Source organism: Mustela nivalis, assembly GCF_964662115.1.
Source record: "Mustela nivalis genome assembly, chromosome: 6".
NCBI lineage: Eukaryota > Metazoa > Chordata > Mammalia > Carnivora > Mustelidae > Mustela > Mustela nivalis.
The window spans coordinates 97499850-97641518 of record NC_139025.1 but is presented as its reverse complement, the minus strand read 5'-3'; the positions used below and the strand labels follow the sequence as shown (position 1 = coordinate 97641518).

General features: G+C 42.8%; 7 protein-coding genes and 1 pseudogene across 19 annotated transcripts in view; 6 read left to right on the top strand and 2 right to left on the bottom strand.

The window, feature by feature from the left end:
- Positions 1-1845: 1845 nt before the first annotated feature.
- OR10G2 (olfactory receptor family 10 subfamily G member 2) lies at positions 1846-2802 on the top strand (the record flags this gene model as incomplete). Its single annotated transcript, XM_082736918.1, has 1 exon — positions 1846-2802. The coding sequence occupies one exon, from the start codon at positions 1846-1848 to the stop codon at positions 2800-2802; it is 957 nt and encodes a 318-aa protein (XP_082593044.1).
- A 13376-nt stretch (positions 2803-16178) lies between these two features.
- Positions 16179-17120, top strand: OR10G3 (olfactory receptor family 10 subfamily G member 3; the record flags this gene model as incomplete). The annotated part of the gene is made up of 1 exon (XM_082733863.1): positions 16179-17120. One exon carries the CDS (start codon positions 16179-16181, stop codon positions 17118-17120), a length of 942 nt encoding a protein of 313 aa, XP_082589989.1.
- A 23162-nt stretch (positions 17121-40282) lies between these two features.
- LOC309868206 (ATP-dependent RNA helicase DDX18 pseudogene) lies at positions 40283-44047 on the bottom strand (annotated as a pseudogene). The gene has a single exon. The product of its transcript is annotated as an ATP-dependent RNA helicase DDX18 pseudogene (transcript).
- Positions 44048-52846: 8799 nt separating this feature from the next.
- SALL2 (spalt like transcription factor 2) lies at positions 52847-66992 on the top strand. 2 transcript variants are annotated; one of them, XM_082736540.1, is made up of 3 exons: positions 52847-53187; positions 62350-65186; positions 65658-66992. In XM_082736540.1, the coding sequence occupies exons 1-3, from the start codon at positions 53115-53117 to the stop codon at positions 66063-66065; spliced, it is 3318 nt and encodes a 1105-aa protein (XP_082592666.1). In that variant the 5' UTR covers positions 52847-53114; the 3' UTR covers positions 66066-66992. The 2 variants fall into 2 exon arrangements, with proteins under 2 accessions (XP_082592666.1, XP_082592665.1); XM_082736539.1 differs by lacking the exon at positions 52847-53187 and adding an exon at positions 61519-61960.
- Positions 66993-76496: 9504 nt separating this feature from the next.
- Positions 76497-95595, top strand: METTL3 (methyltransferase 3, N6-adenosine-methyltransferase complex catalytic subunit). Its single transcript, XM_082736907.1, has 11 exons — positions 76497-76823; positions 89697-89914; positions 90404-90808; positions 91948-92123; positions 92938-93154; positions 93381-93568; positions 93940-93978; positions 94157-94265; positions 94388-94453; positions 94601-94713; positions 95345-95595. Exons 1-11 carry the CDS (start codon positions 76724-76726, stop codon positions 95454-95456), a joined length of 1743 nt encoding a protein of 580 aa, XP_082593033.1. The 5' UTR covers positions 76497-76723; the 3' UTR covers positions 95457-95595.
- Positions 95596-96041: 446 nt separating this feature from the next.
- TOX4 (TOX high mobility group box family member 4) lies at positions 96042-112511 on the bottom strand. 3 transcript variants are annotated; one of them, XM_082736903.1, is made up of 9 exons: positions 112421-112511; positions 112143-112211; positions 103982-104224; positions 102841-103101; positions 102261-102491; positions 100181-100261; positions 99097-99837; positions 97415-97578; positions 96042-96778 (listed from the first exon to the last, which is right to left on the bottom strand). In XM_082736903.1, exons 1-9 carry the CDS (start codon positions 112424-112426, stop codon positions 96718-96720), a joined length of 1857 nt encoding a protein of 618 aa, XP_082593029.1. In that variant the 5' UTR covers positions 112427-112511; the 3' UTR covers positions 96042-96717. The 3 variants fall into 3 exon arrangements, with proteins under 3 accessions (XP_082593029.1, XP_082593028.1, XP_082593030.1); XM_082736902.1 differs by lacking the exons at positions 112143-112211; positions 112421-112511 and adding an exon at positions 111837-112061; XM_082736904.1 differs by lacking the exons at positions 102841-103101; positions 112143-112211; positions 112421-112511 and adding an exon at positions 111837-112063.
- A 247-nt stretch (positions 112512-112758) lies between these two features.
- Positions 112759-130175, top strand: RAB2B (RAB2B, member RAS oncogene family). Its single transcript, XM_082736971.1, has 8 exons — positions 112759-112867; positions 113093-113164; positions 116608-116675; positions 123272-123354; positions 123571-123663; positions 126961-127072; positions 127487-127555; positions 128550-130175. Exons 1-8 carry the CDS (start codon positions 112822-112824, stop codon positions 128655-128657), a joined length of 651 nt encoding a protein of 216 aa, XP_082593097.1. The 5' UTR covers positions 112759-112821; the 3' UTR covers positions 128658-130175.
- A 3038-nt stretch (positions 130176-133213) lies between these two features.
- The window catches only part of CHD8 (chromodomain helicase DNA binding protein 8), a 62389-nt gene continuing 53933 nt past the window's right edge, over positions 133214-141669 (top strand). For 4 of the 9 annotated variants that reach the window (XM_082736893.1, XM_082736890.1, XM_082736889.1 and 1 more), the window contains exon 1: positions 137955-141669. This exon is cut by the window's right edge and continues 6316 nt beyond it. The gene's annotated coding sequence lies outside the window, so the exon portion shown is untranslated. Of the gene's footprint in view, positions 133327-137954 lie in introns of those variants that run through there. The other 5 variants (XM_082736887.1, XM_082736885.1, XM_082736892.1 and 2 more) reach the window with 3 other exon arrangements.

Sequence of the window (141669 nt, the reverse complement as noted above, 5' to 3'; positions counted from 1 at the left end):
GGAAAACGTGGATGACGACTTTGACTTTATTTACATTGGGGACAGACTCACATTGCTGAAGTATGTGGCCAGTCCCTCATCCTACAGTCTTGACTGTGTGACATAAAGCACAATAGATGTGATCACACAGGGAAATGGGATGCAGGACAATGCAGAGTTGGCAAAGGCTATTCAGTCAGCCAATCAGCCAACAAATATTTATTAATTATATATTTTTAAAAGATTTTATTTATTTATTTGACAGAGACACAGTGAGAGAGGGAACATAAGCAGGGGGGGTGGGAAAGGGAGAAGCAGGCTTTCCACCGAGCAGGGAGCCTGATGAGGACTCAATTTCAAGACCTTGGAATCATGACCTGAGCCGAAGGCAGACGCTTAACAACTGAGCCACCCAGGCACCCCTATTTATTATCTCACTGTTACCAAAACCTGTGGCAAGTACTGCAGATACAGTAAAAGAACAGAACATATTTGGTCTTTGCCCTGAAAGAGCTCATAATCTAGGAAAAGAAACCAGTGAGCATTTAGGCAAATAGTTCTCATCATACTGCACTGCAATCACCATTTATAATATAAACTCTGATCTCCCAGAAGATTGTCTTCTAAGGGAGAAAAATTCTTCCCAAAGGAGATGACAGCCGATTGCATTCTGAGCAGTGAGACCATGTTACGATGAATCAGTATTTTCCAGGAGGAGTGGGTCCAGTAGGTCCTTGGTTTTCCAAGGGAACTAAAGGAAGGAAGATGATAGAAATATGTAAGGACCAGGGGCTCCTGGGTGGTTCGGTCAGTTAAGCATCCACCTGATTTCGGCTCAGGTCATGATTTCAGGGTGGGATCGAACCCCATGTCAGGCTCAGCTTTCAGCCTGGAATCTACTTAAGATTCTCACCTTCCCTCCTCCCTCTCTCTCTCTTAAATAAATCTTTACAAAAAATATGTGAGGACAGACCTCAAAGGTACTTGTAGATCATGGCAGGAGATATTTTGAGGAGAAGTCAGAGACCAAGAATAGGGATAGTAATTATGGAGTAATTGTTCTGCTCTGCTCCATAACACCAGAATCCACTTCTCTATGGTACAGACCCATCATATGCACTAACATTATTCAGACACAACCTTATGCCTTGGCCTTCCAATACTTGTAATAGTGTCTCCCATTGAAGGATAATTTCAAGGGGTACCATGGTGGTTCCGTTGGTTAAGTGTCTCACTCTTGATTTCAGCTTAGGTAATGATCCCATAGTCATAGATGGAGACCCTTGTCAGGCTCCGTGCTCAGCTGGGAGTCAGCTTGAGATTCTCTCTCTTCTCCTTTTCCTTCTGTCTCTTCCCCTAGCTCATTCTCTCTCTCTCTCTCACTCTCTCTCTCTCTCATTCTCTCATAAACAAATAAATCTTTTTTTAAAAGAAAAAAAAAGAAGAAGGAGCATTTCAGGACACCTAGAGACTAACTAGCCTCTGAGGGCTTGTCTTGCAGAGCAAACACAGACGACTGATGGCAAATGCTTTCCACTTTAAAATATAGAAGCTCTTGGGGCGCCTGGATGGCTCAGTCAGTTAAGTGTCTGCCTTTGGCTCAGGTCATGATCTCAGAGTCCTGGAATGAAGCCCTGCATCTGCCTCCCTGCTCAACAGGGAGCTTGCTTTTCCCTTGCCTGCTTGTACTCTCCCTCTCTCTCTCAAATAATTAAAATCTTTCAAAAAATTTTAAAAAATTAAAATTAAATAGAGAAGTTCTCTGTTCTCTGTTTCCCTCTTAGAGGGAAGCATTCTCTCACCACCTCTTAATGTGTATTACCCTTGCCTGACTTCACCATTCATCTTAGGAGACTACAGAAAGACATGGGAGAGACCAAAAATACATCCCTGGGCACAGTGGTGACAGACTTCATTCTCCTGGGCTTACCTCATCCCCCGAGTCTGAGGACCCTCCTCTTCCTAGTCTTCTTCAACATTTACATCCTGACTCAGCTGGGGAACCTGCTCATTCTGCTCACCGTGTGGGCTGACCCAAAGCTCCATGCTCGTCCCATGTACATTCTTCTAGCCGTGCTCTCATTCCTGGACATGTGGCTCTCCTCAGTCATCGTCCCTCGAGTTTTTCTAAACTTTACTCCCACCAGCAAGGCAATCCCCTTTGGGGGCTGTGTGGCTCAACTGTATTTCTTTCACTTCCTGGGCAGCACCCAGTGCTTCCTCTACACCTTGATGGCCTACGATAGGTACCTGGCAATATGCCAGCCCCTGCGCTACCCCGTGCTCATGAATGGGAGGTTATGCACCATCCTCGTGGCTGGAGCTTGGGTGGCTGGCTCCATCCATGGGTCTATCCAGGCTATGTTGACCTTCCGCCTGCCCTACTGTGGGCCCAACCAGGTGGATTATTTTTTCTGTGACATCCCTGCGGTTTTGAGACTGGCCTGTGCTGACACAACCATCAATGAGCTCGTGACCTTTGTGGACATTGGAGTGGTGGCAGCCAGTTGCTTCATGTTAATTCTTCTCTCCTATGCCAACATAGTCCACGCCATCCTGAAGATTCGCACTGCCGATGGGCGGCGCCGAGCCTTCTCCACCTGTGGCTCCCACCTAACTGTGGTCACTGTCTACTATGTGCCCTGTATCTTCATCTACCTTAGGCCAGGCTCCAAGAGTCCCCTGGATGGAGCAGTGGCCGTGTTTTACACTGTTGTCACTCCGTTTCTGAACCCCCTCATCTATACCCTGAGGAACCAGGAAGTGAAGTCTGCTCTGAAGAGAATAACAGCAGGTCGAGGGGCCACCAGTGAAAATAAGTAACTACAGGCTCAGGGACTACCTGCTTCGCGATTGCTACCACACCTTTCAGCTACTGCTGTGTGTGACAAATGTTCCAAAATAGATGCTGGCTTAAGCTGGACTGAATGTAATTCTAGGAAGAAGCTTCCAGTGCTATATTTAACCTCAATAACTTGGCCAGAACTGTTTTTTACTTTTTTGACCCACCTCTCAGGAGAAAGCACATTCTACACAAACAATGAATATGAGGAATAAATACTCTACTGAGGAGGAGGGGGATTATTCCAGGAAAATTTGGGGGAAACCAGTATAATGCTGCCCCATCACCCTTCATCCATTGCCTCACTCATGTTTTCCCAAAGCCTCTAGGCATTTGGGATTGCTTTGCTCCTATCAAGGAGATGAGTAACCTTCCAATCTGGAACATTCACTTTAGAATTTTAAGTGAGAGGAAAACAAACCTCTAATTCTTTAAAGCACTGATTTATAATTGGATTACTTTATTACAGCATCTTTATCTCATCCTAATTAATAATTCACTCAATCGGCAATTTTTTTAAGCTAAAGCAGCACCAGAAAAGACTTCTGAACTACATCTAAATTGTCCAAAGTATCCGGAAAAACTTTTGGCCAGTTATCATAATGTCAAATAGTCAAAGATCTGGAAGCCACCTGGTCAGTCATTCAGTGGTACAGTTACTCACACAACATCCCTCTGACCAGGCCAGTGTGATATGAAATGACCTCAACTTACCCACTGTGACCTGTCCTCGTCTTATTGGAGGAACAAGAAAATACTTGAAAAAAGCTGGGAAGACAGGACTCACTTAAAATATAAGAGCAAGTGTGAAAATCTATTTCAAGAAAATGAAGGACAGTGGCTGCAGCATCTTACATTCCCACCAAGAGTGGATAAGGCTTCCCTTTTCTCCACAGCATCACCAACAGTTGTTTTCTGTTTTGTTTTGTTTTGTTTGTTTTTAATAACAGCCATCCTAATGGGTCTGAATTGGTACCTCATTGTAGCTTTGGTTTGCATTTCTGAATGACAAGTGATGTTGAGCATCCTTTCATGCGCTTGTTGGACATTTGTAGATCTTCTTTAGAGAAATGTCCATTTGGGTCTATTGTGCATATTTGAATAAGATTTTTCATTTTTTGTTGTTGATGAGATTTAGGAGTTCTGGATATTGATTGCTTATCAGATATATAATTTGCAAATATTTTCTCTCATTCTATGGATTGCCTTTTTATTCTGTTAGTAGTGTTTTTTAATGTACATTTTTAATTTCCCATGAAGTCAAACTTGTCTATGTTTCTTTTGCTACCTGTGCCTTTGAGGTCATAACCAAAAAATTATTGCCAAAGCCAATATTGTGAAGTTTTTATCCTAAGTTTTCTCCTAAGACTTGTATTGGTTTAAGTCACTACAGCTAGATCTTTGATGAGTTAATTTATGTATATGGTATTAGGTAAGGGTACAACTTCAGTTTTTTTGTGTGTCGCTATCCAGTTTTCCCAGCACCACTTGTTGAAAAGACTGTCCTTTCCCCCAATGAATGGTCTCAGTACCCTTGTCAAAAAAATCATGAGACTAGGGGCACCTGGGTGGCTCAGTTGTTAGGCATCTGCCTTCAGCTCAGATCATGATCCCAGGATGCTGGGATCGAGCCCCACATCGGGCTCCCTGCTTGGCGGGAAGCCTGCTTCTCCCTCTCCCACTCCCCCTGCTTGTGTTCCCTCTCTCACTGTGTCTCTCTCTGTCAAATAAATAAATAATTTTTTTTTAAATCATGTGACTACATCTTCAAGGGTTTATTTCTGGGATCTTCATTCTATTTCATTGATCTGTGTGTCTCTATGCCAAAAACACACTTCTGATTACTGTAGCATTGTCGTTAAGTTTTAAAATCAGAATATGTGAATCTTCCAGTTTCATTCTTTTTTGTAGGAATGCTGACAACAATGATTCTATATTTTTCATGCTTGCTCAATGACCCCTCTACGGGCTACAGATTCCAAGCCCCATGGAGGTTAATGTATGCCCTCACCAGAATCCAGGAAGGCTTGCTCTGAGCATTCCTAAAGAGGCACCCAGAAGGCTCCACTTTAGGTAATTAGTGGAGACAATTGATGCACAGAAGACCCCACTTTAGATAAGTCATAGAGATGGTTCCACTTTGGATAACTACCCTGTGACCCCACCACCATGCCCCTCTCTATAAAAATGGGATTAAGTTCTGGCTTGGGTAGAGAATAGCAGTGGAAGATGAGGGTGGAGAATGACCATGTACTACCTGGATCGTCCAGCCCTATGGATTCCCTCCCCACCACGTCCTGTCAGAAAGTTACCCTGACTAGAATTCTATGACTGACTTCGTTTTTCAGTCTTAAAGTGAATTCTCAGATGGAGGATATTTTACCGACCGTCCTCCACCTTCTAACATTTTTCAAGATTGCTTTGACTCTTCAGGGATCCTGGAGATTCCATTAAGAATTTTAAGATGAGGGGCGCCTGGGTGGCTCAGTGGGTTAAGCCTCTGCCTTCGGCTCAGGTCATGATCTCAGGGTCCTGGGATCAAGCCCCGAATCGGGCTCTCTGCTCAGCAGGGAGCCTGTTTCCCTTCCTCTCTCTCTCTGCCTGCCTCTCTGCCTACTTGTGATCTCTGTCTGTCAAATAAATAAATAAAACCTTTAAAAAAAAAAAAGAATTTTAAGATGAGTTTTTCTAGCTCTGCAAAAAAAAAAAAAAACTGTCATTTGGGATTTTGAGAGGGATTACATTGAGTCTGTAGGTCACTTTGAGCAGTATTGACTCTTTTTAAGTATTGACATTTTAATGATATTAAGTCTGTCAATCTATGGACATCGTGTGTGTTTCCATCTATTTGTGAAATTATATTTAAATTTAATTAAATTTCTTTAAAATTCTTCAATTTTTTAGACAATGTTTTGCAGTTTTCATTGTACAAACCTCTCACCTCCTTGGTTAAGTTTTAATTCCTAAATATGGTTATTTTTATATTTTATTTATTTATTTATTTGGCAGAGAGAGACAGCAAAAGAGGGAACACAAGCAGGGAAAGCGGGAGAGGGAAAAGCATGTTTCCCGCTGAGCAGGAAGCCCTATGCAGGGCTCAATCCCAGCACCCCCTATCATGACCTGAGCAGAAGGCAGACAATTAACAACTGAGCCACCCAGGGGCCCCAATATGTATTCTTTTTGATGTTACTTTTAAATGGAATCATTTTTGTAATTTCTTTTTCAGATTGTGCATTATGTATAGAAATACAACTGATCTTTGTGTTGACTCTGTATCCTGCTACTTTGCTGAATTCATTTTTAGTATTTCTAACCATTTGTGTTTGTGTGTGTATAATATTAAGGGTTTTAAATATTAAAAATCATATCAGCAAACAAATCATTTTACTTCTTCCTAATTTTGATGCCATTCATTTATACATTTATTTATTTATTTTACTAATTGCCCTGGCTAGAACTTCAAGTACTTTGTTGAATAAAAGTGGTGAAAACAAACCTTGTTCCTGGTCCTTGCCTTGTCCCTGATCCTAGAGGATATGTTTTCAGCTTTTCACCATTGAATACGATGTTTGCTATAGGTTTTTCATATATGGCTTTTATTATGATGAGGTGGTTATTTTTCTATTCCCAGTTTAAGTGTTTTTAATCAAGAAAAAGTACCAAATTTTGTCAAATGCTTTTTCTCCATCTATTGAGAGATCATGTGCTTTTTTCTCCTTCATTTTCTTCAAGTAACATACATTGATCTTCATATGTCAAACCATTCTTACATTCCGAGAATAAATTATATTTGGTCTTGGTGTACAATCCTTTTAATATGCTGCTGAATTCTGCTGCTAACATTTTATTGAGGATTTTTGCATCAATGTTCAAAAAGGACATTGGTGGGGCACCTGGGTGGCTCAGTGGGTTAAAGCCTCTGCCTTCTGCTCAGGTCATGATCCCAGGGTCCTGGGATCAAGACCCACATAGGGCCCTTTGCTCGGCAGGGAGCCTGCTTCCCCCTCTCTCTCTCTGCCTGCCTCTCTGCCTGCTTGTGATCTCTGTCAAATAAATAAATAAAATCTTTAAAAAAAAAAAAAGGACATTGGTTTGTAGTTTTCTTGTAGTCTTTTTATGGCTTTGATATCAAGGTAATTCTGGCCTTCTAGAATGAGTTAGTGTTCACTCCTCTTCAATTTTTGGAAAAGTTTGAGAAGGATTGGTATTAATAGTACTTCTTTAACTGTTTGGTAGAATTTACCAGTGAAGCATCAGGACCAAGGCTTTTCTTTGTTGGGAGATTTTTTATTACTTATTTTTTTACTTGTTATAGGTATTTTCAGACTCTGTTTCTTCACAATTTAGTCTTGGGAGGTTTCGTATTGCTAGGAATTTGTTCATTTTATCTAGGTTATCCAATTTTTTGGTATACAGTTGTTCATAGTACTCCCTTATCCTTTTTATCCCCACTTTCTTCACTGATTTTTAGTGCTTTAAGTGTTCCATCTTTGTTTCTTAGTGCATCTGTGTAAAGTTTTTTCAATTTCTTTTTTTTTTTGCTTTGTCAATTTCTTTTATCCTTTTCATTGACATTCTCTATTGTTTTTCTATTCTCTATTATTTATTTGCGTTCTAATATTTTATTATTCCCATCTGCTAACTTTGTATTTAGTTTTTCTTTTTCTAGATCCTTTCGTGTTTTTTTTTTTTATTTAAAGATTTTTATTTATTTATTTGACAGAGAGAAATCACAAGTAGACGGAGAGGCAGGTAGAGAGAGAGGAAGGGAAGCAGGCTCCCCGCCGAGCAGAGAGCCCGATATGGGACTCGATCCCAGGACCCTGAGATCATGACCCGAGCCGAAGGCAGCGGCTTAACCCACTGAGCCACCCAGGCGCCCCACTAGATCCTTTCGTTTTAAAGGTAAGTTGTTTTTATAATTTTTTAATAATTTTTTAAAGTTTTCTTTAAGTGCTCTCTAAACCAAACATGGACCTTGAACTCATGAGTTCACATGATCAAGAGTTGCATGCTTGGGAGGCCTGGGTGACTCAGCTGGTTAAATGTCTGCTTTTGGCTCAGGTCATGATTACAGGGTCCTAGGATCAAATCCCACATCTGGCTCCTTGCTCAGTGGGGAGCCTGCTTCTCTCTCTACCAGCTGTTCCTTCTGCTGTGTTCTCTCTCTCTCTGACAAATAAATAAAAATAAAATCTTAAAAAAAAAAAAAGAAGAAGAAGAAGAAGAGTTGCATGCTCTACCAATTGAGTCATCTAGATATCCCAATAAATTGTTAATTGAGATTTTTCTCATTTTTGGTTTGATTTGATTTGCTGAGTGTGTGTGTGTGTGTGTGTGTGTGTGTTTCTTTTTTAAGTAATCTCTGCACCCAATGTGAGGCTCCAACTCACAACCCTGAGATCCAGAGTCACATGGTCATCCACTGTGCCAGCTAGGCATATTTCTTGGGGGTTGTTGTTGTTTGTTTTTGTTTTTAAGATTGTATTCATTTATTTGACAGAGACACAGCGAGAGAGAGAACACAAGCAGGGGGAGTGGCAAAGGGAGAGGCAGGCTTCCCCCGGAGCAGTGAGCCCGATGTGGGGCTCGATCCCAAGACCCTGGGATCATGACCTGAGCGGAACGCAGATGCTTAATGACTAAGCCACCCAGGCACCGTATTTCTTGGTTTTTAATGTAGACATTTATAGTTCTAAGTTTCCCATTAGCACTACATTCACTGTATCCCATAAGTTTGATGTATTTCATATTGTTTTCATTCATCTTTATTTTCTAATTTCCTTTGTGATTTCTTCTTTGGTCCATTGGTTGTTTAAAAGTGTATTGTGGTGGCACCTGGATGGTTCAGTGGATTAAAGCCTCTGCCTTCGGCTCAGGTCATGATCCCAGAGTCCTGGGATCAAGCCCTGCATCGGGCTCTCTGCTCAGCAGGGATCCTGCTTCCTCCTCTCTCCCTGCCTGCTTCTCTGCCTACTTGTGATCTCTCTCTGTCAAATAAATGAATAAAACCTAAAAAAAGAAATTTGTTTGGAGGCACCGGGATGGCTCAGTCAGTTAAGTGTCCAAATCTTGATTTTGGATCAGGTCATGATCTCCTAGCATCTGGCTCCATGCTTAGCAGGAAGTCTACTCGATTCTCTTCCACTCCCTCTGTCCCTCCCAGGCTCTCTCTCTTTTTCTCTCTAAAATAAATAAATAAATAAATAAACAAACAAATAAATAAAATCTTTTTTTTTAGTGTATTTTTGGGGTACCTGGCTGGGTCAGTTGGTAGAGCATGTGACTCTTGATCTGAGACGTAAGTTCAAACCCCACATTGGGCAGAGAGTTTGCTTAAAGAAAAAAAGTGTGTTGCTTAATTTCAACAATTTTGTGAATTTTCCAGTTTACAGTTTTCCTTTTACTAACTTCTAACAATCTCATTATGATCAGAAAACATATTTTGTGCAGTGTCTATCTTTTTCAAATACATTGATACTTAATCTATGGCCTAATATATGGTCTACCCTGAAAACTGTCCCATGTGCACTTGAGAAGAATGTGTATTCTGTTTTGGGGTAGAATATTCTGTATAGTCTATTAGGACTAATTGGCTTATTGTTGTTTAAGTCCTCTATTTCCTTATCTTTTATTGTTCCAAAACAAGATAAGTTTCAGAACATGTGAATGTGGCAATAAGAAGACATCCATGACTAGTAACAACCCCACTAGTTTTGGGGGGGGGGGTTGCTTTGTTTTGTTGTTTCTTTCTCAAATTTCTTTTTTGGAAGAGAAAAGAAATCACAGGTATGAAATCATCCACAAGCATTATGAGCCCCACAGATTTTGTCCCAGCTGATGTTACAAAATCGGAAAAAGCTAAAAATTAAGTATCCCAGGAAACAAACCAAGATTTTGATCTTGTCTCCTCACAGGGGTCCCATTACAATATTCCCCCAGCTACACATCTCACATACCCTAATCAACTCTGGGGAAAATAAAAGAAATAACAGAACACAAGGGAGACCAACCTTAGCAGTTACCTTCACCAGGGGTCACAACTCTTCCCCCAGCATAAGGCAATTGGAGGAGGATGTTTACAAATAAACAAGCAAAAAAACCGACTTTCAGTAATTTAGTCCTCCATTTTGAACCAGCCAGAACTGCCTAATTAGGTCTCCTGCCATGAGCTCTTCACTCTTCACAACAACTACTGCTGACCCTATGGGATCCAAAACTATTGAAATCTCTCTAGGAACAGACATATCCCTTCTTTCAGACTGAAAGAGGATTTTCTGTGGATACTGACACCTGCAGATAAAGGGGATTCTCTCTCCCCCCAAGTAACACTTGCCATTGTCCTGTCCCATCTTCCAGAATCCATCATCACCCACAGGATTTGATCACTGGTGTGAAGAAGAGCTGAAAAGAGAGGAAGATAAGAGGAAGATACTCTCAAATATTGATTAACACAGAGTAAGTTTCAGATATAGATAAATGTTGGGTCCATACACTGCAAAGAGTTTCTTCCCTCTCAGTCATTTCAGCTCTCAATGTCTTTCCTTGTCTAGTCAATAGATTTTTTTTCCTGCTCTTACAGAAATTCTCTTTACTACTCTGTTAAGACTATGCAGCTGCCTTTTAGCTACTTTATATCAAGATAGCCTTATTTCCACAAGACTTTTATTGGTTACATATTTATCCAAAGCTACCTTTCTTCAGAGGTTCATTCACTGCCTAGATTGCAAACCAACCAGAAAAGGTAAGACTATCTAGAGTTCTGTGGTGGTTTCATATCTGCTCCTTGCTATTTGTTCCTTATCAGCTTCCCTTCCCCCACCAGTAAGACAGAATGGATAGGAGTAAAATTGTAATCTCCTTTCTATGTTAGTGAATATGTTAGACATGTCAAATTCATTGCTCTAACAAGGGTTTTACATGTTAATAGAAATGTTTTATCTCATTTCTCAGACTTAGTAATTCAAATTTTTCTCATCTTGTTGCATATGTATATATTCATTCTAGTGTTATTCCTCTACATCATTTTCCAATTTACATGTCTTATTAGAAAATTCAGAAAATGACAATAGATCATCTAAGTTTTCTAAATATTTGAGATGCTTTTTTTAAAAAGATTTTATTTATTTATTTATTTGAGAGAGAGAGAACTTGAGTGAGGGGCAGTGCCACGGGCAGAGGGCAGAAACAGACTCCCTGCTGAACAGGGAGCCCAACACAGGGCTCAATCCCAGGACCCTGAGATTATGACCTGAGCTGAAGTCAGACATTTAACCAACTGAGCCACCCAGGTGCCCCTGAGATGCTTTTTATAAATTAAAAGAGAGTCTACTGAATCAATAGTATTAAAAAAAAAAAAAAACTTTTTTGTTTGTATGTTTGTATTTACTTCATGGCTATTTGAGAGATAGGTGACTGGAGTTAAGTATGTATTTGGGACCAGAATGAAGCAAAAATCATCAAAGTATCAAATCATAGGTGACTGGAGTTAAGTATGTATTTGGGACCAGAATGAAGCAAAAATCATCAAAGTATGCCTCGTTTGAAAAGTACCTGATCCCCTGCTCAGATCAGTCACTAACAAATTTTTAGTGATCAACTTTAGAGGTATATATAATCCTTTTGTGATCGACTAATTATTCCCACATCTTTTTTAAACATGCTTATACTAGTAGACTTTTTATATTTACTATCCTATCACAATTCAAAAACATACTGTATAAACACTTTCACACTCTAAATCTCTGTAAAATAAAAATACTGCTATGCCCCCACGCAATGGTCTACTTCCCAAAGAAAGGTTCAGTGTGCTAGGATGCCTGACAAGGAAAGGAGATGGTCTACTTCACAGATTCATAGTAACAAATATTGACTCTTGTTTGGATTTTAGAACTTACACTTAATTTTACATCTAGGTTTAAAAATGGAGCAGCAACACCAGTTTAGAATCTTTGATAGAATGAACCATCAAACTCTTAAAATTGTTATTCAGATCACAGACAAAGCTATGGCCTCAGGACACTGGGGATTAATAATGCCAATGACTTCTGAAAACATCTAATGATTTAGCATCCTGAAATAATATGATTTACTCAATCATTTTGGCTTATTTGTTAAGTAAAATGTAAATACTACTGAACTGGAAACCATAAAACCAAAGGACCTGGAGTCCTTACTTTAGCACTATACTGCTGTGGGACTCCTCTGTCATTTAACTCCTCTAAGGATCATGAGAATATACACAAAAGTAACATGTCATCGTTCTGTGAGTTCCTATCACCCTAGTCCATGACGTTTTCATCAGCGTCCTGTTCCTTTCTCTTCATGCCACATTCTTCTTTTTCTCTGCACCTTTTTTATTAAGAGGATTTAATGCATGTCAGAGCTACATCTGGGTTATTAATGACTCCGAGTAAGTAGAAGTTCATCCAGTGAATACCAAGCTTCACACTTGGAGATCTAGGATAATGACAGTACCACAAGGAAGATGGTCATAACACATCAGAGGCAAAAAGGAAGTCATCCTATTAACCTTTATAGCTAAATGAGGAAAAACTTATTAAGTGTGGAAAAACTTATTTTAAAAATGGAGGAAAACTTAACTGCAACTGGAATGAGATCACACCTAATAAGGACAGTAGTACAAATAAAACTACATCCCATCCCTCATTGTTCCCAGTAAGATGGATCAAGACACCTGGCTTGCTCAGTCAGTAGGGCATACAATTCTTGATCTCGGGGTCAGGAGTTTAAGCCCCACATTGGATGTAGAGCTTACTTAAAAAAAAAAAAATGGAGGAACAAAAAAGATGGATCTAAAATCTAAGGGCAAGATTAGGAAATACTATTCTCTCTAATTGAGTGCAACAAGAATCGGCATACTCCATGTGGACTGGAATTCCCTATCTACAGCAAATTTCCCCCAAAGAAATAACAGTTCCTAGAGACTGATTCAGAGAACATTCCCTATTACAAACAGGGAAACAGTAGGGAAAACAAGTAAGGAAAAATGATTAGGGAAATTAAACTCAGGAAGAAAAAGAGTAAAACTTTGTCAATATAACCACACTACTTCCCAGAAGAAAAAAAATATTGTATCTGAAGAAAAGATTAAAGACTCCCCCTAGATGGGGGCACCTGGGTGGTTCAGTGGGTTAAAGCCTCTGCCTTCAGCTCAGGTCATGATTCCAGGGTCCTGGGATCGAGCCCCACATTGGGCTCTCTGCTCAGCGGGGAGCCTGCTTTCCCCTCTCTCTCTGCCTGCCTCTCTGCCTACTTGTGATCTGTCTGTCAGATAAATAAATAAAATCTTAAAAAAAAAAAAGTTCTAAAAAAATAAAAAAGAATCCCCCTAGGCGAATGTGCTGTGTAACTTATCAGGCATAACTCATTGATACATATCACAGCCTAAATCAAGTGTGTCCCATCACATTTCCTTTGCTCTGGTTCAAAATTTAAAAATACGCATCTGATTCCTAATTTGATTTCCAGAGACCTTAATATTAGTAAGTGATTGCCCTGGGTAGTAAACACACTATTTCAGTCATGGGAATGAGATTTCCCACTGTAAATTAACAAATTGGTTGTTTGGTTTACATGTCATTCTCTCAGGTATTGAATAATGTGAATTGGTTTCCCAGAGCCTGATTCCTCTAGGAAGACCTGATCAAATCAGGCTTCTAAATCCGCAGAGTTTAACATCAGACCTCTGTGAACCCAGAAAACTATAGCATCCCATGAGAACCACTGGAGAAACCACCTAAGCTCATTCAGGCTATTGAGGAGTCACGAATGTCTCAAGGAACTTGTATGGCAGCTTAAACCTGCAAGTTTCTGAAGCTGGGAGGTGAAGACGTCTGTATCTGTAGCTCTGGCATCCAGAAGAGCTCTGTGGTCAACTTTCTGAAGGTCAACCATCACTGATTTCCTGCAACTAAAATATTTTTTTTTTAATCAAAACTGTTATTCCATTCACTTGGGGGAAAAAAACAAAAGCACAACACAGGTGAAAGGATTTACTGCTGCCTTCTTAAAGTGCTATAAGAGATAGTTAAATAATAAGAGCTAGGTTGCCTGGGTGGCTCAGTGGGTTAAGCCGCTGCCTTTGGCTCGGGTCATAATCTCAGGGTCCTGGGATTGAGTCCTGCATCGGGCTCTCTGCTCAGCAGGGAGCCTGCTTCCCTCTCTCTCTCTCCTCTCTCTCTCCCTGCCTCTCCATCTACTTGTGATCTCCCTCTGTCAAATAAATAAATAAAATCTTTAAAAATAATAATAAGAGCTAAGCTTTGACAGGGCATGGATACAGCAGTTTTAAAGTTAGGTGTTCAAGGATTGAGTAGAACTACCCATTATTGGTAAATTTTCCAGAACTGGGTCCAGAGTTTCACTCCCCATCCTCACAACCTCAATAAGGAAATGAAAACTCACTGGGGCTGTGAAACATTCTTAGAACCAAGAGGCAAGCTGATGACAGAGTTCCATTACAATATTCACATTTAGGGTTTCCAGCCAGCAGTAGGACCATCTTATCTATGATATCTTACTCAAGGTTGCCACTTCCCTACTCTTCACATTCATTTGAGCCAGAGCACAGGAGTGAAGCTGGAAGGAAGCCCTTGACTTCTCTGTTAATCTCACTCTCTTCCTTCTGAGTGGACAGGAATCATTCCAGAGCAAAATCAATCTATCCATCTCAGTGTCTTTGACATTGTACCTCAAGCCATGAGCTTAGATATTGGAGGATCATAAAACTAAGGGGAGTTTAAAAGCTCATTAACCAAACTTTGTCTGCAGGTAGTGAAATGCCAATCAAGAGGTTGGACCAAGGGGCGCCTGGGTGGCTCAGTGGGTTAAGCCTCTGCCTTCGGCTCAGGTCACGATCTCAGGGTGCTGGGATCAAGCCCCGCATCGGGCTCTCTGCTCAGCAGGGAGCCTGCCTTCTCTCTCTCTCTCTCTGCCTGCCCCCTGCCTACTTGTGATCTCTCTGTGTCAAATAAATAAATAAAATCTTAAAAAAAAAAAAGAGAGGTTGGACCAAAAACTTAAAATAACTCCTCCACACTAAGAGCCCTACTCTAGCCATTTATGCTCCTTTCCGTCATCCTTGCTTTTTCTATCATCTCTGATGTCTCACTACAGCCATCCCTCTTTGCTTCCTTTTTTCCTCTCTTCCTTTACCATGTCCCAAGGCTACATTATTATATACAGAGATACTGGAATACATAGCACCAAGTACCAACAACAAATTTACCTATGTGCTTTCAGCCTCATGGGCATTCTTTTCCCTTATTTATTTATTTATTTTTTAAAGTACATTTATTTTAGGGAGAGGGAGAGCACCCATGAGCAAGGGGAAGGACAGAGGGAGAAGGAGGGAGAGAGAGAACCTCAAGCAGGCTCCACACAGAGGGCGGAGCCTGATATGGGGCTTGCTCTCATGACCGTGAGATCATGACCTGAGCCGAAACAAAGAGTCAGATGCTCAATTGACTGAGCCACCGCCACCCCCTTCCTTTAATTGCAAAGAACTTAGACAGTAGACTTGCGTAGCATCAAGACCTGTCACACACAGCTAGCCATTTAAGCAAAATCCTATTCCATTCCCTCCACTACAAAAGAAGACCAAGACTTTTGTCGTTTCCTTTTTGCATACTCCTCACTCTGTGTAAGTTTATGTCCTCGCAGAGATAAGAACAAGCCAGTGGTTTCTGGAGGTTTCTGCACTGGTGGAGCATCTAACATTTCCACACAACACCTTTCCAGTAAACCCTTAGTCTTTAGCAAAAGTGTTCTGGGTGCAAACTCTGAGGAGCAAACTTTTTTCTGTAAAGCCCCAGAGAGTAAATATTTTAGGCTTTGCAGGCCAAACCCAAACACTCAACTCTGCCATTATAGCATCAAAGCAGCTACAGACAATACATAAGTAAATAAGCATGGCTGTGTTCCAATAAAACTTTATTTACTAAACAGGCCAACTCCTGCCATAGAGCATACTTCTTCTTACTTGTCTTCTCTCCACATAAGAAAAAACTCTAGGGGCACCTGAGTGGCTCAGTGGGTTGAGCCTCTGCCTTCAGCTCAGGTCATGATCCTGGTCCTGGGATCAAGCCCCGCATTGGGCTCTCTACTAGGCAGGGAGCCTGCTTCCCCCTCTCTCTCTGCCTGCCTCTCTGCCTACTTGTGATTTCTCAGTCAAATAAATAAATAAACTCTTTTTTAAAAAAAAGAAAAAAATAAAAAAACTCTGCCATTGTCCCTGGTTTTACGATCTCTTTCCCCAGTCCTTCCTCACTTCCCTCTCACTTCCATGCTAACTCTTGTTTTGTCCATTCTCTAGGTAAGGTCTCTACAGAGGATGGAGAGAGTCAACAGCACCTTGTTGACTGAGTTCATTCTCACAGGAATTCCCTACCCTCTCAGGCTAAGGACATTCCTGTTCATGTTCTTTTTGCTAACCTACATCCTGACTCAGCTGGGAAACCTGCTTATTCTAGTCGTTGTCTCAGTGGACCCGCAGCTCCATGCCCGTCCCATGTACATCTTTCTGGGTGTTCTCTCCATCATTGACATGGGCATCTCTACCATCATTGTCCCTCGCCTCATGATGAACTTCACGTTAGGCATTAAACCCATCCCATTTGGTTGCTGTGTGGCTCAGCTGTATTTCTATCACTTCCTGGGCAGCACTCAGTGCTTCCTCTACACCTTGATGGCCTACGACAGGTACCTGGCAATATGCCAGCCCCTGCGCTACCCCGTGCTCATGAATGGGAGGTTATGCACCATCCTCGTGGCTGGAGCTTGGGTGGCTGGCTCCATCCATGGGGCTATCCAAGCCATCCTAACCTTCCGTCTGCCCTACTGTGGGCCCAACCAGGTAGATTACTTCTTCTGTGACATCCCTGCGGTTTTGAGGCTAGCCTGTGCTGACACAACCGTCAATGAGCAGGTGACCTTTGTGGACATTGGGGTGGTGGTTGCCACTTGCTTCTTCCTGATCCTCCTCTCCTATGTACAGATCACTCAGGCCATCCTGAGAATCCGTACAACTGATGGGCGGCGCCGGGCCTTTTCGACCTGTGGAGCCCACGTAACCGTGGTCACCATCTACTATGTGCCCTGTGCCTTCATCTACCTGCGGCCTGAAACCAACAGCCCCCTGGATGGGGCAGCTGCCTTATTTCCCACAGCTATCACCCCTTTCCTCAACCCCCTCATCTATACACTGCGGAACCAAGACGTAAAGCTGGCCCTGAAGAGAATGATAGGAGCCCCTGGGACGAAGAGTAACGTTTGAAAGTGTCTACAGTTTATTCTAATGCTTAGATTTCAGCGAGGTTTTTTTTTTTTTTTTTTTTTTTTTTTAAAGATTTTATTTATTTATTTGACAGAGAGAAATCACAGGCAAGCAGAGAGGCAGGCAGAGAGAGGAGGAAGCAGGCCTCTCGTGGAGCAGAGAGCCCGATGCGGGGCTCGATCCCAGGAGTCTGGGATCATGACCTGAGCCGAAAGCAGAGGCTTTAACCCACTGAGCCACCCAGGGACCCCACAGCGAGGTTTTTATTTTTGTTTCTTGTTTTTTTCTTTTATGTAGCCACATAATAGCCATAAAATAAGATCAAACAGTTTTAAGTGAAATACTGCTTTCTAGCAATTCCTTGGTGTCCCCTTCAGATAAACAACTCTCAGCTGCTTCAACAACAGAAAGGGAGACCACAGTCACCCAGAAGAAAGCAATAGGTGTCACACTTAGACATCAAGAGGATTACTAAGACAAAAGCATCTAATGGGCTTTACAGCTTCCAGGTTTACATTGGACAAGCATAAGATGGACTGTAGAGCTTTTGATGGGAGAACATTTTTCTGTTCTGTTCTGTTCTGTTCTGTTATGTTCTGTTCTGTTCTGTTCTGTTCTGTTCTGTTCCAGTTGGATATATACATCAGGAGCTAGTGTTTGATGAGAAATTACAGCTGCCCTGCTGTGTATATGTTAACGGGCCTTGTTCTGGGGACTTCCTGAAGCCATTATTGGATGTGGGAGGAACTCAAGTGCCTACTCTACCTTGCCTGCTGAAAAAATAAGATTTCTCTTAAACTGGTGCTTTCACAAACTAAACCAAATTAAACAATCCTTCCCCCAAAAAAGGCAATAAAGTCTTTTCAAAAGTCTCAGTAATAAATTCCCCCAAGCCTAAAAATAAAGTTCAATATAAAATTTCCCAGTAGAAGAAAATAAGGTGGCAGGCCTGGGAGGCTCAGTCTGTGGGTATCTCCCTATTGGTTTCTCATTTTCTCATGTGTCCTGAGATGGAGACCCACATGGCTCTGTGCTCAGAGTTGAGTCTACTTGAAGGTTCTCTCCCTCTGCTCCTCCCACTACTCATGCACATGCACATGCATCAGGCTCTCTGCTCAGTAGAGAACCTGCTTCCCCCTCTCTCTCTCTGCCTGCCTCCCTGCCTATTCGTGATCTCTGTCAAATAAATAAATAAAATTTTTTAAAAATAATAAATAAAATTTAAAAATAAAATATATAAATCTTTTAAAAAAGAGAAAACACAAGGCAATTAATCAGGGCACCAGAATGTGTCCTAATTAGTATTTCATATCAATTTAAATTTGTGAGTTTTACAAGCTTTCATTAAGTCAGCTGGGGCCTAATCAATGTGGGCAAATTTTGTGCATTATCTCTTGTTTCAACCCCTTAGCACCTCCAATCTTATTCTGTTAAGATTCTGCCTCATTCTCCAGCTTTTCATGTTGGATGGTTGCTTTACCTATGTGATGAAATCATGTCTAGAAAGCAAAGTCTCTTGGGCACAGCAGAGAGTCCTATAAATGTTCATTTCCAAAGGACTCAAGGTCACCTAATTAGAGATTAAAAAAACTAGCCATTCACCCTTGGATGAAGCCGACTGACAAAATTTCTCAATACTTTGTTCAGGAAACAATGTACTGGATACCAACTCCCTTAAACTGGAACATTACTTATGAAATATCTTAATCTTTCAAAATATTTAATAAATAAAATGGTTAAACCATGAATTACAAAAATAAACATAAATCTATAGCTCATAAACCAAAAATATTTCCAAGGGCTATTGTACATCTTGTTTCTATTTTCCCAGGTGCTTAACACGGTGCTATCATACCTGTTGTCTTATCAATAACCAAACAATATTAAAATGATCTGTAAGTGGGATGCCTGGGTGGCTCAGTCAGTTGAGCATCTGCCTTCAGCTCAGGTCATGATCCCAGGATCCTGGGATGTCAGGTTCCCAGCTTGGCGGGGAGCCTGCTTCTCCCTCTCTTCCCTGCTTGTGCTTGCTCTCACTGTTTCTCTCTCCCAAATAAATAAATAAATTTTTTTAAATGATCTGTAAGGATATAATAAAAATACACGTCAAAATGGAACGATTCTGAGACAAATATTTGTTTAAAAAGTAGATTGAGGGGCGCCTGGGTGGCTCAGTGGGTTAAAGCCTCTGCCTTCGGCTCAGGTCATGATCTCAGGGTCCTGGAATTGAGCCCCGCATTGTGCTTTCTGCTCAGCAGGGATCCTGCTTCCTCCTCTCTCTCTCTGCCTGCCTCTCTGCCTACTTGTGATCTCTGTCAAATAAATAAAACCTTTAAAAAATAAAAATTAAAAAAAGAAATAAAATAAAAAGTAGATTGGGCTCTAAGTGGAACACAGGATGCTGGAGGGTAGGTTGTAGTATAACAGACTACAAGAGGAATTGAAATAGAGCAGTTTATTTCTCAGAGGACCTGGAGGAATTACTCTGCATGCCTCAAGGACCTCATGGGGAGATCAAGGCAGAGTGCAGAGAAAGGCAGGACCTGGGGCACTTGTCTCTATTCAGGTCTGTAGGTGGAGTGCTTTGGGATTATCTTCATCTGATAGCCAGATTGAGCAATCCAAACCAAAAGAGCAGGATTTTAGTAAACTGCAGAAGAGTCTTATTTATCTAAAGCTTACAGGAGGGTAAGGTTCTAAGGGGCAGGGGAGACTGTTGATCACAAGGGCTATTGGGGAAGGCATATCAGGAATTTACACTTGCCTATGTCTCTAAGGCTGTTACCCAGGACAGGAGCTTGCAAGAAAGGCTAGTGTCAGTTTCAAGACTCTACAGCCTGGGGGCAGTAGGTTGAGTGTCTGCCTTTGGCTCAGGTCATGATTCCAGGGTCTAGGATCAAGTCCCAAGTCTGGCTCCTTGGGAGGGAGCCTGCTTCTCCCTTTCCCTCTGCCCCTCCTCACCATTTCTGCAAACTCTCCCTCTCTCTCTCTCAAATAAATAAAATCTTTTTTAAAATATGACTGTAGGGGGCATCTGGGTGGCTCAGTGGGTTAAGCCTCTGCCTTTGGCTCAGGTCACGATCTCAGGGTCCGGGGATCAAGCCCCACATCGGGCTTCTTGCTCAGCGGGGAGCCTGCTTCTCCCTCTGCCTGCTGCTCCCCCTGCTTGTGCTCTCTCTCTCTCTCTCTCTCTCTCACAAATAAATAAACAAAATATTTTTTTTCTTTGTTAAAGATTTTATTTATTTATTTGAGAGAGAGACAGTGAGAGAGAGCATGAGCAAGGAGAAAGTCAGAGGGAGAAGCAGACTCCCCGTGGAGCTGGGAGCCTGATGCGGGACTCGATGCCGGGACTCCGGGATCATGACCTGAGCCAAAGGCAGTCGTCCAACCAACTGAGCCACCCAGGGGTATTTTTTTTTTTAAATCAATTAAAAACCAAGGATGCCTGGGCTCGGTAAGTTAAGCAACTGCCTTCGGCTCAGGCCATGATCCCAGGGCCCTGGGACTGAGCCCTGCATTGGGCTCCGTGCTGGGTGGAGAGCCTGCTTCTCTCTCTCCCTCTCCCTCTACCTGCCACTCTGCCTACTTGTGCTTTCTCTATCTCCCTGTCAAATAAATAAATAAAATATTTTTTTAAAAAATGAACAATGGTGCAAGTGCTATGGAGAACAGTATGGTGGTTCCTAAAAAAAATTAAAAGTAGAATTACCAACTGATTCAGCAATGCCATTTCTGGGTACACATCCAAAAGAATTGAAAGCAGGATCTCAAAGAGCTATTTTCAGCAGTGTTTTCAATAGCCAAAAGATGGAAGCAACACAAGGGTCCATTTTTCTTTCTAAATATCCACTGATGGATGAATGGATAAGCAAAATGTGATATAAACATACAGTGGAATATTACACTGCCTTTAAAAAGAAGGGAATTATGGGATGCCTGGGTGGCTCAGTGGGCTAAACGTCTGCCTTCAGCTCTGATCATGATCCCAGAGTCCTGGGATCAAGCCCTGCATCAGGCTCCCTGCTCAACAGTGAGTCTATTTCTCCCTCTCCCACTGCCCCTCTGCCTGCTTGTGCTCTCTCTCTCTCAAATAAATAAATAAAATCTTAAAATAAATAAATAAATAAATAGGAGAATTCTGACCTATGTTACAATATGGATGAATCTTTAAGATATTCTGCTAGGTGAAATAAGCCAGTCCCCAAAAGACAAACACTGTATGAGTCCACTTATATGAATACCCAGAACTGTCAAAGTCATAGAGGCAGAAAGGAGAATGGTGGTTGCCAGAGGCTGGGGAGAAGGGAGAAATGGGGAGTTATTTAATAGGTATAAAGTTTCAGCACTGCAGTTTGAAAGGAGTTTTGGAGATGGTTGCCCAATAGTGTGAATATACCTAACACTACTGAACTGTACGCTTAAAAATGGTAAAGCTGGGAAATGGTGTATGTGAAAAATAAAAAGATAATAATGCCCAGAGTGGGAGAAGAGTGAGAAGGACTATAGATGAAAAAGATAGGCCATATGATCATCGAAGCTGGCTGAACATAGGGTTTCATTCTGCTACTCCCATTACTCATGTATGCTTGGAAATGTCCCTAATAAAAGATTCTTTGAAAGCCATAGCTTTGAAAATCTCAGGAAAAAGTTTTCCAAGTAGAGGGAAAGACTAATACAATTCAAGGCTCAGTCAGGGGTGGAAAAGAGTTTGGCGTGTTTTAAAGGAAAGGGGAGGTCTTTGAAGAGTAGTGCTTGGGAAGAGAGTACACGGTCTCAGCACTGGAGCAGGCAAGGGTCAGGTCATGGAAAACCTTGAAAACTACATAAGTTTGCACCTAATCTACTATGATAGGCAACATGTTAGTTAGTTTTTGATCGCTGCAGAGCAAGGGATCACAAACGCAGCAACTTCAAAGGAAGCCCATTTATTAGCTCACAGTTTTGGAGGTTTGCAGTGCAAGTACCGCCTGACTTTGTTCTCTGCTCAGGATCTCACCAGGCTGAAACCCAGGTGTCCTTGCACTGCCTTCTCATCTGGAGGTCAGGGTTCACTTCCAGGCTCACAGGGTTGTGGCAGAATTCAGTTGCTTGCCATGCCGGGACTTAGGTCTCTGTTCCCTTGTGGGCTGTCAGCTAGTGGGCACTCTCAGCTTCAAGAGGAACCAAATTCCTTGTCAAGGGGCCCCTTCCGTGGTTAACGCCAAAAGCAGACTCTCCCTCACCCGGAATCCTTCTCGTGCTTCAGATCTCTCTTTCATTCTTTCCTTTTTTTAAGATTTTATTTACTTGACAGAGATCACAAGTACGCAGAGAGGCAGGCAGAGAGAAAAAGGGGGAAGCAGGCTCCCAGCTGAGCAGAGAGCCCGATGCGGGACTTGATCCCAGGACCCTGAGATCATGACCTGAGTCAAAGGCAAAGGCTTAACCTACTGAGCCACCCATGTGCCCCCAAATCTCTCTTTCTATGAAGAACCCAGTCCTTTTTTTTTTTTTAAAGATTTTATTTATTTATTTGACAGAGAGAGATCACAAGCAGGCAGAGAGAGGAGGAAGCAGGCTCCCTGCTGAGCAGAGAGCCCGATGTGGGGCTCGATCCCAGGACCCTGAGATCATGACCTGAGCCGAAGGCAGAGACTTAACCCTCTGAGCCACCCAGGCGCCCCAAACCCAGTCCTTTTTAAGGGCTCACCCAATTAAGCTAGGCCCACAGAGGATAATCTTCCTATTTTAAGATCATTTCATTTGGGACCTTAATTACATTTGCAAAATCCCTTTATACCAGCACCTAGAAGAAATTTTGACTGTGTTTGACTGAATAACTGGAAGTAAGTAAATACACCACAGGGCAAAAATCTAATCTTGGAAGTCATCTTAGGCAGATGCTTAAAAGCTTCTCAACTTTCTCAATGTTCATGTAGGATAAAATGGATGATTTTAAGAAATCAGCTGGAAGAGGTGCCATCACCAGTCTTGGGACATTGCAGCATTGAAACCAGGCTGTCCCCAGCCAATGACTGAAGGTAATGGGTCAGGCACTAGGCTCAAGCCATTTCTGCCCAATTTCACCTGGGGCAGCGTCAGCCCCAGAGTTCCTACTGGGCTGCCTAAGACCTTCTCATAACTGCCTGTGGGCTGAAGCTCTTCCTACCCCATCTTCTTTCCTTTTCTCTGGCCCTGCTGTTCTTTTATTTTTTTTTTTAAGATTTTATTTATTTATTTGACACACACACAGAGAAAGAGATCACAAGTAGGTCGAGGGGCAGGCAGAGAGAGAGGGAAGCAGGCTTTCCGCTGAGCGGAGAGCCGGATGCAGGGCTCTATCTCAAGACCCGAGACCATGACCTGAGCTGAAGGCAGAGGCTTAACCCTCTGAGACACCCAGGTGCCCCATGGGTCTGCTGTTCTGATTCTATCTTAGAGTCTACTTCCTGCAGAATCTGAATTAAAATACCTGGCCATATAGAAACCTCAATGTCCTCTTTCCTTTTCTGAAGAGGGAAGGTTTATTTTCTCACTGGGAGGTATATATTAGCATATTTTTAAATTATTTTTAGGGTGTGCCAGGGTGGTTCACTGGGTTAAATCTCTGCCTTCAGCTCAGGTCATGATCTCAGGGTGCTGGGATCAAGTCCTGCATCAGACTCTCTGCCCAGTGGGAAGCCTGCTTCTCCCTCTCTCTCTGTCTGCCTCTCTGCCTACTTGTGATCCCTCTCTCAAATAAATAAATAAAACCTTTTAAAATATATTATTTATTTTTAGAGAGAGGAAGAATGAGAGAGAAAGGTGTAGGGACAGAGGGAGAGAATCCCAAGCAGACTCCTCACTGAGCACAGAACCCAACAGGGGTCTCAATCTTATGACCCTGATGAGATCATGACCTGAGCTGAATTCAAGAGCCTTGCTTATTTCTTTCTAGAAGGGAGATCCCGGTGGCAACTCCATGACTGCCCTACATGGGATGTACTTCATTCTGCAATTTGGGGATGCCCTGTTTACCAATCTACCACCCATTGTCCACATAAGACTAGAGTTGTCAGTGTAACTCTTCCATCGTTGCCTTTGTAAGTAGGCAAAGATATGTGTCTGTTTTGTTCACCACTGCATCACCGGCACTAAGAAGAGTGCCTAGAGGGGCCCCTGACTGGCTCCATCAGTAGAGTCACTCTTGATCTCAGTCTTGAGTTCAAGCCCCACGTTGGGCGTTAAGCTTTAAAAAAAATAAAAAGTGTATGGAACATAGCAGGCATTCAGTACGTACTTGTTGAATTAGTCAATGAATATAGTTAGATCTTTTGCCCCTTCACTTTATAAAAGGAAACAGAAATCTTGCCCTTCCCTCCACTTCCTCTTTACCTTATGCCTCCCAAATTCTGTCATCTGTACTTATTAACTTGTCAAATTGATAATATTTATATCCTATTCCATAACCTTCAGTAGACCTCTGTTACTCTATGGTGATTCCAAATATAGAAAATCATTAAAAAGCATTTACCTAAAGAGTATTACATTATGACTGTGTAAATATTGTTTATATAGCCAGGTAAGAATGTATGGCTACACATTTTAATTGGTTATCTTTCTTATTTTCTTGCTCTCCATTCCTTTATCCTCAAGTTTTGACAAACTCTTAATCATTCCAGCTATCCTAAGGAATTCTCTTTTTCCCCTAGAGAACTCCCTTTGAGTCCCCACCCTGCATCTCAGCTGGTTGCTCTCATGGTCTGTCACAGCTCTCCTCCTGGTGCAAGGGCCTATTTAGCCAGAGCAGCCCGACCTTGGTTGAACAGCCATTTTGTTGTTTATGCAGTAAAACTTAAACTGACCCTGCTCCCCCACCAGGGGAACTTAGTTAAAAGCAAGTCCACAGAACCAGTCCCAGGTAACAGAGCCCAAATACAAGGGTGGGTCAGGCCAGGTGGAGACCTCCAATCAGTAGAGCATGCATACTGTCTCCCTAGCTACCAAGGAGTATGGGCCCTGCCTTTTGGGCACCTTTTGGGCGCCAATTCTGACTAAGGTGATAAGCTAGTTCAAATAGCTACTATGGGGGCGACTGGGTGGCTCAGAGGGTTAAGGCCTCTGCCTTCGGCTCAGGTCATGATCTCAGGGTCCTGAGATCGAGCCCCGCATCAGGCTCTCTGCTCAGCAGGGAGCCTGCTTCCCTTCCTCTCTCTCTGCCTGCCTCTCTGCCTACGTGTGATCTCTGTCTATCAAATAAATAAATAAAATCTTTAAAAATAAAAATAATAATAATAAAAAAACAAATAGCTACTATGGGGTGAATTGTAATTCAATTGGCCACCCGTGTGGGACCTAGCAAGACTGTGCAGCTTTCTCTGTGTGTTACAATCTCCTTGGCCACCTGTGTGTGGCCAGCCCAACCACATGGCCTTTGCTCTATAAAAGTTAGTCTGTGAGGCTGGGAGGGGTCACCTTCTCTGTAAGGGGCGGGCCTGAACAGTCTGTTTGAGGGTCGGTTTGATTCTTGATCCTTGGCGCGAAATAAAACTTTGCTTGACCTTCGCTTTGTGTCAGTCTCGTTCCTTTGACCATGGACCCATTATTGGGGGACCCAACATTGGGGACCCAACACTGGGTCTTTCTTATGGATTCCATCCCCAGTTACCTGAATTCTATGTCTTAATCTCTTTTGTTTTTCATGTTTCGTTTTTACAGAATGGATCTTACAATAACTTCCTAAAAAACAGTATATAGATTGTAAAATTTCTGAATCCTAATATCAAAAATGTGGTGTCTTAAAGTGGTGTCTCTCCTGATAGGATGGGGGCCCCCAAATGTGGGGCCATGATCAGGTGGAAGCCAATAGCCTGGGAGATGAAAGAATTCACCTGAGGCAGAACAAAGAAGGTGGTTTATTGCCCACATTGCAAGGGAGCTTCTAGAAGGACAGCAGGGGGGGCAGTGGGTGGGGCTGTTTTTAAAGAGGGGAAGGTGGGGAGGATTTGGTGTATGGAATTTTCCTTTGTTTGGTAACTGTGCCTGGTTGTAAGTAGCCCATTGGTCAGTGAGGGCCTCTGGAGATTTTGAGGTGGGTGCCTGTTGGGTCTCTCTGTATTCAGCCAAGGGGGTGGGGGTCTCAGTAGCCTTTACTATATTCCAGCATGCAAGCCTGATTGCTTAAAAGGGGCCTCTGTGTAAAACTGTCCATGGAGCACCTGGCTGGCTCTATTGGTAGAGCCAGGAACTCTTGATCTTAGGATGGTGAGTTCAAGGCCCACATTGGGTATAGAGCTTACTTCGGGGAGAAAAAAAAAAAAAAAAAGAGGTGTCCTTATTCTACCCTTACACTTAATTAAATATTTGGATGAGTACGGAATTCTAAGCTGAAACTCACTGATGTCTGTCTTTGAAGACCTGGTTTTAGTTGCCATCTGGCATCCAGTGTTGTTAAACTAAAACTCTGATGCCAGAAGTGCCTGGCTGGCTCAGTCTGTAGAACCTATGACGCCTGGTCTTAGGGTTGTAAGTTCAAGCCCCATGTTGGGTATAGAGATTACTAAAAAATAAATAGGGGCACTTGGGTGGCTCAGTCAGTTGAGTATCTGCCTTTGGCTCAGGTCATGACCCCAGGGTTTGGCATCAAGTCCCACATTAGACTCGCTGCTTGGTGGGGAGTCTGCTTCTCCCTCTGCCTGTGGTTCCCTCTGCTTGTGCTCACTCTTTCAATCTCTCTTTCTCTGACAAATTAATTTTTTAAATCTTTTTAAAAATAAAACTATTTCTTGGAGTGCCTAGGTGACTTGATCCATTAAGCATCTACCTTTGGCTCAGGTCATGATCCAATGTCCTGGAATGGAGCCCTGCATCTGGCTTCTTGCTCAGAGGGAGCCTGCTTCTACCTCTTTCTCTGCCCCTCTCCCTGGCTTGTGCTCTCTCTTTCTCTCTCTCACTTGCTCGCTTTGCACTCTCTCTCTCTCAAATAAATAAATAAATCTTTAAAAAATAGGGCACCTGGGTGGCTCACTTGATTGAGCAACTGCCTTCGGCTCGGGTCATGATCCTGGAGTCCTGGGATCGAGTCCCACATGAGGCTCTCAGCTCCACAGGGAGTCTGCTTCTCCCTCTGACCGTCTCCCCTCTCATGCTCTCTCTCACTGTCTCCCTCTCAAATAAATAAATAAAATCTTTAGAAAGAATTTTTTTTAAATAAAGATTTTATTTATTTATTTGAGAGAAAAAGAGTACAAGAGGGGTGCCTGCGTGGCTCAGTAGGTTAAAGCCTCTGCCTTCAGCTCAGGTCATGATGCCAGGGTCCTGGGACAGAGTCCCGCATCGGGCTCTCTGCTCTGCGGGTAGCCTGCTTCCTCCTCTTTCTCTCTCTCTGCCTGCTTCTCTGCCTACTTGTGATCTCTATCTGTTAAAAAAAAAAATTTTAAATTTAAAAGAAAAAATGTATTACTTATTTATCAGAGTGAGAGAAAGCACAAGCAGGAGGGAAAGCCGGCAGATGCAGGGCTCAATTCCAGGACCCTGGGACCATGACCCAAGCCGAAGGCAGGCAGACACTTAGCCAACTAAGCCACCCAGGCAACCAGATTATTCTTTCTCTGTATAGCTTATTTACTCTTCTTTATCCCTGCCAAGCATCCTTTTTTGCACACTCATGAACATATTCACCCTCTAATTTCACTTTTTTTTTTCTTTTCTAAATATCTCTCACATTTGTGCATATTAAATTATAAAAATAAAACATGCTTGGTGCCTGGCTGTCTCAGTCTATAGAGCATGTGACTTATGATCTCGGGGTTAAGGGTTCAATCCCCACATTAGGCATAGAGCTTACTTAAAATTAAAATCTTTAGGGATGCCTGGGTGGCTCAGTGGGTTAAGCCTCTGCCTTCAGCTCAGGTCATGATCTCAGGGTCCTGGGATCAAGCCCCACATGGGGCTCTCTGTTCAGCGGGGAGCCTGCTTCCCCCTCTCTCTCTGCCTACTTGTGATCTCTCTTTAAATAATTTTTTTTTTAATCTTAAAAAAAAATAGTACATACTTTTTCCAACATGTTTAAAAATACAAAAGATCTTTTTTTAAAGTAAATTAAATCCCCTCTAATCTCATGCCCTGAGGTAACTATGTTAAAGGCTTGTAGCCTTTATGTTTACAGAAATGTATAGAAATAGCAATAAGCATATATAGATTTTTCTCCTTTTCAAGTTTGGAATCACACTATACACATTACTCTACAATTTCTTTCCCCTTCTACACATTACAATATATAATCTATACTCCTTCAGGTCAATGCATATGGATCCAACTCATTTATTCTGAATAGCTGCACAACATTCTTCAAAATGGGTTTCCATAATTTATTTAATCATTTATTTTTTGGTGGATATTTAGATTTTTTTAGTTTTTGCTACTAAGAACAAAGCTGAAATAAATATCCAAATCCATATATCTTCAGATATTAGTACTTTCTAAAAAAATAGGTTTTAGAAGTTTGAATTTTTTTAAACAAATGTACTTTTTATTTATTTTTTTCTGAAGAGCTTATTTATTTGAGAGTGAGACAGGGAGAGCATAGAGAGAGAGAGAGGAAGAAGCAGGCTCCCCACTGAGCAGGGACCCCCCCACACACATACACACCCCAACTCGGGGCTTGATCCCAGGACCTGGGGATCACATTCTGAGCTGAAGGCAGATGCTTAACCGACTCAGCCACCCAGTGCCCCTAACGATTTTATTCTTAAATAATTTCTACAACCAACATGGGACTCAAATTTACAATCCCAAAATCAAGAGTCACATGCTCCACCGACTGAGCAAGCTGGGCCCCCCAACCTACCATTTTAAAAGGCAAGTGTAGGGGACTAGTTAAGAGCAGATTGGGAGGATTCTAGGACTGCTAGGATTCAAATCTCAGTTCTACCACTGGTCACCTGTATGACTTTAGGCAAGTTACTTAATCTCTCATTGCCTCAGTTTATTCAGTAGAAAAAAAAAATAAATGTAGATAATAACTTCTTCATAAGCAGGGCCAGGACTAGCATGGAGCAAAACAATCACCCAGGGCACAAAAGTGCACCTGTGTGACCCTAAGTCCGTGCCTCAGATAGCTCTCTAGCCTCACCCCTAGTCCCACCCTGGCTCATAAGCTTGTCATGAAATGTTAAATAATGTTAAATGAGCAAAACACGTAGAACGGTGCTTGGCATAGACTAAGGGAAATACACACACACACACACACACACACACATATGTATATATAGGCATTAGCTGCTATTTTTATTATTACTGTTATTATCATTATTAGGAGGAGAGTATCCTGAAGGAAGAACCACACAGAGTCATGAAAAATTTGAGATATATATATATATATATATATATTTTTTTTTTTTTTTTAATTTATTTGACAGAGAAAGAGCAGTCACAAGGAGGCAGAGGCAGATAGTGGGTGGGGAGCAGGCTCCCTGCCAAGCAGAGAGCCCGATGCGGGGCTTGATCCCATGACCCTGAGATCATGACCTGAGCCGAAGGCAGAGGCCCAACGCACTGAGCCACCCACGTGCCCCCAAAATTTTATATAATTTAAAAAACTGTTGGCCTTTTGCTTCGTTGTACCTCTGAAACCAAGGTGGACCACCAGCAGCTCTACTGGAACCAACCTTGAAAATGTAGCCAGGGTTCTCACTCTTGCTGCACCTGCTCAAACCAGGATGGCCTGATCCCAAAATACAGCCTCAGGGTCTACGACAGTACTGGAAGGATATGGGATTCACCGAGTAAGTGGACTAAGTGAATTTTCCCTGAAAGGATTTCCCACAATATCTACCTGACGAAAGACAAAATACTAGCTCTCTGTGCATAAAATTTTCAAAAGACAAGAAAGACTTCGGAGGTGCCTGATAGGCTCAGTCAGTAGAGCATGAGCTCTTCTGGATCTCAGGGTCAGGAGTTTAAGCCACCTTGAGTGCGGAGCCTACTTTAAAAATAGGTGGCTTGTTTTCCCTCCGTTATATAATATACTCATGCTGGGGGGAGAAAAGGCATTGAGCTGTTTCTTACTATAGCACTCTGTGAAATGCTATGAACAGTGCAAAACAAATGCAGGGTGTTCTCTATGCTCAAGGATCTCCCAGTGAAGCCCAGGAAATAGGTATGGGGTCCACCTTTGATAAAAGGTAAACTATAGGGGCACCTGGGTGGCTCAGTCAGTTAAGTTTTGCCTTCAGCTCAGGGTCCTAGGATGGAGCCCCATGGGACTATTCTCCCTCTCCCTCTCCCTCTCCCTCTCCCTCTCCCTCTGCCCTCTGCTGGCACTCCTCTCTCTCAGTCTGTCTCTCTCAAATACATAAAATCTTTGAAATAAAAGTGGGGGGGGGGCCTGAGTGGCTCAGTGGGTTAAGCCTCTGCCTTTGGCTCAGGTCATGGTCTCAGGGTCCGGGGATCGGCCCCGAATCAGGCTCTCTGCTCAGCAGGGAGCCTGCTTCCCCCTCTCTCTCTCTCTGCCTGCCTCTCTACCTGCTTGTGATCTCTCTCTCTCTCTCTCTGCCAAATAAATAAATAAATAAAATATTTTAAAAATTAAAAAAAAAAGGAAACTATAGTAAATGGTATAATCCTTCATATAGCAATGTGTTTTGCTAATACGGTAAAAGACGAGGTCGGGGGGACTTGCCTGCACATGGAAAGTCTAATGGGCAAAGTGTTAACTGAGAATTTAGTGTGTTCAGCACCATAGAAGATGCAGAGAAGCCTTGACCTCCTGTGTGACTTGAACGACTAGTTAGAGAGCCAAAACTAATATACATTGCAAAGAACAGCAGAAATGTTCCATGTTATATTGTGGCCGAATACTAAAGGTACTGCAGCTTTCCATAGAGTCTGGAGGAGTCAGGAGGGACATAAGGAGAGAGAGTTGGGAGGGAATGTGGCACCAGGAGGGGCCTGGCCAAATTGTGCAGAGGAAGAAATGGGCAGGGGGAAGTGAGGCTATTTGGTAAGCATGAGGGCTCAGGAATGAGTGAATGCTATTATTGTAGTAGCAATTTCAGAGCCGCTAAGAAATGTGGGACAGACAAGGGACAGACATGATGCAAGTGACATTTAAGATACAGTATGGGGGTACCTGGGTGGCTCAGTGGGTTAAAGCCTCTCCCTTCCGCTCAGGCCATGATCCCAGGGTTCTGGGATCGAGCCCCACATCGGGCTTTCTGCTCAGCAGGGAGCCTGCTTCCTCCTCTCTCTGCCTGCCTCTCTGCCTACTTGTGATCTCTGTCTGTCAAATAAGTAAATAAAACCTTAAAAAAAAAAAAAAGATACAGTTTGTAGGGGTGCCTGGGTGGCTCAGGTGTTAGGCATCTGCCTTTGGCTTAGGTCATGATCCTAGGGTCCTGGGATCGAGCCCCTGCTTGGCGGGAAGCCTGCTTCTCCCTCTCCCACTCCCTGTGCTTGTGTTCCCTCTCTCTAAGTCTCTGTGTGTGTGTGTCAAATAAATAAAATCTTGAAGAAGGAAGAAGAACGTGAAAGGAAAGCCTGATTAATTAATAGAACCAGAGCGCCTTCTACAGGAGAGGTAGGGTTGGAGGCCAGAGCTATTTTATGGAAGAAGATAATTAGGTGCGGCTTAGATATGCTGATATCTAAGAGTGGCATGTAATACATGTAATATCTCTCTGTCAAATAAATAAACTCTTTAAAAAAAAGAGTTTATTTATTTATTTGACGGAGATCACAAGTAGGCAGAGAAGCAGGCAGAGAGAGAGAGGAGGAAGCAGGATCCCTGCTGAGCAGAGAGCACAATGCGGGGCTCAATTCCAGGACCCTGAGATCATGACCTGAGTAGAAGGCAGAGGCTTTAACCCACTGAGCCACCAAGGTGCCCCCCCAAAAAATAAAAAATTTTAACTCCAGAATCTGGAGCCTCACTCAGTCCACTGGCAAGTCAAGAATGGAGGGGAGACCCTTGAAGATCCCGGTCTTGAGGTACTTTTCTCTGCACAGTGAACGGGAAAATGCAGGCTACCTAGGAGTTCAATTTTTATCTCTCCTACATCATAATTTATTTCTGAAATTGTCCTAATTTTCCAGTTAAGAACATCACGGTTCTTCCAGCATAATTGTCTTCGGAAGGCTGAGGGAATCAAGTAGCAGGAGGAAAGCAATGAATCTGCCCTTCCCTATGTCCTTGAAACTCCTGAAGAGAGGGCGATCGCCTACTGGGAAAGGAGGGTGCGGGCTATCACGAGCGGCCACAGAAACAATCACTGCTTTGGAAGGACTAGAGAGGATGTAAGTAAGAGACAGTAGAATAAACCTCCTGGTTTCTCTGGTGTAAGCTGCCAAAGGCTACCCTCTAGTAGGCAAAGGAAAGAAATAGAAGAGCACCTTCCCACTCCGTGATTATGGTGAATTTGTGGAGGCAAGACATTCGAATAGGAAGCATCTACTATGGAATCCAGAGACAGGAGATTAGACCTCATATACGTATTTGGACTGGATGCAAAAAAAAAAAAAAAAGAAAAAGAAAAAGAAAAAAAAAAAGAAAAGAAAGAAAGAAAGAAAAGAAAAAAACCAAAACACCCTGAGTCATCACCATGAAGATGATATTTAATTATTTTTAAAATATATGTGATGGGGCATCTGGGTGCCTCAGTGGGTTAAGCCTCTGCTTTCGGCTTGGGTCATGATCTCAGGGTCCTGGGATGGAGCCCTACATTGGGCTCTCTGCTCAGCAGGGAGCCTGCCTCCCCCCTCTCTCTGTCTGCCTCTCTGCCTACTTGTGCTCTCTCTCTGTCAAATAAATAAATAAAATGTTTAAAATATATATTCTATATAATACATATTATATATATGAAAAGGAGCAAGTACAAAATGCGTCACAGCTAAACAGCATCCCAGGAGTGGCGCCTGCGCCTTAGATCTTTGCATCCTCTTCCTGTTGCAGCTACTTACTAGCCTGCATTGCAGGCGTCCCTCATAACACTCTTCTTGGTGGTAATTTGGCACTTCCACCACCAGGTGGAGATGTGCTACCGCTTTTCAGTTATCGGTGCGAAGAGCGGCTCTAAAGAAATCGGGGTGTGGGAGAGGGGTCAGGTTCTTTCCTTCCAGTACTTATACCAATAAGCACTTGCGGGGCGCCTGGGTGGCTCAGTGGTTAAAGCCTCTGCCTTTGGCTCAGGTTATGATCGTAGGGTCCTAGGATCGAGCCCTACATCGGGCTCTCTGCTCAGCAGGGAGCTTGCTTCCTCCTCTCTCTCTGCCTGCCTCTCTGCCTACTTGTGATCTCTCTCTGTCAAATAAATAAATAAAATATTTTAAAAAAATAAATTAAAAAACAAACAAACAAATAAGCACTTGCCTTCATGCCCAAGAGCGAAAAGAATTTGGAGGGTGAGCATAAAAGGTCAGGCAGTGGCTGCCTCTTCCTCTCTTTTTGTTTTCTTAGTCCTTTGGTTTCCATGGGGATCTGTGTTTGAGCAGCAACTCAGAACCCATTGACTGCCCCTCAAGGCTTGGGGCTGCGCCCAGAGTCGCGCTGTGAAGAACAGCAGGAGTTGGAACGGGTGGAAAGAAAGAGAAGATTTGTTTAGTAAATTTGGACAGCAAAAGCTGAGGACAGGTAGCGGAGGAGTGATGAGGTAGGCCATAGATTGAGGTGCTCATAGGAATGGGAAAGGCAGACAACTGTTTCAGTTCAAATAAAATTTCGGGACGTTAATATCTTTTCAAAACCAATTCAGTCAAGTGTCCTTTGTCTTCTCACCAACAGATTATCTCAGGGCACACTCCCAGCCCTGGATGTTACCAGGTCCTCTCCCGCCTCTATCCAAAAACATGTCTGCAGTCATGTGACAGAACCTGCTTGGGTTTCTTCTCTAGAGTCTGGTTCCCAAAGTTCTGGAGCTCTGGAACAAGAGAGGAGAACTCTGGAAAAGACCATACGAAGTATGCCCCACGGGGGGCATAGCACCTGGTGCGGAGTAAGCTCTGGGGAATATACATGTTGAACGGGTGACTAAATAAATGAGCAATAAAAATAAGACAATCTTAACTAATCTATCTTAGTTCTGGCTGGAAAGAAGAAAAATTAAGGACAAGAAAAATAAATTGTCTTTTCTCTCATCAAAATCGTGAGGATGTAAATGTCTTCATTCAAGGATCAATTCATTCAAAGATCAATGAGGGTGTTTTGTTGTTTTTCTGCTTACATCACAGGTGTTTCACATTTGCATTACTAATAGTCCTTTCTAAGAGTATTTGCATTTCCGTCAGTTTGAGCCAATATTCAGTATCCATTCACAGATAGCGGCCAATCTACATATGAATAGCCTTCCACCTAAAGATTTAATCAAGTCTTCCCTCCTCTTCTGGGACCCGCCAGCCCCACCCTCCCTCCTCACTTTCTCTCCCATTACCCTGTTTAATTACCACTTTCTGTAATTATCTAATTTATTTGCTTTCATTTCTATTGCTTGTCACCTCCCAAAGGTACCAAGAAGCTCCTTACTGCCTTCCTCACAGAGACTTCTACTTGAAATTTTAGAGTCTACATGTTCAAGTCTTATCTCTTTTTGAAACCTCCCAACTGAATTCTTCCTGATCCTGTTTTAATCTACTCACCCTCCCACTCTCCAATTGCAAGTGACCTTTCCTTCTGAGTGTACACACGTTTGATCCCCAACTCCATAGCACTGACCACTTGCTACCTACATAGGACAGCGTAATATTAGCCACCAGATGTACTGAGCTTGAAAGATTGGCCAGACAGTGGGACAGATGCTTTCACTGAGTTTTGTTAGCTCTCCACTCCAATCTTATTAAGTAGATACAATTAACCTCCTTTTTCTTTTAAAGATTTTATTTATTTATTTATTTATTTGACAGAAAGAGATCACAAGTAGACAGGCAGGCAGAGAGAGAGAGAGAAGCAGGCTCCCTGCTGAGCAGACAGCCGATCCCAGGACCCTGCCTGAGATCATGACCTGAGCCGAAGGCAGCAGCTTAACCTACTGAGCCACCCAGGCACCCCTTAACCTCATTGCTGAGGCTCAGAGAAGTTAACGAACCTGCCCAAAGTCATGCAGTTGATAGGTGAAGACGACTTAAACCCAAAAAGTCACACAGAATCCCCAGTCTTTGGAGCACAGACTTTGTTATAAAATAAATGTGTTAGAGCCTCAGTTCCATAATGCACAACTGCATGACCCTCAGGAAATGACTAACCTCTCTAAACTTCAATTTCCTAACAGGTAAAATGGGGATGACTAAGTCGGCCTCACAAGATTACTGTTAGAGAGAATCCAAGGTAAAGACCCCACATAGCCTTGTCACAAAGAAGTGGCCCTGAACAGACTTAACATTCCATGCATATCTGTTTCATCTCCTATGCAAAGTTTACACTCCTTCCAGAAGGATATGTTTTTATTTCTTTGCATTTAGAATCTCTAGCACAGTGCTTTAGATGTAGTAACTAACCACAGACTTTTGTTTAATGGGTGGGTGGATGAACAGACGGGGGAGGGAGGAATGGAAGGTTGGGTTATTTGTCACATGTGGACAATCAGTCCAAATCAAGTCTCTCTTCTTCTTCCCCTGGAACTTTATGCAGGCTTCTACAAAATCTTCTCATATATTTCTTTAATATATATATATATATATATATATATATATATATATGTTTTTAATATTTTATGCTTAACATTGCCCCTTTTCTCAAGGAGAGGCAGGATCCGTTTCTTAGGTAACCCCAGCACCTTAGTTCTCTTGTACCTCTTTTTTTTTTTTTTTTTTTTTTAAAGAATTTATTAATTTATTTGACAGAGAGAAAGATCACAAGTAGGCGGAGAGTCAGGCAGAGAGAGAGGAGGAAGCAGGCTCCCGCTGAGCAAAGAGCCCGATGCGGGGCTCGATCCCAGGACACTGAGATCATGACCTGAGCCCGATGCGGGGCTCGATCCCAGGACACTGAGATCATGACCTGAGCTGAAGGCAGCGGCTTAATCCACTGAGCCACCCAGGCGCCCCTCTTGTACCTCTTTTAATATCACCGTGAGGATGATTCTGTGTTGAGATAGTGTATTTTTTTTTTATTCTATTTCCCCCTTAAATGCATGACCAGTGAGTGAAATGTGAAATGCATTTGATAAATGTTTGTAGAGAGTATGATAAATTGAAAGACCTAGCTCGGGGCACCAGGGTGGCTCAGTGGGTTAGAGCCTCTGTCTTCGGCTCAGGTCATGATCTCGGGGTCCTGGGATCCAGCCCCACATCGGGCTCTCTGCTCAGCAGGGATCCTGCTTCCTCCTCTCTCTCTCTGCCTGCTTCTCTGCCTACTTGTGATCTCTGTCTGTCAAACAAATAAATAAAATATTTTAAAAAAAGAAAAGAAAGAACGAAAGACCCAGCTTGGTCCTATATCCCAAAAGGAGAGGATTTCTCTGGTCTGGACTTGGATTTAAATCCTGAGGTGATTCTGCCATCTGGCAATGCAGAATCATAAACCTGTAAGCTGCTTTGGTTTTTAACTGGACATATTCTTGGAAGTCACAGAGATCAGCAGGTCTCAGGGCTGTTGATGGACTTTAATATTTTAAACTAATTTAATCCAAATTAAATTTCAATATGTAAATTCAATTATAACTACATAAAGGTCTACAAAAGAAAGGGAGAAACGACCATGTAAAGAATGCAGTCATTCAAAACTCTGGCATTTCATTCAGTGAGCCTGAGTGAGCCTCAGGTGTCTTGTCCCTTTTCAATATAATCATGAATATGATTCTATATTAAAAGTGTATATTAGGGGCATCTGAGCACCTGGGTGGCTCAGTTGGTTAAGCCTTCAGCTCAGGTCATGATCCCAGGGTCCTGGAATGGAGCCCCATATCGGGATACCTGCTCAGGGGGGAGTCTGCTTCCCCCTCTGCTTCTGCCCACCATTCAGACTTGCTCTCTGTCTCTCTCTCTAGTGTTCTCTCCCTCTCAAAATAAATAAATAAAATCTTTTTTTTTTTTTAAGTGCATATTATAAAAGAAGAAACATGGGGCGCCTGGGTGGCTCAGTCCTGGGCTGCTGCCTTTGGCTCAGGTCATAATCACAGGGTTCCTGGGTTAAGCCCCATGTCAGGCTCCTTGCTCAGCGAGGAGTCTGCTTCTCCTTCTTCCTCTGCCTCTCCCCCTGGCTCATGTTCTCTCTGTGTGTGTCAAATAAATAAATCTTAGAGGGAAAAAAAAAAAGAAGAAGAAGAGGAAGGAGAAGAAAGAAGAAGGAAGAAGGAGGAGGAGGAGAAGGAAAAGGAGAAGGAGAGGGAGAAGAAAAAGGCGGCAACCACAGTGGAGGCACCTGGGTGGCTCAGTCAGCTGGGTGTCCAACTTGTGATTCTGGCTCAGGTCATGATCTCAGGGTCCTGGGATCCAGCTCTGAGTTGGGCTCTGCACTCCATGGGGAGTCAGCTAAAGATTCACTCTCTCCCTTTCCTCCTCTGCTGTGCTCCTCCCCAAGCCCCCCCCCCCCACACACACCATGCATGCTCTCCCTCCCTCAAATAAATAGATAAATCTTTAAAAAAAAAAAATGCAGGGACACCAAACTGGCTCAATCAATAGAGTATGCAACCCTTGATCTCAGGGTTGTGAGTTGGAGCGTCAATTTGGACATAGAAATTACTTAGGTAAATAGATAAGTAAAGAGATAAATGAAAATATTGTTAAGGACATATTTTTTATTCTGCCCAACCCTTAAATGCAGACCTCTGACATCATTTGATATTCAGCCAGAGAAATCATCTTTCAAACCAGTCTCTGGTGTAGTCTTCCTTGGGGAGTTTTGTTTTTTTTAAGATTTTATTTATTTATTTGTCAGAGAGAGAGCGAGAGCGAGCACAGGCAGACAGAGTGGCAGGCAGAGTCAGAGGGAGAAGCAGGCTCCCTGAAGAGCAAGGAGCCCTATGTGGGACTCGATCCCAGGACCCTGGGATCATAACCTGAGCTGAAGGCAGCCGCTTAACCAACTGAGCCATCCAGGCGTCCCTTCCTTGGGGTGTTTTAAGCTTTGACTCTATGTGAACTTATCCTAAGTGATGGCTTTAGAAACTAACTCCTACTGATTTTTTTTTTTTTAGATTTTATTTATTTATTTATTTATTTATTTGACAGACAGAGATCACAAGTAGGCGGAGAGGCAGGCAGAGAGAGGGGAAGGAAGCAGGCTCCCCACTGAGCAGAGAGCCCGGTGCGGGGCTCAATCCCAGGACCCTGGGATCATGACCTGAGCCGAAGGCAGAGACTTAACCCTTTGAGCCACTCAAGCACCCCTGATTTTTTTTTTTTTTTTGCAAATCTCTATGTAGAAATTGTTGCCATAGACACAGTTTGTTGATTGATACAGATATTCACATACAAAGCACAGAGGTTATAGCTAGGTGACAAAACCCTCTTGTCTAACGACATCATTGTGGATGAAGAAACTGAGGCCAAGGGAGGTAAAAACATTTTTGCAAGGTGATTTAACTAGGAAGTGAAGAAACTGACTAGGACCCATGGCAACGATTTCTCCAATAAAACTGGAAACATGTGTCGTGTTAGTTGTGTGTGTGTGTGTGTGTGTGTGTGTGTGTGTGTGTGTGAAGTAGGCTTTCAATAAAAGTTCCTGGAGGATAGAAAGGACATGAAGGTGTGTTCACATACATTATGCCCAGGTAGCATAGAGTGGGTAACCAGTGGGCATCAGAGAATGCTGAAACTAATTTCATGGAAGGGGACCTGATCAGACAGTAGAGCATATGATTCTTGATTTCAGGGTTGTGTGTTCCAGTTCCACTTTAGGTATAGAGATTACTTAAAAATTAAATCTTAAAAAAAATTCATATGTGTGCTTCTCATTGTGAAAATTGTACTATATATTTTAAGTACTTTTTTCAAGATTTTGGTTATTTATTTATTTTTAAAGATTTTATTTATTTATTTGACAGAGAGAGATCGTAAGTAGGCAGAGAGAGGAGGAAGCAGGCTCCCTGCCGAGGAGAGCCAGATGCCGGGCTTGATCCCAGGACTCTGAGACCATGACCTGAGCTGAAGGCAGAGGCTTAACCCACTAAGCCACTCAGACACACCAAGATTTTATTTATTTATTTGAGAAAGAGACACAGGGAGAGTGTGTGAGCATAAGTAGGGGGAAGAACAAAGGGAGAGGAAAAAGCAGATTCCCCACTGAGCAGGGAGCCCCACAAAGGGCTCAGTCCTGGGGCTCCAGGATCATGACCTGAGCTGAAGGCAGCTGCTTAACCGACTGAGCCACTTAGGCACCCTTAACTGCTTTTATTTTATTTTTAAAGATTTAATTTATTTATTTGACAGAGAGAGAGTAAGCATATGCTCAAGAGCACAAGCAGGGGTGGCAGGCAGAGGGAGAAGCAGGCTTCCTGCTGAGCAGACAGCCCAGTGTGGGACTCAGTCCCAGGACCCCCCTGAGATGATGACCCCAGCAGAATGTAGACGCTTAACCAACTGAGCCACCCAGGCATCCCTAACTGCACTTATTTTAAATGGATCTTAAATTTTACTTTTTTTTTTTTAAGATTTTATTTATTTATTTGACAGAGAGAGAGATCACAAGTAGGCAGAGAGGCACACAGAGAGAGGGGGCAAGCAGGCTCCCTGCTGAGTAGGGAGGCTGATGCAGGGCTAGATCCCAAGACCCTGAGATCATGACCTGAGTGGAAGGCAGAGGCTTAACCTACTGAGCCATCCAGGTGTCCCATGGATCTTAAATTTAAAAGGGATTTCGTGGTACCATAATGATAATGACGCTTTCTTGTTTTTTTTTTTTTTCAAGACTTTTAAGTGTGTAATGTGAGTTTGAGTTTGTTTCCTGAGGTTATTTTTAAGTATCTTGATGGGGGAGATGAGTGTATTCCTTCTTGCATTTCAAGACAAAAAGTCAGTACGGGAATTTCAAGCTGACTGAATAAAGATAGACAGCTTGCAGGGGTGCCTGGGTGGCTCAGTGGGTTGAGCCTACGCCTTCAGCTCAGGTCATGATCTCAGGGTCCTGGGATCAAGCCCCACATCGGGCTCTCTGCTAGGCAGGGAGCCTGTTTTCCCCCTCTCTCTCTGCCTGCCTCTCTGCCTGCTTGTGATCTCTGTCTGTCAAATAAATAAATAAAATCTTTTAAAAAAAATTGACTCAATTTTACAAATTTTTTTTTAAATGGATGTAATTATTTAATGACACAGGAAAATAACATGTTATGAAACAAGCTGGTTACAAGCAGGGAGTAAAGAATGACTTCATTTCTGATAGAAAATTTAAAAGTACGTATATAAAACCTCTGATGGCTATGTATGAAAATACTGAGTTTTCATTCTTGCTCTGTGATTAAAGAGTCTTCCCTTTGTTTTTGTGTGTTTTTTTGAGACATGATTATTTCTTTAAAAAAAAAAAAAAAGTTACTAAATGTCTTAGGTGAAGCATTCTTAAATGCCACGAGTCTAACAGTCAAGGCCTGAATCTGAGGTCAGGTCCGGCCAGGGGACAACGGTCGAACCCAGACACAGAGGATCACTTTTTTAAAAAATTACTGGGATGCTATTTGTATTAAGCTGTTTCCACCACATTTGATATTCTCAGTGTATTTGTACTTAACAGGAGACTATGAATATTAACTAGCACAACAGCAAAACAATGCCAACAACTTTGGTTTCAAACTGATCAAAATGTAATAACCATTTTATAGTTATAAAATGTACTGGAAATAGAACAAGACATACTAAATACTCTGGAAGTCAAGAGTTCTACAACAAAAACCCCATGTGATGAAACCCCCATCTTTGCTGCTCTTTTTGACCGTTGTTCATTTCCAATTTCATCATAAACCTACTTTCCATTTCACAGATCTAGAAAGGGCAATTTTTCCTCAAAAAATGTTCTGCCTCCCTGAATACTCTGCAGAGTTAGAAGGGTTCAACAAAATCCAAACCACTTGGAACAAAGTTGAATGAGCAGTATCATCATTATGTGACTTTTGCAAAAAGATATTTGCTAAGTTATTAAAGGGAGAATAACAGATGATTACACATATATTGGTGTAAATGAGGCTCAAAAATCTCAGGTTCCCACTGTTTCCAACAAATGTTAGGACTGCGAAGGGTGCTTTATTCAAATAACAATGACAAATAACCTACACTGTGGGCTCTTAAAAAAAAAAATTAGGAAAGGCTCACCGCTTTAAAATCTGGAGTATACAAAAACCCAACGCCACCTTTAATGTAACATGCTTCCTAGCCACAGTAGCATTTTCAGGGGAGGTCAAGAACTACGGTTAAGGTCCAAGAAACAACCAAAACAACAACAAAAAAACCCAAAAACAAAAACAAAAAAACTGAGATAATTTTCTGCATCACCACCCCAGTGTACCAGGTCACTGCCTCTGAAGGTAGGCTGAACGGGGTAATGGACATTAAGGAGGGCACGAGATGTAATGAGCAATGGGTATACAGAAGACTGATGAATCACCTAACTCCGCCTCTGAAACCAGTAATATATTTTGTTAATTAATTGATTTTAAATAAAAAAATAAAAAATACCCTGCCCCCCAAAACAATGACAAATTCGGAGGCAAAAGATCTAAAATTCTCTGCTGCCCAACAAAATCCAAAAGATCCCTTGTTTTGCTCTTGAACAACCTAGAAAAATTGAACTCTGTTTTACATCCCCAAATAAGAGTGGTATCTCCCGGAAGTATCAGTGCGTGGAGCTTGAAACCGTCAACTCATACTCTTGTTCCATCAGTCCCAATTCTGAAGCTACAATTCCTTTGTTAGAGAAAGGGGAAAAAAATCCATTCCAGGACAAAGCTACTCGAGACAAAAGGAAGGTGTGTCTTCAGTGGGAGAACTGCCGGCTGTCAGAGGACTTCTTGCTAATGTGCTTGAAGATTTTGGACTTCTCGACTTTTTTGGCTTTCTGGTAGCCAAAGCCACCACCGCCTCCTCTCTTTTTAAGCTTGCCGTCATTGCTGTTCACGTTCAGATCAACAAAAGGAGGCACCTTGAAACCAAAAGAAAGAGCAACCTGAGGCAAATTTAAGTTATTAACATTGAAGATCTGTTTCAGAGAGTGGGAATCATATGCTCGAATGTAGGACTTATATGCTTCCTGGGCTGACTTATGAAGAAAGTAGTTCTTTTCAATCAATTTTTCAAGCTGAGACTGAATGTCAGAAATTTTGGACCAGGAAAACTGAAATTCACTTAATGGAACCTTGGATTGCTTCAAGTAACGAAGGAAACCCAATTCTTCAGGGAGTAAAATGAGCAAGGCATGCCCTCTCCCGTTTAGGCCTCTGGCTGTTCTTCCTACACGATGAATATATTCCTTGGGGTCATCTGGAGGGTCATACTGAACAATCCAGTCGACTTCAGGAATATCCAGCCCTCTCACTGCCACGTCAGTACATAACAATATTCCTGAATCTGCGTTGCAAAACTGGAAGAATGTGGTTGTACGCTTATTTTGCTTCTGCCTTCCATGAATGGCCAAGACAGGCAAATCGATGTAGTTCAGCAACTCATAGTGGTATTTCACGGACTTACAGGATGAAAAGAAGACCATCAGTTTCTTCTTCTGGTTCTTCTTAAGGAATGTAAAGAGTAGGAGGAATCTCTTTTCCGAGGGACAAACAACATAGCCCTGCTCAAGACCATCCACTGTTGCATTAGCTTTATCGTCATCAACACCAACATACAATGGCTCCTTTTTCAAAGAAATCCTTGCCAAGTCGTCAACTTTTCAAGTTTGTGTGTCAGAAAAGAGCATGGTTTGCCTGCGTGTTGGCAGAAGTTTAATAATTTGTTTTAATTCCTCTTCAAACCCAACATCCAAGATACGATCAGCCTCGTCAATAACCAGACACTGCCGATTTTTATACATAAACCCTGGGGTATTCTGCATGTGGTCTAGGAGGTGGCCTGGGGTGGCCACGATGATGTTGATCCCATTACCGAGTTTCTGTGCTTCAGCCGACCTGTTGCTGCCACCCATTATCAAGCCGTATGTGTGAACATGGTACGTCATTAGCTCCTTAAGAACACCGAAAGTCTGCATGGCCAGTTCCCTAGTAGGTGAGAGGATAAGAACTCCCGTTCCATTCCTAGGCATGAACTTTAACTTGACAATGAGTTTGACTGCAGGGATGAGAAACGCCAGCGTTTTGCCACTGCCTGTTTTTGCAGCTGCTAGAAGATCCCAGCCTTCCAGAAGTGGTCTGATACTTTTATGCTGAATTTCAGTCATGTTTGTAAAACCCATTTCTTTTATTGCCCTGAGAGTGTTCTCATTGACAAGATCAGTAAGAGAAGCAAATGAAGTACCCTCAAAAGCGCCTGTCGGTCCTAGGGGTAGGCTGGGCACTTCATTGTCCTCTTCCTGATCATCTGGCTTCTCCACACTGTTTTCTGTTCCTTCAGGAGCTTGGGCCCCTTCTTCAGAGTCCCCTTTGTCTTCAGTTTTCACTTTTTTGGTATCAGGCCCAGCATCATCCACCATTTTTCTCTTTTTCTTTTTCTTCTTTTTCGGTTCTGAATTGGGAGGCTGTGTTGCTGCTTCTCCATTGATTTTTATGGTAGATTTCTTTTTTTTTTTTTTAACTTGTACAGTTTCCACTGTTTCTTTGGTTCTCTCTCCATTCTGGGCTTCTGAGGAGCCCACATTCACAGACTGTTTCAGGGATTTTTTAACCTTCCCACTTCCCACTGGTTCTTCAGACATATCCACATTTTGCGTTTCTGATACGCTCACATCCAAGACTCCCTGAAGCTTTAAGTTTCGCTGGCGCAATTTGAGGTTCCGTTTCTCGATCTTCTTGCGCAGGAGTTTCATGGGTAGATGGGACATGTTGTCGCTAAAGCGCCTCCGCTGCGGCGCCACAACTTAGCTACCGGGTTGACGTTACTTCCTCCCGGTCGCACGTTCAATTTTACAAATATTTTTAACCTATTTTTTACAAATATTTTTAAAAATAATAATTAAAAAAATAAAAAAAGAAAGAAAGAAAATCCCTAAGAATCATGGCATAAATTGCCCCAATTATAAATAAGGAATAATACAGTGGTGTAATCAAGAAATGGAAATAAAAGGGAGTGCCTGGGTGGCTCAGTGGATTAAGCCACTGCATTCAGCTCAGGTCATGATCTCAGTGTCCTCGGATCAAGCCCCACATCGGGCTCTCTGCTCATCAGGGAGCCTGCTTCCTCCTTTCTCTCTGCCTGACTCTCTGCCTGCTTGTGATCTCTCTCTATCAAATAAATAAATAAAATCTTTAAAAAAAAAAAAAAAGAAAGAAAAGAAATGGAAATAACATAAAAAATAACAAAGAGGGGCACCTGGGTGGCTCAGTTGTTGAGCATTTGCCTTTGGCTCCAGGTCATGGTCCTGGTGTCCTGGGATCAAGCCCTTTGTGGGGCTCTCAGCTCAGCGGCAAACCTGCTTCTCCCTCTCCTACTCCCTCTTTTTGTGTTCCCTCTCTAGCTGTTTCTCTCTCTGTGTGTGTCAAATAAATAAAACTAAAGTCTTTAAAAAATAAATAAATAACAGATATGACCAAATAATTTAAGTCCAAACAATTACAAAACAGCTGCATAACAATAAACTGGATAGTATTTGTTTTATTTACTAGGTGCTTAGAACATAATAGGTGCTTAAAAAGTATTTGATGAATGTGAATAAATAAACTCTACCAAGGGCAGATTTAAAGGATTTGTACTTAAGATATAATTACAAATCAATCAGATGCCATCAAAAATTTTCTCAGTACTTAAATTAGTCACTGAAGGATCACCTCTCTGAGAACAGCCTACAAAGTGGGGAAGGATTATTATCTGACTTAAATAACTTAAAGTATGAAGTTATTGGAACGGAATTAGGTTCTAAAATTACCCAAGTTCCTGAAAGAAATTTCTAGAGGAGGGAGAAATTAAGATCTATTTTTTTTTTTTTAAGATTTCATTTATTTATTTGACAGAGAGAGACACATTGAGAGAGGAAATACAAGTAGGCGGGGTGTGAGAGGGAGAAACGGGCCTCCTGCTAAGCAGGGAACCAGACAGGAGGCTGGATCCCAGGACCCTGGGACAACAATCCAGGGCTAAGGCAGATGCTCAATGGCTAAGCCACCCAGGCACCCCAAGATCTATCTTTTTTTTTAAGATTTTATTTGGGGGGCACCTGGGTGGCTCAGTGGGTTAAGCCTCTGACTTCAGGGTCCTGGATCCAGACAGGCATCAAGCTCTCTGCTCAGCAGGGAGCCTGCTTTCCCCTCTCTCTCTGCCTGCCTCTCTGCCTACTTGTAATCTCTCTCTCTCTGTCAAATAAGAAATAAAAATCTAAAAAAAAAAAAAAAAGAAAGAAAACTTTATTTATTTATTTGACAGAGAGTGAAAGAGAGAGAGCACAAGTAGGCAGAGTGGCAGGCAGAGGGAGAGAGAGAAGCAGGCTTCCCGCTGAGCAAGGAGCCCGATGAGGGACTGGATCTCGGATCTTGGTATTATGAATCTGAGCCAAAAGCAGCCGCCTAACCAAGGGAGCCACCCAGGTGTCCCAAGATCTATCTTTTAAACTTTTCACTTGTGCTTGGCTTCCCACACATTCTTGCCTCTTTTCTTTTCTGGCTCCCTGGCACTGTGGAAAGTGCACTTCTTTGGTTTTTTTTTGTTGTTGTTGTTGTTGTTTTAAGGGCTTTATTTATTTATTTGACCTACAGAGATCACAAGTAGGCAGAGAGGCAGGCAGAGAGAGAGAAGAAGGCAGGCTCTCTGCAGAGCAGAGAGCCCGATGCAGGCCTCGATCCCAGGACCCTCGGATTATGACCTGATCCGAAGGCAGAGGCTTACCCCACTGAGCCACCCAGGTGCCCCAGAAAGTGGACTTCTTTGAGCTAAGACTTGGCCTGGAGAACCTCTTGAAAAGCCGTTTAACCTCCCTTGGTCTTAGTTTCCTTATCTGAAAAGTGAGAGATTTGGAGATGATCTCTCTGGCACCTTCCAGCCCCAAAGTCCTTGCAAGCGTATTTGTTGCTCTTCTTCAAGGTTCTTCTTGAAGGTTCTGACCATGCTTCTATCATAGGTTGTCAGTTACCTCTATTGTCTGATGTACTTCAATCCCTACTGCTTATTTTTCTAAACACTTGCCCCTACAACTTAACTCTTTCTTTCCCATCTCTCTGATTTGTTTTCCTTCTTCATGGCCTGGGAATATATAGTTATGTGGCCTTCCTCATCATGTTCCCCTCATGCCATACTGTTTTTACCTGACCTCCACCCTTTGTTGGTTTTCTTTCAAATGACCAACCTCAGGATCTCCAGAACTTTAGAAAATTGTGCCTATAATTTCTTCCTGGAAAACACACACTCACACTGTCTTCCCCAGCCCCACCCTAGCCACCTTCCACAGTTAGTCTCATGGCCCTTCCCCCATAACCTCCCTTTCATGTTCCTCTACCTTGTCCTCTTCACAAACTCCATTTCTCCTCCATTTCACATGGGTAACATGGAGAAATGAAGAAGAGCAAAAAGAACAAATTCTATCCTTCCTCTTATGAATGTTTAAATTCCTGGCATCCATTGCAAATGAACTCTGAAAAGGAACATCAGACAAGCCTCAGTTTGAACAACACTCATTGATCTTCACTCCCTCCCTTCGCCCCTAAAACACAAGGCAACTGCCACCTGACAGAGGCCAGGTGGAAATCTTCTAATAAGACCAGAGGTTGTTTGCTGATGTGTTCTTATACAGTCAGTTTTTGCAAAGGGTGCTTTTCTCTTACTCTTTATTGCCTTACTCCCTGAATGCTAGCAAGACAAAGAACACGTGGTAGTATATGGAGTTATGGGAACTATAATTTGTTGTAGAAATCTACTTATAGGTCTTGAAATTCTGTTTAGAAGTTAAACATTGAAGGGGCGCCTGGGTGGCTCAGTGGGTAAAGGCCCTGCCTTCAGCTCAGGTCATGGTCTCAGGGTCCTGAGATAGAGCCTTGCATGGGGCTCTCTGTTCAGTGGGGAGCCTGCTTCCCGCGTGGGGCCCCCACCCCCGCCTGCTTGTAATCTCTGTCTGTGAAATAAATAAATGAAATCTTAAAAAAAAAAAAAGGAAGTTAGACATTTAAGTTATACCCCAGGTTTGCAGCCAGAAAGTGAGATCTCCGGGTGCCTGGGTGGCTCAGAGTTTTGAGCCTATGCCTTTGGCTCAGGTCACGATCTCAGGGAGCAGGGAGCCTGCTTCCCCTTCTCTGCCTGCTTCTGCCTATTTGTGATCTCTCTCTGTCAAATAAATAAATAAAATCTTAAAAAAAAAAAAAAAAAGAAAAGAAAAGAAAAAGTGAGATCTCTAACAGAGGCAGAAATCAGTGTCATTGTGACCAAACACAGGCAATGCCAATCAGGCATTGCTGGGGGAAACTTCAACCTCCCACTTATCAGCTATATTATGAACTAACCCTCAGTTTCCTCATTTGTAAAATGGCATGGTGTGCATGTCTGAGATGATAATTATATAATGCTTTCTTTACAAAGTTATTTTAAGGGTTGAGGTGCCTGGGTGGCGAGGTCAGGTAAGCAGCAGACTCTGGCTTTCAGCTCAGGTTTTTATCTTGAGGTCATGGGATCAACTGCCCGCCCTCCCCTCTGGTTTAGTGCTCAGTGGGGGTCTGCTTGGGCTTCTCTCTCCCTCTCCCTCTACCCCTCCTCACATGCTCTCACACACACATTCTTTCTCTGTCTTTCCTTAAAATAAATAATTTTTCAAATTAATAAATAAATAATTTATGAATAATTTATAAATAAATAATAAATAATTTTTTAAAGTTATTTTAAGGGTTAAATGAGATTATGTATTCAAAGGGTGTGGCACACAGAATGCACTTAAACTATGATTTTTGTTATTAAGAGAAATGTTATATGCCTTTTGGAGCACCTGGGTGGCTCAGTCAGTTAAGTGTCCGACTCTTAGCTCAGGTCTTGATCTCAGGGTCATGAGTTCAAGCCGTAAAAAATAAAAAAATCGGGGCACCTGGGATCCACAGTCAGTTAAGTGTCTGACTCTTGGCTTCTACTAATGTTGTGATTGCAGGGTTGTAAGATCGAGCCCCGCAGCCGGTTCTAGCTAAGCACATAGTCTGCTTAAGGTTCTCTCCCTCTCCCTCTGCTCCTCCCCTGCACTAAAATAAATAAATAAATCTTTTATCTTTTATATATTTTTTAAATATTTTATTTATTTATTTGATAGAGAAAGACATAGTGAGAAAGGGAGCACAAGCAAGGGGAGTGGGAGAGGGAGAAGCAAGCTTCCCTCAGAGCAGGGAGCCCAATGCAGGGCTTGATCCCAGGACCCTGGAATCATGACCTGAGCTGAAGGCAGAGACTTAGCCCACTGAGCCACCCAGGAGCCCCAAACCTTTTATCTTTTAAAAAATAAAGAAAAAATAAAAAGGAACGTTACATTCCTTACTAGATTCAGAGTTTAGTTCTCTTGCAACTAAAATCAAACCCCTCATAGGATTCTAATTCTCTGGAAGATAGAGGATCTGCTTCTATAACACCTGCTCTTCTACAAACTAGAAAAGGGAGGAATGCTTAGAGCAGTGTATTGTCTTGACAGAAGAGGACTTGAATAAAATGCCGAAAATTTGATAGCCCCCCCACCACATGACTATAGTTGTATTTTTAGGACAAAAGCCACTGAGTTTAGAAACACTTCTAATTGATTTAAACACTTCTAATTGACTTAAAAGTGTATTAATCCCAACAACGTCAACAAACATTTGGCCAATATACTTTTTTAAAAAATATATCTTATTTATTTGACAGAGACACAGCAAGAAAGGGAACACAAGTGTGTGTGCGGAGCGACAGTCAGAGAAGGAGAGGCAGGAGGACCCGGGATCAGGATCTGAGCCAAAAGCAGAGGCTTAATGCACTGAGCCACCCAGGCGCCCCAGAAGTATATACTTTTGAGAGGCATGGTATCTATTCTGGCCACAGGCTGGGCTTACCTCGGGAGTAACATGGATTCCCCTGCAACACCGCAGTTCCCTAGGAATCTGGAGCCCATGGTTCAGAAACTACCAGCCAAGCACAAATGTCTAAAGCTTGACTCTGCAAAAGAATCATTTAAAAGTTTATTGAAAGCCTTAGGCCCCGCCCCCAGAGATTCGGATTGAGTAGCTCAGGGATAGAGACCAGGAATATGAATTCTCCATAACTCCCCAAGTGATGACAGTGAGCCCTAAGGAGTGTATACAGCTCTAGGAATTCCTGACTGGCTCCTCCTCTCTCTTCCAAGGATCTCATTCCAATCACCTTTCCTTTGTTCCTCAGAGTTCAGGGCTCTTCTCCCCACCCCTCACCCACCTTCACAAGAGAAGGATTTATTTGCTTCTAAAACTAAGGCTTCTTTAACTGGAGTGTTGTGCTGACATGACGAAACAATGTGCAGGAAAATCTCTGAGAGTCCAACAGGATGACTAACTTTCCTTAAAGAGCAACAACATATCTTTGCTTTTTGAGGACTTAATTTTGACACTAAAAATACCTTCACATCCATTTTAACTAATTCAGAGGTAACCTGTGCTCACAAATGAAGGATACAGAGATTATACTCAAGTGGTCTGGCTTGAAAATTGGCTCTGTGATGTAAACACCTCAACAGCAATTTAAGCTATTCCTGAAGAGAGAAAAATTACTAGGCTAATGGTCGACAGAAAAGCCAACATAGAAAATGTTGATAAAATTAGAAAATAGCATAAGAAGGAACCACAAAGCTAGAAGAAAGAGCCCATCTTCACCACCAGCAAGGCCGATCCAGATTATTCCCCCCAGAGCCTCCCAGGCTCCTACACATGGGAAGGAACTGAGGGTAGGGTGCCAGGATAAGTCCCTTTTTCCTATCCTTTATTATCTTCAGTGCCCTCAAGTGACTCTTCAATTTCTTCGGAATGTAAGCTCTTGGTTTACAAGGTCAAAAGACCATGGAACATTTTCCAAAAATTCAATAATCAATTGAAGGATGAAAAGTGTTGTTTTAATATTCTCTTCTGCTATGAAGTCCGTCTCTCACTCTGTCTCTCTCTCTTTCTCTGTCTCATTTCTCTCTCCTCCTTTCATTTTCTCGCTATTTCTCTCCCTCCCTCTCTCTCCTTCCCCTCCCCTCTCCACTTCACCACACACAGAAACCCCTTTTCAAAGGGGCTTTTTTCCAACTCAGTGAAGTAAAGTCTTTGCCCCTTTGTGGGGAAGGCTCATTAACATTCCCACAGCAGCATCTCTTCAAGGATTTTACTTTTGTAACTCTGTGGGGAGGTCAAGAGGCCACAGTGGAGAGGTAAAAAGAAAAAAATGGTAAATGGGGGAGGGCGGAAGAAAGGAGAGGAGGGGAAAGAGCCTTTCCTTTCACAATAAGGCCAGCAAGAAGAAGGGGGGAAAAATAGGAAAAGACAAGACAGATAAGACCCAGGAAGGACATGAATTTTGGACTCGCAAATCTGCCCTCACACATCAGAGACTCCTGAGAAAAGCAGAAAGCTATATTCTTTCTCTTGTTTCTTATCCTCAAAAAGAAGTAAATGATGGAAACAGTGGGCTGAGAGAGACAGGACCCAGTCTATTTCACTGAGAAATTAGAAGCTTCCCTGGCCTCAGTGTTCTTATTTCCCCACAACAGCCTGGTGATGGCTGCACCTGTCTGGCACAGAGTAGTTAACAGGATGAATCAGACAATGTCTGCAAGAGTTCCAAGGGTGGAACATGAGGGAGCCACCCAAGGTCCTGACCCCGAAGGACAGGGAAAATAATGGAGATTTAGGGAACTCCAAAGCAGAGATCAGCGTGCTTCCCAAAGCCCTTTAGATGTGAGTACCTGCCTTGTTTCTCACCAGCAAAACCTTCCAACCGTCTGTTGTCTCTCTCTCCCTTTCTTATATTGTCACACCAGCCTGGACCCTGGTCAGGGAAGAAACCAAGGGAGCTTCCAGTTCACACAGAACACTGTGAGTGAGCTTTGTTTCACTCTTCTCTGAAGATGCAGCCATCCAAGGTTTACATCCCTGAGCTCCAAAAGGGAAAGGAATTTCCACTTTCCTGATGGATGGTGTCTCAGATGTTCTGTCATCACAGCCAGGAGAGTAAAATGTAAAGAAGTCCAGGAGAAGAGGACTTGTACATCATAGTGAGGAGATAGGGCACATCTGGATATTCTACACCCAGGAGCACAGTATGGCCAGAAGTTAAAGAACAATAAATGGATCCCCCTTAATGTGCAGGCTAAGCGGGAAAGACCTGGTTGGTTGCCAAATGATGTGTTTTAGAGATGGAGACATTTTTATAGGTCAAATGTGATATCCACAAGGAAATGCTTTCCACAGAATCCCTGATGGTTGTTTTCAGCCTCTGCAAGAACTTATTACAGAGAGTTCACCCGTTTTCACCAGAGAGGCCATTACACTATTAGAAAGTTCCTTCATAGTGAGCTGGAAGGGTGCATCCTTGCAGCTTCCATTCTGAAGCCCCACGGAATCATCGGAATCATCTACATCATCTTCTCAGAGCTGGCATCCCTTGAGCTGGAGGAGCTGGACAGGAGTGGGAGAAACAGAAAAGCTATGAACTCTGTTGCTGTTTTAACTGGGATTCCTTAAGCTCAATCACTTTTTTTCCCCGATGCTAGAAGTCTAGTGGCATACTGTACTTTTAATAATACAGAGGGAAAAATGTTATCTTGCTGTCAGATGCACCTGACTTCCAGGCCTGTCTCTATTACATCAGAACTGTGCAACCTTGGATAGGTTACTTAACCTCACTGAACCTTTTGCTTACCTATAAAGAGAATCATTTATAAATAGGAGTAGTCAAACCTGCTGTGCTAATCTCAGAGTTGTAATACTCAAAATGTGTCATGTACATGAAAATATCCTATAAGTTATGAAGAGCTCTCCCTGTATTGTTTTTTAAGTTTTTATTTTATTTTATTTTTTTAAAGATTCTTTTTATTTGACAGAAAAAGATCACATGTAGGCAGAGAGGCAGGAAGAGAGAGAGGGGGAGCAGGCTCCCCGCTGAGCAGAGAGCCCGCTGGGATCATGACCTGAGCCGAGGGCAGAGGCTTCAACCCACTGAGCCACCCAGGCGCCCCTATTTTATTTTTTTAAGATTTTATTTATTTGTTTGACAGAGAAAGACACAGAGAGGGAACACAAACAGGGGGAGTGGGAGAGAGAGAAGCAGGCTTCCTGCAGGGAGCCAGATGTGGGGCTTGATCCCAGGACTTGGGGATCATGACCTGAGCTGAAGACAGACGCTTAACAAATGAACCACCCAGGCACTCCTGTATTAAGTTTTATTGTAATGACTGTCCATCTTCATCTTTTTGCCAGCCTTTCATATCCCCATTTTTGGCTCGAGGTACCTGACTTCTTGACCTCATAATCAGGATATCCGGGAAAGTTCTTATTTAAGTTTTATACCCCAGACATAGTCGCATCATCAAACAAGGTGGCATAGAATCATGAGAGAACCAAAAAGCACCTGAGGACTTTGGATGAAGAGTTAGAGAAACAAGCAGGGACATTTTCTCAACAGACAGCACAGGGAGAGGCCAGAGCCCCGGCAGTGAGGAGAGGGTTAAATCCTTCCCCTCTGCAGTACAAAAGAAAAGAGTGTGCGGAAAGATTAGGATTTTTGCTTTTACAATGGGAGCTGCAGAAGCGTAGGGAAGAAGCTGAAGAAAAAAAAGGGGGCGTCTCCCCTTTAAAGACTTGCAGAGATTGAGAGAGAAAGAGAGAGAGAGAGTCAGGGACAGAGAATCAGAGAGAGCACGGCCAGTCTGTCTGTCTGTCTCTGGGAAGGGAGAACGTCTCTGCTTCACAGTGATTAGCACTGGAGGAGAGGCATCCATTGGCTTCAGACCCAAGGAGAGACCAGACCAGGTCACCCCGGTTAGGACACAGTGAGCTTTGCCCCTCCCTACCCCACCTCCACCCGGGAATGTCTCGGCGAAAGCAGCGGAAACCCCAACAGTTAATCTCGGACTGCGAAGGTCCCAGCGCGTCTGAGAACGGTGGGTGACTGGGGAGGGGTGCGGGAGCCCTGAGTCCCAGCCCGTGTGGGTCAGGCCAGGGCAAGGGAGGGCACCCGGGCCACGGGTGAAGCCAGGGGAGGACTTGGTCATTGGGGGTGTGAAGGAGTTGGATGCAGGGAGTAGGAAGGCGTTGACCTGTGCTGGGGAGAAGCCCCCCGCTTGGCTTTTCTCAGGATTGGTTCTGTTTGTGTTTTCCTTGTTTTTCTCTGGATGAAATGGAGTTTTCAAACTGGCTCTGTCTCCCCACCCAAGAGTTTTCTCCTCAGGTCCCCCTTTGCTCACTGGTCTTTGTGCCGTTGCTAAGTAACCTCCTCAGACCTGGAGGCCGTCTCTTAGGGGTGGGATTTTCCCCCCTTTTCTTTCTGGAGAGTTGGGTTGCAAGAGAATGAATTGGATAAACGTGAAGGTTCCCCTGAGGGAGAAGAGAAAAAAGTTTCTCATTGTTGGGCTGAGCTGAGAACAGATCAGAGCTCCCAGAGGGAGAGAGCTAATGTCGGTCAGATGCAGCCTGGTTTGGGGTGTGGATCCCTGTCACCTGGGGTAGAGACCAGAGGAGAGGGCTGGATGAGGGGCTTAGGTTTGTGCTTCAGGGGAGGCCAAGCTAAAAAAAAAAAAAAAAAAAAAAAATATTAGTCAACATATTTGCATCTGTTTTTAAAGTAACAGATTTTCTGGGGCCACCGACTGGCTCAGTCTGAAGGGCATGCAACTCTTGCTCTTGAGGTCGTGAGTTCGAGTCCCGCATTGGATGTAGTGATTACATTTAAAAAAATTAAATAAACTTGAAAAATAGAGTAACAGGTTTTCTCTATGGAGGGGAGGGATATTTCATGTATTCCTGGAACAGTGCAGGACCAGGTGGATAGCAGAGCAACAGGATATTGAAAAGTAACATTGCCCAAAGCCTCAGAAACAGGCAAAAACCTAACAGGACCAAAACCTAGGTTTCTTAATGCTCAGGGCTAGTGGTGCTCACTCTACTAAATTAGGGTTTTTCAAACTTGCTTGATTGTCCACAATCTGGACTAGAGTCTGGGAACCTATATATTTGTAAAGGTTCAGGTAGTTTTAGGCTTAGGCAAGTTTTGGACATACTGCTATGGCTATATATATTAAGGCTATGAAAGTCTGGAATAAACTCAGGGATAAACTATTTCTCAAACAGTCGATTCACCCGACAGTGTAGTGTCATAGTAAGAACAAAGGTTCTGAAGTCAGACTTTCAGGATTCAAATCCTGGTTCCACCACTCAGAGGTGCAATCTTGGTTTACTTCCTCTCTGTGCAGTTTCCTCATCTGTAAAACACTAGCTACCTCTTTGGTGATTGTGAGAATCGGAATGAGTTAATACCTGTAAAGCACTTGGAAAAATAAATAGCATAAATAAGTGCTCCATATATGTGGTATGGTAGTCCCTAGTAGAAATAAGTACTTAATACGTGTGAGTATTGTTATCATATGTGAGAACAGTGGCACTTCCTGCAGGGGCTGAAATATGACCAAAGCTCAGGAACTTATTGGCAAGCTTTAGTATTTCTCAAGGAGATGTTGCCTTGAAAAGCTCTAGGATAATGTATCTGAAGTGACTAAAACAAAGTCATGGATTAAACTTACTTTTCCACCTGTTGTTAAAAAAAAAAAAAAAAAAAAAAAGACCTGAGATTAAACCAGTGCTCCATGTGCTATGGAACAGCCTTAACAGACATACTGTGTTTTGGATAAAACACATTCTCCTCAAGTCACTGCCTTGCTGGGATCCCACTGTGCCCATATTTATAGGTTCATGGTGGTAGCATCCTTCCCTCCTGGGAGACGTTCGCCCTCCTTAATGCCGCTGCAGTCCCGGATGTTTCCTTCTCAGGCTCTACAGGAGACTTCCCATAGAGCCTCAGAGATGCCTCACAGTCCTGCTCCCCTGCTGCCTGGATTGTGGAACAATGTGGAACAATGCCGAAACACCCCAGCCTCCTCCGCCCCCCCAAAAAACAACCTCTCCTCTTCTCTCCTTATACCTCCCAAGTCTGCTTACCCACTCCCCGCACCTCTGCTGATGAAGAGCCAGGGAGGGAGTCAAAAATCTTTCACCACTGCCCTGAGATGGATTCTTAAGCCCGTTGAGCTGCAGCTCTCACTTGGGATATGGGGATGCTGCTACAGAATCATCCCTCCGTAGAAACAGTGCGGGCTCCAATCCAATGGTGGTAACAAATTTCAGCTGAAATTTTGCCTTTGAGCCATAAAAGTCAGAAACATAAATGCAAGGAGCAAGAGGCAGCAGTAACGTCTTAAGGTCTCCCTTAAGAACACTGAAGGGTTTTCTGATCAGAATTCTGAGAGTAAAAGATTCGAGTGCCACTGGGTCACATCTGGAGATGAGGTGGCTATATCTGATCAAATCTAAAATTCCTTCCTGCTTTTACAAGATAGCTTTCCCACTCCCTCCATTTCCATTGGTAGAGTTCTTATTTGCTTATGTGATGTTCAGACTCCTGACTTTTTTCCTTCAACCCCAGAAGACATTTTCCTGTTCTGCATGCACCCAAATTAGGTGGGGGGGTGGGGGGACGACTCTATGTACGTCTTCTGGTGTCCCTGTGAAACTATGGATACCCTCAGGAACATCAGCAGACATTTATTTAGCAGGCGAGGGTGCCACCAAGGTTTTCGGGAGTTCTTGCCTTCTTTCAAGCAATGTTTACCATATGTGACAAGCAAATGCTGAGCCTTTGTTGCACCTTTTAAAAGCCTCATCTTTGCAGTGACCTAAGACGTTCATCAAGAAACAATCTGAAAAACCTGTTTTCTAGCCCTGTTTTTGTTCAGCTTCCCTGACCAGAACACCAAAAACCTAACTGAATAGTTACTGCACATAAATGATGAGAAGGAAATAGTCTATTTACTTAAAAAACTCTGGAGAGAAAAAAAAATTGTCTCTCTCCCCTACAGAGTCTAGAAATCTAGATTAGAGAACATAAGGGATGTGAGTAGGGAAAATGTAAACTAGTACATCTGGGAAATAAAGGAAACAATCAGAAACCCAGATATTTAGTGAGAAGGAGAAACCAGGACAACAGCCAAACAGATCTAGAGGGAGAAATGGAAGTTGGCAGACATCGAGAGCAGCAAAAAGAGAAGGAAGGCAAAAAGAGAGTTTTGAGGGCTCTGTTCTCTTTATATCTGAAGTAGGGAGCATAATCCCTTAGGGTATTGAGCTCAAGCCTTTCAGCTCTAGGTATCCCTGGGTCAAAAAGAAAACATCTCTGCATAGGTAGAAAGTAACTCAGGTGGGGTACGATATAGAGCACTGGATCAGGAAGTAGAAAACCTGCTTTTTAATCCAGCTTAGACCTTGAAGCTAGGTGACCTTGGGCAGGTCCATTCTTCTTCCAGGGCTTCAGTGTTTGGCCTTTATTTAATTATTATTTCTTTGTTTATCTATCTATTTATTTATTAAAAAATTTTATTCATTCATTTGTAGGGAGAGAGAGAGCACAAGCAGGGGGAGCACTCCCAGCTAAGTAGAGAGCCTGATGTAGAGATCCCAGGACCCTGGGATCATGACCTAAGCCACCCAGGTGACCCTATTTTTTTTTTTATTTCTTATGTATTTTTAATTTTTTAAAAGATTTTATTTATTTATTTGACAGGCAGAGATCATAAGTAGGCAGAGAGACAGGCCGAGAGAGAGGGAGAAGTAGGCTCTTTGCTGAGCAGAAAGCTTGATGCAGGGCAGACACTTAATGACTGAGCTACCCAGGCCCCCTGATATACCCCCATTTTGTTATATTTAATTTTTTAAAAAGATTTATTTATCTATTTGAGAGAGTGAGAGAGAGAGAACATGAGAGGGGAGAAGGTCAGACTCTCCATGGAGCTGGGAGCCAGATGTGGGCCTCGATCCTGGGACTCCGGGGTTCATGACCTGAGCTGAAGACAGTCACTTAACCAACTGAGCCACCCAGGCACCCGATATACCCCCATTTTAAAGAGAAATCCAAGCCTTGGATAAATAGAGAAACTTTCCCCAAATCACAAAGATTAGAAAGTGCTGGGACAAGAACTCAGGCCTGTTTGCTTCAGAGCTGGCAATCTTAATCTGTGTGCTCAGGGGGTCAGATCTCTGAAGTCCCTTCTAGCAACAAAAGACTATGAATTGGGCGCCTGGGTGGCTCAGTGGGTTAATCCGCTGCCTTCGGCTCGGGTCATGATCTCAGGGTCCTGGGATCCAGTCCCGAGTTGGGCTCTCTGCTCAGCGGGGAGCCTGCTTCTTCCTCTCTCTGTGTACTTGTGATCTCTCTCTGTCAAATAAATAAATAAAATCTTAAAAAAAAAAAAAAAAGAGTATGAATTCCTGGGCCACCTGGGTGGCTCAGTCCTTAAGTGTCTGCTTTCTGCCTTGGCTCATGTCATGATCCCAGAGTCCTAGGATCAAGGCCCACCTCAGGTTCCTTCCTCAGCGGGAAGCCTGTTTCTTCCTCTCCTACTGTCTCTCTCTCCGTCAAATAAATAAATAAAATCTTAAAAAAAAAAAAAAGTATAAATTCCTTGCTAAATGCTGAGTCTTTCAATGTCATAAAAATGTCCCTTTAAAAACCTTTTTGGTGTTTGATCTAAGATATTCCTGTTTTAGAAACAAATATATTTTTCTCACTTAGCATCCCACATACATGTACCTCAGCACACCTGTTTGCCTACAATGTTGCATAGGACATGGGTGCATTACTAGGTGTGGGTAGCAAAGGAGTGAGTATGTGTATGTCTTTAGGAGAGAGGAGTGATTCAGAGAAGCAGCGACCTTCTCCCTTAGAAGCAGTCTATAGGAACAGTAGCAGTGGTTACAGAATCAATTCATAATTATAGAAACTATTAGTGTTGGGCCAACACTAACAGTAAGTTTAGGCAGGTCCTTTGTTTCTTTAATAGCTGGACGATGCTTGAACTCTGCGTAGAGCAAGCCTTTATCTTAAAACTAGAAATATGGCTCAGGAATGCACGTACCCTGGGAAAGGCAATACAGTCACTTAAGTTCACAGTCAGGTGTAAATCATATCAAATTCTGGCAGGCAGTCTGTCCTGTGCTGTCCTACCTGCTGCTCTCGTGGTGTATTCAATAAACTTATATCTCCTTTCCAAAAAAAAAAAACAAACAAACAAAACAAAACAAAAAATTCTGTCCATGGAAGCTGGATACAAGAGAGCTAACCTGCGGCTGTAGGCAGAGGAGAGAGGGAGCCTGATAAAAAGATCTGGCATTGAACAACTGATTTTGCCACTGTCTTGATTTTGGCCAGGTTGAGGGCAGGTAAGATTTGTGAGCAGCAGGATAGAAAGTTTGCTGGGAAGAGCAGTCACCTGAAAGGTACTGTGGGTCTCATCCTTGGCTGGTCATTGCGATCACCTGAGGAATTTTATGACATACTGATACCTTGCACGATTCTAAATTCATTGATCTGGGGTGTGGCCTGGATATCGGGATTTTTAAAGGTGCTGCCAGTAATTTTTTTTTAAGATTTTATTTATTGGGGTGGGGTGGCTCAGTCCTTAAGCATCTGCCTTCGGCTCAGGTTATGATCTCAAGGTCCTGGAATCAAGCCCTGCATCAGGCTCCCTGCTCTGTGGGAAGCCTGCTTCTCCCTCGCCCTCTGCCTGCTGCTCCCCCTGCTGTTCTCTCTCTCTCTCTCTCTGTCAAATAAATAAATGAAATCTTTTTAAAAAATTATTTATTTATTTATTTAACAGAGAGACAGATAAGAGAGGGAACACAAGCAGGGGGAGTGGGAGAGGGCGAAGTAGACTCCCTGCTGAGCAGGTAGCCCCATGATGCCCCTGGGTGGCTCAGTCATTAAGTGCCTGCCATCGGCTCTGGTCATGATCTCAGGGTTCTGGGATTGAGTTCTGCTAGTAATTCTGATGGGCAGCAAAGTTTGAGAACCACCTGTTCAACTCTGTCCTCCTGCTGTGCACTCCGCACCTATTTTTCTCTTTGTCCTCCCTAGCCATGCTCTCCCAAGCCTAGAGCAGCAGTTCAGAGAGCTACCTGGTTTCCTTTTTCCTTGTCATTTTGGCTCTTTGTATATTTAAACCAGCATGTCCAGGTCTTGGTCCCAATGTCCATCCCGGACTTTGTGTGCAACCTGGGATAGCTTACCTCACCTTATCTGCTATCTAGGGACACCATTACTAGCTTAGTTTATTCCTGTGTTTATGACTTCATTCGTGTCTGCCTAAGAATCCTGCCCCCCTTTTCAGGATAGGCAGTGAGTGCAAAGTGCTGAGAAAGAGAAGGTTCCTCTTACAGGTGGCTGTTGATCCGTCACCTTTCAGCAGGGACTAAATTTACCTTAAAGAAGAGTGCAGATCAAATTACGCATCAGAAAGCAAGTTTCATTAAAGAGCAAGAAAGGGGACAGTGTTTCCCAGGAGAAGATGAAAAGAAAAGGATTTCTTTTCTTGTCGGAAGACTTGACAAAACAGCAACTTGATATCAAATGTTCAATGCTAATTAACAAATGCTCGGTAGAAAGCCTCCATCTGATTCCCTCTCCCTTGCTGAGGCCAGAGAGCAAATGACAGGCAGGAACCACACAGAGCCCTTTCTCTAGCATGAGAGGAGCCAGACAATGTTGTTGTGCTTGAGAAAGCACTGGATAGGAGTAAAAATTCTGAACGTTTGCCTCACTGAATTAACTGTGTGAACTTGGAAAAGTCACTTCACCTCTCCAGACTTCAATATGTGTAAAAAAAAAACAACACTGCACTAACCGGTGACCTTCCACTATTGAAATAGATTCCCCTTTCCCTCCTTGTAAGGGTCAGGCTCATCTGTTTCAGTCATCATTCATAATGTTAAGATCCTCATGATTATCTGAAGTTTCCAAACATAATTCAGTAAAATGTTCTTATTTTTAAAAGATGGCAAAATTTGCATTGAATAGTGAAGTGGGTGTTGCGAGTATTAAGTAGTTTCATCTCCATCCAAAAAAGTCTCCTTAATGTTGTCATGTGCCAATTATAGTAGCCAACATCTTACCTCAGAAATGAATAAGGTTAATAAGGAACGTGAAACATTGATCTTGTTTTAGTATATGTGTATTTTAGGTTATTTTGACTCTTTTGCCACTGACAATGTCAACCCTCTAGTCCATAATATTTAAAGTCCCATATGTTCATATTAACATGATTCGTCCAGTTTTTCAAGTTTTTGTCACAGTATTTCTCTGAGAAAGATATCACAGCTACAATATTACCACTTTACAAAAAGGAAAATGGTTGCATGAGTGATCACTGCACCTTGATATACCAGTCAGGCAAGGCGAGAACTGGGATTAGCACAAGGTACCCAGGCAAACTACAAAACTAAGTGACTTGGGGACACTTTCATGTAAGTAAGATAAACTCCTTCAAGAAGTGGAAAACCTATTAAGACACATTTCAAGGTAGAAAGGGAATGCAGAGTATCTGGTCTAAGAGCTTCACCCCTTCTTATCTTCTCTGAAGGGGAGGTGGCCTTTGTGGGGTGAGGTGGTGTTAAGTCATTTCTAGGCATTCAAACTAGATTGGGGCTGAAAGGGCTTTCCGCATTGAAAGGCTGTCTGGTAGCTCCCACTGCATTTTTCCCATTGTTTCAGGAATTCCCCTCCCCCCAGGTTAGAGCTAGGTGGGCCCCTGTAGGCCCCTGCTGGCCAGCATCTACCCCGCCCGCAGCAGTCCTTAATAGTGACAGCGAGCGGTGTGTTGTCGCAAGAGAAGGGCAATGGAGGAAGAAGACGGGCAGGAAAGAGAGTACTAAAAGGAGATGGCTCCTTGAATGAGCACGAACTCCATAAATCAGGTGTGGGCCGAGTGATCTGGGGGTTAACTTGCATTCGGCTATTCTGTGGGAGGAGGGGCAGGGAGTAAAGGGGCTCAGTGTTCCGCAGAGAAGGGTCCTGAAATGACTTCCTCGGAAATTCTAGCTTGCAGCCTCCCATCCTGAGAAACTTCTTTTGTGGAGAGGGATGGGGGTAGGGTGGGAATAAAGGTGAGGAAGACTGGACAAAACCTGGGGTATTTGGGGGAGCGTGTTTTGATGAGGGATGGATGTTCTGGGCTCCCTCTCCGTTCGGGCCCTCAGACCTCTGAAATCAGACCACCCTCTCCGGAATGCACGTTTTCCAGGCTCAGTGGATCCTTTATCCAAAGAAAAATAAGAGAAGCCTATCGCTTTGCTCTGTTGAGCCGGGCTCTCCTTCCCACTGTGCCCCCTTGAGCCCGAGGGGGGTGGGGGCAGGTCTGGGCAAAGACATCTGGAGAAGGGGGGAGCTGGCAGAGGGCAAGGGAAGGTGGACCCCCACCACGCCCCACAAGCACCTGTCACTGAGCCTCCGGAAACCTGCTAGGCTCTGGGATCCGGCCCCACACACCCACCTCCCACTCCCGGCTCCCGCCGGGCTCCCGAGCAGCTCCTCCCCCATCTCCCCTCTCCCAGCTTTCTCGCTCCAGCTCCTCCCCTCCTCCGCGCCTCCTCGATCCCCTCCCCCTCCTCCGCGGCTCCCTGCCCCCGCCGCCGCTGCCGCCGATCTCCATCTCCGCAGTCTGGGCCGCTGGGTGCAGAGGCTGCCGCAGCCCCGGCGGCTACCCCCGCCTCCCCCAATCCCGATACCTATTGTCTCCCGCTCTACCCGGCCCTCCACCTCCCCCACACCCATGGCGCACGAAACCGGGAGGAGCTCTCGTCTTGGGGGGCCCTGCGGGGAGCCGGCGGAGCTTGGAGGTGCGGTAGGGCCCTGCCGGGGCAGGGGTGGGGGCGGAGGGGACGCGCGCGAGCTAATGGACTTTCCGCGAACGGGATAAAAATGCACGATTCTCTGTCCGGGACCCTCTCCTCACGCCCATTCCTTGCGCCCGCGGTGGCCCCGGGTTGGGGGGGTGGGGGACGGATTGGGGAAGGCAGAAGCTTGAGCCTGCCTGCCCCTCCCCACCCCTTACGCTGGGGTGTTTCACGTCCCGGCCGGTCAAGACTGAGCTCTAGCCTGCTGCGTGGCCTGAGGGTGAGCTCATCTCCCCACCCCCACAAGCGGTTACTGGGCTCGTTGCTAATTAGAGCCTTCGCATGCCCGTCCCAACCGCACCACCCACGCTCTCTCCTTGTCTTCTCCCTAGGTGATGCTAGCGAGGAGGACCACCCCCAAGTCTGTGCCAAGTGCTGCGCACAATTCACTGACCCAACCGAATTCCTCGCCCACCAGAATGCATGTTCTACTGACCCCCCTGTAATGGTGATAATTGGGGGCCAGGAGAACCCCAACAACTCTTCGACCTCTTCTGAACCCCGGGCGGAGGGCCAAAATAGTCCCCAGGTCATGGAGGCCGAGCACAGCAATCCCCCGGATTCTGGGTCCTCTGTGCCCACAGATCCCTCCTGGGGCGCAGAGCGGAGAGTAGAGGAGTCTGCGGGGCACTTCCTGGTCGCTGCCACAGGTACAGCAGCTGGGGGAGGCGGGGGCCTGATCTTGGCCAGTCCCAAACTGGGCGCAACCCCGTTACCTCCGGAATCTACCCCCGCACCCCCCCCTCCTCCTCCTCCACCCCCGCCCCCAGGAGTAGGCAGCGGCCACTTGAACATCCCTCTGATCTTGGAAGAGCTTCGGGTGCTGCAGCAGCGCCAGATTCACCAGATGCAGATGACTGAGCAAATCTGCCGCCAGGTGCTGCTGCTTGGCTCCTTAGGCCAGACGGTGGGCACCCCTGCCAGTCCCTCAGAGCTACCTGGGACGGGGACTGCCTCCTCCACCAAGCCCCTGCTTCCCCTCTTCAGTCCCATCAAGCCTGTCCAAACTGGCAAGACGCTGGCACCTTCCTCCTCCTCTTCTTCATCCTCTTCGGGGGCAGAAACACCCAAGCAGGCTTTCTTCCATCTTTACCATCCACTGGGGTCGCAGCACCCTTTTTCTGCCGGAGGGGTTGGGCGAAGCCACAAACCCACCCCTACCCCCTCCCCAGCCCTGCCTGGCAGTGCAGATCAGCTGATGGCCTCACCTCATCTGGCATTCCCAGGCACCACGGGACTACTGGCAGCGCAGTGTCTTGGGGCAGCCCGAGGCCTCGAGGCTGCTGCCTCTCCAGGGCTCCTGAAGCCAAAGAATGGAAGTGGTGAGCTGGGATACGGAGAAGTGATGGGTCCCTTGGAGAAGCCCGGTGGACGGCACAAGTGCCGCTTCTGTGCCAAAGTATTTGGCAGTGACAGTGCCCTGCAGATCCATCTGCGTTCCCACACGGGTGAGAGGCCCTATAAGTGTAATGTCTGTGGCAACCGCTTTACCACCCGTGGCAACCTCAAAGTGCATTTCCACCGCCATCGTGAGAAGTACCCGCATGTGCAGATGAACCCTCACCCAGTGCCAGAGCACCTAGACTACGTCATCACCAGCAGCGGCCTGCCCTATGGTATGTCCGTGCCACCAGAGAAGGCCGAGGAGGAGGTGGCCGTGCCTGGTGGAGGTGTGGAACGCAAGCCTCTGGTGGCCTCCACCACAGCACTTAGTGCCACGGAGAGCCTGACGCTGCTCTCCACCGGTGCAGGCACAGCCACGGCTCCTGCACTCCCTGCTTTCAATAAGTTTGTGCTCATGAAAGCAGTAGAGCCGAAAAGTAAAGCTGATGAAAATACCCCACCGGGGAGTGAGGGCTCGGCCATCGCCGGGGTGGCAGAAAGTGGCACGGCAACCCGAATGCAGCTAAGCAAGCTGGTGACTTCACTCCCCAGCTGGGCGCTGCTTACCAACCACTTTAAGTCCACAGGTAGCTTCCCCTTCCCCTATGTGCTGGAGCCCTTGGGGGCCTCACCCTCTGAGACCTCAAAGCTGCAGCAGCTGGTAGAAAAGATTGATCGGCAAGGAGCTGTGGCTGTGGCCTCTACCACCTCGGGAGCCCCCACCACCTCGGCACCGGCAACTTCGTCTTCTGCCTCGTCAGGACCTAACCAGTGTGTCATCTGCCTCCGGGTGCTGAGCTGTCCTCGCGCGCTGCGCCTGCATTATGGCCAACACGGAGGTGAGCGGCCCTTCAAATGCAAAGTGTGTGGCAGAGCTTTCTCCACCCGGGGCAACCTGCGTGCACATTTCGTGGGCCACAAGGCCAGTCCAGCTGCCCGGGCCCAGAACTCCTGCCCCATCTGCCAGAAGAAGTTCACCAATGCTGTTACTCTGCAGCAGCATGTTCGCATGCACCTTGGGGGCCAGATCCCCAATGGCGGTACCACACTCTCTGAAGGCGGGGGAGCTGCCCAAGAAAATGGCTCTGAGCAATCCACAGTCTCTGGGCCCGGGAGCTTCCCCCAGCAGCCGTCCCAGCAGCCATCCCCAGAAGAGGAGTTGTCTGAAGAGGAGGAGGAAGAGGAGGAAGAGGAGGAAGATGTGACTGATGAAGATTCCCTGGCAGGGAGAGGCTCAGAGAGCGGAGGCGAGAAGGCAATATCTGTGCGAGGTGACTCGGAAGAGGCATCTGGGGCGGAGGAGGAAGTGGGGACCGTGGCGGCAGTGGCGGCAGTGGCGGCAGCAGCAGCCACAGCTGGGAAGGAGATGGATAGCAATGAGAAAGTGATTCAACAGCCTTCCCTGCCACCACCACCCCCCGACAGCCTGGATCAAACACAGCCCATGGAACAGGGGGCCAGTGATGTCACAGGAGGCATGGAAGAGGGGGGCAAAGCAGAGAGGAGCTCGAGCCCAAAGGTAGCACTCAGCCGGGAAGGGGAAGGCAGCAGTGGCTCCTCAGTGGAGGAGCTGAGCATGCAGGAGGCCATGAGAAAGGAGCCGGGCGAGAGCAGTAGCAGAAAGGCCTGTGAGGTGTGTGGTCAGACCTTTGCCACCCAGGCAGCCCTGGAGGAGCATCAGAAGACCCACCCCAAGGAGGGGCCGCTCTTCACTTGTGTTTTCTGCAGGCAGAGCTTTCTCGAGCGGTCTATCCTCAAGAAGCATATGCTGCTGGCTCACCACCAGGTACAACCCTTTGCCCCCCATGGCCCTCAGAATATTGCTGCTCTTTCTTTGGTCCCAGGCTGCTCACCTTCCATTGCTTCCCCAGGGATCTCCCCCTTCCCCCGAAAAGATGACCCCACGATCCCATGAGCCTGTTTTTCTCTATCCGCTGCTCCTTGACTCAGAGCAGAAACCAAGAGCTCTGTAGAAGGACCTCCAAGATGTGTGAGCCCTGTTTTGTCTTTTTCTCTGAGTCCTTCTGTGATACATCCCTAGTGGCTTTTCTCGGTCCCTGAGCTTGGAAATAGTTGTGCTCACAGGGGGATGGCCCCCTGATGAATTTTTCTTCCCTCTTCACTCACTGTACCTGAATATTTTCGATTCTATTTTCGATTCTCTACGGCTTTCATGTTCCCAAGGGGAACCCTCTCCAACTTCCCTGGGGTGACCCTTCTCCCCTCTCCTTTCTTCCTCTCCCTTTCCCTTTGGCAGGTGCACCTGAGCACCCACATTTGGAATTGCAGCCCAGCCCGAAGGGGCCGGCAGCTATCTCTGGAGGGCCCAGTGCCACTCCTCTCTGGTGACCAGGTCAACCTGCAGGACTTCCTGTCCCAGGACATTCCTGCCCAACTGGTGAGGGTAGGTCCCCTGTCTTTCTGGAACCAGTACACAGCTTTCCTGTCACATGACCTGCTCACCAAGCCCCGGAGTTCCAGCTCCACCTCCACTACCGCTTTAAGCCTGGCACCACCAGTGCTGTTTGGCCCGGGAAATGTGCCTGGGAACGTGCCTCCAACAATGGGATCCAGAGAGGCCAAGGAGAAGAGAGCCCCCCTCTTCCTATTTCGGTCTCCTGCACCCAAGGCAGTGCCTGAGAAGTCCGTCATGGAAGAAAAGTAGCAAAATGTACATTGCTGCTACTTCCTGCTCCAGAAGGTGCCAGCGATGAAGACACACCATATCTGTAGCTGGTGGCTCGGCCTTAAGGGGTTGGGGGAAACAGAGGGCATATAGGACATTCTTCCCAGTACACTCCCATTCAGGCCAAGGTGTTGGCTCTTCAATATGCCAAGACACCTCCAGCTTCTCCTATTCCATCATCGTGGCCTCTCAAAGTTAGGAAGCAAGCAGATGTCTTGCCAACAGGTCTCCCATAGAATATTTTGGGAAATGTGAGGTTCGTATCTTTGAGAAGCATTATGGGTGAGGGGAGTTGAAAGAGTAGTGATGGAGGGTTTAAGAGTATTGCTGAAGCATAGGGCTTGCTGGGAACCTATGAGATTAAGAAAGGGGCATGGTGTGAAGGAGGGGACCTCCAGTTCTTGACTGGGTGAGTCTCATGAATGTTCTTTTGGACTATTAGTGACTTGGTGTGCAGCACTGCACTCTAGGTCATAGGGAACTTCCTAGCACTAGTGTGCTTCTAGTTTTAGATAACTCCCTCCTTTAGTCCCTGGCCCCTTGGATTTTCCTCATCTTCCTTTCTCAAGGCCTATTTCCTCCCCAGTTTGCCTGTCTATGGACCGGGGCTTACGTCTTTGCCACGGTCTGGGTCTTAGAGTCCCAGGCTTTGGGAGATGAGCTCTAGGTGGTGTTCTCCCTGCCTCTCCGTCTTGTAATGAGATGTAGTATTTACTCTTAACATAGGATCATTTGGAACAGGAGTTCTGAGGAGGAGAGAATGAGAGTTCTGCTACAGACTGATGTGAATGATGGTTTCTCCTCCAAAGGTATAGGCTCCAGAGCTTCCTAACATAGTAAAATGTGAAGAGCAGACAAGGGAGATATTAGTGTCTTTCCCTTTTCATTAAAAGTGTTTTAACCAAATATTTGTGTGTTTTTCCTTATTTCATGGCTAAATAGCCAGCTGGGGTGTGATAAGGGCACTCCCTAACACTGAGATTCTCTTCCCACCTACATCTCCTGCCAAAGCTGAACATATGGTGTTGAAATACTTAATGCATTCAGCCTTGTCCTAAGACAACCTCCAGTGGATGTAATTTCCCTGTGGAAATGGAGTTTATGTTCTCAAAAAGTAAAGGATTTGTCCATTGTGTGCAGTCATTTTCTAGATTTTCTCTTTGTCTAGAACTTTCCACGATCAGGCTTTTGTGGGGTTTTTGGTTTGTTTTGTTTGGAGGTTGGAAGCTGTTTCTTTGTCTTTCCTGAATTCCAGGCTAGCCTACCTGACATCAGTTACCTGCCGAACCAAGAAGAATTATCTTTGTGATCCTTGAGATCTGATGTCACAAACAGAACAAAGAAGTAATTCAACACTAATAATTTCTACTAACAGGATAATTTCAAGAAAGATTCTTAGCAGAGGAAGTATGTGTGGAGTGGGGGTGAAATGAAACGAATTTTTTACCTTGTCTCTCTACAACCTGGTGAGGTTTAAATATGACTCTAAGACCTTGTTTTTTTTAGAGTAGAGTCCCCAGAATTTGTTTTGTTTTGTTTTGTTTGCATTTGTAGGATTACAATATCACTGAATCTTAGTGCTACATGGATGGAGCTGCTAAAATGATTTGCCCAGAGTCACTTGGCCAATTATTGGCAGACTTGGATCCAGGATCCCAGTTTAGTACCACCGACAGTGATCCTCCAAAGGTATAGGCTCCAGAGCTTCCTAACAGTAAAGTACAAAGAGCCGACAAGGGAGATATTAGTGTCTTTCCCTTGTGATCAGGGACAGTGCTTTTTTCCTACTATGTCATTTAAGACTCTTGATGAGGGGCACCTGGGTGGTTCAGTGGGTTAAGCCTCCACCTTCGACTCAGGTCATGACCTCAGGGTCCTGGGATCCAGCCCCATATGGGACTCTCTGCTCAGCTGGGAGTCTGCTTCCCCCTCTTTCTCTCTCTGCCTCTCTGCCTACTTGTGATCTCTCTCTCTCTGTGTCAAATAAATAAAATCTTTAAAAAAAAAAAAAAAGACTCTTGGGACGCCTGGGTGGCTCAGCTGGTTAAGCGGCTGCCTTTGGCTCAGGTCATGATCCCAGCGTCCTAGGATCGAGTCCTGCATCGGGCTCCTTGCTCAGCCGGGAGCCTGCTTCTCCCTCTGCCTCTACCTACCACTCTGTCTGCTTGTGCTCACTCTCGCTCCTGTCTCTCTCTAACAAATAAATAAATAAAATCTTTAAAAAAATAATAAAAATTAAAAAATAAAAAAAAAAGACTCTTGATATGAGACGGGTGGGAAGACTGAAAGAGGAGGTTAGTAAACCTATTCTTGGCTCAATTCAAGGTAAAGAACCAATGTTTGATTCTAGTTGCCCCACCAGAGCAGTACAGGTCCCCTTTAAAAGGTCCTGGTGAACAGGAATACATGGGAAATCTTGTGAAGTCAACTGGGGAAGAAACAGCTTGTGCCTCTAATTCCTAGCAAAGCTTTGTAAATCTTTTTCTCCTTTCAGCCTATGGAAGGAGGTAGGTCACCAATCTTATTCCATTCACCTCCCCTACCCCCACTGGACATGGATAATGCCATTTAACTTATTAAAGTAGACTTGCCCTCCCTTTACATGTCAGTTCCCATTATGGTAACAGCTCTTGGTAAAGCTTCAACTCTTGGATACTTCTTGGGCCGGTATGCTCTGCGCCTGACTCCTCCCCACACCCTTCCTTCATTGCTCTACTTTTATTTTCCCTTCTGTCTCCTTTTTATTCTTTTTATTCTCCTGTCCTGCTTTTTCTTCTTTGTTGACCTCTCTTACCTGACAGCTTTAATTTTTTTGTTCTTTTCTCTCGTCACCTTTAATTTATTCTGTCTCTTAGAGCCTTTAGTTTCTTCCTTTTTATAGCACCCCCCCCAACCCCCACCCTCAGCCTCCCATTTCTCACTCTCAGTCACTTTTCATTTGATCATCTTTTGGCGGAAGGTGAATTAACTCTAACCTGCTGGAATGAGAATGTAAATAAATGCATCTTGTAAAACATAAATAGAGTGGATCCAGTTCAAACTGGATGGATGCAAAGCACCACTATTCTAAGGCAGCTTGGCTCATTCATTCAGTTAATTTCTGAGGATTTATTTTGTTTCGGAGACTGTTAGGCGGGTCCAAAAGCAGGTAAGACACTTCTGCCCCTATGGGAGCTCAGTCTAGGATGAAGAAAAATACGAACCTATTAATATACGGTGCCAGTAAATTGTATGATAGATGCAAACAATGGCCTGCAGGCTCCCAGAGAGGGAAATAACTCAATGCAAAGATGGAGAATGGTGAGGGAGTATGCAATTCTCTTGAATTCAGCTTTCATAATAACCACTCAGATATTCTGATAATCCATATAACAACCTAAAGACCAATGCAGTTGGTACCGCTCAAGAACCTGTAAGATACACCAAGTCTCCACTTTGGCAGATACAAAGATGTGCTGCTTTAGAGGTTCCCCTCTAAGAAAGAACTGGCTACCTAACGGCAAGAAGCCTGATTCACTGACATCCCTCAACTGCTCCACTCTTCAGCCTCTGGTCAAAGACTAAGCAAGATAGTGAGTGGTACAGGAGCTTAGCCATTTCCATGAAACATGGGACTCTAATGAACATTTTTGCTCTGGAATTCCCCACTGGGTTGACAGAGATGGCCAGGTCTGCCTCATAGTCTGACAATTGTTCCTGCACCAAACTGCTTTCACTCCCTTTTCCTTTTACAGGTGTTAATCCCCGTTAAAACTCTTGGAATCCTAATTCTACCTTTGCGTCTGCTTCTTAGAGTTTTCAACCTGTGTCACTCACGAGAAAGGCCTGGACTCTATTGGCACATTTCACAAACTCCTACTCCTGAGGCTCTGGTTACCATTCCTGGAAGTTTTTTTAGTAACCAAGGAGTGTTGTCTCCTGACTCCCAAGACAGACTTCACTAGTATTACTCTCAATTAGACCCAACTTTGACTTTTCTTTTCCTTGTTTTTTTTCCTAATTTTTAACTTTTCTTTTCTTTTTTTAAAGATTTATTTATTTAATAGCGAGAGAGAGGGAGAGCATGAATGGGAGGAGGGGCAGAGGTCGAGGGAAACAAGCACACTTCCAGCTGATCGAGGAGCCTGACTTTGGGCTTAATCCCAGGACTCTGAGATCATGACCTGAGTCAGAATCAAGATCCAGGTGCTCAACCAACTGAGCCACTCAGGTGCCCTTAACTTTTTTTTTTTTTTTTTTTTTTAAGATTTTAAAAATGTAATCTCTATATCCAACATGGGGCTCAAACTCATATCCTTGAGATCAAGAGTTGCATGCTCTTCCGACTGAGCCAGCCAGTTGGCCCTCTAATGTTTAATTTAATAACAGATTGACTAGTCTTAGTCACACTTTGCTTTTGATCATATAATTAAAAATGAGTAAGAAAGGGCGCCTGGGTGGCTCAGTGGGTTAAGCCGCTGCCTTCGGCTCAGGTCATGATCTCAGGGTCCTGGGATCGAGTCCTGCATCGGGCTCTCTGCTCAGCAGGGAGCCTGCTTCCTCCTCTCTCTCTCTGCCTGCCTCTCTGCCTACTTGTGATCTCTCTCTCTGTCAAATAAATAAATAAAATCTTTAAAAAAAAAAAATGAGTAAGAAAAAAATATATTCCATGCAGTGAGGGTTGAGCTCACTTGGCAGCTCTGATTTGGGTTAGAGGATCCAAGATGGCTTCATTCACTTCTGGCACTTCAACATCACTTTCTTCTCTTTTCTTCCTCTGGGCCCCTTTCCTTTTCAAGTCTTTCGATTTCTAGGATATCTTTCTCTCTCTGTCTCTCAGGACTCACGTGAAGGCCCAGGTCTCCAAGAAGATAAATGCAGAAGCTACAAGCTGCAAGGCCTCTTAAGGCCGAGGCTCTGAAACTTAATATCACTTCTGCCACATTCTGTTGGCTGAACTAGTCGAAGGCCTACTTGGATTCAAGAGGAGAGAAAATAAACTTTACCTCTTAAAAGGGAGAGTGGTAAAGTCACCCTACATAAAGGCATAATGGGAGGCATTGGGACTAATTCTAGGAAGTCTACCATAGCAGATATGAAGAAAAGTTAATGTAGTGCATGTAGCACTTATCTGCATACAACTAGGCTTGCACTCTGTCTTGACTAGAAGAGGTCTGGATAAGGTTCCTTTCCCATGCCCTGCTCAGGATGGTATGCAGATTGGCTAAGAGTGGGCAGAAAACTGGTCTTATGGAGTCTAGAAAGAATCACCCTATAAGCAGAGCATGTGCTCCTAAAATTTGCCTGATATACTACTGTAGAAACTTACCCAAAGTGAATGTGAAAGCAAAGACTTCTGGAAGCTGCCCTTGATTTGGCTGACTTCCAGAAATATCTGTGCTATTTCTTTGGCTTCCTCTATAGGTAAGGGGAGGCAATACAGGCCTTAGATACTTTGAATTCTACCAGAGACCGAATCTCTTCCATTAAAAAACCCTTCCTGTCCTAGACAAAGTTGTTTATATTGCTTAGGGGTTAACCTATGGAATTCCATCTTCAAGATGAATCAACTCCTTTCTTCTACACAGCTATGTCCGAGACTCTCCCCCAAGACTATTTAACTTTACTGCTATAGAATTTCTATATATTTTATTTCTAAGTGTTAAGGATCCTGAAAGAACGTGATCTTATAATAAGTGGGGGATTCAGATTTGTGAACAATGAACTTTTTTTTTTTTAAGATTTTATTTATTTATTTGACAGAGAGAAATCACAAGTAGACGGAGAGGCAGGCAGAGAGAGAGAGGGAAGCAGGCTCCCTGCTGAGCAGAGAGCCCAATGCAGGACTCAATCCCAGGACCCTGAGATCATGACCTGAGCCGAAGGCAGCGGCTTAACCCACTGAGTCACCCAGGTACCCCTGAACAATGAACTCTTAACAATTCTGTAATATAGGGGAGCTTGGGTGGCTCAGTTGATAAAGCATCTGCCTTCAGCTCAGGTCATGATCCCAGGGTCCTGGGATTGAGCCCCATGTCGGGGTCTGGCTCCCTGCTTAGTAGGAAGCCTGCCTCTCTCCCTCCCTCTGCCTGCCACTCTCCCTGCTTGTGCTCTTTCTCTTGTCAAATTAAAAAAAAAAAATCTATAATATAGTAATAATGGTGTTATCTTACTTCAGGAATGATAACGTGTCTAAACATAGGGCCACAGAGGATACATCCCAAATGAAAGCACAAAAGCATCCCTTATCCACTCTCTTGGCAGTTGCTAGACCCAGGTCATTAAAGGAAGTGAAAATCTTTAGGTAGAGGGGCGCCTGGGTGACTCAGTGGGTTAAGCCGCTGCCTTCGGCTCAGGTCATGATCCCAGGGTCCTGGGATTGAGCCCCGAATCGGGCTCTCTGCTCAGCAGGGAGCCTGCTTCCTCCTCTCTCTCTGCCTGCCTCTCTGCCTGCTTGTGATCTCTGTAAAATAAATAAATAAAATCTTTAAAAAAAAAAAAAAAGAAAAAAAGAAAATCTTTAGGTAGAACAGTCCCCTTGAGTAGTCTTCCTTGATCTCACATCAACCAACTTTACCAAGAGTATTTCAGCTGAGGAAGATGACATTTTTCTTTTAATTAAGTGTAATTCTTAAAATTAAATCCTGAGATCCTCATGTGAGCCCAGAAACATTTCTGTGTCCTCTGCTTGAAGGCTCACATATAAAGTCATGCATCTCAAACAAACAAAAAACAAATACACAAAGTTACCCATCTCAAAAGATAGTGTAAATTGCCTAGTAAGTATATTAAATTGAGAAAAAAGGTTGGAAATGAATATTTTGATCACTACTGAATTTGCACAGTATCAAGAACATAGTAGTCACTCAACAAATATTTGCTGAGTAAATGGATGAAACTGCCACATTCCAATACACATACATCTTTCTTCTCAATAGTCCCTCCCCCCATATTCACCCAATTCTTTCGATTACTACCTATAACTAGCTTCGGAGTTAATTAAAGTCCCTATCACCAAACACTAGTTGAAATAAGCTACTAACTGGGGTACTTCGCTGGCTCCGCTGGTAGAGCATGTGACCCTTTTACAGGGGTTGTGGTTTCAAGCCCCACCTTGGGCATAGGGCTACTTTAAAAACAAAACAAACAGGGGCGCCTGGGTGGCTCAGTGGGTTGAGCCGCTGCCTTTGGCTCGGGTCATGATCTCAGGGTCCTGGGATCGAGTCCCGCATCAGGCTCTCTGCTCAGCGGGGAGCCTGCTTCCTCCTCTCTCTCTGCCTGCCTCTCTGCCTACTTGTGAGCTCTCTCTGTCAAATAAATAAATAAAATCTTAAAAAAAAAAAAAGAAAAGAAAAAAAAAAACAAACAAAAAGGCTACTATTATCCCTGTCTCTAAAATCTCTTTCTTCCCTATCTCAATACAACTAGAACGCTAGATTAATCTTTAAAGAGCCACCTATTCACAAACCCTCAAGTGTTCACTTCTGTATTCTGAATAAATTACAACTTCTTTACTAAGGTAACATGTACCCTTTTCCATCTGGCCTCAAACATGGAAACATAAATAACCTCCCAAGTTCTCTAATGTAATTCTCTTTGTTCTAGTTGAATTGAATTAGCAGGACAGACATCATGCTTTCCTAAGTCTAGATCTTGGCTTTTTATCATGCCCTCAGCCTGGAGTCTTCTCCTATAGTTTCATCTGTTGAAGCCCTAGCTGTCATTTCAAGCCTGAACCTTTTATTTTAAGTGTTTTTTTTTTTCTTTAAGATTTTCTTCATTTGTCAGAAACAAAGAGAGAGAGAGAGCGTGCACAAGCAGGGGGAGTGGCAGGCATAGGAAGAAGCAGGCTCCCCACTGAGCAGGGAGCCAGATGTGGGACTCCATCCTAGGATCTCAGAATCATAACCTGAATGGAAGGCAGATGATCAACAGACTGAGCTGCCCAGATGTTCCAAGCCTGAAACTTTTTTATTTTAAGGAGGCTCCACGCCTGGATGCCAGGACCTGGGACCATGACCTCAGCCGAAGGTAGATGTTCTACTGATTGAGCCACCCAGGCATCCCAAAATAAAATCTCAAACAAACAATACCTCTGCATCATTGGTCCTCCTTTTAATTTTTAAAATAATGTGTTTTTTTAAAAAAAAATTTGTTTGAGAGAGAGCACAAGAGGAGGGGAAGGGCAGAGGTGAGGGAAGAATCAGACACGCTGTTGAACAGGGAGCCAGCCATTGGGTTAGACCCCAGGACCCTGGCATCATGACCTGAACCTAAGACCGATGCTTAAGCAACTGTGCCACCCAGGTGCCCCAGTCCTCCAGGCACACACCCATAGATTGTAAATTAAGTAATAGCATTATCTTTATTTTTTAAAAAAGATTTTATTTATTGGGGTGTCTGGGTGGCTCAGTGGGTTAAAGCCTTTGTCTTTGGCTCAGGTTATGGTCTCAGGGTCCTGTGATCGAGCCCCGCATCGGGCTCTCTGCTCACTGGAGAGCCTGCTTCCTCCTTTCTCTCTGCCTGCCTCTCTGCCTACTTGTGATCTCTGTCAAATAAATAAATAAAATCTTTAAAAAAATATTTTATTTATTTATTTGACATAAAGAGAGATGACAAGTAAGCAGAGGCAGGCAGAAGGAGAGGGGGAAGCAGGCTCCTTGCTGAGCAGAAAGACAGATGAGGAGCTCTATTGGGCACTGATCCCAGAACCCTGAGACCATGACCTGAGCCTAAGGCAGAGGCTTAACCCACTGAGCCACACATGCACCCCCAGCCATAACTCTATAAATGAATGCATGAAAACATAAGCCTGCAATACCTACAGCAGAAAGGATATGATAGTATCGGTCAAAAGGAATTAGTTGCTTTTCATTTTAAAAATCTGTACTTCAGGGGTGCCTGGGTGTCTCAGTGGGTTAAGCCTCCACCTTCAGCTCAGGTCATGACCCCAGGGTCCTGGGATCGAGCCCCACCCACATGGGCTCTCTGCTCTGCCAGAAGCCGGCTTCCTCCTCTCTCTGGCTGCCTGTCTGCCTACTTGTGATCTCTGTCTGTCAAATAAACAAATAAATAAAATATTTTTTAAAAAATCTACCCCCCCAAACTGTACTCCAGGGGCACCTGAGTGGCTCAGTCAGTGGAGCATACAACTCTATCTCCAGGTGGAAGTTCAAGCCCCCATCAGGTGTAAAGATTACTTAAAAATAAAACCTTGGGGCACCTGGGTGGATCAGTGGGTTAAAGCCTCTCTCTGCCTTCGGCTCAGGTCATGATCTCTCCAGGTCCTGGGATCCAGCCCTGCATCGGGCTGTCTGCTCAGCAGGGAAACTGCTTCCTCCTCTCTCTCTGCCTCTCTGCCTACTTGTGATCTCTGTCTGTCAAATAAACAAATAAATAAAATATTTTTTTTAAAATCTACCCCCCCCCCCCAAACTGTACTCCAGGGGCACCTGAGTGGCTCAGTCAGTGGAGCATACAACTCTATCTCCAGGTGGAAGTGTAAAGATTACTTAAAAATAAAACCTTGGGGCACCTGGGTGGCTCAGTGGGTTAAAGCCTCTGCTTTCGGCTCAGGTCATGATCTCTCCAGGTCCTGGGATCCAGCCCTGCATCCGGCTGTCTGCTCAGCAGGGAAACTGCTTCCTCCTCTCTCTCTCTGCCTCTCTGCCTACTTGTGATCTCCATCAAATAAATAAATAAAATCTTTAAAAAATAAAATAAATAAAACCTTAAGGGGCGCCTGGGCTCAGTGGGTTAAGCCTCTACCTCATGATCTCATGATCCCAGGGTCCTGGGATGGAGCCCCATATCAGGCTCTCTGCTCAGCAGGGAGCCTGCTTCTCCCTCTCTCTGCCTGCCTCTCTGCCTACTTGTGATCTCTGTCAAATAAATAAAGTCTTTAAAAAAAAAAAAAAAACTTAAATCTCTACTATGCTTGCTGCTGTATTAGTGGTATCTTTTCTTTTTTCCATTTTATTTTTATTTCTTTTCAGTGTTCCAAAATTCGTTGTTTATGCACCACAACCAGAGTCCATGCAATACGTGTTTTCCCCCCCCTAAGATTTTAGTTATTTATTTGACACACAGAGAGAGAGAGAGAGAGAGAGAGAGAGTGAGCACGCGAGCGAGGGAGGGAATACAAGTATGGGGAGTGGAAGAGGGAGAAACAGGCTTCCCGCTAAGCAGAGAACCGGCTGCGTGGCTCGATCCCACCACGCTGGGATCATGACCCCAGGCGAAGGAAGACGCTCACCCACTGAACCACCCAGGGGGCCCTATCAGTACTGTCTTAACACTTCGTATGAACTCACAGGGCTCATCTCCTTATATTCAACATGGCCGCACGAGCCTCTATAAGCAACATGGCTATTCTGCCAGGCACTAATATGGCAACCACAGCTTCACTGCGCCCGGAAGAACGAGAGAGACCCTACTGAAAACATTTCCGCCATCCTGCCAACACCTATGGTGGCTCTCATTTGAGCTTCAAACCGAGCGGGAAACGGAAAATGACTTCCAGGCTAGCACATTCCCGGGATCTCTTTCCGGTTAGCCCGGGGGTGTCCGCGTGAGAGTTGGAGATTTCATGCTGCCGGGGCTGGGAGGTGCTAGTCCACCGCGCTTGATTCGAGAGGTGTCCCAGCTGAGAGACTAGGATGTCGGACACGTGGAGCTCTATCCAGGCCCACAAAAAGCAGCTAGACTCGCTGCGAGAGAGGTTGCAGCGGAGGCGGAAGCAGGACTCCGGGCACTTGGGTGAGGCGCGCGGCTGTCCGGGTCGGTGTTGAGCCAGGGCGGGCGGGAGAGAACCCTGGAGAAAAAGAGCTCCCAAGTCAGCACCCTTACCCAAGCGGCCATTTCTTTAATACTTGGTACATCGGGACTCTCTTCTTCATCCTCAGCAAACAGGCACTTCGTCCTCCTGTACATAGTTGCAGTTCGTTCTACCCCGGGCCTTGGTTCCTCTAGTTCACTGTCTCGGGGCAGAAGCCTGGTCCCTGCCATCCCACCCCACCCCTGGTCACTTGGTTGACTCCTCTTAAGTCTGCGAGAACGTTGCCTTTGCTAGGCCTCTCCGCCCCCCATCCCTTGAAGCAGTTAAGTCCCCCCGCCTTTTTGTTTGTTTGTTTGTTTGTTTGTTTTCTGCTGTGGCGCTTTGTTCTTCCGTTATAGCGAGTGCTTTGTAGTGGTCGTTTCTTTGCCACTGTAGCCACAAGGAGAGCAAGGACCGAACCTTTATATCTACAGTGCTCAGCTCAGTGACCCTCACAGAGTTGCTAAATGAGTAGCAGGACTGGCATTGTCTTAAGCGATTTACGTCCTAGTCAGAAATCTGAAAAATATTTGCTTTATGTTTTTAAACTTCTTCTCCCCTCCCCTTGCCCCCTGTGTCAGTCAGAAGACTTGAAGGAACCTCGGATGATTGTCCACTTTTACCTACCCCTCCCCAGCACAAACCCTGGATTATTTAAAGCAAATCAGTTATAAAGATCCACAAAGATAGTGAATCCATATCATCCTTGGGGTAGTTTGTTCCTGTGTACTGGAGCCCATCTCTAAATCTTGTCTTGCTACATACTAGCTCCCTGTGCTCATATTCTGGCCCCTGGAACCTAGAAGATGTTCTGTCAGGACTTCCACACCATAATAACCAACTATTGAGTATTTACAGTGTGCATAAGTCTAGATGGACAAAGATAAGTAACCTATTGTCCCTGCTCTCAGCCAGTTTAAAATTTATTTGGGGATAAAGGATTGATGCTTATAAAAATTTAGGACTACAATATGATATATGTAAAATGCTGAATGAATGAATCCACAGTAAGTATAGACAGGGAAGGGAAAAGTAACAAGAATTGGCTATAGATGGAAAGGCATCATGAGTTAGCACTAGTGATATGATCTTGATGGCTACGTAGGACTTAGATAAATAAAGAGAAGTTAAGAGTGCAGGGCAAGTAGAGGAAGAAGTAGTGCAAGTCCTACGATCAGGGATTACTTAGTACTCAATTTTAAGGTCCATTTCACTTTTCTTTCTTTCTTTCTTTTTTTTAGATTTTATTTATTTATTTGACAGAGATCACAAGTAGGCAGAGAGGCAGCCAGAGAGAGAGAGGGAGGGAAGCAGGCTCCCTGCTGAGCAGAGAGCCCCATGTGGGGCTCCATCCCAGGACCCTGGGATCATGACCTGAACTGAAGGCAGAGGCCTTAACCCACTGAGCCACCCAGGCGCCCCTCCATTTCATTTTTCCATGGTAATAACCACACTTTGGTATTAACCAAACTTTGTGCCATGTTCAAACCTAATAGATACTTCATACAGTTTCTTGCTAAGCATGTTTAATAATTTTAACAAGATTGTATTCTTCCTTGAATGTAACTATTCTTTTCTTTTTTTTTTTTTTAAGATTTTATTTATTTATTTGACAGAAATCACAAGTAGGCAGAGAGAGAGAGAGAGGAGGAAGCAGGCTCTCTGCTGAGCAGAGAGCCCGATGTGGGACTCGATCCCAGGACCCTGAGATCATGACCTGAGCCGAAGGCAGCGACTTAACCCAATACTCTTTTTTGTTGATATAAATATTTCTTTTCTTTTTTTTTTTTTTAAGATTTTTATTTATTTATTTGACTGACAGAGATCACAAGTAGGCAGAGAGGCAGGCAGAGAGGCAGGCAGAGAGGAGGAAGCAGGCTCCCCGCTGAGCAGAAAGCCAGATGCGGACTCGATCCCCAGGACTCTGGAATCATGACCTGAGCCAAAGGTGGAGGCTCTAACCCACTGAGCCACCCAGGCACCCCTGATAGAAATATTTCTAGACTTAATCTTTTGACCCACTTAATAAATACATGGTTATGATTCCTAGTACATCTGCCTAAAGAATATGGTTAAGACTTACATAAAAATATTTTTAAGGTTGTGCTTAAACGTATATTGTCTTCTGGCCTAGAGCTATGGCTGGCCCATCTGGTACTATGGGAATAGATAGAGATAATATACAAAATAAATTAGCCTGTCACTGTTCTTTCCTTGAATTATTTTGGTTATTCCAAAGAATCTATTTCTTTGAGCATTAGGATTCTTAGGAAGACATGAGGCACACTCTATTAGTTTATTAATCAAGTTTCCATGTAAGATAAAATTAAAGGGATACTAATAATTTAGATCATTCCATTCTTTTCTCACAGGAAATAAAAATTTTCTTACTACCTCTTGATTTTTATAACATTACTGAAATCTGATACTTAATTGTTTACTACAAAGCTCAGTGAGAAAAGACAAGGGTATTAAGTGAATTAAAATGTATTCATATCATTGATGAATGCAGATACCATGGACAGAGAATCTTTGGGAGACCTTGCTTAGTTTGGCATTTTTATTTTTATTTTTTTTAAAGATTATTTATTTATTTGAGAGAGAGAACATGAGAGGGAAGAAGGTTAGAGGGAGAAGCAGACTCCCTGCGGATCTGGGAGCCCCATGTGGGACTCGATCCCAGAACTCCTGGGATCATGACCCACTGAGCCATCCAGGCGCCCCAGTTTGGCATTTTTAAAGTACAGCTTTTTTTTTTCCCCCCCAATTGTGGCAAAATACACATAAAATTTACCATCTTAACCATTTTTAAGTGTATAGCTCAGTAGCTTGAAGTATATTCACATTGTTTTGCAGCGTATCTCAAGAACTTTTTCATCTTGCAAAACTGAAATTCTATAAACATTAAACAGAAACTCTCTATTTTCCTTTCCTGTGCAGTGCCTGGCAACCACCGTTCTACTTTTTGTCTCCATGAGTTTGACTACTCTAGATACAAACAGATTCATAACGTATTTGTCCCTTCATGGCTTGCTTATTTTGCTTAGCATAATATCTTCAAGGTTCATCCTGTTGTAGCATGTGTCAGAATTTCTTTCTTTCTTTCTTTCCTTTTTGGTAAGATTTCATTTATTTGTCATAGAGCGAGACAGAGAAAGCACAGAGTGATAGGCAGAGGGAGAAGCAGGTTCCCTGCTCAGTAAGGATCCCAATGTAGGACTCCATCCCAGGACTCTGGGATCATGACCCAAGTCAAAGGCAGACACCTGACTGACTGCCACCCAGGCATCCCTGTGTTAGAATTTGTTTTCTTTTTAAGGCCGCGGAAGATTCCATTGCATATTTATACCACATTTTGTTTATTCATTTATCTGTCAGTGGACAGTTGGGTTCCTTCCAGCTTTTGGCTGTTATGAATAATGCAGCTATAACCATCAGTGTACAAATATCTCTTCAGGATCCAGCTTCAAATTTTTTGGATGTATATCCAGAAGTGAGATTTCTAAATCATACGGTAAATTCTATTTTCAGTTTTTTTAAAGATTTAATTAATTTGTTTTAGAGAGAGCGCCTGTGGGTGGGCATGGTTTGTGGGGAAAGGCAGAGGGAGAGGGAGGGGGAAAGAATCTCTAGCAGACTTCATGCTCACAGAGCCCAATACAGGACTGGATCTCAGGACCCTGAGATCATGACCTGAGCTGAAACAGCTGTCCTTTAACTGACTGAGCCACCCAGATTACCCCTATTTTCAGTTTTTTGAGGAACCACCATACTTTTTTGGGGGGTGTTTAAGATTTATTTATTTAGGGGCACTTGGGTGGCCCAGTCACTTAAGCGTCTGCCTTTAGGTCATGATCTCAGGCAGGGTCCTGGGATTGAGTACTGCGAGGGGCTCCCTGCTCAGCGGGGAGCCTGCTTTTCCTTTTGCCTCTCTCTGCCTCTGCCTCTCTCCCTCTGTCATGAATAAATAAATAAATAAAAACTTAAAAAAAAAAAGATTTATTTATTTATTTTAAAAGAGAGAGAGAGAGAGCCGCGCATTGGTGCACTAGGGTGGGGGGCCCAGTGGCACAGAGAGTCTGAAGCAGACTTTGCACTGAATCTCCATCTCATGACCCTGAGAGTGCAATCTGAGCTGGCTGAAACCAAGAGTCAGATGCCTAACCAATTGTGCCATTGTGCCATCCAGGCATCCCCAGCAAATTGTTTTCCATAGCGAAGAAGTACAGCCTTTTTAAATTATTTTTTTATTTTTTAAAAAGATTATTTATTTATTTATTTGAGAGGGAGTCAGAGCACTAATGGGGAGAGGAGCAGAGGGCAAGGGAGATAGTAGACTCCCCACTGAGCAGGAAGCTGGACTTTGATCCCAGGACCTGGAGATCATGGCCTGAGCCAAATGCAGACAGTTAACCAACTGAGCCACCCAGCCGCTCCTACAGTGTTAAATTAGTATTTTATTTATTAAAGTTTTTTGGGGGGACGCCTGGGTGGCTCAGTTGGTTGGACGACTGCCTTCGGCGCAGGTCATGATCCCGGAATCCCGGGATCGAGTCCCGCATCAGGCTCCCAGCTCCATGGAGAGTCTGCTTCTCCCTCTGACCTTCTCCTCGCTCATGCTCTCTCTCACTGTCTCTCTCTCTCAAATAAATAAATAAATAAATCTTTAAAAAAAAAGAAGTTTTTTTGGTTTTGGTTTTGTTTTGTTTTTGAGAGAGAGAAAGAAACCTGAGAAGGGGGAGGGTCAGAGTTCTGGAGAAGCAGACTCACTGCTGAGCAGGGATTTTTTTCCCCCATGTGGGACTTGATCCTGGGATTCCAGGATCATGACCGGAGCTGAAAGCAGTTGTTTAACCAACTGAGCAACCCAGGCGCCCTACAGTGTTATATTAATAGGCTGGCCATATTTTTATGTCTAAGCTAATATTTTATCTTTAGTGGAACTTTTTTTTTTAAGATTTTATCTATTTGTTTGATAGAGAGTACAAGCAGGGGGAGCAGCAGGCGAGAGAGAGAAAGGCTCCCTGCTCAGCTGGAATCTCAATCCCAGGGGTTCAATGTCGGACTTGATCCCAGGAACCTGGGATCATGACCTGAGCCAAAGGTAGACGCCCAACCCACTGAGCCACCCAGTCACCCCTCGACTTACATTTTAATGAGGGACAATGTTCTCATTTTCTTTTAAGTTACATGGTCAAAAAATAAGCAAAATATACAAAATCGAGATATAATAGGTCTCTATAGAAGACATATACAAATGGCCAACAGGTATATGAAAAACTCTTCTGCATCCTTAATCATCAAGGAAATGCAAATCAAAACCATAATGAGATATCACCTCATATTTGTTAGGATAGCTATTATTAAAAAATCAAAACGTAAGTAGTGGCAAGGGGAAAAGGGAACCCTGATTCATTGTTGGTGGGAATGTATATTGGTATAGCCATTATGGAAAACAGTGTGGTGGTTCCTCAAGAAATAAAAAATAGAACTACTGTATTTCCAGCACTCTCAATCCGAGATATCCAAAGGAATTGAAATCCTGGTCTCTAGGAGGTGCCTGCACATTAGTGTTTGTTGTGTTGCTTACAGTAGACAAGATACAGAAACAACCTAATCGTCCATCATTGGATGATTGGATAAAGAAAATGGAATACGCATACAATGGAATATTATTCAGCCTTAAAGAAAGGAAATCCTGGTGCTTATGACAATATAGGTGGACCTCTAGGACATTATGCTAAGTGAAATAAGTCAGAAACAGAAAAACAAATACTGTATAATCTCATTTAGATCATCTTTGAGACACAGAGTCTAAAATAGTAAAATCACAGAAGTGGAGAGTAGAATGTGGATTACTAGGGGCTGGAGTAGGAAAATGGGGAGGTGATGGTAATAAGGTACAAAGTTTCAGTTATGCAAGATAAATAAGTTGTAGAGATAAACTATACAGCATACTGCCTATAGCTAACTATACTGTATTGTACTCTTGAAATTTTCTAAGTTGGTAGGGGATGATGCCTGGCTGGCTCAGCCTTGGAGCATGTGACTCCATCTCGGGGCTGTAAGCTCCAGGCCCACACTGAGTGTAGAGATTACTTAAAAAAATAAATAAAAGATAATTTTTTTTCTAAAGAGGGTAGCTCTTACTTAGGTGATTTTTTTTTTTAAAGACTTTATTTATTTGACAGAGATCACAAGTAGGCAGAGAGGCAGGCAGAGAGAGAGGAGGAAGCAGGGTCCCCTCTGAGCAGAGAGCCCAATGCGGGACTCGATCCCAGGACCCTGGGATCATGACCTGAGCTGAAGGCAGAGGCCTTAACCCATTGAGCCACCCAGGTGCCCCTTACTTAGGTGATCTTAACACAAAAAAAAATAATAAAAAAGGCTGTGGAATGACACTTTGGGAGGTGATAGATAGGTTTATGGCCTTCACAGTAGTGATGGTGTCATGGGTGTGTATTCTTATTTACAAACTCATTAAGCCATCAAATTATATCTGTTAAATATATTTGACTTTTTATTTTTTATTTATCTATTTATTTAAAAAGATTTCATTTATTTATTTGACAGACTGAGATCACAAGTAGGCAGAGAGGCAGGCAGAGAAAGAGAGAGGAGGAAGCAAGCTCCCTGCTGAGCAGAAAGCCTGATGCGGGGCCCAAAGGCAGAGGCTTTAACCCACTGAGCCACCCAGGCACCTCAGTTTTTTATATTTTTAAAGATTTATTTATTTATTCGACAGCAAAGCGAATGCAGAAGCAGGGGGAGAGCCACAGGGAGAGGGAGAGCGAATGCAGAAGCAGGGGGAGAGCCACAGGGAGGAGAAGCAGGCTCCCCACTGAACAGGGAGCTGGATGCAGGACTCAATCCCAGGACTCCAGGATTACGACCTGAGCCAAAGGTAGTCGCTCAACTGCCTGAGCCACCTAGGCACCCCAATTCAGCTTTTTACATGTCAGTCATACCTTAAAGTGGTTTGTTTATTTTATTTACTTATTTAACCTTAAGGTGATTAAAAAGAAAGGTGGGTAGGTATTATCTATGGGGAGCTTAGGACTTTTAAAATTTTTATTTAGATATTATTACTACTTTAAAGATTCAATTTATTTGGCAGAGAAAGAGAGCCCAAGAGCATAAGCGTGGGAAGCAAGAGAGGCAGAGGGAGAAGCAGACACCCCAAGGAGCCCTATATGGGGCTCTTTCCAGGACCCCCATGGTAGGTAGGTAGGGTCAAACCCCTGTGGTAGGCAGCCACCCAGGCACCCCTAGGCCTTTATTTTTTAAAGATGTGTTTAGTGGGGGGCACTTGGGTGGCTCAGTGGGTTAAGCCGCTGCCTTCAGCTCAGGTCATGATTCCAGGGTCCTGGGATGGAGCCCCACATCGGGCTCTCTGCTCAGCAGGGAGCCTGCTTCCTCCTCTCTCTCTGCCTGCCTCTCTGCCTACTTGTGATCTCTCTCTGTCAAATAAATAAATAAAATCTTTTTTAAATTAAGATTTCATTATTTATTTGATAGATCACAATAAATAAATAAATAAAATCAAATAAATAAATAAATAAAATCCTTTTTTTTTTTTAAGATTTTATTTATTTATTTATTTGATAGAGAAAGAGATCACAAGTAGGCAGAGAGACAGGCAGAGAGAGACAGAGGAGGGGGGCGCCTGGGTGGCTCAGTGGTTAAGCCTCTGCCTTCAGCTCAGGTCATGATCTCAGGGACCTGGGATTGAGTCCCACGTTGGACTCTCTGCTCAGCGGAGAGCCTGCTTCCTCCTCTCTCTCTCTCTCTGCGTACTTGTGATCTCTGTCAAATAAATAAATACAATTAAAAAAAAAAAGAGAGAGAGACAGAGGAGGAAGCAGGCTCCCTGCTGAGCAGAGAGTCCAACGTGGGACTCAATCCCAGGACCCTGGAATCATGACCCGAGCTGAAGGCAGCAGCTTAACCCACTGAGCCACCCAGGCGCCCCAATAAATAAAATCTTAAAAAAAAAAAAAAAAGATGTGTTTAGGGGCACCTGGGTGGCTCAGTGGGTTAAAGCCTCTTCCTTTGGTTCAGGTCATGATCCCAGGGTACTGGGATCGAGCTCCGCATTGGGCTCTCTGCCCAGCAGGGAGCCTCCTTTCTCCTCTCTCTGCCTGCCTCTCTGCCTACTTGTGACCTCTGTCTGTCAAATAAATAAAATCTTAAAAAAAAAAATAAATAAAGATGTGTTTAGAGAGAGGGCCTGCCAGTGAGTGGGGGGAGGGACAGAGGGAGAGAATCTTCTAGCACACTCTCCTCTGAGTGCGTAGCCTGATGTGGGGCTTCATCTCGTACCCTTAAGATCATGACCTGAGCCAAAAACAAGAGTTGGATGCTTAACCTATGGAGCTGCCCAAGTGCCATAACCGGTTTTCTAATAAACAAAATCTCATATTAATGGCAGCAGCATGTGTAAGGTACCTGGCCCAAAGTTTGAACATGAATTAAGGGGGAGTGGATAATTCATGGCTTACCTAAAATATAAAAAAATTCCGAGCTGCACAACAAAGGACCTGTATCCTGGATATGGACTTAAAACTTAGCCCCATCTTCCTTTAGCCCCATTTTCTGTTATCAATATCTTTTTTTTAATAGCTAATATGATTTATTCCCTTTGGCATACTGGAGGAGTTAAAGATATATAATGAGTTATATCAGTATATAATATATAGAACAGTTTGTGGGTATAATGCCTGAAATCCTAATTTTTAGAGTTTTTATTTATTTGAGAGAGAGAGAGCATGTGTGCATGTATATGAGAGCAAGAGCATTATTTGTCAGAGAGCATGCGCACAAGCAGGGGAGAGGGAGAAGCAGGCTCACCGGTGAGCAAGGAGTGTGATGTGGGGGTCAGTCCCAGGACCCTGGGATCATGCACGACCCAAACCAAAGGCAGATGCTCACAACTGAGCCATTCAGTGTCCCTGAAATCCTAATTTTAAAGTACCTTGTTTCTTCTGTGTTAATGATATTTGTTATTGATTGTGCTTTAATTGCTTAATGAAAGAAGTTTTCGGGTTTTTTTGTTTGTTTTGTTTCAGATTTTATTTATTTATTTGACAGACTGCAAGAGAAGGAACATAAGCAGAGGGAGTGGGAGAGGGAGAAGCAGGCTGCCCGCTGAATAGTGAGCCCAACATGGGGCTGGATCCCAGAGCTGAAGGCAGGCACTTAGTGACTGAGCCACCCAGGCACCTCTAAAGAAGTTTTTTTTTTTTTTTTTTAAAGATTTTATTTATTTATTTGACAGAGAGAGATCACAAGTAGGCAGAGAGGCAGGCAGAGAGAGAGAGGAGGAAGCAGGCTCCCTGCTGAGCAGAGAGACCGATGTGGGACTCGATCCCAGGACCTGAGATCATGACCTGAACCGAAGGCAGTGGCTTAACCCACTGAGCCACCCAGGCGCCCCAGAAGTTTTTGATTACTTCAAAAAAATTTAAAACTTGACTCATTTTTTTTTTTTTTTTAAAGCTCAGAGTTTTATCCCAGTGTAAACTGTAATTGGGGTATTTTAGCTCAAGTTATTAGACTCCTAAAATCTCTGAATTGCGAGGACTTCAGTAGTCATCATTCTGTCCTCTTCAGTGCAGAAATTTTGCGTGTAGTCTTTCAAGTAAGCTAAGTAATAATTGTCACATATATTTTTAAAAGATTTTATTTATTTATTTGTCAGAGAGGGAGAAAGAATACAGGTAGGGGAAGCAGCAGAGGGAGAGGGAGAAGGAGGCTCCCTGCTGAGCAGGGAACCCAGTGTGGGGCTTGATCCCAGGATCCTGGGATCATGACCTGAGCCGAAGGCAGAGGCTTTAACCCACTGAGCCACCCAGGCGCCCCCTGTATCTTATCATATTTAACAGAATTTTGATATAGGTCCTGAGTTTAATATTTCATTTTTATTTTATTTTATTTTATTATTTAATCATACCAGTCAGAATAGCTAAAATTAACAAGGCAGGAAATGACAGATGTTGGCAAGGATGTGCAGAAAGGGGAACCCTCCTACACCGTTGGTGGGAATGCAAGCTGGTGCAGCCGCTCTGGAAAACAGTATGGTGGTTCCTCCAAAAGTTGAAAATAGAGCTACCCTACGACCTACGACCCAGCAGTTGTACTACTGGGTATTGTAATGATTCAAAGGGGCACATGTGCCCCAATGTTTATAGCAGCAATGTCCACAGTGGCCTAACTATGGAAAGAACCTGGCTGTCCAACAGTAGATGAGTGGATAAAGAAGATGCGGTGTGTATACACACACACACACACAGGAATATTACGCAGCCATCAAAAAACTTGCCATTTGCAATGATGTAGATGGAACTAGAGGGTATTATGTTAAGTGAAATAAGTCAATCAGAGAAAGACAATTATCATATGGTCTCATATGTGGAATGTGAGAAACAAAGTGGAGGATCGTGGGGGAAGAGATGAAAAAGTGAAATGGGACAAAACCAGAGAGGGAGACAAACCACAAGAGACTTAGTCTCGGGAAATAAACAGGGTTGCTGGAGTGGAGGTGGGTGGGAGGGTTGGGGTAGCCGGGTGATGGACACTGGGGAAAGTATATGCTATGGTGAGTGCTGTGAATTGTGTGAGACTGATGAATCACAGACCTGTACCCCTGAAGGAAATAATACATTATGTGTTAATAAAAAAATACTGTGTTTATTGAGAGAGAGAGTGAGCAAGAGAGAGCACAAGCCGGGAGGGGCAGATGAAGAAGCAGATTCTGCACTAAGCAGGGATCTGCATGAGGAACTGGATCCCAGGACCCCAGGATCAAGACCTGAGTCGAAGGCAGACACTTAACCAGGTGCCCCTAATGATTGATTGATTGATTGATTGATTGATTTTTAAAGATTTTATTTATTTATTTGACAGAGAGCACAAATAGGCAGAGAGAGAGAGAGGGAGGAGGAAGCAGGCTCCCCGCGGACCTGAGAGCCCGATGTGGGGCTTGATCCCAGGACCCTGGGATCATGACCTGAGCTGAAGGCGGAGGCTTTAACCTACTGAGCCACCCAGGTGCCCCCCCCCCCCCCAGTGATTTATTTTTAAGTAATCTCTGTATCCACCATGGGGCTCAAATTCACAACCCCAAGATCAAGAGTTGTATGCTCTACCCAATGAGCCAGCCAGATGCCCCCTTCTGTATTTTAACTAAATAATCCTCAATATTAAGTTTTCTAAAAAGGTAATATGTTATCCTAATTTGAGCTCTTAAGTCTTAGTAAGGTTACAGTGGGTACCAGCTTGTGAAATAATAGGGTAAGTGATAAAAATACAGTCAGGAAGTATATTTGGTGACCAGGCCTTCTGCAAAGTTTTATAAGATTTTTGTGTTTGAGTTTTAAAGGTCACATTCTAGGGGCACCTCGCTGGCTCAGTAGAGCGTGCAACCTTTGATCTCAGGCTTGTAAATTTGTGCCCCATGTTGGGTGTGGAGATTACTTTACTTAAAACCTTTAAAAATAATAAAATGGTCCTATTCTAATCCTTAATACTGTCATTTTACATACCCTCTGATGTGCAGTGGCCTTGATTTATTAAAATTCAAACTATTCCTTAGAAGAGCTAATCACAGCTTAGGTTGTTGAAAATATTTCTGGCTTTAAAAATTGGGTTATTAAAAAATTTTTTAAAGGTTTACTTCTTTATTTATTTTATTTATTTTTTTTTTTTAAAGATTTTATTTATTTCAGGCAGAGAGAGAGGAGGAAGCAGGCTCCCTGCTGAGCAGAGAGCCCGATGCGGGGCTCGATCCCAGGACCCTGGGATCATGACCTGAGCCGAAGGCAGAGGCTTTAACCCACTGAGCCACCCAGGCGCCCCGGTTTACTTCTTTATTAGAGAGAGAGTACCTTCATATGTGCAAGCAAGTTGGGGGAGGGTCAGAGGGAGAGAGAAACTCTAGCAGATTCCCTCTGAGCCAGGAGCCCACCATTGGCCCGAGACACGGGATCCTGAGATCATGACCTGAGGTGAAATTAAGAGTTGGGATGCATTTTTTTTTAAAGATTTGGGTGCCTGGGTGGCTCAGTGGGTTAAGCCTCTGCCTTTAGTTCAGGTCAGGATCCCAGGGTCTTGGGATCAACCCTTACATTGGGCCTCTCTGCTCAGCAGGGAGCCTGCTTCCCCCTCTCTCTCTGCCTGCCTCTCTGCCTACTTGTGATCTCTCTCTGTGTCAAATAAATAAGTAAAATCTTAAAAAAAAATTTATTCATTTCTTTGACAGAAAGCGAGAGAGGGAACACAGGCAGGGGGAGTGGGAGAGGGAGAAGCAGGTCTCTCACTGACCAGGGAGCCCAGTGGCAGGACTTGATTTCAGGACCCTGGGATCATGACCTGAGCTGAAAGTAGATGCTTAATGACTGAGCCATCCAGGTGCCCCAAGAGTTGGGATACTTAACCAACTTCGCCACCCAGGCACCCATAAATATGGGCTATTTCAGTTACCATTTAGAGTGACTAAAGGGAGGTGGTAGGGACATTTAAATCTACCATGCTGCTAATTTCCTTTGAAGCACAGCAGGGACAGGAATTAGGAAAATACCTTATTCAGTAGAGAAAAGGTAAGTGGTTCCCAGAAAACCCAAAAAAATCAGCAAAGCAGTGAATGCTTGAGTATGACTGAGGAAAGGTGATCTAGTGCTAAATTTGGTCAGAGAATTCTCTGCATGAGATGAAAGTACATGTTGTGACCGTTGGAGAACTTGACTCCTCTGAAGAGTGTATAGATAGCCCTACAGTGGTTACCCTTTATCCTTTCTTTCACTTTTCTTCACTCCTAGATCTACGAAATCCAGAGGCAGCACTGTCTCCCACCTTCCGCAGTGACAGCCCGGTGCCTACTGCACCCACTTCTGGTGGCCCTAAGCCCAGCACAGCTTCAGCAGTTCCTGAGCTAGCTACAGACCCTGAATTAGAGAAGAAATTGCTACACCACCTCTCTGATCTGGCCTTAACATTGCCCACTGATGCTGTGTCCATCCGTCTTGCCATCTCCACGGTAATGACCTGATAAGACAGGGTTGGGATATACCACTTCTTTGCTTCAGTTCACATAAGAATTCGTGCAAAGAGTCAGGGAATGGCCTTAAGTCTTGGAGATAAAATCAACTTGTCTCAGAAGAAAACTAGTATATAAGAATAAACAAAAAGTCCTTGCAGCTTTACAGTTAAAATTTAGGTATGGGCTTATTGGACTCCCAACATCTTTTGTACTCTTTCATGCTTTATGTTATATAGAATCTGAGTTCATGCTGAATGCATTCCAGCCAATAATTTATAGCCTTTCCCTTAAATCAAGATTGAGTTTAAAATTATAGTTTTGTCTTTTGTCTTAACAGTTCTGAATGCTGTCCTCAAAGTATATAATGTTTCTCACATGTACCAAGACCGTTTTCACAGTACAATAAACAGATCTATTCCTAAAAAAAAAAAAAAAAGAAAAAAATAGTGTCTTACTGTCTTCCCCTCCCCTTCCCTCCTTCCCTAGCCAGATGCCCCTGCCACTCAAGATGGGGTAGAAAGCCTCCTACAGAAGTTTGCAGCTCAGGAGCTGATTGAGGTAAAACGAGGTCTCTTACAAGATGACGCACATCCCACTCTTGTGACCTATGCTGATCATTCCAAACTCTCTGCCATGATGGGCGCTGTGGCAGAAAAGAAGGGCCCTGGGGAGGTAACAGGGACTATCACAGGGCAGAAGCGGCGTGCAGAGCAGGACTCAGCCACAGTAGCTGCCTTTGCTAGCTCTTTGGCCTCTGGCCTGGCCTCTTCAGCATCAGAAGCAGCCAAGGAGCCAACCAAGAAATCGAGGAAACATGCTGCCTCGGATGTTGATCTGGAGATAGAGAGCCTTCTGAACCAACAGTCTACTAAGGAACAGCAGAGCAAGAAGGTAGGGGTAGATGGAAATGCATTCATGCATACACTTTGTTTCTTTGTGTTTTTTTTTTTTTTTTAAGATTTTATTTTTAAGTAATCTACACCCATTATGGGGCTCAGACTTAAAACCCTAAGATTAAGAGTTGAATGTTCTACCAACTGAACCAATCTGGCGCTCCTTACATGTATACTTTTAGTTACAGCTTTGGTTGGGGAGGAATTTACCCCTAGGGCAAGCAGCAGTTCTTAGGGTTGAGGGTTTAGAATAATGGTTTTCAATTTCAGTTTCATTGGGGATTATTGTCCCCCCTACCTTCCCCCAGAGAACATATAGCAATGTCTGAAGACATTGTGATTGTCACAACATAGGAGTGCTACAGGCATCCATTGCATAGAGGCAAACGATGCTGTTAAGTATCCTATAATTATAGGAGGATAGCACCCACACAACAAAGAAATACTTCACCCCAAATGTCACTAATGCCAGTGTGAAGAAACTCCAGTTTTGAGGATGCTTGTTACTGGAAGAATCATCAGGTAAGTGGAAGAGGAGCCCAAGTATAGGAATAGAGGGAGATGAATGGAGATGAATCCTGGAAGGTAGTAACAAGGACCATTAATTATAGAAACTGATGATTAAACAACGTAAATTGGCAGTTAACTGTGGTTCTGAATATAAGTAATGGACTCATGAATACTTACCCATTTGCTACTTCTAGGTGTGTAAATATGAACAAGTTAATTTCACTTCTCTTTAGTCTTAGTCTTCTAATCTGTTAGGTGATGATAACCAGAGTACCCTCCTTTACAGAACTGTTGCATAGACTCAGCTAAACAGTAAAGTGCTTTGTACTTCAGTGTCTTGGTTATGTAAATATAAGTGGTTTTGGTGGGAAGGATTGCTTTCCTGGGGAGGGGAGGCTAGCTTAATGCCTGGCAGTGGGAACCAGGTTTCTTATAATTCCATCCCAAATGCAGATCTGTAAGAAGGGACTGAACCCATGACAAAACTCTTCTAGGACTCCACTTTTCCCATATTAGGTTAGCTCATTCACCTCTTACATTAGGACATTGTCAGGTAGAATTTAGGGAGGTGGTTTAGGGCTCATTTTATCTGCAAACCTTTTAATTCTAAGGCTTTTTTTGTCACAGGTCAGTCAGGAGATCCTAGAGCTATTAAACACAACAACAGCCAAGGAACAGTCCATTGTTGAAAAGTTTCGATCACGAGGTCGGGCCCAAGTACAGGAGTTCTGTGACTATGGAACCAAGGAGGAGTGCATGAAAGCCAGTGATGCTGACCGGCCCTGCCGCAAGCTGCACTTCAGGTGTCTCGGGAGGGAGAGAAGTCGGGTGGGGCTCCCAGAAGCACTCATTACTTTTCAGAAGCATACATTACATTCCTTCCTGTCACTGGGGTTCTGTCTTTGATCCTCTTGTTAAATGTTTTTAATGATTTGTCTTAGACCTTCAGATTCTCAAGGTGTACTTTCTGAAGTAGTGTTCTGTGGGAGAGAATACAGACTGCATTCCCAAATAGATGTGAGATTTTTTTTTTTTTTTTTTAAATAACGTCCCTTTCTTCTTGCATTAGCAAGACATCTCTCTCTGAGGCCCAGTAAAAGTTAAATTCCTGGGGCACCTGGGTGGCTCAGTGGGTTAAGCCTTTGCCTTTGGCCCGGGTCATGATCTCAGGGTCCTGGGATCGAGCCCCGCATTGGGCTCTCTGCTCAGCAGGGAGCCTGCTTCCACCCTCTCTCTGCCTGCCTCTCTGCCTACTTATGATCTCTCTCTCTGTGTCAAACAAATAAATAAAATCTTAAAAAAAAAAAAAAGTTAAATTCCCTGGAAGGATGATCATAGGAGAACTAGGAACCTGGGCTCTTAGGTCAGTGTTTCATTCAGCTTTAACCAGCAAGCCCTTCTTTCCTGTCCTAAGAAAGTTGTCGTTGCTCAGAGAGGAATTAAATTCTTCAGTGTGAATTATTTTCTATGTCACCTGCTTCCTTTCTCTGAAAACTCTTGGAGGAAGCTCTAAAGATAAAATTAGGAGACAAATTTTGAGACAGTTTGGAACTTCAACTATGGGATCTAACTCTGGAACACCATCTTGATTCTCATTCTCCCTTTTTATTTTCCCAGACGAATTATCAATAAACACACTGATGAATCATTAGGTGACTGCTCTTTCCTTAACACATGTTTCCACATGGATACCTGCAAATATGTTCACTATGAAATTGATGCTTGCATGGATTCTGAGGCTCCTGGGAGCAAAGACCATACACCTAGCCAAGAGCTTGCTCTTACACAGAGTGTTGGAGGGGACTCCAATGCAGATCGACTCTTCCCTCCTCAGGTACCTGTCTGCTCAGAAAACTTATTTCAACTTAGGGACTTATATCTGAGTAGGGCAGCCATACATGTAGGAAAGCAGGCATAATCAGCAGTCTGTCTTGGTGATTGGGAATGGTGTGGGCTATACATACTTATAAGGGACTAGGAAAATCAAATGGAAAAGAGGGACTGGGGCCATGAATCTAAGAGTGAAGGAAGGAAAGATGACCAAATACCACCTCATGCAGTGGATCTGTTGTGATATCCGCTACCTGGACGTCAGTATCTTGGGCAAGTTTGCAGTTGTGATGGCTGACCCACCCTGGGATATTCACATGGAGCTGCCCTATGGGACCCTGACAGATGATGAGATGCGCAGGCTCAACATACCAGTACTGCAGGATGATGGCTTTCTCTTCCTCTGGGTCACAGGCAGGTAATGCAGTTCCAAGATATGTAGGTATGGGCAGATGTAGTACAGAGTGAGTACTGGGTGGGAATAAAATCCTGGGTTTTGCTAGCCCTGCTATTAAATGTATGACTAAGTCAGCCTTTTTTGCTACTGAGACGTAATGAGTGTTTATAACACAACTGATACCTGAATTCTAACTTTATATTTGTTCCTTATGAAAGGTAAGGCTATTGGTAATAGATACTGTTTTATGTTTTCATTCTTAAATCCATCCTCGTGCCCTAGTGGTGTCTTGCATGTAAATGTTCACTGAATGTCTCCTGAAAACACTTTGGTATCTTAAAGAGATTAAAAATATGGACATGAAAGTAGCTGTTTAACCCTTTTCTTTTTAGGGCCATGGAGTTGGGCAGAGAGTGTCTGAACCTCTGGGGGTAAGTAGTGATCATTGTGTTGCTTTTTTTCTCCCCAAGGAAATAGAAACATAATTGCTGTAGTTAAGATGTGTTCTCTTCTCCCAGAGTATTCCCTGTTCTTTCCTCTGTAGACATTACTACCCTTAAACTGTGAAAGCCTGATTAAAGCTCTAGTTCTCTTTCTTATGTCTCACAGTTACGAACGGGTAGATGAAATTATCTGGGTGAAGACAAATCAACTGCAGCGCATCATTCGGACAGGCCGTACAGGTCACTGGTTGAACCATGGGAAGGAACACTGCTTGGTGAGCAGCAGTGGGGCCCAGTTCAGTAGGTGGAGCAGAAAGAGGAATTGCTGGACTTCTTATTGAGAAAAAGTTCAAATGCTGGGGGTTCCATAAGATAATTTGTTCTCTGTGGTGAACAGGTTGGTGTCAAAGGAAATCCCCAAGGCTTCAACCAAGGTCTGGATTGCGATGTGATCGTAGCTGAGGTATGTGCTTCCCCAGGCATCCAAACCTTCCACACTGTTCAAGCCAGGTGTGTTTCAGGTTCTCTCATTTGATCATAAATATAAATGGAAAGGGCTAAACTTGGAATCTTTGGTAATTTAAAAGTAACTAGAGCCTTACTTTTCTAGGTTCGTTCTACCAGTCATAAACCAGATGAAATCTATGGCATGATTGAGAGACTATCCCCTGGCACTCGCAAGATTGAGTTATTTGGACGACCACACAATGTGCAGCCCAACTGGTAAGGTGGACCAGGACATAACAGCCCTCCTGTTTATGGTCAAGGATGGATGACAGTAGAGCTTTACCTCCTATTTGAGTAGTCTAAAAACGCACTTCAGAGGCTTCATAAGCCACCCAAGCTTGTACTGAAACTGTTTTATGGAGCTCTGCAACATTTACTAGAGACCCAACAGGTTTTAAGACTCAAACCACTACTCTCCAGAGGGTCTCTACTAAAGATCTTATTCCGTTATTCTGTGGGATGTATTGAATCTGCCCCCTGGTGGTTAAGAATCCATTTAATCTGTCAACAGTTTCAGTATCTTAAGAGTGTTTGTAGAAGGAAGACATGTTGCTAGCATTTTATTTATCCAAAGAACACTTACTGGTAGCAACTTTGTGAAGTACACCTGGTTAGTTGTCCGTTCTTAACCCTTCAGTAAGACAGATCCAGCCTGTTTGAACACCAAAATCTGTGCCCAATTCCTAATCATATTACCAATACTATTCTAATTATTAAGGCCTTCTTGAAGGAATTGGCATGAATATTAGATGATAGGCAGCCTTAATAAAAGATAGGCATCTTTTAACAATATTAAACCTTTAATTCCTGGATTTTTTGGTTTGCCCCTAATTTATCCTTACTTCAGGATCACCCTTGGAAACCAACTGGATGGGATTCACCTATTAGACCCAGATGTGGTTGCCCGGTTCAAGCAAAGGTATCCAGATGGTATCATCTCTAAGCCTAAAAATCTATAGAAGCACTTCCTTATAGAGCTAAGCACCTACACCCATGGCTCTGCAGGCTGCATCTGAAGAGTAATATTTGTACAATAGTTTTTTTCCCTCCCTTATTTAAATAAAAGTTTGTATTGTAGTTGGGATTTCAAGGTCAAAATCTGGCTGTGCCACTAACCGTGTGTGATCTTGTGTAACCTATCTCAGTAGGATTTCTTATATGTAAGCTGGGAATGTGACCTACCTCACTGGGTTATTGTAAGGGTTCAAACTAAATGAGTGCATGGAAACCATTAAAATGTTGATTATACTATATAGGATCAAAGTGGTTAGCAGTTAGTACTACGTGACATCATAATCAAGAAGGGGGTTCTCTGGGACAGCTTTTCTTAAGGTAAGATTTGATTTTACTTAGGGTTATCATCATTAGGGCTAACATGCTCTAAATATTTATTTATTCTTTTACAGTTATGTGGCTTTGCTTATCTTTCCTTTTTTTAAATGCATCCCTAGGGTGTACAGAGAATTAGCATATACATTATGTAAGTGAAAACACCTCTAGCCTTTAAAAAAGATATTTCATCAAACACAACTAACACAACTTCATTAGACTTTGGTAAAACCTCTTGTATTAAGGATATAGACTTCTGCCTTTTACACTCATAAACTGTGATAAATCCAAGGAGGATCATGGACTACAGAAATAACATTATTTGAAAAGAGAAATAAATAAGAACCCCCCAGGCGATGGTATTTTCCCTATAGCCTGGGTGCTTGCTCTGTTGAAAACTTTTGTTCTCAAAGCATGTATATGTGTGATAGCAGTTGTTCCTGTTTAAGAGATAACCTTTAATGCAGTTTTTCATCCCCTTTAAAATGGATGCACACAGAGTTTTAGCCTAGGTTCAAAACCGAGTATTCTCCCATCATTTTAATAATTGTTTAGGCATGTCCTATGACAATTATCCCGAGTTTCCTCAAACAACCCCCCACCAGCACCACCTATATTCTGCTTGTTCATATTCCCTTCACCCTTTCCTCTGTTATTATCACTGGTATCTCTGTACTTTAAAGTAAAAAGCAGTTCCAGATTATAGCAAACTCAATAGCCTTGCTCCAAAGTATGGCCCCTCCTGAAGAGACAGAAAAGGGAAGAAGCATGAAGGACCATCATGGGTTGAAATCAGGCACTACCAGAAGCCCAGCTTTTTTTTTTTTTAAAAGAGGCTCTTAGACATGTTTCCAGCAGATAAGTCTTGACTGGCTTGGAGAACAGGAAGGACTACTTCACAAATACCACTGTGTTTGAATTTCTAGAAGCCACCCAGGCCAAGAAGACATCCCTAAGAGAGAAGAGATACACATAAACTTAGAATTATATCCTAGTCTTTTGGAACTCTGTCTTAAATATTAAATAGCTCCATTAAGATGAAATGATATCACTCAGTATGAATTTACGAGCAGTGGGTCTTAAGTTTAGCAGTCCTGATTTACTGAAGCAGATTTGACTTAGGAAAATACCAATACTTTCATATATAGAGATAAATTCCAGAAAAATTGGGGAGATGGACAAAATCTTCAGAACTTCTCTTGCCTCTACCACCTACCCCCCTTCCTTCTCCTGTCACACTTAGCATAATGGTCCTGCTCAAATTCTAATTCCTTGAGTAGCTAGATTTGTGCTAAGGAGAGAAGCTAAGCTAATATCCATAGTCACTAACAGCTTAAGGTGTTAAAATATTTTTAAAAGAGCATATGTAACTGAATGTAATGTAATCAAAAAGCAAAAACTGCTGATTACGTCATCTTTGTCTATGAGGCAAATGTAAGCTCTTTTTAAGCAGAGGAAGCTTTTCTAGTCTCTATAATCAGATACACATAAAGCAATCTAGTCTACCTAAGGTCAGGTGATGCTGATTATATACTTAGGATTAATTTAGGAGTACCTGAATTGTAAGAAGGGGAAACTAAAAGCTCACCTGCAGTGCTTTACCACACATTCATTGCTGCAGTACTCATTGTCCCAGTCCTTACTCACAACGGGAGGGTTCTCACAACCGGACCTCACACATCGAGGCTGGGGTGAGAGTGTCACAGGAGACCCACTCACCAATTCAACATCCATTTGAGAAGGAGACTCAACCTATGAGAGGAAGAGAGCACCAAAAAGACAAATTAGATTGCTACTTACTTTGGGTTTTTAAAATTTTATTTGTTTATTTGGCAGAGAGGGAACACAAGCAGGGGCAGAGGGAGGGAGAAGCAGGCTCCCCACCAAGCAGGGAGTGCAATGTGGGGCTCGATCCCAGGACTCTGGGATCATGACCCGAGCTGAAGACAGATGCTCACAACTGAGTCACCCAGGTGCCCTCCACCTTTTTTTTTTTTTTTTTTTTAAAGATGTGATTTGTCAGAGCACAAGCAGGGGCCACAGCAGGCAGAAGGAGAAGCAGGCTCCCTGCTGAGCAAGGGGCCCAATATGGGACTCAATCCCAGGACACTGGGATCATGATCTGAGCTAAAGGCAGGTGCTTAACCAATTGAGTCATCCAGAGATCACAGGGGGGCAGAGTTTTTTATAAAAAGAGTTACTGGTTTCCCCCTCTATATGCAGCTTTAGACTGACAAAGATTCTTCCAGTTGGAGGAATGCTAGCTAGTACTCCTTAACTTTAATCCACTGAGCCACCCAGATGCCCCAGTACTCCTTAATTTTAATCTTATCACTGACTTTATTCCAAACTTGAATAATACTCCTGAAAATGTCCAAAGTATGGTGTGAGTAGAGGCTGGTTTACTTCAACTAGGATTGGGAGGGCTAAGAGAAGATAAAATGCACCATTAGAAAAAAGGAAAGACCTTGGGGGGGGGGGGTGGTCACAGTTTCCAGCTGACAGGGGTTTTCTTTAAATGATTGCTTCATTAATTGTGGATCTGGAGTCTCAAAGCAGGCCCATATTTTATTTAAAAAGACTATTGGTGAGGCGCCTGCCTGTGTGGCTCAGTGGGTTAAGCCTATGCCTTCAGCTCAGGTCATGATCTCAGGGTCCTGGGATCAAGCCCCGCATTGGGCTCTCTTCTCAGCAGGGAGCCTGCTTCCCCCTTCTCTCTCTGCCTGCCTCTCTCTTCCTACTTGTGATTTCTCTTTGTCAAATAAATAAATAAAATCTTAAAAAAAAATAAAGAGATTATTGGTCATGTAGATTAAAACTAGGTAACTGGCATCAGTTTATGTCTCTTTGGATAGACTCCATGATGTGAACCATTTTTTTTTTCAACCTATCCATCCCTCACCTAAAACATTAAGCCAACCAGCAGAGATGTAGGAAAAACTGAAGAACTTATATCTCCAAAGATTAGGATCCTTGGATAGACCCCTCTGAAAAATAACTCTAAGCTCAGGCTGTATCCTTTTGCGCAGAACTGCAATAGGACTTTTGTGTAGTTAAGTGGTCTGGGACAGACCACCTTCCTAAATGTTTCTCACCAAGAACACTACAGATTATCATGGGTAGGAAAAGTCACAGTTGCAGGGAACTCCTATTACAGGAACTCCTGGCTGCCAGACATTAAATGCTAGTACCAACCCCCACTTTTACTGGGTCAACCAAAATAATTCTACCTTTCCACTGGTCTGGAGAAAGACTTGAAAATAGGCTCACCTCAGGAACTACATCTGTGATCATCTCACAGATTGTCTCAGAAGTTTCCTCCACTGTATGGGCCTCGGGGCTGTTGTTTACAGGCCGCTCAGGACTACTTTCCACAGCTGGTGGGACTAAGGTCGTCTGCATTTTCAGAGTGGGTGGGGGCACAATCTTGATCTGCAGAGGTGGCGGCTGTTGCTGTAAATTGATTCGAACTTTCTGAGGTGGAGGCTGTTGCATGGCCTGAAGTGGGGGAGGCTGCTGCAGAATGGTCACCTGCTGTTGAGTGGGGGGCTGAGGCATCTGTTGCAGTGGAGGGGGTTGAAGTCGGGGTGGAGGCAGTTGCATAGAAGCAGCGGCTGCTGCTGCTGCCTGCAACACTGAGCGAGTGACAATTTGGGCTTGTTGACTGGGCTGGATAGTGGCTGTACTGGTTTGGCCTAGTTGGATCCCCCGGGAGGTCACCACTGTGGCTGGGATAACAGTAACCATCCCTCCTTGAGACATAGTAATAGAAGAGGGCAACATCTGTTTGGTAATAATCAACTTGGTGATATTGGGCTGACCCCCAGCCCCAGAAGATGCCTGGTTTGCCACATATGAGGAAAGAGTAGAGTTAACAACAATGGAAGGGGAGAGGGCAGGGGGCTCTGTTGAGGCTGGTGCTGGAGATGCTGGGTCAACAGTAGCCATAGGAGGTGGAGAAGGAGTCTGTGACGGTGGCACTGGATCCAATTCTACTGTTTCCACAGTGGCCTAAAAGACCCAAAAGAAATAAAGACAGCCATTGGGAAATTTATTCCCTTCCCCAGAACATATTCACTCTAATCACCTCCCAAGAAAAGATACATCACAGAGTGGGAGAAAGAAAAGAACTCTGGGAGTAAACAATGCAGTAATTGCAAATAATGGAGATAAACTCAGAAAGACGAACTGGTAGGGTTTGTGACAGAAACAATAGGAAACCTCTTATATACTTTTAACCTTTTAATACAACATAAAATTATCAGGTCCCACAGGTTTTTGGTAGTATTTACTTCTTGTAATTGCTAATAAACAGCTCCAAAAATCTTTTTAGTGCTTTAAGTAGCCCTCTTACCTGACATTCTTGATTGTCTTTATATGCAGCCAGAGCCTTCAGATACTCTTTCTTGGCAGCTTCAGTTTTCCTCTTATATACCTACAGGAAAGGGAGAGACTGTTTAAAAAGTCCCCATACTCCTAGAAAAGACTAATAATTCTCTATTACTTATCAACGAATGACAGTTCATCTCAGTTAAATACTGACATAACTCTTTTGAGTGAATATACTTCTGGAAGCTAGTAATCAAGACAGTCTCCATAGTCGACTCTACAGTGACCATGCATCTGAAAGTCAAACAATCAGCAAGTCTTGCCAGAACAACGATGCTTCCAGAGTTAACCCCAACCCATGCCCACTTTTATAACAACAACAACAACAACAAAAATTTCAGATCCAAACACTATATATAATCAATAGTCTGCTTAGCCTGTCACTGTGTCTAATGAGTATACTCTCCCTTAAAGAATGTGGCAAATTATTTGCAATGATGGCCCCAAGAATTCCTCCCCTCTTGTGTACTTTTTCTTCCATCAAGGGCTGAAACCTATTTCCCTGTCCTTTGAATCTGGGATAGATCTATGAACTGCTTTGACCATAAGAAGATGGCTAAAGTGACGGAGAGGCCTTGCTCTAAGTCTGCCATGCTATAAGGAAGCCAGTCTGGCCTTTTGAAGGATGAGAGGCCATGTGAATGAGCAGGAAAGCCAACAAGTAGCACCAAATGTCACACATGGGAGCAAGGTCACTTTGCCATACCAGCTGTCATTTGACTATAACCACAAGAATGAGCCCAGGCAAGAGCATCAGAAAAACCATCTAATCGGGGCACCTGGGTGGCTCAGTGGGTTTAGCCTCTGACTTCGGCTCAGGTCATGATCTCAGGGTCCTGGGATCGAGCCCCGCATCGGGCTTTCTGCTTGGCAGGGTGCCTCCTTCCCCATCTCTCTCTCTGCCTCTCTGCCTACTTGTGATTTCTCTCTGTCAAATAAAATCTTAAAAAAAACAAAAAAAACAAAAAAACCCCACAAAAAAACCCATCTAATCAATTCACTTTATCATGAGAAACAATAAACTGCCACTATTTAAAGCTATTAAATTTGTGGTCTGTTGAGCAGAAATAAAAGCTATAAGTTACAAATTTCAGCTTTTTATTCCAAATATTAAGTAGCAGACTCACTTTGATCCAAGACCTGGGGAGTCAAAGGCAATGTTAACTATAGCCATCTTCAGTATTAATTGTATTGTATCTTTACATGGTATAATCTTTCTTTCTTTCTTTCTTTAGAACAAAGGAGAGAGGAATAGAAGTGAGGGAGGGGCGGCGGGGGGGAGAAAGGGAGAGAAAGAATCTTAAGGAGGCTTCACACAAAGTGTGGAGCCCAAGGTGGGATTCAATCTCATGATCCTGAGATCATGACCTGAGCTGAAACCAAGATTTGGATGCTTAAGCCAACTGAGCCACCCAGGTGCCCCTATTTTTTAAATCCATATTAAATTTAGAGAGTTAACTATAGTTTTTAAGTTTATACTAGGACAATAAGAAAACCATAAACTAAAGTCTAAATTCAGACTGAGGCTAGTAGATCTTAGAGATGCAATTTACAAGGAATGGCCTAATTTTACAGATGTTGTAAAATGTAAAAATGTAAAAAATGTAAAAAATGGTGTTTAAATTAGATTTCAGTGTTTTTATAAACATTGTTAATAACTTTTAGATGTGCATTCTGGATTCAGTGGATGGCTATAACTTTTAAGGCAAAGTATGTTATGTGAATGCTACTTAAAAAAAGAGTTGATACTGGGGGCACCTGGGTGGCTCAGTTGGTTAAGTGACTGCCTTTGGCTCAGGTCATGATCCCAGAGTCCTGGGATCGAGCCCTGAGTCAGGCTCCTTCCTCAGCGGCGAGTCTACTTCTTCCTCTCCCTCTGCCTGCTACTCTGCCTGCTTGTGCTCTCTGTCAAATAAATAAAATCTTTTAAAAAAAGATATTAAATAAGAACTTAAAAAGTTAAAAGAAAACTTAAGTTTTTTATCCCCTTACTTAAAAACTTCTAGGACATTCACTACCCACTAGTCCCTCCATGTTTTGTTCACCTGTTTTTGCTCCTCTCCAAGACTATCCCACATGGACGCCACAATTTTTGAAACCTCCCCAAAAGTGGCATTGGGATTCTGTCCCTTGATGGCAGCCTGTGTATCACGGAAGAATAAAGCATATGCTGAAACTGGCTTCTGAGGTTCATTAGGGTCTTTCTTTTTTCTCTTCTTTGGGGCCTTCTGCTTTTTTCCTGCTTCCACCACAACTGTCTTCTGGCTGGGAAGTTGCTGCAAGGGAGAAAACAGAGGATTACAAAAGGAAAGAAGGAAGTGTCATGTCTGGAGAACTGTAAGAAAAGGACTTTTATGTGGGGGAACTAACTAGGCACATGGATGGAATTTTCAGAAATGCTAAAAAGGCAATAGGATTAAGACATTAGTAAAGTATGTGAGGACCAATTAGAATGGGGATTGGGAAAAGCATTATAAACTGTAGATTGAGAGGCAGGACCCCATACCCAGAAAAAAGCAGAGGAGATGGCAGGGCAGGAGCAAATAATACTGAGTAGGCTCTGTATGCCAAGAGTTTTATCCCAGAATATCATGGCAGATTTGATTTTGGCAGGGAATGCCTCACCCTCCGGAAATCCTCAACACCATCCTCATGAAGTGAACTAGTAGGTGAAGGGGTGGTTGAAAGACGATCCTCAGGTGACTGGGCAGGTGGCAAGATGGTGCCACCCCCTAAGCTCAAACCAAGTTGAGAACTCAGTTCTGACTGATCAATGGTGGTCAACTGGCTATGCCCCATCAAGCCAGATGTCATGTCTGTCATTGGTACATCAATTGTAACAGGTGGGTTGGCACTATACTGAGTTCCTATAGAATGGTCCAAGTCCTGAGAGAAGCAGAAGGACTAATTAAACACTAAATATTAAAAAACACCACTCTTTCCCCCCACTGAATTCAGGACAGTTTATAACCTTTGCTTACCCAGACTGTATCATCATTTAAAGACTAAACATCAAATACTTTATATAAAGTATATTAAGCTTTTTAGTAAAGTACAGAAATTACTAAAATCAACTTCTTTGTACTGAAAAGCCTGTTCTAAAATAATGAAAAATAACCAGAGAAGTTTTAATTATGGACAAGTTGAAAGGACAAATAAATTATTCAGTAATCTGGAGGTAGTGATGACTCACAGGGTAAAGAAAAACTTCCTTCCTGTACTCTCCTACAATAATGGTTTTTAAAATTGCAACACACAGGCAATTAAGAGTAGGCCAGTGTTAGAGATTTTTGGCACCAAATATAGTGTGAAGATGTGCTACTAATGAAATGTGCTGGAAGCCCAATACACCCAATTTATAACATACTAATTCACAATTAATACATTTGGTTCAGCCTGGGTTTGAATAACTCTCAACATGCCGGCTATCACACATTTTCTTTACACACATTTTAATCTTAGGATGTGATGGCAATTATAGGTGAAAAAAACACCCTCCCCTATCACAATCCTTTTCATATCTGGGTGAACACTGGACATTTCATAATTTTAAATCATTTTTCAAATAAAATTGACTCAAATGATAAATATCCTTCAGGGGAAATGAAGTCTTCATTTCCCCTGAAGGCTCCCCTGTGAGCCTTTAAACACAGAATGAGAACCAAGTAATACCCAAGTGTAGTAGGGAAGAGAGAGTCACTTTTATCTCCCGTACCACCACCAAGCCCAGGAGCTTGGGTAAATTTGATAATGTCTTGCCCCTTACCATGGTCAAGCCCCCACTCAGGAGCCCCCCGCCCTGCTCCATCAAGCCATGGGTCATGCCCACGGGCATGTCCAATGTCTGGACCCCATATTGGGCTGAAAAGCTGCCATCCTGAGAGGAGGAGGGGTCTGCCAGGTCATCAAAGTGGCCAACCACATCTGAGACAGCCAGTGAGGGATCAGAATCCAAAGAGATAGGTGGGATTTCAAATTCCTCATCTCCCAAGCTTGGTGTATGGAATGTCTGTAGGGGGAAAAAAGGGGAAAAAAAGTTAGTTTTAAGAGGAGGAACTGCATACTGCTAAGTGGAGAACATGGCTGGGTACTGGAGTTTCTTAGCATACCTCTGGATCCTATTTTTGTTACCAATTTATTAGGACCTATTTAATTTCACAAATAAACCTCTCTTATTTTTTTTTTTCAATTTTATTTTTTCAGTGTTCCAAGATTCATTGTTTATGCACTACACCCAATGCTCCATGCAATATATACCCACCTTAATAACCACCACCAGGCTCACCTAACCCTCCACCCGCCTTAAACTGCTCTTCTTCTTAATAGCCTTGGTCATACGGCATATACAAGGCTGCCAAAATCAATTACAGTTTTCAGTTTCTTATCTTTGCCATCTCAGTTGTCCTATAATGCTTATTGTTTTAATGAGTGACTCTTTTTCAGCACTGTTAGTAAGGACCCAGTCTTTATAAATTGTTTTGCCCACTATGTTTAAACTCTCGAAACATTCTAATTGACAACAGTTATTTTGCAGTTATACACCTGAACTATTAGACAACAGAAATTCATTGTCAGCCAGACAGTTATACTTTTTTGATTACTGTTTTTAGGTTCCTTTGACACAAATTCTAAAAGGTACTGTCATAGGAACAATATCCTCTTCTAAGGTATCTACACTTAAGAATTCCATCTTAGAAATCATGACATTAACAAGAAATAAGGTTACCATTTGTACAGCATTTTTGGAAAACCCAACAATGTCAAGGTTAATACTGAGCAGAAAAATCTTCATTAAGAGCTACAGCCAAAAGGCAAACTGGTTCTCTAACTTTCTTAGTCTTGCTCTCACAGAGCCTTTTCTGCAACAGAGGAAGAAAAAGATTACTCCAGCTAGCCATAAAACCCAATTCCTTCCTTGAATTCAACTACAGTAACAGAATCGTTCTATACGGAAGGGGTGAACATTCATGGAGCTAAAAGACCAACGTCTGACAGTAAATGCTACAGTTCCTTTTTGACACTAAAAAACTAAAATGGCAACATCTGTAGCAAGAGCATTATCTCTTATAAGATTTTGCAAGAGATTTTGATGTCAGAGAAGTATGGGTTCAAGTTCCAACTCTGTCAATTACTAAAGGACTCTGAAGGGGTCTTCCTCATCTATAAAATGAGAGTTGTAACAGTACTCTCCTTATATTGTTATTTTAATAACTATTAATCATTGCTATAATAATGTTAACATCCTAATTATTATTAATTTATGACCTGGTAATCAGTTATAGATAATTAGAATTTTAGAAACTTTAAATTCAGTCAACCTATCACAATGGTATAGTAAATATCAACTGATTCAGACCAAATTCAGTAATTACCCACATTTCCCCCCCATGATTAAACACTGCATTCTTTAAGAGTTCCTCAAGGTTATTATAGGTCCAGAAAGGGTCTCATTAATATCGCCATATTTAGGGGCACCTGGGTGGCTCAGATGGTTAAGCTTCTGCCTTCAGCTCAGGAGGTGATCTCCAGTTCCTAGGATGGAGCCCCATGTCAGGCTCCCAGGTCAGCGGGGAGTCTGGTTCTTCCTCTCCCCCTGCTTGTGCTCTCTCTCTCTCTCTCTCTTTTTCTTTTTAATTTATCAGAGAGAGAGAGAGCGAGCACAGGCAGACAGAATGGCAGGCAGAGGCAGAGGGAGAAGCAGGCTCCCTGACGAGCAAGGAGCCCGATGTGGGACTCGATCCCAGGACGCTGGGATCATGACCTGAGCCGAAGGCAGCTGCTTAACCAACTGAGCCACCCAGGCGTCCCAAGTGTGCTCTCTCTTAAATGAATAAATAAAATCTTAAAAAAAAATCACCAAATTTACTTTATTTTTTTTTAACTTTTTTTTTTTTTTTTTTTAGATTTTATTTATTTATTTGACAGAGAGAAATCACAAGTAGATGGAGAGGCAGGCAGAGAGAGAGAGAGAGGGAAGCAGGCTCCCTGGGGAGCAGAGAGCCCGATGCGGGACTCGATCCCAGGACCCTGAGATCATGACCTGAGCCGAAGGCAGCGGCTTAACCCACTGAGCCACCCAGGCGCCCCAAATTTACTTTATTTTTTAAGTTTTATTTATTTATGTAATTTCTACACCCAACATGGGGCTTGAACTCACAGCCCCAAGGTCAAGAGAGTCGCCTGCTCTTCTGACTGAGCCAGCCAGATGCTCCACCATTTTTATTTTAATGAAGACATTGCTAGAAACAAATTTCCAGCTGGCAGAAACTAGGGAGAAAAAAGGTATGTCTGTGAAATGCCTAATCTCTCTGAATCACATTGGCAAACTGAAAAAAGTTTCCTACAAGACAAAAAAAATATATATATATATTATATGAAGCAAAATATATATATATATATATATATCTTGCTTCATTTCTACATTTTCCTTCTTCCAAGATCCTTACTATTTTACTTAACATGGTAAAAAATTTGGTAGTTATGTGAGATGTGACATTAGAGTGGTACAAGGAATAGGAGCAAGCAGTTCTTGATGGGAAAAACTAAAAATCTTCCCAATAACTGAACTCTTCTCAGTACACAGCTCATGATTCTTGTGTGAAAGTTCTGAACTTGAGGTTCGTGACTCTTTCTGAACTTTCAGTTTAGGTTCATGTGAGATTTTTCAAGAGAGGACAAATATTTCTACCAAATTTTCATGCAAACAAAGTTATGGGGATGGGAAAAAGGATCAGGGTAAACATTTACTGTAATAGATTTAATAGTTGTATGATAGGTGTGCCTGGGTGGCTCAGTGGGTTAAAGCCTCTGCCTTCGGCTCAAGTCATGATCTCAAGGTCCAGGGATCGAGCCCCCCGTCAGGCTCTCTGCTCAGCAGGGAGTCTGCTTCTTGGACTATCTCTCACTCTCTCATCTCTCTCAAATAAATAAAATCTTTGAAAAAAAAACAGTTGTATTAAGGGGGTAGGAGAAGAATAAATGAAACAAGATGGGATTGGGAGGGAGACAAACCACAAGTGACTCTTAATCTCACAAAACAGACTGAGGGTTGCTGCGGGGAGGGGGGTTGGGAGAAAGGGGGTGGGGTTATGGACATTGGGGAGGGTATGTGCTATGGTGAGAGCTGTGAAGTTTGTAAACCTGGCAATTCACAGACCTGTACCCCTGGGGATAAAAATATAAAATAAAAAAATTTAAAAAAAAAGAATGCAAAGAAATGTAAAAAAAAATAGTTGTATGATATTAGTTTTCAATTTTTATAAGATACAGAATGTTTTGACAAAGCAAAAGATGCCTATGCTTTTCTGCTTAGCAGAACAAAAAGCAGCTCTGCCAAGATATGAAAATGATACTATTTGGTAAAGAGAACAGAAAAAGTAAAAATTCATATCCAAAACAAGAGACCAGTGTTCTGCAAAGGACTACCCTTCATAAACCATCTGGAGTGTTCTCATGGACTACACTAAAAACTCAGACATGCAGAGATTCCATTGTATCAAATTAACAAGGCACTCTTTCTATGCACCACCCCCTGGAATGTGGAAACAGATTTGTTATTCAGTATCCATAGCTTTAAAGTTGTTTGAGGGGGGGGGTTGATTTGCTTATTTGTTTCTTCCCTAAGTAAAGTAATAGCAACGATCAAGAATACAGAGGGTAAAATACAGGCTAGAACACACACCAGATTCACTCTAAAGCTCTTTTATTACCACAAATGATTATGGAGGAAAAACCAATAATGAATATCTAGTTATTTTATTTTAGTGGGTCTGCTACATAACTAGATCATACTCTACCACATATAAAACGATAGCAGATAATCAGGTAAAAATAAGTGATTTTGACCCAGGAGAAAACAAGTCTCATTAAGGCTTCTTTTCCTTCTCTGTTAAATACTGGGCATTTTTAAGGAAGGAAACAATTTGGGAATTACAGTTTATAAACAAGGATGCTCAGCTATTTAGAGAATGAAACAAAACAAAACAAAAACATGATTTCCCTCTTTTCCTATTTCCCCATGCCAAAACATACAACCCAGTATTTCTTTAAATACTTTGTGTAAATTACTCATTTTAAAGAAATTTATTTTAATCTAATACCTATTTACTCCTACACTGGTACAATGGGTCATTAAGATAATCTGTTGTTCTTCTTAAAAAAATGCTATAGTGAACATTTTAACTATTTAGCTGGAAATAATTAACTGGTTCTAATATTATAAGTACTTTTCCTAATTAAAAATAGGTATCTTCATATTAATTCCTGAAAGTGCTGAAAGCACAGTATCATTGTATAAGAGCCAATAAGAATGAGGAAAACAGAAAGATTAAACTCCCTTCAGATAGTACAACTTCCCTGTCTCAAGCAATGCTATAACACATCTTAAGCATTCCTCTCTGGATACTTACTCCTTAGAAATTTTTAGTAAAGTGTATAGCTCAAAGAATTTTTACATATGTAAACATCCAATTAACCATCACCCAGATCAAAGATAGAGAACTTTTCCATCACTGTAAAGATTCTGTCATACTCCTTCCCAGTCAATATTCTCTCCTTTTCATAACAGGTGCCACTATTCTGATTTTTATTACCATAGTTTCACATCGTCTATTCCCTATATTTATTTTTTAAAAAAATGAACTTATATAGTGTCTACTCTTTTATGTCAGGCTTTTTTCAAATTAAAAATCTGAAATGTATGTATAATATATATGTGATAGATCTATCACATATATATTATACATACATTTCAGATTTTTATTTGTCAGAGAGAGAGAGAGACAGCGAGTGCATGCACAAGCAGGCGGAGTGTCAGGCAGAGGGAGAAGCAGGCTTCCCACTGAGCAAGGAGCCTGATGTGGGCCTTGATCCCAGGCCACTGGGATCATGACCTGAGCCAAAAGCAGACGCTCAACCAACTGAGCCACCCAGGCATGCCAATAATATATTTTTGCGAACACCCAAGGTACATTTATTAGTAGTTCATATTCTTTTTTATGGCTATGTAGTATCTCTTTTTACAAATGTACCAGTTTAGAGACATTTGGGTTGTTTCCAGTGCTTAGCTATTATGAGTAAAGTTGCTGTGAACATACATGTTTTTGGTGAATATACGCACTCAGTTCTCTCATGTTTACATCCAGGAGTAGAACTGCTGGGTCCCAGGGTAGGTATATGTTCATTTTTAGCAGATACTGTTAGTTTTCCAAAGTAATTGAATCAATTTACACTTCAATCAGAATGATTAAGAGTTATATGAATCCTTGCAAAATCTTGTAATTGTGCTTTTAATTTTAGCCATTCTACTGGGTACACAGTCATGCTCGTTATAATTTAACTGGTATTCCCCTGATGAGTGATGATGACACTCTTTCATCTGGATACCCTCTTTTGTGAAGTGTGTGTTCAAATCTTCTGCCCATTTTTATTTTTATTTATTTATTTTTAAAGATTTTATTTATTTATTTGACAGAGAGAGATCACAAGTAGGCAGAGAGGCAGGCAGAGAGAGAGAGAGGAGGAAGCAGGCTCCCAGCTGAGCAGAGAGCCTGATGCGGGACTCGATCCCAGGACCCTGAGATCATGACCTGAGCCGAAGGCAGCGGCTTAACCCACTGAGCCACCCAGGCGCCCTTCTGCCCATTTTTAAATTGGATTTTTTACTCTACAGGTATTTTATATATCCTGAGTATGTGTCAGGTATGTGTATTAAAATATCTTCTCCCAGTCTATGGTGTACCTATTTAATTTCTTAATGATGTCTTTTGATGAAAACACATTTCTAATTTCAATGAACTCCAGTTTTTCAATTATTAGCATTTTTAGACATCTATCTTTTATTTCTTGCAAGGAAACTCTAAATATCACTTTTTCTTTTTCTTTTTTTTTAAGATTTTATTTATTTATTTGACAGAGAGAGATCACAAGTAGGCAGAGAGGCAGGCAGAGAGAGAGGAAGGGAAGCAGGCCCCCTGCTGAGCAGAGAGCCCAACTCGGGACTCGATCCCAGGACCCTGAGATCATGACCCAAGCCGAAGGCAGTGGCTTCACCCACTGAGCCACCTAGGCGCCCCAAAATATCACTTTTTCTAAAAGAAAAACTTAATATCACCTTTACCTAGTTCTAAGTTATATTGGAGGTGGTTCACAATAAGACCAAGCACAACAAAAACCACAAACCAATTGAAATAAAGGTCAAAAGCGAAAAAAAAAAAAGAGGGGAAGGGACGGTGAAGTTATAATGAGAAAAACTGTTAGCAACAACAAAGACCTAAGCTAAAGGAAGACACTGAAATTTAGTTGTGAGCTTCCTGGCAAAATTGTTTGTTGTTGTTTTGTTTTTTAATTTCTTCAAGTTATAAAAACACACACAAAAAGGACAGACTCAAACCTGGAGAGTTTCTTTATGAGGCCAGAGTGAAATTTACCACACTCTAAATTTAAATCTGATTCAGAAGAAATTGGCAGTGAGGGGCGCCTGGGTGGCTCAGTCCTTAAGCATCTGTCTTTGGCTCAGGTCATGATCCCAGGGTCCTGGGATTGAGTCCCACATCTGGCTCCCTGCTCAGTGGGAAGCCTGCTTCTCTCTCTCCCACTCCCCCTGTCTGTGTTCTTTCTCTTGCTGTGTCTCTGTCAAATAAATAAATAAATATTTTTTTAAAAAATGAGAAAAAGAAATTGGCAATGATGCACATTCATGTGGATAAGGTCGATGTGAGATTTGTAACACTCCAAATAATGAAATTAAATCATGGAGATAGCATTCAGAAGAAAATGGCAACAAGACTGGAAAGCATCAAAGAGATTTAGTTTTATATAATTTATAGATTTGTTGTTCATTTGAGCCACACCTTCCCTTCCTTAAGAGAATAACAATAACCAATAATGGCAATAAAGAAATCAAACTATCAATTGTCCCTTTTCAATCTAATTCTCATCCATGAAAATGTTAAGGTTTAATACAGGATAAACCTACTCAACAGCAACTGAGAATTCTTAGGACAAAAAACAAAAAAAAAAAAACTGATGCAAGTGCTTCACATCACTTTAGGGGAAAAAAAAGTACTAAAAATTCTCAAAAAACCCCCAAATTCTAGAAAGCTCAAGACAAGTTTTTCAAAGACCAGGAAATTTATTTTTTCTATTCCAAATCTTACTATTTCACCCTGCCTAAATAAGTGATTTGTGTCTATATTACGACAATATTTGAAGCAAAGCTTTTTCACAGATACTAAATTACCTCATCATAACCATTACTTCTACTTCACAACATCATAAGAAACTATTTTTACAGCCATTTGACAGCTAGAGAATCTGTGACATACAAAGGTGAAGTAACCTGCCCAAACTCTTGAGTCACTGGCAAACAAACACATGTACTCAACTCCAGGTTTTCTAGCAACTATTTCCTTTCATCCTGTCATTAGCAAAACAAGCCTATTGGTAAACATAACTACTTAAAAAAAAAAAATCCTTGAGTAGAAGTTTAAGTGAAACAAAGGCCCTGCAACAGAGATAGTTCCAAGAACATATGTTCACAGTTAACCCTTTAAAAGGAAACTCCTCGCTTACTCCAATTTCTTTAGCTGAAGTAATCTCTTCCCGCCGTGACCCACCCCTACCTTGTTGTAGTTATTTCTCGCCAATAAAAGGAAACAATTCCACCCTGTCTTCCAATCCAGAATCACTCTGAAATGGGTTAGCTCTTTCCAAAGTCCTGCTTTTCTGATGACAGCAGCTTCCCGGGCCTTCCCCTTAGTCTTCATAGGTTCTGGAAGCAGCTGCCACTGTCCTCTGAACACCAATCGCCACCCCTAATTCCCAGCCTCCCCCCGCCCCCGCCCAGGCGTCCCCGCTCTCCTCCCCACCACCCTACCCCACCGCGGCTTCAGGCCCTCCCCCCCACAGCGTCGCCAGCTCGTGCTCACCTCGGCCCCTGACAGGAAGGGGTGCGAGGGCCCTGTGATCGTCAGGTAATTGTCATTTCCTCCGGGAAACTGGAAACCAAAAGAAAACCGCGGGGATAAGTTAGGGGGAGTAGGGAACTAGCAGAGAGCGAAGGATTCTGTCCCCGACATTCTGACAACACTCCCAAACCCGGCTCCCTTCGCCCCTCCCATCAGCAGCCTCTCCGCCCGGCTTCCCGCCTGTTTCGAGTCGGTCGGCCGCGCTCTCTCGCCAGCCTTCCTAACGCTCGGGTTCCTACCTCCATCTTCACACAACGGCTACCACCGTCTCAGTTCCCTCATCGCTCCCACCGCCCCCACCGGACTCGAACTGCCGTCACTTCCTCAAGGACGCGCGTCGCTCTCCACTGATTGGAAGGAGCGCCGTGGGGCTATTGCCCGGAAGGCCGAGAGGACGGAAAGGGTAGCTACCGCCCCCTGGAGCTTGGTGGGATAATGGCAAATAGAAGTGTTGAAAGCGTCCCTGGAGGTGCGGTCCGGGTATTACAGTCGCTTCGACCGAGAGAGGATTTCAGGGGAGAGCAATAGAGACGTGATCTGGGCTAGAGGGGCCAGAGATCGGTCGATTGCACGGCTAGAGAGGCCGGAGGTAAGTGGCTGTAGAAGTCGGGCGGACCCGGAATCCAGAGGAAACGGGACCATGACTTATGCTTATCTCTTCAAGTACATCATCATCGGGGACACAGGTAAGCTGCGGGCGACTGCCCTCATGGCTGGGGCGGGGATCCGAAGTTCACAAATCGGGGCGTGGGGCGGGGCTCATTTAGTGGGCTGGGCGATTAAATGAAGAGCGGGCGGGGGCGGGGCGGCCGGGGGCGGGGCTCAGGGCTCCCCTTCCCCAGCCCCGGCGCCGGGACTCGAGATTGTTCTTAGGCCGCGTGACTCGTAGAATGTGCGTCTTCCTTTTTTAGGTGTGGGGAAGTCATGTCTCCTCCTGCAGTTTACAGACAAGCGGTTCCAGCCTGTCCACGACCTCACAATAGGTAGGTCCACCTACCTGTCGCAGAAGAGATAACGAAACCTGACTAGCTGAAGTGGGAAGTTAGCTGGCTTCGGTATTCCAAGTGAAAAGTTACCTTTTCCTATTTTTAAGCTAGTCGAAAGTTACGGTAAATAAAGAGTGACTAACAATGTTGATAAATGGGGAGTTAATCATTGAAAGGTAACTTCAGAGATGGGCGTGAGATATGGGTTCATTGCCGTGGGGCTTTTACCCCCTAAATATAATTTGTATGTTTATGGAAAATTCCACGAAAGCTTAACTGTTTATTAAAAAACTCACCTTGTTTTGTGGTTAGTGCAAACGTCACATATGTTTTTCAAAGTGACCACCAACACGCAGAGATTTTTGTGTGTTGGAGAGGAAGTAGTAAATCTGAAGAGCCCTCCCAGACTTGAGTTAGAAGGTAGATGAAGCAAATGACTTTTAAAGAAAAGAGTATAGTAGAATTCCAAAATCACACTGGTGATAATGGAAGGCATAAACATTTGCTGCACATTTGTATTAAGGCAGGGGCCTCCTGGGACTTTAGCAACCCCTTCCCCATAATCTCCAGAACCCAACTCCAAATGAGTAATGGATATGAAACTAGCTTTCTTGCCATGCAAATGCAGTTTCTGAGTAGAATCCCTAACGCCGGGGCGCCAGATCGGCTCCGCGAGCTAAAGCCTCTGTCTTCCGCTCTGGTCATGATCTCAGGGTCCTGGGATTAGGATCCTGGGATCTGAGCCCTGCATCAGGCTCTCTGCTCAGCGGGGAGCCTGCTTTCCCCTCTCTCTCTGCCTGCTTTCTGCCTATTTATGTTCTCTCTCTGTCAAATAAATAAAATCTAAAAAAATAAAATAAAATCCCTAACTCCTATTCTTAACATATTACTACTTCCAGATACCACCTTATTGAAATCTGAAGCTACTTCTGCTTCTGTACACCTTATTCAAAGCCAAATAAGTAATGGGGTTAGAAAAGGATTTAGAGGATAACATCTACAGGAAAATATCTTTTTAAGTTAATATGAAGTGAGCACAGTGTAAAAGGTGCTAATGATATATAGCGCTTAACTAGGCAAATGTTGTGCCTGTCCTTAAGTAGTTTATAGTCTGCCAATATAGGAGGTGGGGCTGGAACAGATGCTGATAACTAAATTCCTATGGTAAAAGGGGAGGAGAGGCTGCTACCTCTATCTGGAAAGGCTGAAAATTGAATGAATAGGAGTTAGCCTGGCACAGGGGTTGTAGCGATGTAAAGGTGGTGAGGGCAAGAAGAGAATAATGTTTGCAAATGATGGAATGTCTGATCAGACTACCTTTGGAAAAGAAAGTGATTTAATATGGCTGGAGCATGAAATTTCATGTGAAGAGTGACAAAAAATAAAGCTGGAGAATAAATTAGAGACCAAGTTATAAAACAGCTAAAGGATAAAGCAAGTGACAAAATTTTTAAAAATATTTTATTTATTCATTTGATAGAGCGAGCAAGTGAGAAAGCACAAGCAGGGGTAGCAGCAGAGGGAGAGGGAGAAGCAGACTCTCTGCTGAGCAGGGAGCCTGATGTGGGGCTCATCCCATGCCCCTGGGATCATGACCTGAAGTGAAGGCAGATGTTTAACCCACTGAGCCACCCGGGGGCCCTACAAATAACAAATTTTAAAGTGGAGGAATGAAGTGATCAAGTTTTTGCCAGAGTCCTGTGTAGACTCTGTTTCTTTATGAATTCAGTCTTTTTTTTTTTTTTTTTAAGATTTTATTTATTTATTTGACAGAGAGATCACAAATAGGCCGAGAGTCAGGCAGAGAGAGAAGGGGAAGCAGGCTCCCCACTGAGCAGAGAGCCCCATGTGGGGCTTGATCTCAGGACCCTGAGATCATGACCTGAGCAGAAGGCAGAGGTTTAAGTCACTGAGCCACCCAGGTGCCCCTGAATTCAGTCTTATATACCAAGATAAGATACTTGGATAGAAAATACATGCAAAATATAAGGATCTCTGAGTGCATAACTGGGGGAAATTGGATAGAAGACAAGCTCTATTTTTTTAATTCACTATTGAAATTCCATTTCTGTTGTCCAGAAAGAAAAAAAAAATCTAGTGATTTTTTTTCACTAGTTATCACTGTTCTTGATAAAGCAGTCTAGAGTAGTAAGAAACATTTTTTTTTTTAAGATTTTATTTGTTTATTTGACAGAGAGAGATCACAAGTAGGCAGAGAGGCAGGCAGAGAGAGAGAGAGAGAGAGAGGAGGAGGAAGCAGGCTCGCTGCTGAGCAGAGAGCCCGATGCGGGACTCGATCCCAGGTTCCTGAGATCACGACCTGAGCTGAAGGCAGCAGCTTAACCCACTGAGCCACCCAGGCCGCCAGAAACATTTTTTTATGTCTTACTAACTGCAGCATGTGAGAGAGATAGTCCAGATAATGTTGTGTGTGGAGCCACTGAATAGGCATCTATCAGCCCTTTAGTAGAAGCTAAGTTTTAGTGTTTTTTTTTTTTACTTGGAAATCAGAATTCCTCTAGTAAAAGTACCATATGAAAATAGACCGCAGGACAAATTGTCTGAATTAAGATCAAGTATTTTCAAATTTTTTTAAAGATTTTATTTATTTGTTTGAAAGTGAGATCACAAGTAGGCAGAGAGGCAGGCAGAAAGAGAGGGGGAGGCAGGCCTCCCGCCCACCATAGAGCTGGACATGGGGCTCTATCCCAGGATCCTGAAACCATCACCCGAGCTGAAGGCAGAGGCTTAACCCACGGAGCCACCCAGGCACCCCAGTTATTTTCAATTTGAGCAACCTTCAATTTTAAGTTTTGTTCTAACATTACTTGAAAGAAGATGAATGCCAGGTAGACTAAAACATTTATTCAGACTGTCAGTTTCCATAATCCTATGAGGAAGGCTATTTTCTGATGAACTATGGGAATTAGTAGAGATCTGAAATGTATCATTCTTGAGAACATACTTCTTAGGTAGGCTCTTTTCTCAAACAAAAAATTAAGGAATTGCAAAAAAGGAAATATTGGACTAGGGAGTGACTTCAAGAAACTTACAGGAAAAAAAAAAAAAAGAAACTTACAGGAAATACTTCAAAAATTTTCGATTTTTTTTAAAAAGTTACAAAACTAAATGAAATTTAAGTATTAATATTACTAAACATTTATGCATCTTTTCTACTTCTTAATTAGTTTCATCTCCATATCTGCTTTTTGCTTACATTCCTGAAGTCATTATCACCTAGATTTTAATTTTTTAATTCTAGGAGGAAAATGAAGGTTTAAGAAACACAAAATTAGTTGTAGCAAATAGCAGTAATAGGCGTAGTGGTATTGAGTGCAGACAGAGAAGCAGTCAGTTGGCATATTGGGGAAAAACATGAACCTTTCAACATGGGTGATGTTCATGAGAATCACATCCTTTGTTTTGCTCTTCACTGACAGGTGTAGAGTTTGGGGCCCGTATGGTCAACATTGATGGAAAACAAATCAAACTGCAAATCTGGGATACGGTAAGAGAGAACAGAAATACTTAGTCTCTGACCAAGATCCAAACAGAACAGTAAAGGCTGATGGAGGGGCAAGGGGCTATGAGGGTGGGGATGATGGTAGACATAAGAGCAGGGGAAGAGTTTTCACTTTTATCTGTTACAGTTAAAATTCTGAATGCCGTATCTTTGTATTATTATTTTAAATTATTCAAGTAGTGTATGAGTTTGTCCTAGTAAAAATAAAAGCAAACGATGTAAGTGTATAGAGTAAAATTTGAATGTTCCCTTTTACACACATAAACCTCTTCCTTCCATTCCTGGTTTCTGCCTATCCAGTGTGAATGTTTCAGTGGTTATACTTCAAGACTTTCTTTGTGTTCAGATACATATACATGTACAAATGTATGGTAGTGGTTTTGTTCTTATTAGTTTTACTTGTATAGAATTATAGCTGAGTAGACCTAGCTATGTGAATTAGTTTTTTTACTTAATAATTTCTATGTTTTGGATACTTCATGTAGATTCATATATCTCTATCTCATTCCTTTTAACCACTATATAGACTCATTAAAAAGTCTGTAACATCATTTATTTAATGATCCTCTCAATGATTGAAATTCAGGTTTTCAGTTTTTACTTTGGCAAATTTTCATTGAATGTCCTTGATTACCACATCTTTATGCAAATGTTTGAGAATTTCTGTGGAATGCCTGCCCAGAGATGGAAATTCTGGGTCAGTTTATGCATATTTTAAAATTTGATGAATGTGGTATTCCCAAAATTTAGCTTGACTTTGTACAATTTTGTTTTATCCATGTAAATTGCTTTTACATATATTACCTCATTTAATTTGTATCTTTTCTCTTCTCTAAGGAAAATAATACCCTGTCTTTATTTGAATTTAAAGAAAGCAAGCACAGAGTTGCTTAATATTCAGCTAAAATCTGTTTTTATTTACTTATTATTTGATATATTTTTTTTCAAAACTCAAGAACTGAAGCCCTTAGAGTTATAAGCAGTAGAGTGATTTTCCTTTTTTTCTCCCTTTCTCCTCCTCCCATCCTCCGTCTCCCTATGCATGCAGGTATCTGTCTTAAAAGTACAATTGATCCTTGAACAACATATGTTTGAATTGTGCAGGTCTGTTTATATGTTAATTTTTGTCAATAAGTGCACTATGGTACTGTAAGTGTATTTTAACAGTTTATTCTCTAGCTTATTTTACTGTAAAAATACAATATTTAAAGATTTGTTGATTAACATGATACATTATGGGTAAGTCTTCTGGTCAACAGTAGGTTATTAGTAGTTAAGGTTTGGAGGAGTCAAAGTTATAGGAGGGAGTTATATGACTGCATGGTGGCCAGAATCCCTAACTCCCCTCTTGTTGCAGAGTCAACTGTAAGTTAACTTGCAGTTTTAAGTTTACTTGTTAACTTGTAAGTAAGTTGCTCTAAGCCCTTTTAGCAGAGTCTTTTTCTGGTGGCCTCCATGGTTGTTACCGTTTCTGGGTGTGCTGATTTATTAGGTGCTTTTAACTAGAATCATATTCTCTTGTACATTATTTGGTTGTATTTGCAAGTATTATAAAACCTTTTGCCCTTTTGAACAGACTTACATCTCTAATAGTGGAAGCACTAGCAATATACCTCTGAATATTCCACACTTGCTCTTTTTTTTTTAAAGATTTCATTTATTTATTTGACAGAGAACACAAGCAGGGGAAGTAGCAGAGGGAGGTGGAGAAGCAGGCTCCCTGATCAGCAGTGAGCCCGATGTGGGGCTCCATCCGAGGACCCTGAGATCACAACCTGAGCCGAAGGCAGCCACCCAACTGACTGACCCACCTGGGCACCCCACAAACTTTTTTATTTTTATTTTTTTTAAAGATTTTATTAATTTATTTGACAGAAAGTGAGGGAAAACAAGCAGGGGGAGTGGGAGAGGGAGAAGCAGGCTTCCCACCAAGCAGGGAGCCTGATGTGGGGCTCAGTCCCAGGACCCTGGGATCATGACCTGAGCCAAAGGCAGACGCTTAATGACTGAGCCACCCAGGAGCCCCTGTATTTGAAATTTTTAAGAGATTCCTGTCTATAATGTATTGTGTTTCTTGTTTGCCGTTCTCTGGGTAACCCTGATCATTTTTCCCTTGTCAGTCCTGATCTGCTCCTTGTTTACTCACGTTAGTTTCCCATTTTGTTGACCCCCATTCTCTCACATACTCCCAAAGTCATCCTACGTGAAAATATTTAGGGAATATTTATTTTTATAAATATGAAGGGAATTTTTATTTTTATTTTTATTTTCTTAAAGATTCCTTTTTTTTGGGGGGGGTGTCAAGATCACAAGTAGGCAGGCAGAGAGAGAGTGGGGGAAGCAGGCTCCCTGCTGAGCAGAGAGCCTGATGTGGGGCTGGATCCCAGGACACTGGGATTATGACCTGACCCGAAGGCAGAGGCTTTAACCCACTGAGCCACCTAGGCGCCCCATGAAGGGAATTTTTAAAGAGATCAAGTTACCTAGTGCTTTGTTGTCACTGTTTTGGTTATTGCTAAGGATTTAGAGACCTGTATTACCTTTTTTTTTTTTTTTTTTTTAGTAGGCTCCTTGCCCAATATGGGGCTTGAACTCACAACCCTGAGGTCAAGAGTTGCATGTTCCACCAAGTCAGCCAGATGTCCCTGGAGAACCACATATTGTTTTTATCTCTTTTCACTCTGTACATATGGTTGTACATATTGTACATATTGTACAAATAACTCATGCTAAATGAGGAGGCGTTATACTCTAGTTAATATAAAATACGGGTCAATCCCAAACTCATTTGTGTTTTACTTCAATAATGCATTTTGATTCTTAGGAAATGAGCCTTTCTGACTCATAGGAATAAATACTTCAAACGACAGTTGACCCTTAACAGTATGGGATTTAGGGACATAAACAGTCAGAAATCTGCATATGACTTTTTTTTTTTTTTAAGATTTTATTTATTTATTTGATAGAGATCACAAGTAGGCAGAGAGGCAGGCAGAGAGAGAGGAGGAAGCAGGCTCCCTGCTGAGCAGAGAGCCCCATCCGGGGCATGATCCCAGGACCCCGAGATCATGACCCGAGCCGAAGGCAGAGGCATTAACCCACTGAGCCACCCAGGCGCCCCTGCATATGACTTTTGACTCCCCCAAAACTTAACTACTTTTTAAAATAAATTTTATTTATTTATTTTAAGTAATCTCTACATCCAGCGTGGGGCTTCGGCTTGAACTCATGACCCTGAGATCAAGGGTCACATGCCATTCTGACTAAGCTAGCCAGGCATCCTCAAAAACTTAACTCCTAATAATCTCCTGTTGACCAGAAGGGTTACCCATAACATAAAAAAATGGATTAACACATATTTTGTTTCTAGTAAGGTAGAGAAAAGAAAATGTTAAGAAAACCACAAGGGAGGGGCACCTGGGTGGCTCAGTGGGTTAAAGCCTCTGCCTTCAGCTCAGGTCATGATCCCAGGGCCCTAGGATCAAGCCCCATGTCTGGTTCTCTGTTCAGCAGGGAGCCTACTTCTCTTCCTCTCTCTCTGCCTACTTGTGATCTCTGTCAAATAAATAAATAAATAAAATCTTAAAAAAAAAAAAAACAAGGGAGGGATGCTTAGGTGGCTCAGTGGGTTAGACAAGACATCTGCCTTTGGCTCAGGTCATGATCCCAGGGTCCTGGGATTGAGCCTTGCATCGGGCTCTCTACTTGGAGGGGAGCCTGCTTCTCCCTCTCCCTCTGTCTGCACTCCTCCTGCTTGTGTGCGTTCTCTGTCAAATAAATGAATGAAAGTCTTAAAAAAAAAAAAAAACTAAAAAAACCCTTAAGGGAGAGGTGTGCCTGGCTGGCTCAGTTAGTTAAGCATCTGACTCTTGATTTCAGCTCAAGTATTGATGTCAGGGTTGTGAGTTCAAACCCTGCATTGGGCCTTAAAACAAAATTAAAAAATTGAAAAAGAAGGGACGCCTGGGTGGCTCAGTTGGTTAAGCAGCTGCCTTCGGCTCAGGTCGTGATCCCAGCGTTCTGGGATCGAGTCCCACTTTGGGCTCCTTGCTCAGCAGGGAGCCTGCTTCTCCCTCTGCCTCTGCCTGCCATTCTGTCTGCCTGTGCTCACTCTCTCTCCCTCTCTCTCTCTGATAAATAAATAAAATCTTTAAAAAAAAAAAATTGAAAAAGAAAACCATTAGGGAGTAAATGCATTTACAGTGCTGTGCTATAAAGAATCTGTGTAAATGAACCAGAGCTGTTCAAACCCATGTTGTGTGAGGTTTAATTGTATGTATCTTGAAACCATAATACAATTCTTCCACTTGGGAGAAATTCAAAAGGTGTTAATTATTTTTATATACTTTATATCTTCATCTTAATTCTGTGCTGATTCAGATTTGTTTAATGGTGTTGGACAAAGATACCTAATATCAACATGGACCAGCCCAAAGGGAACCACTCACTCTTTCTAGGTTATTGGTTCAGCAAAACCATTGATGAACTAGAATGAGATGAAGAAGTAAATGGATTTGATTTTTGATTTTTAATTTTTAACTTAAAAAATACATTTTATTTATTTTGAGAGCGAGAGAGGAAAAAAAAAGTTGGGATGGGGCAGAGGGAAGGTGAGAAGCAGACTCCTCACTGAGCAGGGAGCCCGACATGGGGCTCAATCCCAGGACTCTGGGATCTTGACCTGAGTGTAAGGCAGATGCGTAACTGACTGAACTGGGTTTTTTTTTTTTTAAATTATTTATTTATTTTAGAGAGCTTGAGACATGCTTGCAAGCAGGGGGAGGGGGCAGAGGGAGAAGGAGACTTCCCCCTCAGTGGGGAGCCCAACATGGGCTTGATCCCACCACCAGGACCTGGGTTGAAATCAAGAGTCAGACACTCAACCGACAGCTACCACCCAGGTGCCCAAGGGATCTGTTTTTAAGAGGCATTTTCTGATGAGCCCCTGGAAGTATTTTTGGCTGCCTAAGTTAGATGCTGCCATGTGCTTCAACCATCATAGGTCCCCCTCAAGATTTCCCTTTAGTTCCTAGAACAACACAGGGAGGGAGGGGCCTTTCAACAGCAGCAGAAGAGAAGAAAAGGTAAAAGCAAAATGGGAATCAAATAATTTAAGACCTAAAACTATTTGGGACTAAATAAAACGTTAAGTGAGCTCTTAAGAGAGGAAAAACGTGTTTTAAATCTTAAAGTAACATTAATATTACCAACAAAGTCCTTTTTTTTTTTTTAAGATTTTAATTATTTCTTTGAGAGAGAGAGACACACACACACAGTGAGAGAGGGAACACAGCAGGGGGAGTGGGAGGGAGAAGCAGGCTTCCTGTGGAGCAGGGAGCCTGATGTGGGGCTCCATCCCAGGACCCCGGGATCATGACCTGAGCCAAAGGTAGATGCTTAACAACTGAGCCACTCAGGCACCCCACCAACAAAGTTCTTTAGAATTATTTTTAATTTTGGTGTACTAAGAGGCACACAGCTCACTAAAACATTTGTATTATTCTTGTAGAAAGAGAGTCTCATGTTGTTGGAAGAATAACCTTACAATTAATGTACTGGAGCTCTCTTCTCACCTTCAAACCCAGGTTTAGATTGTATGATGTAATGGCTAATAGAACAAACCTTGGAGCTAGGGTACACTAAGATCCTGAGTTTAATTGTGTATTCAGTAGTTATGGATTTTGTAACTTTTGAGGTTCAGTTTTCCTATTTGTGTTATTAGTATTCACTGAATACTATTCACTAATATTATTAGTATTCACTCTCTCTGCCTGCCTCTCTGCCTACTTGTGATCACTCTCTGTTAAATAAATAAATAAAATCTTTTAAAAAATTGCTCAGTTATAAATATCTTGGCCCCATTTGGAAATGAGATGAGTATAAACATTTGTTTTTTGTTTTTTAAAGATTTGTTCATTCATTTGACAGAGACAGACACAGGGAGAGAGGGAACACAAGCAGGGGGAGCGGGAGAGGGAGAAGCAGGCTTCCTGCTGAGCAGGGAGCCCAATGTGGAGCTTAATCTCAGGACCTTGGGATCATGACCTAAGCTGAAGGCAGACACTTAACAACTGAGCCACCCAGGCACCCCTGAATATTTTTTTTTTTTTTTTTTTTTTTTTAAGGAAAACTCTGTCCTGGACCGTGGGCTTCTTTCCCTATTCCTTGTTCTTACTTGCTATGACAAGATCCCTTGGTAGTCCCATCTTTAGTGGTGGAACACTAAGTGTCAGCATATACCCAAATTAAGTGCTTTGTATCTGACTGATTTTCTACATTGACCCATTGGAATGGACCCAATTCCATTAGACAAGGAATTCGCATTTTAAGATAGTTTCCTTTTTACAGATAAAAGAATATAAATAGGTTAATGTGCTGTGTTCAGCATCATGTGGGGATTGAAATGCTCTTGAGTTTCTAGTCTTATTTCCAGTTCTCTCCTAGAGGATATTGGAAAATGTATGAGAATGTCTTTGTCATAAAGTTAAGTCCTTTGTGTTAGAGTGGCACGTGATCAAGTCCTTTCTCTGGAAATAACCTGGTTTTGTTGGGATTTTTTTGTTGCCATGTTGGTGGGAAAGGCTGGGCAAGAATCCTTCCGCTCTATCACCCGTTCCTACTACAGGGGAGCAGCTGGAGCACTGCTAGTGTATGACATCACCAGGTGAGTCAGATCAGGTAGGCAGGAGGGAGCCTTTTCCCCATGTTCTCAAAATCTTTTTCTTTCCTGTGTTCTGGTTCTGGTAAGAATACTAAAGGGGAAAGGCTTCTCTAATATTTTCTATTACACATGTAACTTTCCCCCTTTTCCCATGTGTTTGGAATTCCTTTGGCATTTTGAAATGGACCTCTGATCCACTTTTAAACTTTCCTGCTGTAGGCGTGAAACCTTCAACCACCTAACCTCCTGGTTAGAGGATGCCCGGCAACACTCCAGCTCCAACATGGTTATCATGCTGATTGGGAATAAGAGGTAAAATTTTACTTGTAGTAGAAATAATAAGGACCAGAAGTCATGTTAAGTGCTCTGTGGACATTGAACTAATTGGTCCCTAAACTTTTTTAGTTTATGGTGCTCTTTATTTTAAAAAAATTAAAAAATAATTGTGGTAAAATATGCATAAGGTAGACTTTCATTTTAACCATTTTGTTTTTAACATTTTTATTTACTTAGAGAAAATGCATGCATGAGGAGAGAGAGAGACAGAGTGCGCACAAGCAAGGGGAACAGCAGGCAGAGGGAGAAGGACAAGCAGACTCCTCACTGAGCAGGGAGCCCACGTGGGGCTCAATCCCAGGATCCTGAGATCATGATGAGGGTCAAAGTCAGACTCTTTTTTTTTTTAAAGATTTTATTAATTTGACAGAGAGGGAGGCAGCTGGAGAGGGAACACAAGCAGTAGGAGTGGTAGTGGGAGAGGGAGAAGCAGGCTTCCCACTGAGCAGGGAGTCTGATATGGGGCTTGATCCCAGAACCCTAGGATCATGACCTGAGCTGAAATCAAGAGTTGAAAGCTTAACTGACTGAACCACCCAGGCACCCCAATTTTGTACTTGCTTTTCATCATAGCAACTGCCAAAAATTCAGGTTCCACAAACATATGCAAATATTGAACAGGATCTGTTTTGATCTGACAGTGATCTTGCAAACAGTCTTAAGCTTACAACTCATGTAGTGTTTTAATGTTGAGTGTTAACTGCGTTTCCCTCGAAAATTTATCCTGTGGCAAAAAAATAAGAAAGTATCCTGTGGCACTCCTGTGGGTTTGTAGTAGTGCCTAAAGTGTACCATTTGAGAGAGCTGCGACCACTGACTTATTATACTTATTTATTTGAACACATTCTAAATGTATATTTGCCAGATCCTGAGAGTACAAGGTGAGAAAAGAAGAGTCATGCCCCTGATTCTATGGAGCTTATAGTTTATTGGTGACATAAATATTAAATATAAAGGGATTTATGTCTAATTACAAATTGTGATAAATACAGTGAAGGAAAGAAAGGTGCTATAAAAGAGAGTAACAGGGTACTATTTTTAATTTTTTTTAAAAACTTTATTTTTTTTCAGTGTTCCAAAATTCATTTTTGATGCACCACACCCCAGTGCTCCATGCAATATGTGCCCTCCTCAATACCCACCACCAGGCACACCCAACCCCCCACTCCCTCCCCTCCAAAACCTTCAGTTTGTTTCTCAGAGTCCATAGTGTCTTGTGGTTTGTCTCCCCGTCCGATTTCCCCCAGCTCACTTCTCCTCTCGATCTCCCCATGTCGTCTATGTTATTCCTTATGCTCCACAAGTAAGTAAAACCAGGGTACTATTTTTAATAAAGGGTGGTGGTTAAGCTGGAATCTGAAGGATAGGTAAGAGTTCAGTGGGCATGGTTTGAAAAAGAGAAAAGTATCAGAAAGGTTGAACAAACTGAAAACCTTGAACTGGGAAGAACCTTGGCAAGGTCATGGCATTGAAGGAAATCAGTATGTTGGGCTGAATCAAGGGGGAATGGTACAAGATGTGGTTGGGAAGGTAAGAAGGGGCCAGAATTCAGCACTTTCAATCCTTACATATTTTATTCTAAATACAGTAGGAAGCTTTTAAGAGTTTTAAGCAGAGACGTGGCTTGATTAGATTTTAAAAGATCACTCTGGAGGGGAGCAGGGGTTGAAGTGGGACGTTCATTTCTGTAGTCTAAATGTGAATGATGACGTGAACTCAGGTGATGACACCAGAGAGGGAAAATGGTGACACATGTTAAGGTGCATTTTGGAAGTTCCTTGCTTTGGGATGAATTGGGTATTTGGAATGAAGAAGGAAAAGGTGTTGAAATAATGACGTCCTGGATTTAGCTTCTGTGCTGAATGGAGATGTGGAAGCCTGGGGCAGAAGCAGTTAGGGGGAAAAGATCAAGTTCTATTTTGATGTATGTGTTGGGGCCTTTTACACATCAGACTGGAAATGAAGAACAGACAAATAGAGGAGATCTGGAGCTTAGAGGAGCAGCTGGTCTAGTGTAGACATGTATGTATGTATGTATGTATGTTGACTTTACCTATTTATTTGACAGAAATCACAAGTAGACAGAGAGGCAGGCAGAGAGAGAGGAAGGGAAGCAGGCTCCCTGCTGAACAGAGAGCCCGACGCGGGGCTCGATCCCAGGACCCTGGGATCATGACCTGAGCCGAAGGCAGAAGTTTTAACCCACTGAGCCACCCAGGCGCCCCTAGGTGTAGACATTTAGATGGGTAGTTCTTCCCTGGTCTTCACACAGCTGGTGAATGATAAATAGATATTTTATAGATTTGCTGTTCTTTTGTGGGCTTACTTTTTTTTTTTTTTGTAAGATTTTATTTATTTGACAGATAGTGAGAGAGGGAACACAAGCAGGGGAAGTGGGAAGGGGAGAGCAGGCTTCCCACTGAGCAGGAAGCCCAATGTGGGGCTTGATCCCAGGACTCTGGGATCAGGACCTGAGCCGAAGACTGTTAACAACTGAGCCCCCTAGGTGCCCTGCTGTGGGCTTACTCTTTGATTTCTTTTCATCGTTGGAAGACTGGAAATCTCTGAAATGCAAATTTCCAGTTAGAAAAATGGAAATCATACAGTCCATCCTTACCTTATCTGAAGCCTTTTATCCTTTCTTGTCATAAAGTCTTTCCATATACCTGATTCTGTTTCTCAGTCTGTGGCTGTATCTTTTTTCCCCTCATATCACCCAACTTTATACATTTTTGTCTTGAGTCTTTTATTTCCCTGGTGGCAAGCTGCTATTATATATGTTATTAATGAGACTAGTGAGAATTAAGACAGCTGTGTTCTTATTCCTGACATTCTCTGTTCTTATGGGTTGATTCCAGTAAAGGAGGAAGACACTGCTATGGGATGGGGCATCTGACTTTATGGGATGGGGCTTTCTCCTTTCTAACAATTGGAATTTCCCTTTTATCTTCTTTCCTTGGCTCTCACTGGATCTCATTTTAAAAAGAAACATGGAGCACAGTAAGCCTTGAGTAACTGTGGGGCTTGCCTAACTTTTTATACATCTTTTTTTCCATAAGAGAATACGTATTATCCTCAACCATGCAGTTAAAGAACAATTTTCCAAGAAGCTACAGAAATCAGTAACCCTGTATAAGAGAATATCATGTAGGATCTACATTTTTTATGTATTATTAATTGGTGGTTGAAACAGCCATGGGATTCTTTTAGAGTAAGAGTTTCTTCTTTTACTTGGATCTCTTTTTAGTTGTCTTCCCAATTAATCTCTTGCAGTGACTTAGAGTCCCGTAGGGACGTGAAGAGAGAAGAAGGAGAGGCCTTTGCTCGGGAGCATGGACTTATCTTCATGGAAACTTCAGCCAAAACAGCCTGCAATGTTGAAGAGGTATTACTTGGGAAAGAATAGGGAAAGCTTTTGGGAGATGACATCATATCTTTATTCTTTTATTCAGAATTTTCTTCGATAAGACCATTGATAGGGAAAGGATATTTTGTTGTCCCATTGACTATATGTCTCCCTTTGAGGGAATTGTCTTTTTTTTTTTTTTTTTTTTTTGCCTTGATTCCTACAGTGGAGTTTCATTTTTGCCTTGTGTAACATTAATTAGTAAGTGTGGATTAGACACCAGTGTTATTTGTAAATATTTTAGTTGGAGGGTCTCATGGGTTCTACTGTAGCTATTCTCAATGGTTCCTAATTCATACCTTAGAAATCCAAGTGGGAATAATATTAGTATTTCCTTTTTCTAATTTCTCTATCTAAACTTGAGCCCAATAATATGATTTATGTCTCTTTCAGGCCTTCATTAACACAGCCAAAGAAATATATAGGAAGATCCAGCAGGGTTTATTTGATGTCCACAATGAGGTGAGAAAGGGTCGGGGGTGCTGACAGTTAACTTTGTTTTGTGTTAAAGAGGACAAGAAATTTTCTATAATGTAAGCATTTCCTTTCTAACATCATGCTATTTGAAGCTATGCCAAATCATACTTGATTTTTTTTAATGTAGGGACACAAATCTGTCATCATTTTCTGTTTTGTTGTTTTTCCTCAAGTCTGGGGCCCAGAATGCTTGAAGAGATGATTAGTTGGTAATGTAAAATGTATATACAATATGGGAAGTTTTCTTTGCACCCTCAGTTTTTACTATCCCAGTGTTTAGGGTGATGTAATTCTTAACTGCTCAATTGGGCCGTTTCTGTAAAGCAGATTCTATATCAAAACAAAACAAAAAAAATTTTTTTTTTTTTTTTTTAACTTAAGCACAGAGACATTTATTGTTAGGGCAAATCTTACATTCAAATGGGTTTTAACAAAACAAAAAAGAATTATATGCTAATATCTACTCTTTCACTCCTCCTGCTCTTACCTAATCTCATCCTGATTCTGCACATAGCTATGAAACCTAAATACAGCTATCACTTTAAAAATGGGCACAAGACAGGTGCCTAGGTGGCTCAGTCCATAAGCATCTGACTCTTGATTTCCGCGCAGGTCAGGATCTCAGGGTTGTGAGATCAAGCCCTGCGTTGGGCTCTGCACTGGGCTTGGAGACTGCTTAAAGATTCTTTCTCCCTTTCCTTCTGCCCCTTCCCCTCCTCCCTCCCTTAAAAAAAAAAGAAATGGGCATAAGAGTCACTTGTAGTCATCCAGAATACTTATATCTGAACTGGTCATCTCATCTTTATTGTTGAAGATTATTGTTCCACAATTGTTCCACAACAGTTTGGCTAGGGCACATGGTTACCTGCCAAAGCCATATCTGCTTCTAGAAAATGTAATTTCTGATTTCTCTTTTTATTCCTTTTATCCCAGTTACTTTAGTACTGAGGTGGGAACTCTTGACTTTTTTCTTTTACAGGCAAATGGCATCAAGATTGGTCCTCAGCAGTGTATTTCAACATCAGTAGGAACCAGCGCCTCACAGCGGAACTCTAGTGAAATAGGGTCTGACTCCGGCTGCTGCTGAATATCTAGTCTGGACTCTTTTTTCCTTCCTGGAACAGCTTCAGATCAATAGGCTTAAAGAAAGAGGTCTTACTTGCTCTGGCTGAGAAAAGCCTCTTTTCAAGGTGTGATGTTTTGCCTTTCCACTTAAAGACCAGGGAAGAACTTGGGCCCTTACTGACTTGTCCTCCTTCAGGGACGTGAGCATTCCCTAAAGATTAGGGCTCTTCTCATCCTCCTATTTTAATTTCTAAAGTGTTAGGATCAAAGTTGATTGTCATGGTAGCTCAAAAATAAATTATTTTATAAGCATACACAATTGGCTCCCTACCAGGAATTAGTAACAAGGGTCTAGGACATTCTGCTTGAGCACTTGATTTTACTGTGTTCTGGCTGGCTGGCATTTGGATGGTGGATCCTGTATCTGGGAATTTCATTGATTGTTTTCACTTGCCACTTTGTAAGAGTTCTTGGAGAAGGCACTTCCTTCAACTTGAGCTGCTCAAGGATGCTGAATAATTTTCTCCCATCCCGTTGCTAGTTTCTCTGTCTCAGAGTAACTATAAAACTTTTGAGAGCAGTGGAGTTGTTCCTGGACCTGGGGCTACTTATTATCATCACTACCTAAAGGAAACCTCTTTCCCTGTTTGTTTTAGGGACCAGACCTAACACTGCAGTGTCTTTCACCAAATTAACCCCTTACTGTTTCACCACACTTCTCAACAAGACCTGTTTAGACTTTCTAATCAAGCTAATCTGTTTACTGGACATAATATGTTTATTTCCACTTTTATGCCTTTGCATATGTCCTATTCTCTGCTAACATTATACTCAGTCCCCAAATTTTTCCTTCAGAAAGCCTTCTTTGACCTAGGGACTTCTAAATAATTATTGACCCAGCACCCCTTAAGCTTTCATATGTTGTTCATATGTATATTTATTTATATTTATGTTACTTTGTAAATTTGTTTTGTGTGTGGAATCTGTCTCCCCATCTAGGCTGTAAGCTCCTTGAGAGCAAGAACCATGTTTTCCCTTTACTTTTGTAAACTGCTTCTTCCACTATTCCTTCACAGTGCCTAGTGCTACTTACTATGTGATCATTGGACTTGACTGACGTATTTAAAGACTTGGAACAAGTTTATTGTAGACTGCAGAGGAAACAAAAGGCTTGAGTCATCTCTTTGTAACTCTCTCAGTTTCTTTCATCTGCTTACCCTAGATTCCATACTGCTCTTACCCCTTGTCCTTCTCTCCCTTCCCTGGCTTTTTGCCTCCATTCCGTGCAGCATACAGTAAGGCTGTCAGCTTCCAAGTAGTCAAATAAGTGGGTACCTCCAGCCATTTTTCTTTTCAAGGGCATTTACTAAAATGCTAAGCAAATTTGTCTTGCTTCACTCATCAGGCAGCCTTCTGAGTCAGTTTTTGTATCTTCTGCCTTGATGTCCCTTTCTCTTCCACAGCATTGAGGTCTCATGAATTTTTCTAAGTTTTTTGTTGAATTGTTTCATTATTAAATATATATGCATGTATCCAAGCAGCTCATATTTCATGTGATTTTTCTGATTTTATCCTAAACCTATGTAGATACTCTCCTTCTAGGAAATTGTATCAAAGGTATTGGAAGAAGCCACTTTGAGATACACTCATTTTTTAAGTTTTTATTTAAACTGCAGTTAACGTACAGTTTAGTTTCAGGTGTACAGTATAGCGATTCAACACTTCATACATCACCTGGTGCTCATAAGTGCAGATACATCCATTTGCTCTCCTGTAATAGTAATAATAGTTTACACTACACCACAGGAAGTTGGGAGAACATTTGGGGTAGTGCTTTGATTATGCTTTTCTAAAAAATCCTACCTCATTCCAAAAAGGATTTGAGGCTGTTGACTTTGGGGTTAGCCTGCCCTCCTCATGCCTGGGACAAAACTAAATATAATTTTGTAGTTTCTGTACAGAAATTTCCAAGCCCCAGGGATTCTGAGGGGTACCTGGCTTGCTCAGTCAGTAGAGCATGGACTTGGTGTTGGGATTGTGAGTTTGATCTCCCTGTTGGGTGTAGAGATTACTGAAAAAATTAAACTTAAAAAAAAATGCAAAGCACTCATAACCTTCTGTACTTGGGTGTTTCACCAGTGGAAGGAAAGCATGAGAAAACTACTTGGGCAAATTCATGACTTGTACTGATAATTGCTGATACTCAGAGTGAAATGGTCATGAAAAATTACAGGAAGTTTCCCCACCTCCATGTGAAGAATGGTAGTTAGGAAGTAAAAAGGGCATTGTTTGACTTTAAAAGGCCAGCACCAGGGGCACCTTTCTGGCTCAGTTGATAGAGGAAATGACTCTTGATCTTGGGGTCCTAAGTTCAAGTGCCCCTCCCCCCCATAGTAGCAGGTAAAGTAAAGTAGCAGTCTTTTTTCTTGAAAAGCAGGGGTGGGCAGGACCACTGGAAATCTTTCTTAAAACCAACAGTCTAAATCCTACTACTTACAGATCATTGCGTTTAGTAGAAATTAGTAGAGCAGGCCACAGCCTTTCCCTTTTCCATAAATGTCTGCAACTTGTTCCTTTGATAGGTTTATTTTATACTAAATAAGCAAAAAGAACCTACTGGTTTTCATTCCATAAATGTAATTAAGGTCATTGCTGTATATGCATCTATAGACAAACACCAAAGTCACAGTTGGTAAATTGTTTTGGTAAATTCTAATACTGACCTCAAATTGATAATGATGATAGCAGTAGCCAAGGGGAAATTTAGCCAATGGATTTTTGCTCAGTACATAGGGAAATGTATTTGGCCAAGTCTTAACTACTCGTGTGATAAAAAGTATTGATTCCTTACCCTGAGTTCCTGTTATGTGTGACTATGCAAATATGTTATTCCTTGAGAAATACCTTTTTGTTTTTTTAAGATTTTATTATTTATTTGACACAGAGATCACAAGTAGGCAGAGAGAGAGGGGGAAGCAGGCTCCCTGCTGAGCAGAGAACCTCATACTGGGTTTTGATCCAGGACCCTGAGATCATGACCAATGGCAGAGGCTTAAACGCCCTGAGCCTTCCAGGCGCCTGGAGAAATACCTTTAATGATCTGAAAGGATTCCCTTCACTCACAAGTTCAAAAAGCAAAGCCTACCTGTAGCAAGTTGTAATCGCAGTAGAAGTGTATACTAGGAAATATAGGGAAGTGTCATTGAGCACAAGAGAATTTCATCTACAATAATTTTTATTTTAAGATTTTACTTATTTATTTGACAGCACAAGCAGGGGAGTGGTGGGCACAGGGGAGAGGGAGAAGCAGGTTCCTTGATGAGCAGGGAGCCTGACATGGGTTTGGATCCCAGGATCCTGGGATTATGACCTGAGTGGAAGGCAAATGTTAGCCGACAGAGCCATGCAAGCGTCCCCTACCTACAATAAAATTAATTCCTTTCTAGTGTAACTGCTATTACCAGGAGATTATTCTCTTTCAGCCTATGTTTCTTTTCTTTTTTTTTTTTTTTTTAAGATTTTATTTATTTATTTGACAGAGAGAGATCACAAGTAGGCAGAGAGGCAGGCAGAGAGAGGAGGAAGCTGGCTCCCTGCTGAGCAGAGAGCCCAATGCGGGACTCGATCCCAGGACCCTGAGATCATGACCTGAGCCGAAGGCAGCGGCTTAACCCACTGAGCCACCCAGGCACCCTCAGCCTATGTTTCTAAGGCTGTCCTCTGATGACCCTCTTCACTTATAATCTCTCCTCGAAGGCTTCCATCATGTGCTCTATCGGTACTCACACTTTTGAGCCTGTTGGTTAATTTGGGGTCTTTAAAAAATAGTCTTCCTTAAACCCTGTTCATTTATGTGAGACTCTCAGGCCCCTGTACTGTCAAACACAACACTGGAAAACTTGCAACTTAAGTTTTAGGATTAGAAGCATCTAGAATATATATAACCTACGTTGGTCTTATGCTGATATTCTGAGTGGTGAGGTGTCTATAAAGGACTGTGAAAACACACTCTCATTCCAAAAAAAAAAAGATTTTTGTTGCAGCTTTGATTTATAATATCTCTTCACTCATATGGGGGGGGGGGTGGTGGTGGCCTATAACCACATTAAGCCCTATTCCTGACCATCGTGATTGGGGACATTCTGATTACATAATATATGTTGGGGCTGGATCTAAGCGGTTCGACAGAACTCGGAAAACGGATTCAAACTCCTTAAAATACTCCTTCCTCTTTCCCGTCCCCAAGGAACCGGCCGCATTCAAGATGGCTTCCCTAAACAGGTAACTAAATGTTTTCGTTTAGAGCGCCCCCACCGGCGGGGGTTAAAAAAAAAAAAAAAGATGCCGAGAGGCCTAAACGCCTGCGAACTGAGCAGTCAAAGGCAAGCTGCCGCCAGATTTTATTTTCAATCAGGCATATCTGTGGTTGCCTACGTACCCTTCTCAGCCTTTTAGGACCTCCTACTCTCGAGAGACTTCCTGGATGGCACTCACACTACCTTGCTGGAAGAGGCCGGGCGTTAGCCCTGCCATTGGTGGGTTGCGGGGTAGGTGGGCGGAGCCGAGGGAGAATGGACTACCAGCAATCTAGATTGAGGCGAGGGCTGGCCATGCTCCGCCGGAAGGCGCCTTGTTCTCCGAGAGGGTGAGTTGAAACGCTGGCTGGAAAGGAAGCACCGGGACTTGTTCAGGTAGGCTTCCCGTTCACGCCTGCTCATCACTGTCGGTCCAAGAGTCTTTGCAAAACTAAAGCTCTTAGAACTGGTTTCAGTAACTCATCCTCCTCCTCGCTCCCCCGCTCCTTACGCGTCCCTCAGTTGTGAGGGATCAGGTGCTGGGTGATGCTCTGGACTGAACCATTCTCTTTTGTGAAAGGCCGGGGGAGAGGGCGGCTGCTGGGCCACGGGGCCTGAGTTGGGCCAAGTCGAGAAGGGGGCTGCCCCGCCGCTGTGGGGTTTTTAGGGCTTGTCATTGCATTACTGGGCGTGGTGTAGATTTGAGGCAGCTCCTTGTTCTCCTTGCCCCTTGAACGGAGAGAAAACTCCCCGGCTCCTTTTGGTTACTCCATACTTTGGTCTCAGAAGTGGGAGGTTAGGGTTTTTTTCTTTTTTCTTTTTTCTCTTCGTATTTTAATAATAAAGGTGGGTAGGAAATGTTGGGGTGAGCGTGTGCACATTGTTATACGTTATTAGGTATAATTTTTGTGGGTCTTTGGGAGGGAAGATCGGGTTTTTGAAGAGTGTTTATAGATGGTGGGACAAGAGGAGCTTCAGCTTTGCATTTCCATTGACAGGTCTGCAGAGCTTACTGGTCTTCCGTTGCATTATGTAAACTCTTCACTAGCAGGAGACCCCTCCCCCTGACTCAGAGCGAATGCAATTTCTTTATTTACCTGTCTCTAGTGTCGCAGGAAATTTTCCAGCCATTGCAGCAGTTGTGCAAGTGCAGCAGCTTCTGCCCTTAAGGGGCAGCCCTGAAGTGATAAAGGGATTCAAAGAAGTGTATAGTGGAAGTGTATGGGTGTTTAGCAGACCAATCTTTTTTAAATGATTGAGTATATTGAGCTAGTTGTCGGAGACTTAAGGACTTGATGTCTTGTCCTAATGGAATTGCCCCAGATTCAAGCCATAGGAGCTGCGTTTTCAGTGTCTACTGCATCCTACTCTCCCACCAGCATCCACAAATTATTTACTCATCGTGTCGTTCTGAGCCTGTCGGTTCAGTCAGGGATTCTCTGACTGGGTTATCCTTAGAGTCGGCTGATGTCCTCCGGGGTGTGGGACAGTTCAGGTGCTAGACGGTGAGTTTGGGATTTGAATATGGCCCTCTGTTAATTAGATAATGTCTTCTGCTAAGGAATTTCTTTTGTAGTGCTCACCAGACTTTAGAACAAATTGTGGTATTTGGGACTTATCCCACCTCTTAAAAGAGAATTATAAAGAAAACATTTTCTATTTAGGAAGACCTGAGTTGCAAGAGTGGCATGCCAGTGGGTCTGCAAGGCATGATGAAGGACATTGGCCAAAGAGAGGGTAGGTGTGTGTGAAGAGACAGGCCTGGCAAAAGGTCTAAAGCTACAGGAGCAAAGGAGTAATGGATTGGGATCTGGGAGTTGATGGAGCAGTGTATGGGTACTTGCACAGTTCACACCTTCCCCGTGTTTGATGTATGATGTACATCTCGCCTTTTCATTTTTCAGCTCTCAAATTGACAAAATCCACTTATTTAGACATGGTTAGAAAATGATAGAAATTTATTGAACTGGTGTGAATCACCAGGAAAGACAGATCTTGTATTTTCTGGGACAGCCTTCTCTGCAGCACCACCAGGTGATGGGGTGGAAGAATCTTGGCATTGTGGTCACCACCACTGAAGAGTTTTAGTTATAAGAGGGAAAAAATATGATCTTTTATGTGGAAGGTCTGATAGGTAAGATGGAGTTTCCCATAGGTAAGGTAGGACCCTGAGGGGGAATCAGTCTTTAAAAGAAATCATTGTACCCATTTCCTTTGAAAAGGATGAGTTTTTTTTTTCTTTTTTAAAGCTAAACTATCACATAAGATTAATTTGTGGGTGCCAAGAACTGTACTTGCTTACTGAAAGAATGAGATTTGATATTGTCATCTGTGGAAGCACTATAACATTCTTAGAGCATTGAGATGAATGTTAATGTTTTGAAGATACTGTTTGTCCACTGCCCTCCAAGAGTTGTCTTCTGAGCCTACATTAAGCCTGATATCTGGGGGATAAACAAGAAAAATATTTTCTGGCCCTTCATCCTTACTCCTAAAAGTCACTCCACTTCCGGAGTTGCATTTGGACAAGTCCCTGATCTGCAGGTCTTTGCATGACCTACCTTGCACTACTGTGACCAACCTAGTATTTACTGATTTATCATTAGCAGTCAATTTATTGATGCAGTGTCACTTCATATTCTATTTGGTTTAACCTTTTACATCTCTTCTTTGATTAATTTTTCATTCTTTTTCTCACAAAGTTGGTGGTCTTCCTTTCAAACTTCTGTTAACAATTTTGTTCACTTTGCTTTTTGTTTTGATATTGTGATATTTTTGCTCCTGTCTTGTTGAGGCCTTTTAAAGAGAAGCAGAGACCCTACTTTTCAAGATGTGTTCTTTTGGTATCTGGTACTCAAGTGACAGTGTATTTTTATATAACAAAGCTGTTGTACAGCTGTTTACTATTGTCTAAAGGTTTATTTGATCATTTATTACATTCTAAGTTTTATCCTGGATAACCTTTCCCCATCTTAACCTTTGTTTTGTTTTGTGTGTACAGGTGTATCAAGTTGTAATTGTGCACTTTTTTGTGTTTTCTCACTCTTTCATATTGCCTGTAAGATTTTCATTGTAAGAGCTCCTGGGTGGCTCATTGATTAAGCATCTGCTTTCCGCTCAGGTCATGATCCCAGGGTCCTGGGATCGAGCCCTGCATGGGGCTCCCTGCTTGCCCGGAAGCCTGCTTCTCCCTCCCCCTCTACCCAACTCCCCCTGCTTCTGTTCCCTCTCTAGCTATGTCTCTCTGTGTCAAATAAATAAATAAAATCTTAAAAAAAAGATTTTCATTGTATTTTTGTTGCAAAATAAGCCTGCCTCTTTGTAGTTAACTGGATGTTTTCAATAAACTACAAAGTGTGTTAGTCTCTGAGATTTCTCATGAAGCTGTTCTGTAGGTAACATTTCTTTTGCCCTCTTTATTTATCTACTATTTTCTATCCTTCACTATGCTCTTGGTTGTTTAATGTCACATGAAGGAAAATGGTCAACTTTAAAATATCTTTTTTCTTAGACTGATAATTCTATGCCTTTTATTTAGTGTTTTTTTTTTTTTTTAAGATTTTATTTATTGATTTGACAGAGACACAGCGAGAGAGGGAACACAGGTGAGTGGGAGAGGGAGAAGCAGACTTCCCACTGAGCAGGGAGCCAATGTGAGGCTCATCCCAGGACCCAGGGATTATGATCATGACCTAAGCCAAAGGCAGATGCTTAACGACTGAGCCACCCAGGTACCCCATTCAGTTTTGTTTTTGTTTTTTTTTTTTTTTTTAAAGATTTTATTTATTTATTTGAGAGAGAGACAGTGAGAGAGAGCATGAGTGAGGAGAAGGTCAGAGAGTGAAACAGACTCCCCATGGAGCTGGGAGCCCGATGTGGGACTCGATCCCGGGACTCCGGGATCTTGACCTGAGCCGAAGGCAGTTGTCCAACCAACTGAGCCACCCAGGCATCCCCCCATTCAGTTTTTTTTAAGACTGATTTTAAAATATCTTAATTCTTGTCTTCAGATTGCAGCAGGAGCTTTTAAAAATAAAGCAGTTAATTTCTACCTACCAATGTATGTTACGGTATAATAAAAAAAAAAAAAGCAGACATAAACAGAAAATGGACTGGCATTGATAATTGCTTTCCATTTGTCTTCAGCAGGAATGGATATTTTGAAATATATTCCAAGCAGTAGAGTGGCATAGGGAATCTAGACAATGTTCTAACCCCTTCAAATTCAGACTATTCAAGTATAATCTCATTAGTTTGTTTGATAAGAGTTTCCAGAACAGGAGACTCACTCATAATCTAAGTACCAAAAAAAACCCACCAAAATTTAAAAAATTACTTATTCTTATGCTTAATTATTAGGAAAAGATTGGTTTTATCATTGAAGAATGAAACATCCCTGGGGCTCCTGGGTGGGTCAGTTGGTTAAGCATCTGACTCTTGGTTTCTGCTCAGGTCATGATCAGGGGTCATGGGATTAAGCCCCAAGTCGGGCTCTGTGCTCAGAGGGAATTTGCTTGAGGTTTCTCTTCTTCTACACCTTCCCCCACATGGTCTCCCTCTCTGAAATAAATAAATAAGTCTTCAAAAAAAAAAAAAAAAAAAGAATGATACATCCCTGACTTATTCCCTCTGTATATTTTTGGAGAAATTTACTGTGTATGGTTTCATTTCATTTGATATTTTCAGTGTTCATTTCATTTTAAAAAGGTAATTAAATGACATACTACTGAAATAGTCACTGGGTGATAATGGGACTGTGCTTTTTGTCTCTCCTGTATGTCAGTTACATATATGTAATAGTTATAATCTTTTTGGTAATGTCCCAATATTCTAGTAATTTGTAATTCTGTAATAACACCTTTTTGTTTTGAGAGTCTGTAATTCTCCTAAGCCTATGTCAGTATCTTTCTGAAAAAGGTTATATATTAACTGAATTCTTAATTTCATCCGGGAGGAAGGACATTCAGGAGCTGTAGTCTTAACGGGTTTCTCAAATTTTCTTTCATGGTCATTATAGTAAACCTTTGGAATATCCTGCTTTTATATTTTCTTCTACTTACTTTGGGAATGCACTGTGTCTTTGGGGATTATTCCTTTGGGACATACTCAGTAGTACATTGCCCCATTAGTAACATGGGAATTTCATTTTGGTTGGTTCTAGAAGAAACCAATGAATTCAGTAATTGAGCTGCCTGTTTAGAGCCCAGATCATAACAGAATTTCTTAGTAGAACATAATCTAAATTTTCTAGTACAGGTATCAGATATACAGCAGTAAAACATCAATCTAAGTAAACTGAATGGGAAGATTTTTCTGGATTTTTGAACAGGGGCTGCCAAATTCCATGAGCATGAACCCTTCACTCAGTGTTTTCTTCTTCATTGCTTCCATGCAGTATTTAGTTATTCTTTATTCTCCTTGTCTGGGGAGTGGAGCACATTAGTCATTTCTTTGTTTATTTACACATCAATTCTCATATAAAATGTAGTGCTTTTGCCTGTTTTTCAGGTATACTTCCTGTTGGCGGGGGTTGAGGGGGTGCCTTCTTCATGAGGCCTTAAATATGTATTGGTAATGGTCGATTCCATTCACAGCTGTCCTGAAAGTCATGGGAGTCAAGAGTCAAGGTGGTTGGATCTGGCCATGTGAACTATCAAGGGGCAGCTTAGTCAGTTGGAGACCTATATGTTCCACAGCAGGCATTGTGAAATAAGTGAAGTACTGTAAGATAGACACTGGCTTCATTCCTACAAACACAAAAAATGATTAATTGAATTACCTGTATGTTGCTCTAGACACTAGGGCTAGTTGAAGTCTTCTCCATGGTTTTAAGGTTAAAGGGCTGTACTGCTTTTTCAGAGTCTTTTCATCCTGCCCAGCAGTCCTGCTATTCTAATTGTGAAACTTTTACATCTATTTCAGTATCCCACCATTCTGCTTAACAGACCAGCACAGCCAAGTCTCTAAGGAGTAATTCTGCTTTGAGAGAGACTTTTAATGGTACACTTTGAAATTATTGGATAGGAAAGAATAAACTGCTTTCCATTTTGCCTACTATGTGCCAAACATTGTACATTATTTTTTAATCTTCAGAGTAACCCTGAAATGTGTGTGATGTTAGCTTCATTTTACAGAAGAGAAAAAATAAGACTTAGTGAGGTTAGGTAACTTAGCCAGGAGTAGGACTCTGGTCTGTCCAACTTCAAAACCCCATTCATGATCCAGCCTACCCACACCGAAAAGTTTAGTGCTGACCCCTATGTCTTTGGGAACGGTCTTTGACCACAAGAGGCCAAGTAGGCATTTAGGTAGCCTGTTATAGCTGTACCTTTCACAGTTGAAGAACCTTGAGAATGTAAGATTTATTTTTGTCTTTGTATCTCTGTTAAAAGGGAAAAAAAGAATAATAGTTTGTTTCCATTAACTTAGTTGAAGATAAGATTATGTGAAATACTTTAAGTTTTGTTTTTTTTTTTTTTTAAAGATTTTATTTATTTATTAGACAGAGATCACAAGTAGGCAGAGAGGCAGGCAGAGAGAGAGGAGGAAGCAGGCTCCCTGCTGAGCAGAGAGCCTGATGCGGGGCTTGATCCCAGGACCTGGGATCATGACCCAAGGCAAAGGGAGAGGTTTTAACCCATTGAGCCACCTAGGCGCCCCGGAATACTTTAAGTTCTGCAGAGGAAATTCACTTGGTCAGTCTTGCAAATAACTATTTTTTAGCCAATGCAAGTCAAACTAGTCCACTAAATTTAAATTTTCATTAGTCTCATGTCACTGCGGTCATTTTTTGTGCCTGGAGGCACAAGTGTAATAATAACAGTGCTTTAAAATGTTTCTCCTCCCTTCACCACATACACTTTTTTAACATAAATGTTGCAATGAAACAATACCTCATATATAATTAAGTAAATATTTATATTTTTCTGTTAGGCTGAACAAATGCACATATACTTAGCCCAGTTAAAATGGGGCATGCAAGAGTGCTGTGTGTGTGTGGTGGGGGACCTTAAGGAGGACCAGGACTTTGTTACCTTAATTTGTATATATTGTTACTTATGCTGGCTTGCCCACAAGTGGCATCACACAAGGTGGATATATTGATCCAGTTAGATGTTCCTCAGTTGGAACCCAGAATATTATTTTCATCTTGGTGACCATGTGCCAGTGAAGAAGAACTTTTCCAGTGAATTTGGCCTAAGGGCAGTGATCCTTAAAGATGAAGCTCTTACTTTCTATCTTCAGACTTATGCCAAAACTCTAGAATTTTACTGGAAAAAAAGTCCACAATGAGACTGATTTGAAAATGAATCCATACCCTATGTTTGGGTCAAATGGGTGTATTGTCATCTATTTGTCTCTTGCCACAGCATTAAATTGGCCACCACTGAGGCTTTATAGTCCTGAGCCTAAAGGAAATCACTAAAATTTCATTACTTTTAACAGTAATTATCACACTATGGAAAAGTCTTATGTATATTGCATGTAGCCCAGGTTCTAAAAGGATTTTATAATGCCTCTTCTGAATGTTTCTGGTAGAAAACATGCCTCTGCCTGTTTACTATCTCTACAGTCAGAGAGAAGCCCTTGCTGTTGCTCAGAAACCTCCCCATTACCTCTCCACAGCCCCACTCCCACACACCTTTGGCTGGATGTTGAAAATACACTCCTTCAAGAAAAGTACATTAAATGCCCACCTGATAAGCAAAGGGAATATTGTAATCAACAAATCACACAGTTCTTGCCTTTGTGGAACTTACATTCTAATGGGAGGGATCAAATAATTATATAATCAGTTATTCAATCCATGCTATAAAAAGTTGTGGATATTCAGGGGAATTTATAATAGGGGCATATAACCTGAAGCATAATATAATAAAGTATTTAAGAAATGTGACTTCTGAAGCCACATAGCCTAAATTTGAATCTGGAACCAATTTTCATTAGCTGTGGGATATTGGGCAAATTAATCTCTTGGTGCCTCAGTTTCCTGTTTCCTCAGTTTCCTCTGTTAAAAAAGTTGCTTCAGGCTTAATTAAATATGTTAATGCATTTTCATTGTTTAGAAGAGTGCTGGGCATGAAATGTATGTGTACTCAACAAATTTGGCTGTTTTTTGTTGGAACAACTGGGAAAGCTTTTCTTTGAAATGATGTTGTTAAAGTGAGCTTTGAAGGGTACATAAGAGGTAAATAGGCAGAATAGAGAGGAACCAGTTAGAAGGCACTTGGAATACTTCAGGGAATTGAGGATGGTAAATCGATCCAGAATGGCGCTAGAGACAGAGTGGATGCATTTGAGAGATATTTAAGAGGTAAAGGTAGGATTTTAAAATAATGGATATGGAAAAAAAATAAAAATTTAAAAAATTTAAAAAATGGATTATTTTCTGGTCTCTGCATCTGTGACCAAATGGGAGATGCTGGAGGATGATTACCCTTCTTGTGTATGTGCATGTGTGGTGGTGGGAATGAAGGAGACTGTAGGGAGGGAATGCCTGGGTGGCTTAATGGTTAAGCATCAGACTCTTGATTTCACTTCAGGTCACGATCTCAAGGGGGTGAGATCGAGCCCTTGTGCTCAGTGCTGAATTTGCTTAAGATTCTCTTGTCTACTCCCTCCACTCCTTCCCCAACTCACACGAGCATGCTTTCTCTCTTTCTCAAATAAATAAATCTTTTTTTAAAAAAGATAAGTCTGTTATAGGAAGAGTTAGACAGGTGGGTCTGCTGAGGAGAC

Excerpts from the sequence above, each read along its gene's own strand:
- SALL2 (XM_082736540.1), top strand. The coding sequence starts at position 53,115 with ATGTCTCGGCGAAAGCAGCGGAAACCCCAACAGTTAATCTCGGACTGC. Across the intron at positions 53,188-62,349 it reads TCCCAGCGCGTCTGAGAACG|GTGATGCTAGCGAGGAGGAC; the intron begins GTGGGTGACTGG and ends TCTTCTCCCTAG. Across the intron at positions 65,187-65,657 it reads TGCTGCTGGCTCACCACCAG|GTGCACCTGAGCACCCACAT; the intron begins GTACAACCCTTT and ends TCCCTTTGGCAG.
- METTL3 (XM_082736907.1), top strand. The coding sequence starts at position 76,724 with ATGTCGGACACGTGGAGCTCTATCCAGGCCCACAAAAAGCAGCTAGAC. Across the intron at positions 93,155-93,380 it reads ATCGACTCTTCCCTCCTCAG|TGGATCTGTTGTGATATCCG; the intron begins GTACCTGTCTGC and ends CACCTCATGCAG. Across the intron at positions 94,266-94,387 it reads ATGGGAAGGAACACTGCTTG|GTTGGTGTCAAAGGAAATCC; the intron begins GTGAGCAGCAGT and ends TGTGGTGAACAG.
- TOX4 (XM_082736902.1), bottom strand. The coding sequence starts at position 111,980 with ATGAAGACTAAGGGGAAGGCCCGGGAAGCTGCTGTCATCAGAAAAGCA. Across the intron at positions 103,102-103,981 it reads TGAGTGGGGGCTTGACCATG|GACTTGGACCATTCTATAGG; the intron begins GTAAGGGGCAAG and ends TGCTTCTCTCAG. Across the intron at positions 102,492-102,840 it reads GTGTTGAGGATTTCCGGAGG|CAACTTCCCAGCCAGAAGAC; the intron begins GTGAGGCATTCC and ends TCTCCCTTGCAG.
- RAB2B (XM_082736971.1), top strand. The coding sequence starts at position 112,822 with ATGACTTATGCTTATCTCTTCAAGTACATCATCATCGGGGACACAG. Across the intron at positions 123,664-126,960 it reads ATGCTGATTGGGAATAAGAG|TGACTTAGAGTCCCGTAGGG; the intron begins GTAAAATTTTAC and ends AATCTCTTGCAG. Across the intron at positions 127,073-127,486 it reads CAGCCTGCAATGTTGAAGAG|GCCTTCATTAACACAGCCAA; the intron begins GTATTACTTGGG and ends TGTCTCTTTCAG.